Here is a 144,179-nt window from a genome sequence, read left to right on the forward strand (position 1 = left end):
TGCCTTGCCAGACCCACTTTTTTGGCATTCTCCATCATCGTAATGTCATGTAAAATTGTTATTTTGAGTTCAATTTTTTTTTTTCGAATCCTAAACTTGCCTTTAGTACCTACATATATCGCAAGTAAAAGGTAGGTATATAAAATTTGTTTTTATAAAAACAAAAATTCAAGAACAAATTATAAATAAATAGGCCTTAAGTTTCTTTTATCAGTTGGGATCATTGGGACTTTGTTTTCAATATTTCTAATTTTGTTGCTAGCAGTTTTTCCCAATTTCTTACTTTCACACTGTTTAGAAAAAAAAAAAATCCAATTTACAGGTTCAGTAAGTTCTTTATCAGAAGTTTGATGAGCTCTTTTCTATTGAAAATAAGTTTTCTTATAACTTACAGCGTTCAAGTGAGAGATATACATTGGAAGTGAAGATCTTCATTAACTAAAAACAAAAGAGGCCAAAGAATGGAACCTTGAGGTAGACCAGTAGTATTTGACGAAAAATTAGATTCGTTGTCTGCAACTTCTATATTGTTGCCTTCGATATGTTGGCATTAAAATGGCTAATGTGGAAAATCATTTTTCACTTCACTTAAAGATATGAAAATGAGGATGCTATTATTTTCAAAAAATAGTATTTAAAATTTTTATTTTGCACAAAAACCCTGAAAACTTGTCAAATAAAATTCCAAAAAATAGAAAAATAAAATTCTAACAGCTGTTATCGTAAAAAAGATTTCTATCAGCCATCACTTAGATCTGCTGATTTGATTGATTTGCCTTATATTTCTCCCTTATACAGATTTGCCTATACACCTAACCATAAAACCTGCATCGTACCGACAAACAAAACATACCATCGAAATACAACAAAAATAAACAAAAACATTATTCAATTCAATTCCCACACCACCCCGAATTTTACATGCAGATTGCGCCGACTGAATAAAAATTTATATCCATCCAAATCCACACGCAGATTCAACAAGAGAGGGCGGACTTTTGTATGCGATTGCGATTAAATAGACGAGGAACCATGGAACACAAGCAAAATACTAGTTCGTCGTAAATTTTATAAACTAGCAACAAAGGGCGGTTTAATTAAAAGTCTTCAATGCAGCAGTCAACTCCTCACAAAGCATTTTACTATGCCTTCAATTTTAATTAATTCGTAATCTTCAGTTCTTCTATTTTATGCAGACAGAGGCGAGTCATTAAATGATTTTAATTTGACAGCTTTAGGTGATGGACTGGCTATTACTTGTATATCGAATATAAAATATACACCGACTGTTTTTTCTTACCAGTTTTCGTTGGTAATTCAATTTCTGTTGCAGGTCGATGATGATGATGATGATGGTCATTGATGGAGGATGCATCTTCATTTTTGACAGTAGTTGTTAAAGGTGTTTGCCGATGATGATCGATGACAGCAGGTTCATTTAGGAGACTAATTGGTGGGGGTGATGATATTCTGTTATTTTTGGTTAAAGATTTTTGGTGCCAATTTTCCGATAGATTTGTATCTGAAATGAAAAAAAAAAAAAATTAATAAAATTCATAAAAAACGATTTTGCATATGAAGAAGAATATGAAGACTCCATTTTGTTTTTCTCTCTTTGAAAATCGTCTGAAACCCTTTTTTTATTATTTAAATGGGAGAAAGTCAAATCAAAACCATCCAATCAGAGATATGACTGAAAAATCCTTGCATCGCTGAGAAAGGGTTGAATTTACATAATTTTCCTCATCCACATACAACAACCCAACCTTTTTTTATTGAGCTTGAATTTACGTGTGAAATAGTCTCAAATAGAAATTCTTTAGGATAAGGGTTGATTTAAATAATGTTTCCCCTGAGGGGTTAGTTCGTTTTTTAAGCGCCATCCAACTGATTTTTTTTTTGGATTTGTATATGTATTCAATTCATACAAGGATAAACCATTCACACGATTTTTTTTATGTTGTTGAATTTTTTAGGGAATAGGGTATCTCTCACAGTGGGAGCAGACGCAAATTGAAGGGTTCAATAGCAACGTCGAAGGAAGGTGGTTCTATTGGTTGAATTATATAAAAAAAAAACGCATAATGGTTCCTTCTTTTGTTGACATGTGGAGCATACGATTGGTTGAACAGGGATTTTTCTTTTTTGTTCTGTTGATGGAATAATCTTCGTTATGTATGACGAAACTGATTTGCACACTGGGGTATCAAATATGAAGTACTTATAGGAACTTGTGTGCGTTTTAGGTAGAGACACTCATAAATCCACGGTTTCGGTTACTTTAAAAATTTTCAAGATGTTAGGGTTAAAAATATTTGTGAGAAAAAGGCGCGAAAAAGTAACAATATCTGCTATAAATTGTGCTACTTTTTAAGATTTTTGGCGCAAAATATAGTTTTTTTTCAGGGGAAAATAAGAATTGAAGTTACTAAATGATTTTAGGGTAAAAGTAGGAAAAAAATAAAAAAAAAATAAGAAAAATCACAACCCCTTTGAAATGTATAAGAATAGGTACTGTTCGAATAATTTCTCATAACTTTTCAATTTTTGACAGATAACGGTTTTTATTTTTAAAGAATTGTGCAATTTTGTATAAAAAATACAAAAAAACTGCGTCATGGAATTTTGAGGTAAAATAAGTCACACTTAAAAAAAAATATTAAGAACAACAAGAATTCAACGGATTTTAAGGCTTCAATGGGAGATTTACTAAGGAATTGACTATAATACGATCTTTTATTGAAAAAAGAACAAGATAAAATATGTACAATGATACCCCTTTTTGCAAATATTTTTTTTTTAATCTTATAATTATTATTTTCACTGTTTGAATGAACGCAAAAATAAGGTTTTTGAACTTGTTTGATGAGATATTTCCATTTCTTGTGCACTGTTCCACAAATGAACAAGATTAAAGATTTCATCATCGACTTACGTAACAAAAAACTTAAATTTTCTAGTTTAAAGTAATCTGCAATGAACAAGCTTAAAATTCAGCAATTCGATAACAAGGAACAAAAAGGATGCATTAAAAGCTAATATAAAGATTCAATAGCGGTTTGTTATTACTGGTTTGTTGGTAAAATTTAATTCTGACATATTTTCGTTTATTATTTCTATTATGTATTGAACAAAAATGGATCTTTGAATGAATGAGACCGTGCAGTCAACCCGCAGCTCCATCTGGTCCCAGGGAACAGTGGAAAACATGTGCGAAGTCTAAGAACTGGACATCTGTGGTTTACGAATGAGAAAGATGACAAATTCTTCTGGTATTGCCATTATGGTCTTTTTTGAAAGTTAAGCGACGACGATTTGAGAAACAAGTTTATCAAAAAGCTGATTTCACAATTATACGGAGTGCTTAGCAAAATTAAAGGTCACCTCTATCTTCAATAAAAACTGATTTAAAGAGCACGAAAAGCCAGAAATATCTTGATTGAGTGTCCATCTTCAAAGCAATCCTTTAGTCTTTTTGTAACATTACACAGATTTGCTAAAGTAATTCTTTGATATTTTAGGAGAAAACTGTTCAATTAATTGGAGAAATTCGTCATAATACTGAAGCGATGCCTTGATTTTCTTGCAGAAACTCTTTGATTTTACTAGATTCATCTGTTTATTTAACTGGGAAAACCCGTTTATATGAAAAACAGCATTTGGGTCTGATCTGTTGAATTTCTTAAGCCACTTGGAGAAATCTACTTCAGACTACCCACTTATTCTACCTGATCAATCTATTAACTATTCCTACCTGATCAATCTATTAACTATTCCAATATGATCCACTAAATTTACATGGTCATCATGTTGATTTTATTAAGGCAACTCGTTTATGTTACCAGTTGTTGTTTTTTATCAGGGCATTACTTCAAGAGATCTAAAAATTTTACTAACGCAAACGGTAATTTTTTTATTTTTGGAACCATCCACTGATTTTAGCGGATAAACTCATCGATTTTACTGCGACACCTAGATAATTTAAATTTAAACAAGTGAATTTGTTGATTTAACTGAGAGAAGTTGTTGATTTTATCAGAATCCTTTTTGAATTAAACATAAAAATGTGTTATATTTCCAAGGCTATTTTATTGTTAAGGGTCTGAAAATAAATTCTATTTTCGGGTCTATTTTATATTCAATATATCCCCAGTAGACAATCTCACCAGTATACCCTTTATATGAATCAAAATATATAAAAATTATATTAAAAAATCGTGGCAACCCTATGACCTTAACTTTCTGTTGATTTGAAACAAACTTTCATGAGTACTTTGACCCAGTCTGAGACAGAAAAAAAAAACACACAGACAATCTCTTCCTGTCCTTGTTGTATTTGTTGTTGAATGTCAATGCCTCAAAGGCTTGTGATAGTTATGCCGGTTATTCATTCAAATGAGCAAACATCATGAGCAAATAAAATAAAAATTAAACTTATGTATGTAATTAGTTTTTATGAGCTCTCTGCGATGCAGTCCTCAGTCACAGAAATGAGAGGGTGTTCGCATTGCAATTGCAATTTTTGTCTGCGTTTGTCTGCGAGTATACGATGAACATGCGCGACCGCGTGGATTTTAATTTTTTGTTTTATAAGCCTAGTTTCATTTATATTTATTGTTTTTATTTAATTTTCATTTGAATTCTTTTCTTAATTTTATTTTATTGCCTCTCTCTGTATGGTGGATTATAAGTTTTTTGTTTCCATATCTATAAATGCATTTAAAAAAAATATATAAAGGAGGATGTATTGGAGAGAGAAATTTCGCGTGATACGCGGCAATAATTCAATGCGCGAAGAAGCGCGCAGAGTGTGAAATTATATACGTTTGTTGTAATGCACTTTGCGTTCCATTCAGTTTGTACTTTTTTTTTATTTCTTTTTCTTTTACTTTAATTTGTTTTTTTTTTTTTTTTTTTTTTTTTTTGTGTGGTTTTTTTTAGTTTTGTTTAATGTAATTTTCTTGGGAGACAAAAACGATGATAGGGTGAAGACTAACTACAACGACACTGACACTCTCGTCCTCGCCAAAGTCAAACAAATTGTGATGTGAAGTGTGAGGGACATTTTTGGCCACTTGCATTGCAAAGTCGCGACATCAAGTCTACCATATGTATGAGGAGTCTGTATGTCTGGGACATTATAATACCAGTGTGTGATGATGGGGGCAATGAAAAGGCATTTGACAGATGCTATCACTTTTTTGTTCTGACGGAAGAAACATATTTTTTGATTGAGCCTTTGCATGTTTGCATGTTATTCTAGATTCTGTCTTTTTTTTATAAAATAATTATGTATCTAGATAAATTGGGATTTTGTTTTGTTGTATTTTGAATGTCATGGCAGAAGATTTAGCATAATAATTTATGAATATTATTTTAAGTAGATCTTGTCAAAGGGGGCTGAAAATTCACGTTGAATTTAATTTAGATTTATCAATAAATGCCTACAAAATGTGTTTTTAGTACAATTAAACATATTTTTTTGAATAAGATTCAAATTTAAGAGTTTTTTTTTAAATTTCAAGTTCGAACGTCAACTCTTTTGTTTTTGCAAATGGTTGGGTAATACTACACGATTTTGTCGTACAGCGCCGTTTCATCGTCAAATTTAGTAAATATATGTATTTTGCTGGAAATTCGTCTCATATCTCTGCCTCAAACAGAATTGCCGTATATTAAAAATTAAACATACTTTTTCCACCCTCATTTTTAGGCGAAATAATTTGGCGCGCAACAAATGATTAACAACTTAAAACACCTCTTATACCCAGAGTTACCTAAACTACAGGTAGTTGCTAGAGATATCCTGCTGATATGTCTTCTCAAGCAGTGAATTATAATTCATGACGAGATCGATTATTGGGTATATTCTTTGTTATGAATAGACAACAGTCGGATGTCTACTGATGAAAACTGTGTTGCAATTGTTCTTCACTTTACGATTTATTCTTACCTCGACTTGTATTTTTTTTTTTTTTTATTAGAACACATCACTTGTGCAAGGATATTTTTAAAGGTCGACAAACAAAAAAGGACACAAACCTGCAGTTTTGCGCAAGATGCAGTTCCCACACTATCAATTTTTTTCTTTTTCTTCTTCTTGGGGATTCAAAGAGGGTAAAGTATTTTTATATCTTTCAGCTTATATGTTGTTGTTTCTTATTTTTGTGTTCGCATTTTTGCGGTATTAGATAAATATCCATCTGCACTATCACAAAGTGTATTAAGGAGGACACTTTCATTTTTGTCCTGAATGATTCTTATATAAAAACGAGATTTATGGGTTATTTTTATCCGTAGCAGATACATTTTTAGGAAAACACCATCTTTGTTAGCAGGTAATTGCGATGGTGTCGTTGTGATTATTATTGTGAAATGATACAATAGTTTTTTTTGCTGTTGGAATAAAAAAGTCCGAAAAAAAACAAGATTCAATTAAAATCGTATAGATGAGTATAAAGTCGGTGCGTGTAAATAGTTTTTTGTATTATTACTGATTTGAGGTCATGCCCGTTGGTGTTAGTAAGAATGCAACATGTGACATGTAATCGAACTTAGATATAGGACAAAATCTATTGAAGGGTGCGAAACAAAAACATTTTTTTGGCAGTTCTTAGAATAAAGTAGAACACAAGCAGATTAGCTGTTTGGCAATGACGGAAGGTGTCCATCAAAAAAAGACATTTCTCTATTATGCTTTATTTATAGACCTACCTGAAAGTATGAAAAAAACTTTGTTTATTTTCAAAAAAAAAACTCTATTGTAAAGTTGTCATCTTTAAAAAATAATATTTTTTATTAAAACTTTTTTTTTTAAATTGGTTGACAATTATCAACATTTTTAAAACATAATATAAAATTAAACTTAATTAACCGGTAGCGCTTTGGTGTGGTGAACTTGAATTAAGTCAAAATTCATTATCAGGTGAAATTTGTGGTTTATACAAAAATATGTTCAGATTTAATAATTTTTTTTTTTGATTTTTCAAAAATTTGAATTAGTGAGATGAAGTCAAAAAACAATATGAGTCAAAAAATAGATGTGTAACTTCCTAAGATATTATCTTAAAATCTGTTAACCTAATTACGTGAGTACAATTAATTTATTAATTGTATATACCATATACATAGGAATGTTCTATTTATCTACATAATATTCAATAAAATCTGGTTTATTAACAATATTTACATAAATGTCCCTAAGCTTAAAAACCCGTAGTTAAGCATCTGAGTTTCGGATCTTTGAATGGAGCTTGTCTAGTTTTTGCATACTTTTAGTTGATTTTCATAGAATATAAAAACTCTTCTTTTTTTTTTTAATTAAGAACTTCGTTTTCCCAAAAAGGTAATGAATTGGAATTTGATGCATTTTGAAAAAAAAAAAAAAAAAAATCTGAAAAAAAAATAAAAATCTCAGTCAATAAAACAAAAGTAAAAAATTTGTTTTTAACCAGTGATAATCTTGATGGTGGAACAGATTAGGAGTGACATTCTAGTAAATTTAGCTACTAATATATTATTTTGCATGATATATTAAAAATTCCATGGTAGAATGTCGATTTATTGCAAATATTGTTATTATAAGAACGTTTTCAGAAACAAAAGAGCTGACATTCGAACTTGAAATTAAAAAAGACCATTTAAAACTGCATCTAATCGAAAATTTTGGAACAGAAAACGATATCTTCATCTTATTAAAATTTATATGCATGCATGTAGAAGTAAAAGGCTTATAATGAAAATTTAAAACGATACTCAAAAGATAGTAATGTTATTGGTAAAGAAAAGTAGGTGTATGAGTAAGTAATCGATTTAAAACTTGTTCATAAGACAGATTTTGTTAAATTACCTATTTGATTAATATAATGCAAACACAACCTGAACATGACATGGACAACAATGACGTCACAACTCCAACATTTTGTCTTTAAATTCTGATATCAAGCATTAATGGAGCAAATTTTAGTACTTTTTCTTTAATGCTTTTAATAATATTCAAATAAGTGTGAAATTTGTTAGCTTCATAAATTGTGAGACAGAACATTTAAACAAACCTACTACTCGTACCTGTTTGTAATAGTAGCGGCATTTCATTCCTTAAAAGACTTCTTCAAAAACAACAAATTTTGCGAATTTAGCTTTAAGAATATTACTAATGGTTCTCGTTCTATGAGTGTTTCCTCAAAAACGCATATTTTATTTCCAACATTTAGCTTGTCGTCAAAGTACCTATGTAGTGAATACCGAAAGTCGGTAAAGAAAAATGCTCAGAAAAAGTCTGTTTTTAACGTTAAAAATCATAAAACGCATAGACACAAATTTTTTAAACATTTTCCCGTTCGTAAAGTGGAATAAAACTTAAAATTGAAATTTCTTCAATGGCAATACCAAAGGAGCAGATAAAAACAATTTAAAAATGAAAACTACTTTTACAGTGATTCTTGTTGTCTAATCCTGGCAACAAGTTTATTATGTCATGGGTTCATTTAAGACTCATTCGGCAATGTTTTCAAAAGCTTATTCAAGACCCCAAAAAATTTAGTTTTACTTTTAAAATTGGTTTAAAAATGACATATCGTCGGTCTCATGAGAAAACCTCGTAACTCCCAAAATCAAAATTTTACAGGAGAGACGAAAGAGTAAACAAACAACAGAGTAGTTGGGAAGAAACGCGCTGTGCAAAATTTGAATTTAAGTCTATTTAGAGTTTTCGGAATGACCCCAAAATTTCTGGGTTGCTCCGCTGACATATTTTCTAAAGAATGGCATTCAAAAGTCATTTTTGAAAAAAGTGGAGTTACGAGGTTTTCTTATGAGACCGACGATATGAAAAGCATAGGTTTCGAACTTCAATAATCTTATGCTTAAACTATCTACTAATCAGGAACACACAAATTTCTCGAAAATAGCTTACTTTTCTCATTTTGAACTTAAAAAAACTAATTCTAATGTTTTTTTTAATCAAATTTAGACAAACTTCTATTTCCAATATCTTTAGAAAAAAATTAATTTTGAAAAATTAATACCTACTTATATTTTAGACGATAAGATTATGGACTTTTCAGATTTCATGATAGTTTTACCAAAAAAAAAAATTAATGATGGTGTAATTTGACGGCAAACGTACCCAAAAATAGCATTTTTGACTTGTTAATTTTCAAGTAAGTAGTTCAAAAACGTGACGTTTTCACTCCGGATTTGGAAACAGCACACAAAAATCATTTAGAAAAGTATGGGTCGGCAAGTTTTTTTTTTCGTTGCAGACCAGTGTTATTTTTGCAAAACTTATCTAACTGTATTATATGTAAAAAAGTCAAACATAATTTACAATTTCATAAGGAAATTCTATTTAAAAAAAAAAAAAACTTTAAAAGTAGGTACCTACGACAAAAATATTAAAAAAAAAAAAAGAGTGTGTGTACACATGTACACGCGACTGAAGTTATACTTCTCATTCAGTATATGTAAATGAATTTCATTTGATATTTTTAATTTCTATTATTAAGTAATTAATCCACACTTAGTTTTTTTACATTTTTATCAAGTGAACAATAAATTAATTCTTTCATCCTCCTTGCGTCCATGTAGTTTTCAATTTATTCTGCGAAATTTACTCATGTTGTGCGGTTCAGAACGTACTTTATATGCTTAACGAAAGTAAATAAATTGCGCATAAAATGTGCGATATGGTAATTTTATGAGAATTGTGTGTGCTTCAGCACTAGTAGTAGCAATATGGAACTTGCAGGGTTGCTACAAAGCTCAAAAGTTAGCTGAGCTCAGCTCACAGCTCAGCTCAAATTTTGAGCTAGCTTACTTTTGAGCTATGTATCATAGCTCAGCTCATTTGAGATGAGCTGAAAGTGAGCTGAGCTAATGGGTGAGCTGAGCTGTCGGTGAGCTGAGCTGAGCTTTGGGTGAGCTAAGGTAAAGTAAGCTGGGCTGATCTGTGATGGGTGAGAGGATACATTGATTTTTATTTGGAAATTATAATGAAATATGTAGATATTTTAAACTTTTATAAAACACCATAGCTTAAGATGTTTGGTTCTAGTTATTAATGGAATTATTTTAACACATGGATATTTTTATAAATAAAACAGATAATTTTTCGTGATCTTTTATCTTGGTTTTTTTAATAGTAAATATATTTCTATTTTTTTAGTAAAATATTTCTTTTTTTATCATAAAAAAAAATCCGGTACAATCCGGTTTTTCGACTTTTTTCAAAATTCCGAGAAAATCGCATTTGAAAGTTGGGGTAATTTTTTTTTTCGAAAAATATCCGAATCTTTGAACGCTCCTAGAAGCTAAACCGCTTGAGAGCAATTTTTGGGAGTGATGCCAAATGATAGCTTGTGTCATGGGCCTACGCTTTGTACATTGTCAGATTTTTAAAAAATCATCTTCCATGTTAAACCGCCACATTATGCCTATTTTTTCAGAATCGTGCCTATTTTTTTTTTACTTTTAAGTTCTCCCGGTTTGAGAACGCGTGGACCTACAGGGATGAGATTTGTACCCAAATGTAGGTTAGAGTCCCCGCTACCTTTTGGCATCAAATTTTTTTTTTTCATTTTCTTCAAAATTCCGAGATATAGGCGTTGGAAGTTGGGGGCGCTCACTTTCAGCTCAGCTCACTTTCAGCTCAGCTCAAATGAGCTGAGCTATGGTACCTAGCTCAAAAGTGAGCAATCTCAAATTTGAGCTGAGCTGAAATGTGAGCTTTTTGCAACCCTGGCAACTTGCCACATGGAAATTACCACATGCAACTTGTCACATGCAACCTGCCACATGTAACTTCCCACATGCAACTTGCCACACGCAACTTGAGACATGCAACTTGCCACACGCAACTTGCCACATGCAGCTTGCCACATGCAACTTGCCACACGCAACTTGCCACATACAACTTGCCACATGCAACTTGCCACATGCAACTTGCCACATACAACTTGCCACATGCAACTTGCCACATGAAACATGTAACTTGCAACGTGTTGTATGTTTTATGTTTGCCGTACTGCGCCGTACTGCATTTTTAAATACTAAAGTACTGCCTACTCTAAAGGTGAAACGACAGCCCTGCTACCCAGGGTGATCGCGTCATAATCCCTTTGACATTCTTGTCAAAAAGTAAATTTTCATACCCACCCTCCCATAAGAAGTATAACTTCAAAAAAAAAAAATAACTGCTGAACGACAAATTCGTTTCATACTTTGTTCAAAATATGCAATTTTCTTCTATTTAAATTATCGCCATATAAATATTTCTAAACCATTTGGCATGTGTTTGTATTGGCACTCAATATAGCTACTATAAATCCATTAAAGAATCTACAACAACTGCCACCAATAGCAGGCCTCAAAAAATACTAAACATATAACAACTGTTAAAGTGTGCTCTGTGTTCTTCCCTATTTACCATCTTTTCAATTCAAATCCTTTTTATAGGTATATAAAAATTCTACTTTAAATAAAAAACCGATTTCAATCCTCATAACCATAGCTATTTCTTTATTAAACGTTGAAAAAAATGAATATGATCAAACAAAAAAAAACCATGATCATTATGATGATCAAACGAATGGCACCCTTTTATTCGCGTCACGTGTTTGACGCAGTGCCTGCGTTACATGTAATAAAAAAAAAACTATAAAAAAAGGGTAGGTTTGTACCGGTTATGTGCCATTGAACATACCAAAAGGATCTGCTGATCTCCCCGCATTCCTAAAGTGCACACCTTGATTTTTTCATTTTTTTTTTCCATCACTTTTTCCTGGTAGCGATTTTTATCGAAAGTGTAACTAACGGCATCCGAATGGTGTTGAAATAAAAAAAAAGAAGAAAAAAAAACTGAATGGGTGCGTGGAGATAGCACGCAGTTAGCACGCATTTTTAAGGGTTACCTTGCAGCACAAGAAACATGTTTTCTAAAACGGTTATATTTGTTCCTTTCACCTTCGAAAAAAGGGATTCCAAATGAAAGGGATACTCGCCTCGTTTACACATTAAGGAACGGAAAGTGAATCAGCCAGCTTGTTCAATATTGTTAATGGAAGCAATCTATCGACGCGTGCGCAACGACGCACAGTTTATAACGAAAAAGACTCGTGCTATTGATGAAATAAGGAATCCTTTACTTATTGGTTTGAAAAAACAAGCAGATGGAAATTTTGGGAAAACATCGGGAGCTAATGGGAAATTCGATATGCGCGCCAAAGAATCTTCAGAAAAATAAACATTCAATTAGCCTTTTTCTTCTTTGAGGACTGTCATTTGTGTGTCATATGTGTGTCAAAGTATGGGGTCAGTTTGACAATGTTTAACTAAATTTAGAACTAAACTCTGTCAATGTTTTATTTCCGGAGAAATCCATCAACCAGAAGTCAGAGTGCTATTTTTCAAAATTAATTGAAAGTTGTTGAATACCAGGCAAACTATTCAGAGATTGAGATTATGGAAATAAAGCAGTTGCCAAGTCATGGGTTAGGTTGCAACCATTTTCGGTGAGAATGCTTAGTTTTTTTTTTTTTCTTTTTTATTTTTGCATTCGAATGTGAATGCAAAAAAGTCCCATGAATGAATGAAAATTTGCAAGTCTCAATTCTCAATTGCCTTTTGCATACAACACAACGTCAAACCAGCAAAAACGTATAAGTCGTCGAGTTGGTCATCGCCGGTTGTAGAATGTTAAGTCGAGTCTCGTTCAAATCGCCCTGGGAGATTTGCCTGAAAAGTTGTAGATATGCGTTTGATTTGAGTTCACATTCAGATTCAGCAAGTCTTAAGGCCTGCCTCAATATGTGTGTGGTATGGAGATTGCGCTAACTTGGCCTGAAGCACACTGACTTACAGGGTTTTATAACATATGCGCTTGCCTTTTTGCCTATCAATGTGCGGGCTTTGGGTGCTTATGTCATTTGCATTATTTGATTGATTTGTTGAAGTGGTTGCAATGGACATTTCAGCTTTTGATTTATTTTTGCATTTCATTTGGTTCAACGTAGATACAAAAAAAAAACTTGATGTTGATTTTCCGTGAAAGGGAATAAGCCAGGTTTTCTCTATTTCGTATTGAAATAGGAGAGAGAATCACATCACTGGGGAATTGGTATATATGATAATATGGCAATCGTATTTATAAAGTGCGATTCGATCGAGAGCTATAAAATGACCTTTACTTTTAGGTAGATATAATGTTTGAATTTCAAAGAGGACGTTCGCCATGACTTTAACACCTGTGATGACTTGAAATGTTAGCAGCACGCACGATATTTAGTGCTATACTGTGTATACCCTTGTACCTACAATTTTTGAGGCAACTCACATAAAAAAAAAAAAACATTTTTGGCTACCTTTCGCTTTTCTCAAACAAACTTCGTGTTATTTTTTTTTTTTTTTCAAAACAAGTCTCGAGCTACCTCTTTCGGAAGATTACTGCATGAAAATATTGTGTTTTTGTTTTTGATTTTTCAAGCATCAGAAGCCTCTAAAAAAATAGGAACTTTTAGAAAAAAAAATGTTGAAAATCGTTTAAAAGTTTTTATATAAAAAATAATTTTTGTATTTCTTCACATTTTCAAACAAAAAAGAATACCATTTTCTGAATTTCTTAACACCTAAAACAAAAATTGAAATTTCAAAAACAATCCTCAAAATTTAAAAAAAAAATGAAAAAAAAAAAAATAATTATAATTTGATTTGAAAAATAAAAAAAAAAGAAATTTTGTTTCTCAAAAATTTTCAAACCAAAAAAAATTTGCCATGTCATTCTAAAGAAATAGTTAATAAGCATATCTATAATATCTAGGAAATTTTCTTTGTAATTTATTAATCCGTTTTGAATGAATTGATTTAAAATAAAAAAATATAAATATAAGTCGAATTTATCTCAAAATCGATTTTTGTGCCCGCATTTTTTAACTTGAACCGATTTTCGCATGAAAAGTCGAATTAGAGGGATACGTCTGTATTTTATTAAAAAGTCAAAAGTCAATTCACACGTGGTAGAAGTGAAACCTTAAAAAAAAAATTTTCTTGCAAAAAAAAGAAAAAATCTACCTATTTTTTATCTCCTTTAAATACATGTTTTTTATTATGACAACCTATATTAATTTTATATCATCTGAAAGCTTATTGTTTCAACTCAAAATATTTATACCGTCCATGTCTATACAACATCTACAAAAAGAGCTTATCTTTTTCAAATCAAATCACTTTTCATCAAAAAAGCAAAAAAAAATCAATCTTTTTTCTCGTTTAACACCATTAAAAATATTTTTTTTAATGACAACCTATGGTACATTCCAACTTTGTCGAAATTTCAAGCTGAGATTACGGTACTTCCTACACTGGTCATCGTCAACAGATCTCCACAGTTGTTTTGAGGTATTTTTCAAGTTTTTCAATTTAAGATTGTGTAACTTGTAGAGCATGTACAGTTAATTGTGATATATTAAATGAAAGGTTATGTTATTAGCATGCGTATTAAAGTTAAATCAAATTTGTATGTGAACTAGACCAAAAGATATAACGTGTGTAGAAAATTAACATATTTTTACCGTTATCTCAGAATTTTGAATATGAAATTAATTGAAATTTTGTACATTTATTGTTTATTTAATTACCTATCTACAGAACAAATTTTATTTATTTATCTATTAAAACAAAAAAGTTATAACAAGTTGAATGTTCGTGTCACATTTTCGTTTCATCTTGTTTCAAATCACTACGATCCTAAAGAAGTTTTCACTTCAAAAAACTCAAAATTCATATTTTTGAAAATTGTTCTTAATTTTAAATTAGTTAGGGTCATTAAACGGTAAAATGAGGTAAACCTCCTTATAGTAAATTTAAACTAAAGTTAAAAAATCGGTTAAAATTTATTTGCAAGAGGTGTATTAGAAACTAAGGAGATCCTTGCGAATCTGTCACTCTTAGTAACCAACAGTATCGTATATAGATAAAGATTATAATTGTTAAGATCACTCAAGATTATTAAGATTGCCAGGTATTATCAATGTAATGGCGCCCAACGCTAATCCAACCCTTTACATTAGATACCAAAATGACAACCAGTTATTATAAAGACTTTTACAAATGTCATCATAAAACTGTAAGACATCTTTTATAATTTCATACTTGGTATTCAAAACAAAATTGGATAACTATAATTTGCAATTAATATAATTTGAATATTTTATCGTTTTTAATTATATTTTTGACTTAAATAATTTTTATTATTTACGCCTTAAAAATCCTCCTTAATGTACTACTACCGTCTCTCATTAAACATTCAAGTAAACAAAGTTTCGTGTGAGTGTCCCATTTCTATTTATGTATATTAATTTTTTTTTATATTCCAATTTTTAATTCTTTCCCAGAACTCCCCTTAAATTATCACTTCATCTACGTTCTTCGGTTCAACTGACTTTCTATAGCGATTATGGTCAATAAACAATTGTTTATCACGAAGATTGTAAACTTAACTTACTAAAGGAAAAAAAATTAAAATTAAAAAAATTTCCATATGCAGTTTCCCTCGAGTAATTAGAGCTCACATAATAATTCAAAGCTACTTTGTTTATTATGAAAGTGTTTCCATTAGGACTTTTTTTTGTTTTGTTTTTGGTTGTTTTTTGTTTGTTTTTCTTCTAAATACAGGGTGTTTCAATTTTAAACCAATTTTGTTGAACTTGAAAAATCATTCAAAATGTAAATAAATGGGCTACAGCAATGGGAACACAATAAAATCCTTAAAGCATTTTTTTAATCAAAATAAATTAGAAAGTCCTTTCTTCAGACTTGAACCCTTTTTTTATAAATTCAATCAAGAACTGTAGAGGATTTGACAAGGATCTTAAGAAATTTCACTTTTATTTACAATTCAATTTAAGAACACCCTGTATTTGAATATCCTCGCTTGGTTGCGTCAGTTTTGCATGGCAATTGGCCCCTCTCGTTTAGCCGTTTAATATCAAAGACATCCCATTCACCTACTGTGTGCTATCTTATATTGTTCTTGTTGTTGTTTTCTACTGTTTTTTTTTTTTTTTTGTTCAGATTGCGGCCTCGATTAACTTATGCAAATCTACTTCTCGAATGCAAAAATGCTTGCACACCATAAACACAGTAAACAATGAAGTATATAGTGTCTGTGGAAGTGAATTGCTTTTGAACTACCTAACTTACTACTGAATCTACTGAATGGTTGGCTCTCTGTTGATGAAGCACGCATAAACTCTGAGATCTTCAGTTAGCCTGGAAAATTTATTGCGTGGAACATGTGCGCAGTGTGTGCGCGCCTGCGCAAATTGTCGGCCTTTTTTGTAACAATTGCAAAGAGTCTTCTCTGTAGGATAATTAATATAAAACTGATAATAATTATTGGAGCTGTAAAAGTAAGTAATGACCAGGCTATAATATACATAATGTGGTTAGTCGGTGGTGACGGTGTAAAGTAATTGGAAATCGTTTGTTCGGATAGAGCTTCCTTCAAATGAACGTTTATGATTTATTCAAAGAAATGAACACAATCACTTTTATGTTGCATTATTTAATGTAAATTACACTTTTTTGTAGCTTTAAAAAAAAAAGTTATGTAACGGGTATTTAGCCAAGTGTGTAAATTAAGCCTCCTTTTTTAAAATTGTCGTTTTTGAAAGTTTTTCTATGTTGTTCCCTATTTTTTTCCGGAATGTAACAATTTTTTTTTGACGTGATAAAGTCTTATAAATCGATGAACCATGGCAGCCACCACAAAAAAGTGACGCCATTTTCTAACGTTACACTCTCGCACTTTCGCAGTGCGGCAAAAAATTTCAATTCAAAATTAAAAATAAACTATTAGAAATACAAAAATCTTCTATAGCTTATTTGAAAGATAATAACCTAAAGCTTAATCGAAATGAAGGATTTTTAAAAATTCCGTCATTTAATAGGGTAAACAGGGGTAAAACAGAAAGATGAAATTTGGGCTAAAATCTAAACGCAAAGTCGTAGAGAATTGATTTTTTTTTGCTATAGATAGATGAGATTAATTAAAGAATAACTGCATTTAAAAAAAAATTCTAAAAAACTAAGCTATAACGTTTTGTTTGAACGTTGTACACGTGTTGGTGCTATGACAAAATGATGATTTTGGGTAAAGGAATTTTTTTTTGACAATTCTAAAGATGCCAGGTGAAAGATGAGAGAAAAAAAATTAGGGGTTTGATGCGGATTTTTTTCCAACACTCTGCGTTTCGAAATATGAATTTTTGAAAAACACCTTAATTTTTAGGGGTATTTTTGGGTAATTTTTGATTTTTAGCCTTTTTTTTTGGAGCGTTCCAAAAATCTCAAACTTATAGGACATGTAGATTTTGGCCTTATGCATAAATGTGGAAAAACTTGGAATCGTTTAGTGAATTTTGACTGAATAACGGAAGAAACAAGTTTTTAAAAAACACGTTTTTTGACCGTTTTTAACCGATTTTCATCGTTTTTTATTTTTATTTTTTTTTCTTTAATAGATACAGGAATAAAGTAAATGGAGTAATGATAGACCATGACCACGACTATATGTGTGTGAAGTTTCAATGATTTTCGTGAACACAATTTTGAGATAACTGTAAAATAAAATTTTCGAATTCACCAGGTTATAACTTTTGACCAAGAGCAGATAGAAATTTTATTAAACTTTTATGAGCATCCTGATACAATTACCTTTCATTTGGTATATCACACATAACGGTAGACTAACTACAAGCTGCACAATGTTAAATCAAGAAACTTGCGAAAAACCTCAAAACACCAGTGGAGATCTGTTGCCCCCCGAACAGCCACCAGTGGAAGTACCGTAATCTCAGTCTGGAAATTCGACATGGTTGACTTCTAACTTCTCTTGTAGGCATCTTTGAAATGAGATTGATACGTCATTTGAAAGGTGAAATAATAAGCTTTCACATAGTATATATTTTGTATAGGTTGTCAAACAAAAAAATTGATTGAATAGCGTGAGAACATAAAAATAAATGTTTTTTTTGCATTTTTTAATGAAATTTGATCGAGTTTAAAAAATTCTAGCTCTTTTTGTAGATGTGTCATAGACCTGATCGATATATATTTTTAGCTAAGACAATAAGCTTTCAAATGGTATAAAATTTTTAATAGTTTGTTAGGGAAAAAGACGTGAGAAGATAAAAATTCATGTTTTTTTTTGCTTTTTTTGATGAAAATGATTGTTTTCAATACCTAAATTATTTTTATAGTTTTTGCGCATTGTAAAAATTTAAAAATGGTTTTATTCCTAAGAAAAAATACTTGGCTTTTAAATTGCATAATTTTTTTTTGTAAGCCTTTAAAATAAAAAAATTAATATAATGAGAAAATAAAAAAGGTATTTTTTTAGCTTTTTCTTGTAAATTATGATTGTTTGAAATAAGTAAACGGTTCAATTGACTCATTTTAAACAAAAGCACACAACCTATTTTCTGACGACGTTATCACGTAAAATCATCGTCCGTGAACCGTTTTTGACCTCCCTTTTTACGAAAATTGAAGTATTTATTAGAAGTTATTGCGGGTCTTCTTACAAATATTCCAAATTTTTGGGCCACTAACTTCAATTCTTCAAAACTTCGATTTTTTAATTTTTATATTTTTTTTAAGTGTTCTTCTTATTATTCCAAAAAATTGAGGTCATAAAATTTGTATTTTTAAAATATAGCTTTAGAAACTTTTTTTTCAAAAAATTAAAAAAAAATCCCTTTTTTGTTTTCCAAAAATTTGTTTTGAATTCGAATATTTAAAAATATTCAAAGTGTGTTTGAGTACTTAAAAGTATTACTGTCACCTCGAAAATTCATTTTCTAAGTACCACCAATAACTTATAGACTTTCCAAGTATCTACATCGTGATGTTTTTACAATTTCAGAAATTTTTTTTTCGAAAAAACCTAACAAAAGTTGTGGAACATTTAAATCTCTAAAACAAAGCAAAAAATCGCTTAATACATAGAAAAAAGATGACCTAGGTTAAATTATAAGGCAAACCAAATATGCGGTCGAATAAAAACAAAGCTTAAGATATTTGCATTTGAAAGACCAAGGTAACCTGGAACGATGGAGCCTGCAGATTTTCAGCTTCCAAAAGTGGATATTTACGGATATATGTGTGTAGGATATTAAAATAATCAGTGAAAAGATTTTTATAAAAAAGTCCTACGAAATCATTCGACAGGACATCCTTGATTATTCTTCCTTCTTGATGACAAAAAAATCACAAATCAACCAAGAAATTACATAAATGTCCTTTCTTCCTTTCGCTTTCATTTTCAAAAAAAAAAAAAAAAAACAATGAACAAAAGATATCAAAAACCAAAAATCCTTCACACGCCTGTCAGTCAAATGATCAATTTTCCATGCAAATCTATGCACAAATCGTCCATAATATTCCCTTAGAATTCAATGACATCTATACAGAACGACACGATAACGATATATGCTGCTGGTGTCTATGGGAAAATCTATTGCAATCACCTGCAAAACATGCAAAATTATATCACAAAATATCCTTGCACAATATCATCCGCAGGTATTCTTGAAATAGGAATGCACCTATTTCACAGCAGGTAGTAGGTACCAGAATATCCTTGAAGACAATAATTATTATTATTATCCTTTGGCCTTTGCACCCGTCTTCAATCGGTGTTTGGCAGAGTAATCATGTAAATTCTTCAAGATATTTGGGTACTTTCACTTTGATATAACAAAAGAAAAGTGAATCTTTAAACTCCTACTTCTTTTACTACTACATTAACATTTTTTGTAGTAAGTGCATCGTCTATGAACCTAAAGAACCATATTCAATTGGTATTGATCCCTCATTATTGGGACGTGGGAACGTAAACAGAAAATTAATGTACAATGCAATCGAAGAAGGGTATATACAAATAGGTAAATCGGAAAATGCATCCCATCAAAATCAGGATCAACTTCCTTTTAAAATTTTTTTTTCTTTTTATTTCTATAAAGAGAAAAAAACTGAATATTCACTTAGATTTCAAAAAATCCATATTTTCCTCCCCCCTTCACTTTATAAAGAAATTGAAATAATTGAAATCGATTCTTTTAAAAGGATATCAAAAGAATATTATATAGATTTCTTTTCTATTTTCATTTTTTAAAAAAGAGGAAATTCACTTTACTGAATTTTGTACATGCAAAATGCAAGTGGCCATTTATCGGTGGATAATTTGATTGACTGGTCAAAGGAATAGGTACGAAGAGTAGGTATTATAAATAAAAGCGAGCAGTATGCCAGGATAATGGATATCCTTTTTTATTACGTTATCGTTTAAATTGAATATTCAATCAAATATAATTTTTAAAAGAAAAGGAAGTAAAGTATACCTATGAACTAAAAGCAAATTAAAGTGCTCTAGATTTTATTGTAGATTGTTTTTGTATTTTTGATTCATAGTGAATAGGAAAATATTTAACTGGGAAATGGTAAAAAAAAGTTATGTGTATGACTTTGATTGTCTCTTGTTTAAGGATGTAAAAATATTGTGCCAGTGGCCAATGCATGAGTACACAAGTAGCAAAAAATAGTAGATATAATAACAGTATGGGACTTCTAAATTAATTTTTTATTTTGTCTTAAATTGTTATGTCATTGATGCTACATCTTTGGCACTAATTGTCTTACAGAGATCATTTAAATATAAAAAAAATTATTTCAACAATGCAATATTTGTCTGCTATAAGACCACAACAGAACTTTAGAAAAAAAGTAAAAATTGTGTTCAAAATATGGTGGTAAAAATCATTTCTTTAATGCATTTGTTTTCCATTACAAATTTGAAAAAAAAAATATTTATTGCAAACAAAAATATTTTGCATTAAAAAAAAACTTTTATTGCCAATAAACCATTTTCTACATTGAAAAAAAAAAATCAATGCAAAATGTGTGCAATTTCTCACAATTTTGACTATAACCTTACATTAGCTATTTCAATTACATATACATATTTATAATATTGAACCTAATGTAATACAAAATAGTAAAAAATTGTAAGAAATTCGACGAATATTATTAAAAAACTATTTAATGCGCATATTTTTTTTTTTTTCAATGTAGAAAATTTTTTATTTGCAATAAAATTTTTTTTATGCAAAATATTTTTATACATTTTTTTTTATTACAAATATTTTTTATTTGTAATAGAAATTTTTCTTTTAATGCAAATTTTTTTCAGTTGGAATACAATTTTTTTTTTTTTCAGTTACATTAAATATTTTTTTTTTTAATTTCAAATGCATTTCTTTCAATTGATATTTTTAAAACCGTGGTTCAAAAAGGATAAAGAGATTTTTGAGAATTTTTTGTGTTCAAAATGACCTTAATAAAGAATGTTTTGAGTAGTACAAAACATCAATATTTGAAGAGTAATTATTTTGTTCCCGTTTATGCCCAAATTGCGTATCTGCAAAGCAATTTTTTTTCAGTTCTTAAAAGAAATACCTAATAGTTCTTCTTAAAAATGAATACGTGAATTGAAAGAAATGGAAATCAAGTTTACTTTACGCTACATTGACTACGTTTTTTCTAAGTCAAACATTTGGTAACTTCTCTTCCTCAAGGTTTTGAAGTGATGTTTAAAGGGAAGCACATCGATATGGGTACTGGTTTAAGCTAATAATAAGATAATGGATGGAAATAAGAAATAAGTGGGTTTGTTTTCTATTTTTAACATACGAAATATTTATTGAGAAATAATAGTAATGGATATAATACTATTTGTCAAAATCAAGTTCGGTGTTCAACTCTTTTGTTTAAAAAATTTGCTTAGTCTTTTCTCAGCTATGTTTGATTTTTTTTTTTAGTTTTTTATAGTCGTTGCCTCAAATTATTCCTTAAGAGGAAACTGAATTTTATTAAGATCAAATTTAATGGTATTTTTTTTTATGAAAACACATAAAATAAATATAAAAATTTAAAATTTTTGGAAATTAATTAAGATCTTTAAAAGATACGCTGTGGTACATTGCAAGAATCTTGGAATTCAAACAGTTCGAAAAGAAATACAAAATTTTCGAAAAAGCAAAATTGAACAGGAGGATCGTAGAAACTCCTCACAATAAACCTTTAGTAGGAATTTTCATCGAAAAAATGCCTAAAACACTTACTTAATATAAATTAATTTCGAAGAATAGAATTTGTTGGAAAAGTTTTATGAAAACCTAATTCCAATTGGGAAGAGAATGTGACTTTAGCACAGTAAGAGTTTTCGACTTCTATCAGCAATAATGTTTCGGTACTTTTAAAGTTTTTTAAAGATTTCAACACCTACTCAAGGAAAAAAAAACGAAAAATGTTATTTTTAATGCAAGCTTTGAGAATTAAGTGGACAAAATTCAAATGACATCGAAAACCATCTAAGTTTCTCATCATTTCTTTGAATTAATGTAAATCAAATCAATTCTTTTACTGTTCAATCCATCAAAAAAAAAGGTACGTTTCAAGGTCATGTCCCATACAAAAGCAACAACAACACATAACAAAAAAAGCTTTTCATATACAAAATTATACCAATTTACCAGCCCCCTATTGTGTGCAGCTAATTTAATATTAAACATCTCGCTGCACAATGACCAACCATTTCATTATCTTTTTTTTGTTATGCTTCCCCCTTTGTTTGGCTGAATTACAGTCCTTTTCATCTCTTTTTCTTTCTATACTCACCGCCCCGAATTGCAACAAAAGTAAACAACAATATTAACCGTATCAAAGTCGCACAGCCGAACTATTTGATCGTACCGCAACCGACCGCGACTAACCGACCGACCGACCGACCTCTGACTGCATTACCTACTTACAACTACATGCGGAGAGGTCTTGACTTGGCTGCGAGGTATTATGACGGCCGTCACATCAGACATAGCCAACTCATCGCGCGCAGTGAAATTGAAGCGCGCACAAAAGCCGATCACAGGCGCATACAAACAAAAAAACATCATTTTCAGTGGCAACATACAGAAGGACCCAGCGCGATTAAGTTTTTGTTCTCGCAACAACAAAAAGGACATCTATAACAAATAATAATACAAAAAAAAAAATTGAATCAAAAAGGCGAATGCCATTCGAGACTCCTTCTCACGTTCATCCACAACACCGACAACAACATTAAGTGCTCTTACCATTGTGCTTTGAAAATCAACAAGAGAACAAGAAGAAGAAAAAAAGTCAATCGAAGTTTGGACGATGAGAGACCTAAGCAGAGAGCTCGTCTGTCGTCGCTTCATCGTCGTCATTCACCTGATTCACAGTTCACTACTGGCCAATAAATTGATTCCATCCTCTGGTCGTTGTGAGCGGTGCAAAATATGATTCAATTTCATCGACTCTAGACCGCAATGGGGTTCCAATTGCAATTGCGCATTCTACCAAAGCCCGGCCACTCTCTCTCACTGATTTATCGAAAATTTGCATACGAGCTATATATTTTATGGCAAAAGGATGCACACAAATCTCAGGAATTTAAATTGAAACGTTCCATCAGAGACGGGACCAGAGAGTGGGCAGAGTGGGTTGTTGAATGGTGAATACTGTGCTGGTGCAGCTCCCCACTAAATCCAATTTGAAAGAACACAGCGGCCACATGGAGGCCTCGGTCATGGACATGGAACGATTAATAATTTTTAAAGCCTGAGAAAAGCAAATTAATTTCAAGTCTCGCCGCCATCACTTCCACCGAATGTAATTATCGCATGAAAACTGGGCGCAAGAGTGCGATGCTCGAAAATTAAAGCAATTAGCCATGGTTACCACTCAATAAGCCACCGAGCGCCCTCTAATGAGTGTGACGGCTAATCGACGGCTTTTACATCATCATCATCATCATCGTCGTCGTCATATCTCATGGAACAGGAACCAGTACAAGCAGAGCAGCACTTTAAGGCAAAAGTTAAATTTAAGCAGTAAAGTCTGCCAGAGCGGATTCATAAAAGGATCAACAATGCAGCAGCCAGTAACAACAAACAAAAACAACAACTACAATAACTGTGGATCTAAAGGAGCGGTGTGGAACTTCTGAAGTAGCGCGCTGTTTATTAAAACCAAACGGACCCAAGCCATCACATATCGCCATACTACAACAACAACAACACAAACGGCATCCAATCTCTGCGCAAACAAAAGAATGGATAATTTGATGGATGGGTGCAGATGACGTACCTCTATAAATGTCTGTGTTAGTGAGTGTATATGTGTGAGGAAAAAAAAGGCTTATCTCTACTTGTTCCAGTTAAAAATAAAAACAAAACTTAAATCTCAAGTTGAACTTGTATATTTCGTCCACCAAGTTGGACCGGTTCCCATGATGATGATGATGAAATGTTTAACTCGATGAATTCAAGTGCATTTCTTTTTTTGCAAGTAACAGCGTCATAATGCGATGATGTTGACTTTTTTTCTTTTTTGGATAGTTTTGTTTTTTTTTTTTTTTTTGAAAAATGTCATTTAGAAATATTTTACAAAACTGATCTGAATGAACGAATACAAAAACGAAGACATTTGCAAGATATTGAACAGACTAGCTACTCATATTTCAAATGCTTAGCTGCAAATCAATGGCTCTAGTCGTCCAAAAAAATCTTTTAAAAAGCGAACCGACTTTAATTATTTAATAATTTTTTTTTTTTGTAATCCATGTGACGTTTAGTGTTTTTTTTGACGTATCGATTCAACTTAGAGGAAAGGATAAAAAACGATACACGGTTAAAAATAATTTTATCGTAGTTTTTAATACAACTTTTGGAATAAGGCCTTTTTCAAAACAAAAATTATTATAAGTTTTTAATATTGCAATTTTATTATTTATTTATTAGAAATAAATTTTTTTGTGTCTGGATTAAGGGTTAACGCTACCTGAAAAAATACCTATGTAAAACAATTTGGGTTTAGAAAAATGCATTTGGTAAGCTTTTTTCTTATAAAAAAAATACAAAAATCTTAATTTGCACTATTTTCAAGGAGCTTTGTGTTTTTTTGCAGTAAAATGTATGAACTACTGAAAAAATTTAATGTTCAATAAGATTTTACTTCACATAGTTTGTGAAAAAAAAAATTAAAGAGATAATAATATCACCATTATTATTTTTATGATAATTAATCATCAAAATGTTTTGTTTAATTTTTAAGAAGTAAGATAGAAAATACTTAAAATAATAAAAAAGAAAAACAAAGAAATATCAATAAACTGAAACTTTAAATTGAGGAATACGACCTTGATTTTTGATACAAAAATATTTAAATTTCAGTAAATTTTGTATTAGACTTAAAAATGTATCCAATCAATGTATTAAATTTAAATAAAATTATTGTATTGATCAAATTTTCGTAGAATCTACACCAAAATTTTTAACCGTATAAAAAGCCAAAATAACTACCTACAGGTAGAATTCACCTAAAGATATCTGTATGTGAAAATATTTGTTGGAAAAATATATTTCTCAAAATAACAATGTTCCAAGTTATGTGGGAATAGAATTCTCCCACTATTCCCCTCCATTTAACCGGGAAGGTAATTTCTAAGAAGTTGGCTTAGACGGACCAATTTGGTTGATTTTTATTTCATTTTTTTTTGAAAAATGTTTGAAAATTTTTGGTTACAGGGTGTCCTGTAATATGATAAGAAAAATTCAAGGGGTGATCCCTGGTTATATTCTAAGAAAGAAATTGTTTTACAGTGAGTCTCTATCTTCAAAGTTGGTATCATTTTTTGATGATTTAAGAAAACGCTTACTTTGGTATACCTTGATCAACGTTTATGTTAATTTCTCGATTAATGCTAGTCCTATAAACTTTGTTAAGGTCTTAATTTTTTTTTTGAAGAAGTGTTATCTTTTGTAATTGTTATAAAACATTGATATCTTAAATTAGATTTAGGATTCATGATTCGAAAAAAAAATCATCCAATAACTCGTAAGGGATTACTTAATCCCTTTGCCTAAAACATTAAAGGCTTTTATAAATACCTTGATACCAAAATACAACGAGACCCAATTTTTCACGTTCTCTATTACTCTTTTGCAACACTTGATGTTTACCTTTTTTTTTAATATGACTGAATTTCATAGTAATACAAAATTACCAACATGTCTGCACTGCAAATCCAGAAGTTGAAGATACTTAAGTATGTATTTTTTTTTATATCCAAATATTTACTAATTATCTTCTTAAAGCACAAAAATAATAATGTGCTGGTTCAATTAAAAGAAAAACATTTATTAGAATTTTCAATATTACGCAGTATTAAAAAAATTTCATAACAATACTGTTCGGGATACCTACCTATAAAATTTTGCCTTATAAACATTATTTTTTAACACAACAAAATAATTTACATTTACATCAAATGAGATTCCAAAGAACTCATAGTAATTTACATGCAATCGCATTTTAACTGCTCATGCAAATTAATATTGTATATATTTTTTTTCATTCCTTGTGCATATGCAAAACGAAAGAGCTGAGGTGCGAACCATTAAAATTAATTTCTGTACGATTTTATTGCTTGTTTTTTTTTTTTTTTTCTTTCAACATTCTTTTTAATTTTTCTAATGAATAAGATTATAAATAGAATGAATACCATGCAATAAGTTCATAAAAAAAAGAGCCTGCATATTAAATAAAGTATTGTGAAGTTTATTAATTAACTATCGTTTGTTTTTTTCTTGTTTTATTTTTTTTTTTTTTGTATAAAAATAAACCTGCGTTTTAATATAGTAAAATATTTTCTTTTTACGCAATGCCGACGGCTTACTTTTCTTCACCCAACCATAAACATTTCTTACTTCGAATACAAAAAAAAAAAAAAAACAAAAAAAAAATGTTTTTACAAAAATTTGCATGGAATTTCTTATGCAATTAATTATAATTTTTTTTTCAGTTTAGTTTTTATAGCGAAAACATAATGTCAGTTATTAATTGCTTATGAGATGGATGAACATTAGCCACTAGGGACAGAAATAAAGCTAACCTGTAATTAACTACCTCAACAAATTTGTATCTATTTCAACAATGAAGATATTAGACTTAAGAGTTAATTTATTATAAATTTAACACATTTACATTAAGTTATTATTATTTTTAATATTTTGTCTATAAAAATTCTAAAAACCCTCTATTAAGAATCGAGACAGACAGAGAATGCTCCCCCAATGTAAACAAATAATCTACCTCCAGTAACTGATTACCATATAATTATTCAAAAAAATCGAAAACAACCTACAAGTACGTCTGATATCTGCATAAAGACCTTCTGCAAAAGACTATCCATTCAACTTGAAACACTACTACAGATGGGAGTTTGCATGCAAAATTGCAAAAAAAAAAAAAAAAAATAAAACAAACATTCACATCGAGATAATGATAAATAAAAAAAGAAATAAAAAAAAAACTATTAAAGAAAAAAATTGAATGCAAAACGCAACTTAAGTCGCGGTAATTAGTTACACGGACGGTGAAGATTGTCTTGTAGTATGACTCTTCGTTTGCAAAAAAAAAAAATTTTTAAAATACTCCGCCCTCCTCATCGTATGCAAAAAAAGATGCAACAAACCATTCATCAAAATCATTCGGCAGTGAACGAATTCAAATTGCGTTTTTACATTAAACATTATATTTTTTTTTTATTATTGTGCATTCATAGAGTCTCATATAATACTACAAGTCTTTCAACAAATTGTAGTATCATTGTCGACCATCAACAAACTGGCTAATTAGCAAAGAAAAATTTATAAAGAAAAAAAAATAAAAAAGAAAAAAACAAACAAAACCAGACACAACAAAACAACAGTCAGGTGTCTCTTATGTTCTTCTGCCACAAACAACATCGAATCGACACACAGTCGTCATGTTGGTTTGTCTATCTAATTATACGCAAATTGGTGTCTTTTGACAGGATTGGAAAGTTGTTATTTTATTTTTTTGTAATTTGTACAACAAATTTTACATCTGGGTTGCATGTGTTTGCTTGTTTTCTTTTTTAAGAAATTTGACAATTATAAGGAATTTGGTGGAAATAGCCTTTTCCAAAAAGCTATTAGTAATACATTTTAGAAAAAAAGAGAAGACCGACTTTATCTACTCACCGAACACTCAGGTAAGAATGATCTAAGTCATCGAATTTTTTTTTTTTTTTGCAAAACCATAAGCTTACCTTAAGTATCTACGTTCATTTGAAGTTATTTTCATTGCAAGTAAAAATGGTTCAACAGAAGATTTTGTTTTACTTGAGTCGATTTGTATTTCTGATGATCGCCTGACAGTTGTAATTATATTTTATTTTTTCGAGGAGTTATCAATGTGAATGTGTGTTTGTTTGAGTATTTGTGTACCAGAGTGAAGACGTAAATAGAAACATTTAGTTTGTATTAATTGCTTACTAGAGGAATTTCTAATTGGGAAAATGTTTAGGTATTCGAATAAGATTGTAAATTAAATTAGAATTAAGGTTGAGATTGTAAATTTCAAATGTAGATGGCATTAAGGAGATTTTTGCTAGATGTTCTTACATTTAAACAAAAATAAACGAAATAAGCAACACTATAGTATTTAGTACACAGAATTTTATAATAATAGAAAATACTTAAAATTGTGCTCTCAGTTGCTATAAAATGATATTTTTATGAGTTTTTATTTTTTAAAAGCAGTTTTAATACCAATTTTTTTTCTAAGGAATATTTCAATATTAGTTGCTATCTATTGATAGATGTTCTCTTAAATTCAAAATAGAATAGAGATAGGACTTTTGTATGAATTTAAATAGGTATTTTTTTTTTATATAAAAGCTGCACTGCAACCCATACAGACTACCAACTACATAGTATATGAAAGGGGAAAAATAAATTGCATACAAACAAATTGGGGGAAAGATGTGGATGGGCGAAAAAGTGGGGTGGGTCTCCAAAAACGTTTTTTTTTTACAATTTCTGTCAAAAGTAGACCTCCTATCGAAAAAAAAGTTATGTACAAAAGTTGTAGATAATTAAAAGATCTACAGTTTTTACTCGAACCATTTTTTTTAAATATAATCTCAAAAATATGAGAAAAATGCGAAAATACGATCTTTTGGTTTTTTATTTTTAACTTTTATAAAAATTGTTGGATTTTAACAAAGCCTATAGTTAAAAATTACTTTGTTATATTTTTAGATTATTTTTAATATCAAAAAAAGTAACCGAACATTTTTTTAATATTTGGAAAGTTGGTAACGCCGTTATTTAGATAAAAACAGTGTACACTTTTATTTCGAAAAAATTATGAGAAAAATTGAAAAATAAACAAAAAAAAAAATGATTTCTAAGATCGATTTTTCCGTAAATGTCAGTTATACCTATAAGCAAGAAATATTTATCTTTAGAAACCACTTTCGCTAGTGTTAACACATTCATATCACTGGAAAAGTGTATTGTTGGTTTGAGAAAGTCTTCAACTACTTGATTTTGTGCTTTATACCGATGATAACATTTTTCTATATGAGCTCCTAGAAGACATAACTTCGACTTTAAAAGTTTTTTTTGACAAAATTCGTGTATCTACCGATTGATGCCCACCCCTTTTTATATAGATTTTTTTAAAAATCCTTGGTAAAAAATTGGATTTAAATTAAAAAAAAAATATTTTTGGGAACTTTAGAGACTTCTTATAACTTTTTTTAATATTTCCTAAACGGAAGTTGGATTTTTGATGTGTACGGGTGCACGCAAGTTTGTTATCAATATCCTAGAAGTCGTTTTTGATAAAAATTACAGATTGGAGACTTCAAAAAGTTAAACTAGTGAATGAGAACCCAAAAATATCAATGTACATCAAAAAATGGTTTGCTTTATTAGCGGATATCAAAAGGGAAATGACAAATTAATTTATTATCTTTTTTTTATATCTGTTTTTATTTATGGAACTTAAAATACTCATTAGATTTTGATATTGAAAAATTATATTTTTTTTAAAAACGGATTGATATCTCGAAGGTCATCCATTTGATAAAAATCATCAGCTACCTTATCAGAGTGAATCATGCTTGAAAAACGCCAGCAAAATCATTTGGCGTTTATTGAACCTTAATCAGATTTTTGAAATATACAGTGCCGCTCACTTGAATAGCACACTTTTTTTTTTAGTTATAAGTGCATATAATTCCTGTCTCTTAATACCAAAATGATCAATATTTTACTATTTGGTATGTTCAATTATGCACTCTCTCTGTGAGCGAAATCATTCATTTTCAATGACCCGTTAGTTAAATTTTGCAATTTTTGCGGAACAACTCTGAAAAAAGTGCTCCTATTCTGGCTCACTTGAATAGCACACCCGCGTTTTTTTAAGTTTTCGTGTGCAAATCAAAGAAAGTAGAAATGCAGAAATGTTCTCCGATGTCTTTTAGTTATTTAAAGCTGATTTCAGTTTAAGTGGGTCCCACGAAATAATTGGTAGAGGAAGAAAAAGCGAAAATTATGAGTGTCCCCCGTTTATTCGCCAAAAAGGTAAAAAAAATGCAACAAACCCGGAAATTTCTTTTCAATTTTTTTGCTCAATGAGTCCAATTGTGAATAAAATATGAAAAGGTGAACAGTTAGTGCTGTTACTGCAGCTGACAGAAGAGCGATTCTACGACTCGCGTAAAATTCACATGACTCTTCCGCCAAAATAGATTAAAAAGTGGTGTAAAAGCAAGTGCTTCAATATTGAAACGACTGATTTCGACGGCTAAACACTTGAAGCCATTAAAGCTAAAGACAAAACCATCGGTAAACACCTCCCGTAAAGTGCAATGCCTAAGTTTCTGTCGATCTTATGACATGAAATAAAGCATGTTTTCTCCGATAAGAAAAAAAAATTTGTTTAGAGGCCCTCGTTGGCTTTAACTATTATTGTCATGATATGCAAAAGAAGGGTCATGTATTGAATCATAAAAATAACAGTTTAAGCCAACGGGGGCCTCTAAACAAATTTTTTTTCTTATCGGAGAAAACATGCTTTATTTCATGTCATAAGATCGACAGAAACTTAGGCATTGCACTTTACGGGAGGTGTTTACCGATGGTTTTGTCTTTAGCTTTAATGGCTTCAAGTGTTTAGCCGTCGAAATCAGTCGTTTCAATATTGAAGCACTTGCTTTTACACCACTTTTTAATCTATTTTGGCGGAAGAGTCATGTGAATTTTACGCGAGTCGTAGAATCGCTCTTCTGTCAGCTGCAGTAACAGCACTAACTGTTCACCTTTTCATATTTTATTCACAATTGGACTCATTGAGCAAAAAAATTGAAAAGAAATTTCCGGGTTTGTTGCATTTTTTTTACCTTTTTGGCGAATAAACGGGGGACACTCATAATTTTCGCTTTTTCTTCCTCTACCAATTATTTCGTGGGACCCACTTAAACTGAAATCAGCTTTAAATAACTAAAAGACATCGGAGAACATTTCTGCATTTCTACTTTCTTTGATTTGCACACGAAAACTTAAAAAAACGCGGGTGTGCTATTCAAGTGAGCCAGAATAGGAGCACTTTTTTCAGAGTTGTTCCGCAAAAATTGCAAAATTTAACTAACGGGTCATTGAAAATGAATGATTTCGCTCACAGAGAGAGTGCATAATTGAACATACCAAATAGTAAAATATTGATCATTTTGGTATTAAGAGACAGGAATTATATGCACTTATAACTAAAAAAAAAAGTGTGCTATTCAAGTGAGCGGCACTGTATATTTTGCAAGTATAACAAGCTGAAAAGGCACTTTGGTCGTGTTAGCAGCATGACATAGTACAAATAATTGTTAAAATGTGTTAATCCAAAAATTAATATGTACGTAAAATTTTTAAAATTTTTAGCTTCAAGCTAATTTTTTAATTGTGCATGCAAAGCAGTCGTGACGAATATTTTTTAATTTTTTTTTTCAAGTAGGTATGAATTAAATATGATCCCTTTTCGAACACCTTTTCAAAGAATTAATTGAGCACGAAACCTCTTTATCTGTTGAACTTATTCTTATAAATGCTACCAATTACCAATCTTCTAAAGTGTTGCATATAGAATATGTTTTTTTTTTATGACAATCTCATGAAAACACATAAATCCTTTAATTGGTGACTCCTTACACACAATTAAACAAACCCTTATGTGAATATTTTTTTCGAAAACAAAAAATTCTCCAAAAATTATTATAGTTCCCATGGAAAAAAGTGTTGATAATCTCTACACTCCTAGTGGCACGTTGTGCTGTTTAAACAGCCACAGGGAGAAAAATCATTCTTTGTGTAGGCAGAAGACTCTATATAGTGACTGGACTCTCATGGAAATGCATATTAACTTCACTTTATTTCAATCTTTTCTTCATAAGCATATTCCAACGAAAATGTGAATAAAGAGAGAGAACACAGAAATTGCCCCAACTTCACATATAGATCAGTGTATAGCGGCCAAACAAAAAAAAAATTGCCTTGGGGCGGAGCTTCCGAATTGAGGATCACTTTTCAAGATAACTGAATGAACATGAGAAGATGCCGAAATGCCCTTCTCGTCGTCGGTCTTCATCGTCCGCGTCGACATCGTCTTCTTCTTCTTCTTCGTCGTCGACATGCTCAAGCCATGAAAAAAATTATGAAACTTCATCATTTTTGTTCCAGGGGCGGAATCAGGGTTGTACTATATAATTCGGGGGCCTCTGCGAAAAGACTTTTTCTTAAAGCCCGGTCCATATTTCAACGCTGCGGTACCGCAACTTATGTAACTGATTACTAGGGATGATAGCTTATCTGGCGAGAAGTCTAGGAGATTTTCGCAAAGGGCCCCTCGTAGGGCCCCTTCAATTCTATCGATTTGCAGATTCTACAAAACAGCTTTCTCCGAATTTTAGAAAAAACAAGTCTATTCTCTATCAATTGCTTTCTTCTCGTATTTCAGGGCCCCTTTTAACTTAGCCCTTAAGCCATCTAGAGATTAAAATCCGCCCCTGGCGCACGTAAGTTAAAGGTAGGCACTTAAACCTGAATCAAGATCCTATCGATGCGCACACAAAATCTGCATGCAAACGAAAATGCAAACGAGGCATCGGGGAAGCCAAAAAATAATATCAAAACTCCAAGACCGGCTTTATAGCTGCATTCACAAGGGGATGCAACCAATTTTGGATTCTGACAGACACACAGAGGCTATGTAGAGCCTCTGCCTCTGCCTTCACTGCATCGTAACGTGGGTAAACCAAAATTGGCTACAACTATGTACCTATATACGAAGAGCGGGAGTCATGCGCTATGGGAACTGCGCGGGAACTCACAAAAACAACGAAAACCAAGTCGATCTTCGACTGCTGATCATCATCGAATTCGTTGGTCCGCATTTTTTGAATTTCGATTTTGTTGGTGTTGGTGTGTATTTGTGTATGTGGTCTGTGTAGATGGAAAGCACGTACATGCAGTTGACGGAATTGATCGTACACCGTCTGTTTACCATAAACAAAATGGTAGAGACCTTGCTCAAGATGTGATGCATTTCCTGCAGCCAAAAGCTGAAAGCAATATTTGAACTCCGGCATCTACACGGATAACAGCCGCAACTGTATCATTATGGGATCTATATTGGAGCTTGGAAGAGGCTGATGATGATGATGATGCTGATGCAGTTGAGAGGGTCCAAGCATTCAAGGCAATTTATTAAGAGGCACGAATTGAATGAACGCCCTTTTCGCTTCACAAAATCAGTACAACTCTTTGGGCTCAAGCTCCAACGAACGACCTTTGTATATAGCCTGGCACGTCTTTTCCCTCGTTTCCCCTTTGTCCATAATATAGACAAGGATCAATTTGGTTAAATCAAAAAACCGAATCGAGAGCAAGGTGCATATAATTATCGTTGAGGATTTATGACACCCGACGCCAACCAGAGTGCATTCAGGGAGGCAGCCAGCCAGCCAGAGCGCTGTTCGCTCCATTGAACAAAACCGAGTGAAGCGGTAGGCACGATGCGATGGGAAAATTCATTTAATTTGCATGGTTAATTCGCGATTGGGGAGAGAGAGATGATGTTCGTTCGTTCATAGGGATCTTCCAAAAAAGCGAGTGTTGGCTTCATTTGCGGGAAACCGCAAGAAGTCGAAGAGTTTTAGATCGGCGGGATTGGTTTGGTTTGGTAGTTGGAATATCCCAACAGGTTGTGTGGAAGGCTATCATTACTTTGCAATGGGCTATGAGAAGGATCAATTTTGTTGGATTTCAGAATGAGTAGAGAGAATATTGGTGATGTTGTGATGAGAACATGGCAGTAGGTATGAAGGAAGGTAGGCACATAAAGGCTTATATCCACCGATGAGATGTTTATCTTAAATTAGTTTCGTTTTTTTGGGAAAGCGCATATTGTGCGAGATGGGATGTGAATTAGATTTTTGTAAAAGGTGGTGCTATGGCTTTTGGTGTATGTACAGTTGATTGGATTGGGTGTGTACTTACACATACTTTGGATTTTTTTCAATTTAAATGCGGGGAAGAGTACCTATTATTTGGTTTTAACAAATTCTTCCAATTTTGTTTTGAAATTCTGTCAAATATAACTTGTAGTTTTTTTATAGAAATTGATTGTAAGAAAGAGTTTTTAGGATCCTTGAAAGCATTACCCAGCCTAAAATGATTCGCATTGAATGTAAAAATAAAAACGTCAGGCTTTTTTATAGCTAAAATAAAACAGATTTTTGTTATAACAATGTTTAAGTAAGGAGGAAAAGTACTAGATTATCTTCCAATATGTTGAGTTTATATTCAAAATGTAGGTATTACGAAACCCTATCATTTGACACTTCAAAAGCTTGGATAGGTTAGTTCGTTAAGAATTTAGAAGCGTTTTACTAAAAAACAGTTTTTGATGTTGATACAGTACTCGAAGTATGAATTCATTTTTGATTTTATTTTTCAGCTGAAAACTAATTTTCAAATTATTTTTGCGCACATGATATTCCCAAGGCAATACTTGAATCCACTTATTAAGTTCTTTCTCCGGAAATAACAGGTTTTTTGTGTTTTGTTTGCCAAATGTTATATTGATAAGACATTTCAAGTGGGAAATTAATTTTGATTAAAGCTGTAATTTTCTAAAAATTTAAGCTAGTTTAATTTGTCTTTAAAGAGATATCGCAACAAGCAAACTTTTCAAATGTGTTTGGCGCTACGTAAGAGTTTCATGTGACTTTTGTCACGGAACTGAAGTATTGTTTCCCGGAAATTTGAATTGATAAGGTAGGTAGTTAGGTACTGAAGATGATAAGACGAGGAAATTCATATTTTTGTAGTTTTAACTTTTGATTTTAGATAGTATCACATGTAATTTAATATAACATATCGTATAGTCTGCGGACAAACAAGACGCTTCCAACGATACCATATTTGTCAAATTATGAGCAGTAGTTAAGAAGTTATGATGGCACAGATGAACCTTCATAAATGGATTAAATAATGGCTTTTTTAATACATTTTTTTTTTGTATCCATCATTTGAATCAAGTAATGTTATAAAGTGTTTCCAGAGCCATTTTGAATTTAGCCTCCAGAGGGCGCCATATACAATTAAATGGAATGAAGTACATCTTAAAACTAGCGGACAAGCCAGATGTTTCTAACGATATCACATTTTTGAAATTATGATAAATAGTTTTGGAGGTTTGTTGGAACAGATGAACATACATAGTTTGCTTGAACAAAATTTGGTCAAAATTTCCTTGTAAAAATATTTGCAGAACCTCTTTTTATTGATAAAAAATTTGTTTTAGTTTTGAAATTTTTCCACTAGAGGGCGCCATATAGAATTAAATGCAACGTCACATAACATATGACCAGCGGACAATCGGGACTCTTCCAACGATCAAGGGGCACAGTAGTGCCCAGCCAAGTTCTCTAGCAACTTTGGCACTACACCCTTATTTACAGGAAACAACTCAGGCCATTTTCGACCCCCCTCTAACTTCCACACCAAAGATGCTAGAAATTTCAAACTCGCTACATTTGTTGAGCTGGTCAAAACCAAACACCTCACAAAATTTCAGCCTCCTACGATGAGTAGTTTCTGAGATATAGGGCTTCAAAAATCGCAAAAACCGTAACTGACTCACTGACTCACTGACAGATCATCAAAATTATGGAGAACTTCCCGATATCGTAGAAACTTGAAATTTTACACGGTGATAGGACTTGTGGTGTATACAAAGGAAAAAATCGAAAATTTGAGATTTTCAATTCAGGGGGCGTGGCATCCGCCCATTTCCGCTGAATTTTCATCATATATTAAAGAGCACTTCTGATTATCGTAGAATCTTGAAATTTGGTAGAATAAAAGAGCTGGTAGTTTATACAAAGGAAACAATTTAAAACTTGAGAATTTCAGCCAGGGGGCGTGGCAACCGCCCATTTCCCTGAATTTTCATAAATTATTATAGAGCAGTTCTGATTGTCGTAGAATCTTGAAATTTGGTAAAATGGTGGAGCTGGTAGTTTACACAAAGGAAAAAATTTAAAATTTGAGAATTTCAGACAGGGGGCGTGGCAACCGCCCATTCCCGCTGAATTTTCATAAATTATTATAGAGCACTTCTGATTGTCGTAGAATCTTGAAATTTGGTAGAATGGTGGAGCTGGTAGTTTACACAAATTAAAAAATTTAAAATTTGAGAATTTCAGACAGGGGGCGTGGCAACCGCCCATTCCCGCTGAATTTTCATCAAATATTATAGAGCACTTCTGTATGTCGTAGAATCTTGAAATTTGGTAGAATGGTGGAGCTGGTAGTTTACACAAAGGAAAAAATTTAAAGTTTGAGAATTTCAGGCAACCACCCATTTTCACTGAATTTTCATCAAATAAAGAGATTTTATATTCTACAGCCATACCTTGCAAAAAGTAGTGAAATCACAACAAAAACATTACTGTTAAAAAAAGAGCTAAGTTCTCCTATGTTGAAATTATGCTGGCACAAAAAGTACTGAGATGTAAAAGTGTACCAAGTTCTAAAGTTTGGGTTCAAATTCGTATCAATAAAATTTTGATTGTTTACTTGGCAATTTTTGAAATAACTTTAAAAATCGATAATTAAGAAAAATTGTCAAGAGAACAATCAAAATTTTATTGATACGAATTTGAACCCAAACTTTAGAACTTGGTACACTTTTACATCTCAGTACTTTTTGTGCAAGCATAATTTCAACATAGGATAACTTGGCTCTTTTTTTAACAGTAATGTTTTTGTTGTGATACTACATTTCTTTAAGTATGATAAGAAGTTAAAAAAATATGATGGAACAGATTTTAAATTTTGATTTTATTGAGTGCATATTTATAAAGGGGTTTTGTACGTAGATATTTTTGACGAGTAAAGAGTACTGATCAATTTATAAAAACCGAAATGACTTTATTTTTCAGAATTAGCATATCATTGCTGATTAATTATCTTGTATGTATAAAATAATCCTTCATTATAATACTTTGCTAGAGATAATCTTTCAACTGCCGGCAAATCTTCTCACAAAAGTTGCAAATAATTACAACAAAACAAGTCTACCCCCTTTGGCGAAAAATCGCGCATTCATTCAACTTTTATGCAAATCATCTTTTAATAACTTTGAGATGAAAAAAAAAAAATACGTTTTTTTTTCTTATCTGAGCGATGGACTAATTTATTCGCATCATCAGGCAAAAAAGCAATAACGATGATGACGAAGTGACGTGGTGGCGGTCAAGGTGCAGCAAAAAAAAAAAAAAACATCTTTATCCCTACCTTAAATACCAATTTGATTTAGCAAGAACCAGAATCATCAGCTCATGCTTTGGCCTGATGCATAAATAATGGGATAATTGGACCTCAAGAAGTGTGATAGTCATTTGTCCGCTGCTCAAGACCTTGAAGAATTAACTTAATCTTCTATATGTATATGCTTCTGCAACAAGGTCGTTGTTGCATAGTCAGTTGTATAAGTAGTTGAATTCTTTGGATTTGTAGGTTAGTTTTTAAGACTTATTCAAGGTCATTGATTTTTTTTTTTTTTTGCTAAAAAAAAGTAACTTCTGTTCGAGATCGTTCCACTAAATGCTTACAATTTCTAAACTAATCCATCGAATTTTAAACTTTTTGATCTCTAAATATTTTCATTGAACTAAGAATTTATTTGGCATAACTTTCTTTGCATATTATATAGCAAATTTAGGAAAAAAATTGATGGAGCAATTCGTCGTTCAATTAGAAATAACCTAAAAATAAATGCATTCATTTTGTGATAATTAAACACTAAAATCTTTAAGATTTCGCCATGCATTTAAAGTAATACCTACTGAATTTATGGTATTTAAATGGAAAAGTTTGTAAAATTGAAATTTCGAAAAGCAGAAGTTTACTTTTAATAAAAATTTTCGTATTCGGAGGACTGAAAAGCTTTTGTTGAGTTTCCTTTAAATTTTCTGGTTTTCAAAGTGATTACCTTCATTTTTTTTTCAAAACCCTCAACTGCAATAATTTTGTCAGGTAATTAAATTATTTCCATACCACTAAAGCTGTTAAAGTGGCGCCAAAATCCACAGGCGTCCTCTCTCAACACACAAGAGTACCTAAAAGCTGTTGATGGTGAGAATATTTCCTCGTTAGTTGAGGTCGCCATAAAAATGCCTTTAGCCTCATCATGAGTTGTGTCTGAATGTTAAAAGTATGTGTTTGCTCCATTCACACATCCACATTTCAAAAAGATTCTTTGGCGTGGTGTTGATGGTAACCAAAAGGTAATGTGTGCGGCAGCAGCATAAACGAGGCACCACCGTAACCGTGAGGTCATAAATTTTCAACCGCAACCAAATGAATTTGTATCTTTTGTGGTAGAGCACTACTGGCTTTTTCTTTTGTTAATTTTTAACCTCAACAGAAAGAAGGCGCTTCTGCTGCATCTTTATATAATAAATGTTTAGAATGCTATGGCATGATTTTTGATTGCCCTTCATTTGCGGTGCTTCTGGTTGATCTATTTCGGCTCCGAATTGAATACCAGGAACTAATATTAATTTCATCTGGAGATGATGAGAGAGAGATACAAATCTAATTTCCCACTTTTTCGGTGCTCCCTTTTTTTAGGTTTTAGTTTTTTTTTTTTCTTTATGATGATGGTCAGCTATCTGCCAAAAACCAATTCCATATAGTTAACTGTATTCTGGCAAGATGGAAATTAAAAGCTGAAATCTCACAAAAGTGGGCGAACACTAATTTGACTATGCAAAATAAAAGAAACACAGCAAGGACCTTCGCACTTTGAGGATACCCTCTTTCATCCTCACCCATTGGATCCATAAAACAGCAAGCAAAAATGTGATTTAAATCACATGGAACCGCTTAAATATGATGCAAAAGCGGAAATGCTAATGATAGGTTAAAGCCATATACCCCCATAAGTTTTGAGAGGTTTCGTCGTTGGTCATGGTCGTCGCTTATACCAGAGTCGATCCAAAATAGCCTTTTTCTTTGCAACCTTGGTGCATGGTATATTATTTATGAATATAAACCGTCTGTCCATCGTTTTCTCCAACTTTTGCTACAGAAGGACTCCATGGATGACGATCGCCGTTGCGTCGCGTCAGTCACAGCCGTTATTGCCACACGAGAGAGAGAGGAATTGTGCAAAAGATCGGACTTGAAACGAACTTTTGTTTTGTTGATCTGAAGCTCTCTTTAGGTAAGTTATGATGAATGTCATGTTTGGTGATTGCATATGTTATTGAAGGTTTAGGTAAAAATATATATAAGCAAATGCGGGATATCTGGGGATATGAAACGAGTAGAGTAGCACAAAATATGAATGAAAACGCATGTAAAAAAATATCACGTAAGTCTACCAGATTGATGGTAATTATTCTTTGGTCCAGTGTGTGTCCGTGATGATGATGGTGGCTTTGGCTATTAAATATATTTTTTTTTTTTTTTTACAGGCGAACGTGGTTAGTTTTTTTTTTTTGTCTTGACGATGTATATGATGTGGAACATCAATTGGAGAAACATACATATAAAAATAACTAACAACAAAAATAAAGAACATAATAACGAAAGATTTTGAACATCTGTATTGATTTGTGATTCAATTTAGATAATTACAGCAATTTGGATGAATGCAAAACAAAAGAGCTGAAATGCAAACTCGATTTTGATTTTTTTTTGTTTTGTGTTTGGTGAGGATATAATTTCTATGGAAATATTTAATGACAATTTACTACCTTAATATTTTTCTGGTAATATATAATGCTATGCACATAGCACCGAAATATTCAACAACAACATATATTTCGGATGGCGGCAAAAGTTAAATTTGGCAAGAGTGAAAATAAGGGGATGAAATGTACAAACTACACTGAGCTACAAGCTACAAGATAGTGCGAAAAAAATTGTTTTTTTTTAATGCAGTTTTGGGTAAAAATCATGGAGGTGGAAAATTTGATGTCCAGGCATTTTTTTAAAATAGTAGGCACGCATTTACGAATATATTTGTTTCGGTTAGAGAAGTATAAATTTCTTTTTTATACACAATACTTTTTATAAATTGGTACATCTCTTACAAAAAAATTAAGTTTTATTATTTTTTATACATTAATAAAAGTTGTCCCAAGAAAAATGACACATAAAACCAACATTTCCTAATGTATAAATATTTTAATCATCTAACGTACAAATTGTGCTGCAAGCAGTTTTTAAAGTTGATTTTATATAAATGTATCATTCCACGCTTATTTTTATGGGTAAATATATAAAATGTATGTAAGAAGCTAGTTTTAGTTTCATTTTTAAGTAGCGTACATCAATTAAACGTCATTCCGGAAACGCTTGTTTTGGGGTATAGTTAGATTGAAATTTTAATTTTTTGGTGATATTATGATCAAAAATCGAGGCCACTGCAATATAATCTCAAAAATATTTCGTTTAACTTTGTGACATAAAAAATAAAAATAAATTAAGGTCAAAACGTCATTTCCGGGAACGTCATTTCCGGGAAAGCTCTTAGAATCTGAATAAATAATGCAATCTAACACTCATAATTTTGCATTTTTTTGGTATTTTTACTCAGAAGTCTATCTAAGTATGGGTGTAATACACACTTTTATCAAAAAAGTTACTAGAAAACAAAAGAAAGAATTACTTATGGCCTAAGTGTTTCGAATGTGCATAAAAGCATTTTTTTGTAGAAATTGGTCTCTGTCCCAAGAAATAAAGTTATATTTGATTAATTTAAGACCTACTACCATAATATAATAGTGTATCATTCACATTGATACTATTTCTAGACCCCTAAAGTCGTTTTGAAGAGAATGCCACCATTTCGAGGAACGTTTTTCTAGTACTAATTTTTGGGGTTTTGCGGTTAATTGAAAAATATACATTTTTGTGCTCTGTCCGTTCATGAACCGACAAATTATGGGTAAAGCGAACATTTGAGCATGAAATTTTTATCATAAAACAAAGTTGATTTTTTAAGAATTCGGTCATCGAAATTTCCCACCTCCATGATTTTGACCCTTTTGTATTTAAATAAAAAAAAGTAATTCATCTTAAAAAACTCAAAACAAAGAAATTATTTTGAAATAAAGCAGTAATTCGTCAGATTATGAAGTTTTCCCCAATAAAAGGTTCAATAAAACCACATATTCCTCCAGGCTGTTGCTGATGTAGTTAAAAATGACTGATCCCTTAATGATTCTTAGATCGGTTTTTACACCTCAAAGTTTTGGTTAAAATTACCAAATAACGGTATTTCAAGAGGCCAAAAGCATTTTTAGTGAAAATTATCTTGTCCTTTTATTGCTAATCTAAAGCTCTTTTTATCGGTATTAGGGTAGCACTATTTGGGAAATTAATATGTTGCTAGTCGTAAGCCTCCATGTTCTATGACTTTTACCTAAAATTAACAGACTACTTGTGTGTTAGTAAAAACAATATGTGAATTACTTGCTCGTATACATGAACTTTGAAATGATTTCTGAAATAATAAGATACCTCAAATAATAATTACGAAACTTGTTATGTATGAACATTTTCGACACTTAACTTGGAATAAATTTTGATGCTCACATGGGATTTTTGGGGACTTTTGACATTTTACTTTGATCGATGTTTCAATGTTCTGCACCAATTTTCAGCTCATTTTTTCAGCGATTTTTGTCTGGGTTAAATGTCTACTTTGACCGGACTATAGTACGAGATTATAACACTTTTAAATCATTACATTTTATAGGAATTATATATTTGACAAGTTTGTTAATAGTTGTGTTCTCATTTCAACATATCCATCTCGTTCCAATTGATTTTTTTTCTTATACACACTTTTCATGGAGTATTACATTTTTGGCTCCCACGAAATAATGTCTTTTTTAAAGAATATGGATTTAACTAAGTATAGCTTGTTTATGATTTGGTTGTCTTATGTATATTGCTTTTCAATATCCCAATTTGCACCCTAAATATTTGGTATAAGATCGTATACGTATACCTTCCCTCAAAAAAACAAAACGTGCAAGGGATGGCGCCCCATATCCCAGCAGGAGCAAAGGGTACCATCTACTCCAGACACTCATATGCCCAAGTCCAAGCAATTTTATATCATAAACATTGACGCGAGGTTTTCTCAGTAAAATTTAACACTTAATAGGGTGGCCACAATTTTAAAACATTTATTTCTTCATATTGATCAACTTATATGCTAGACTAGAGCATAGAAGTGGCTCATTTAGGTGTCCTCGTGACAAGAAAAAAAAAAGAGCTGAAGAGGAACGGCACTACCAAAAATAATATTTGAAATGTGATACCACATTTGGGCTACCTATTTTTACTTGCTCAATAGGACAAGAGTATTGGTTTCGTGTCGAAAAAAAAATTGAGGTTTTAATCAAAACCAACCTTACGATGATGGAGAATTCCAAAAAAAATGGGTCTGGCAATTCCGTCCGTGCGTCTGTGCGTCTGTACGTCCATCTATACACATTTCCACAGCCTAAACGCGTGGATGGATTTTCTTCAAATTTGGTAGAGGTGATTTTTATAGAATTCTGAAAGTTGGTTTTTTTTTGTTTTATTTTTTTATATCTCGATTAGAAAGTGTACCTCCCATACAATTTTTTAATTTAAACCAAATATCTCGAAAACAGCACTAACGATTTTGATTAAACTTTTCAGACGTAATATTCAAAGCAATTTCATAAAAACTATATTTTTCGTTTTCCTCAAAAAAGTCAAAAAAGTGTACTTCCCATACAAATTTTTCAAATTATACAAAATAACTCAAAAACGGATCTAACGATTTTGATCGCTCTTCCCCAACCTCAACAAAATTTCTTTAAATAGAGGCAGCTCTTTAAATCTACAAGAACGCTAACATAAAAGTACTTTGAACTGCAAGAGCAAGTACGTGCGACCCCAGTCGTGCATTTTATTTAAATTGATATTGAGGGAAATTTCAAATTTAGTTTTGCTACTCAACTTCAAAATCCTCTCGAAAAAAAAAAACTATAATTGTACCTACTACCTTGCAGTTCAATCTTTTGTTTTTAGATTGTATAAAGTTGGTGCCATTATGATTATTATCAATGAAAATTCAGCTTTTATCAGATTTGGTCAGCAGCTTCAAAAAAAAAAAAAACATAAGCACCCCTATTGACTAGCAATTTTCAAGTGTTTTGTTTTTCAACTTCCAATTTGTCAACGATTGTTTCCAAAGAAAATAGAAATGAAAGACACTATCACTAGTCGGAATTGGAAGCTAATAACACTGGTCTGCAAGGAATTCCTCCTTTAAATAAAACTATACTTTTCTAAAGGATTTTTGTATGCTGATTCCGAACCTGAAGTCAGAATTGACCTAGCACTTCACGTTTTTTAGATATTCCCGTTAGAAAATCTCAAAAACCCATTTTTTTTGCTGTTTTCGAAGAAATATTTTGGCATTATGTAATTTTTTTTAATTAAAATTGATACGGTTTATGAAAGAACTTATTTTTTTCTTTCAAATTCAATTTTAATCTTCTCAATATCTCTTTTCTTCTCCGAGATATCTTAATTTAAGTAAGTTTAGTAGTTTTGGCATATCTTACCATTAAGAAACAGATCTCTAAAAATTAATATATCTTTCTCCCTAGAACAAAAGTATACTTTTCTAATGGACTTTAGTGTGCTGATTTTGAATCCGAACTCAAAAAATTTCGGTCAGTTCTGGTTTTTGAGATATAGCAGTTTTTTTTGAGATTTTCTAAGAAAAAACTTGATTTTGTGATACTTTTATGCGAATATCTTAAAATCCTGACGTGATAGAATTTTTTTGACTCCGAATTCTAACTCAGCATATCAAAAACTATGAGAAAAATGTACTTTTGTTTCTAGGAGAAACAAATCTGAAGCTTTACAAGGCAATAAATAAATAGAAAAATAGTATATAAAATTACAAAACACGTTCAAATTTTGTTTAATGTATTTTATTTTGGTTTTCTTTACATTTTTGACTTTTTAAATATAATGGGCATCGATATTTTACATTTTCCTTAATTAAGGTGCTTTTGTTCATGTAGGATTTACTAAAAAGTGAAGGATTTCGAAATGTCTGCTTTTTTTGTCAATCAGTATTTTAAAAAATGAGTAAACATGAATGTAAAAGAACATATTTGGTGTCAATCGATAGGTCATATTATGAAGAATAAGTCCTTAAAATTTGAGCTAAATGCGACAAATAGTTTTAATTTTATACAAGTTCAAATGAATCTAAAAGGGTGATTTTTTAAAAAACTACTCACATTTTTCAAAAATCATTTTTACAAAAATGGTACCTGATAGAATTTTTCTGAAACCTGATTTAGATTCAGGAAAATCTAATCTTTCATAATATCAAAAAATTATTTGAAGGAGAAAAAAAAAGTTAAATTTTGCAGACCAGTGTTATTATTTCAGTAACTTTTGTCGAATAGTTTGAAGCAACTATTGAATAATAATAAAGCAGTTGATAAAATTAAAAAAAAAAAAAACATTCCATTTACTAAGCTTTCAATATTTCTATGGATTACTAACAAACTTCAAGATTTAGATATTTCGGTGAAAAAAAAAAACATCTTAATTTTGTGTAAATATGGGAAAGTTTCATCAAACCTGGACGCTAAAATAACAATTCTAGAATTGATTCTTAAAAAAATACATACTTTCATTTAATACCTACTTGAAATCGTCTAAAAGCTCTTATCCATATAAATGCCCTAAAAACCACAACTTCCTCCTTCACATTAAAAGAAAAAAAATCTAAACTTCCGATCGCCCGTTGGACATCAAATGTGCCGAATCTTCGTTTTACCACCTAAGAAACCAAAAAAAAAAAACCCATCACCTCCATGCGGTAGGTGAGCGGTCCGAAGACCTAAAGAATCCATAAAAATAAAAAAAAAAAAAAACAAGACTCATTCATAAAAATAATGTTATTTCTCCTACAAATGGACCGAAAAACGTAAAAAAAAGCCTCCTCTCAATTGACCCCCAATCCCATTGAGAACACAACCAACCCTAATTATAGAACCCGAAAATAAGATTCTAATTACATACGTTATGTAGATTTAAGCTTGTTGCGTGGTGAAAATAATTTAAAAGATTTGAAAGATGAAAAAAAAACACACAAAATTCAAATTTATAAAATGATCCGCTAATGGCTGGCTCCGCATCTGATGCAGAGTTGTGCTTGTTGGTCTCAAACTCAAGCCACATTACTACTGACGACCATCTCTAATGCCTATCGTGACTGCAACATTCCATTTTGTCTTTCCGGTTTGATTTGAATCGGTTTTGGGGTCTCGCGCACGGGTCAAAATGTGCGTCACGCGTTTAAAAGTCAAATCCGGTGCCGGTGCCCGCGGGGAGGAACTTGCTCTCCAACTCTACCAGAGAGCATCATCATCATTACCAAGAGGTTTGGAGGAATACAGACCTTGAGGGCAAGAAAAGGAAGAAAACAATCATAGAAACGACTTACCTTCGGACGGTGCAGGTGGCGGAGGCGGCGGCGGTGCCGCTTGCGGTTGCGGTTGATGGTGGTGGTGAAGATGGTGATCGGCATTGACTGGAGGCGTCGTCGTGGACCGCAGCGGGGCCGAACCACCCGCACTAGCAGCTACCACAGCCGAGAGTGGAACTGGTATTGGAGCTGATACAGGAACTTGAACCATGGCTTGCGATGGGGATTGAGGTGGAGGCAGTTGTTGGACCATTGGTGGAAGCGAACCAGAAGTCGGATCGCTGCAGTTGTTATTGCTACTGCTGCTGTTGCAGAACTCCGTGTACAACTGCTGCAGCTGTTGCTGATGTTGCGGACTGAATGTTACCAAATGATGGAAGCCGGGATGGAATTGTGGAAGCGCTGCTGATGACGATGACGACGACGACGTAGAAGAAGACGATGATATTGTGGTAGTGGGTGGCATTGGAAGTGGTGCAACTTCATGCTGTGGAAGTTGTATCCCGCTGCCAGCAATGCCAAATAAATGGCTAAGCTGATGCATTGGCGATGTGTTCTGTCTATTCGAATGCGGATGCGATTGCGATTGCGATAGCGACTGCGAGTGCGGCTGAAATAGATGATGATCATGATGATGCGGATAATGATTGTGCGATAGATGGTGATGCAGATGGCTGCTGATGGCGATGTCATCGTTGATTGCCGTTTGGCTGATGCTGCTGTTGGTATTGATGAGGCTGGGGCTATTGCTCGAATCGGCTGTTTTGTATTTCGACATTGTAAAGTCGATGGGTTGCTGATGTTCCAGGGCGATGAAACTACTTCTGCTTCGGCTGAATCTATTGTGATCAAGTAACATTCCGTAGGATGATGAAACAATATTTTGATGATTGGCTAAGAGTAATGGCATAATCGAGTGTTGCTAGCTTTTTGTTCGAGGAACTTTTATTTTTTTCTTTCTTGTTTTTATTTGTTCTTAAAATGGTTAATTTAGTTTTATTTTTTGGTTGCAGCCAAAGATTTTATATAAATTTTGTTTAGTTTTTTTCCTTAAATCGACTTTTGGTGAAAATTTTCATGTCGTTTTTCTGAAAAGAAAAAATACATTTAATTAAATAAATGAATGCAACGACATAGGGAATTTGGAAAAAAAATCAAAATGTAATTTTTTTTTAACTATTTTATCAAGCATTTAAATTAATTATGAGGATCATTTTTTGGTTTTTGCTACAAAATTTAGATTTTGTTAAGATTTTTTACATTATTCTATTTTATAAATTTTAAAAATTATAGATCTTTGACACAATTTTTAATGAAAAATATTATTTAAAACTACATTGCTTTATGTAAGTATAACCGCACCGCACCATGAAATATTCAATCTAAAGGAAAAAAAAAACTCATGTGTGCTATTCACACGTCGTAGAAGTGAAACCTTTAAAAATCATTTTTCTTGAAAAAAAAAATTACACCATTAAAAACCTTACAAATTTTCCTAAAGAATAAAGCCATACTTAAATTTTAACAACGCGGAAAAAGGTGTTAAAATAATTTATTCAAAAAAAGCAAAAAAAATCTTTTTATTTTTATAACAATTTATATACCTAATAAATTTTATACCATCTTAAAAAAATAAGAATTTTTTAAAGCCAACCATGTCGAAATTTCAAACTGAGATTACGGTACTTCCTACACTGGTGGCTGGTCCTCGACAACATTAAATCTGCACCATAGCCGTATTTAGGGGAGGGGTTACAGGGTTTAACCCCCCCCCCCCCCCCGAAATTTTTTTTAGAAAATCATATGATGAGAATTTGAACAAATACAACCTTAATACATACTTATGCATATATATGCCGAACTTGATGGATTGCTTTTATATTTTAGTGATAAATCTCCAATTTTGTCGCCTTTAAGTTTCAAAAAGCTTTGAATAAAATTAAATATATGAAAAAAGTATTTCGTTTTTTTTTTTTTAAGAAGTACCTACTGATTTGTATGAAATATTCAACCCTCTTATAAGTGGGAACCATAAGTCGTACACAAAAATGGATAATTATAAATTGATTGTCTCTTCTTTCTAAGAAAGTATACAATATTGTTTTTGCCCTTATAAATAATACGATTTAAGCACATAAACTATGCATTTTTTGTTTTTTTCCTGGGAATGCCATTCTTATAGTTGTATGCTAAATAGTTTGTTTGGTCAAATTCAGATTACTGACTTGTTAAAGCTTGTGGTAACACAGCAAATTAGGCTGAATATGAACAAGAAATGAGAATGCAAGAAAATTGTTCCTTCAGCCTAAATATTGGAAACTTTCATTTTTAAACGATATAATATATTGACGTTTGGGTTGCATTTTTTCTGTAGATACTTATCACGAAAACTGATTATTTTTGTACTTTCTATACCTATGTATCTATTTGCTTAACCAGCGTTAAAGTAAAAAGCATTTTTGAAATATTTTGCTGAACTTCGGAACTAGGGGTTAAAAACTCGATTTTCCAAATTCAGACGTGATATACAATTTATTTTACATTGATATTTAATAAAAAATAATTATTTGAGGTGAATTGAGTTAAATATTTAGCCAAGGATATGGACACTATAGAGGTGAAAAGACAAAATTTCAGCTGCTAAAGATTTATCCTGTTCTGGGTGCAGGTTAAATTTGTATCTTTAGAGAATACATTTTTCATAATACATTATACAATTTTCATAAAGCCTGGAAAAATGTTCAAGTCTCCAAAGTCGACAACGAAAATGCTAATGAAAAAATATAATCGAGTATTCTGTCAAAGTCAAATAAAAAAAAATCCAAATTAATTAAAATAGAAATAAATAAATTAAAAGTGAAAAAAACACTGCTCTTGGAATCAGGAAAAATGCACAGGACAATGAAAAGTAAGTGACAAATGAGTGAAAACTTTCCCTACACTGAGGGAAAAGCCCCCATAAAACAACGTGAAATCAATGAAAACCACATTGATTTAACTATTATTCGGAATGATTTTGCTTTGAAGATGAACATTTTAAAATCATCCTGGAAAAATGGTTGATTTATGATGGTTTCATTTCTAAAAAATCACATTAATCAAAGTATGTAGTTCATCTTTGAAACAACGACTTTTCAAGTTCAATTTATTTTTTCCCTCAGTGTAGAATTGCGTAGGTACTAAAAAACAAGCTTATCTTTCCTACTTCTCAAAGATCTTATGTGCTTATCCAAGCAACTTATTCTTGCTTGACCTCAGAACGTCAATTTTACGTTCAAGCCTCACGTTTTACTATATTTGGCCAATAATCATACGTAGCTTATTCTTAATAAAATTAAAATTTTTCAATAAAATTAAAATACATTTCATGTATGCTTAATATATATTATTAACTTTTCAAAATTTAAACTTTCTAGATTATATACCACACCATAATGTTGCATTATTTTATAAGATATATGTGCCCTTAATTATGAAAGTGGACTAAGTCACTCCTAAAAATGGCATCAAATCTAGCCTAAAAATAATTATTATTTAAGGGGTAAAGTTTATTTGAAAGCGAAATTGCAGTAAATAAACAATTTTATTGCTCCTCTAGTGATTTCATAAAAGAAATATAATTAAATCGTTATAAGAAAATTATTATGTAAGTTTTTCTTCAAACAATGCAAAAAGTGACTTAGTCCACTTTCATAATCATGGGCACATATTATCTTAAAATGTAAAAAGAACTGCTAGTAAGCTAAACTAAAACTAAACTAAACGAAAAGTAAAACGAAATTTTTCGTTCAAGATTTCGTTATGCTATTTTTGTATGGATAATTTCGTATGGCTGCGTACTAGGCTTTAATCTTCAAAACTTTTAATAAACAAAGTAATTTGAAAAAAAAAAAAATAATACATAAATCTCATCAGAGAGAGAAAAGTTACTTTTTGATTTATCTGCTGGCTGTTAAAAACATTGATAATATCTAGTGTATTTTTTATATGATATTTTACGATATAGTTTTTTGTGTAAGGCTTAGGAAGGCTTCTTCAAAATTTTTTTGCTGGCTTACGCTCGCATGTAAAAATATATAAAAAAAAAATTGCTCGGTCTTAGCTAACCCCTCCCGAAATGAAATCCTAGCTACGGCTATGATCTCCACAGGGGTTTTGATATATTTTTCAAGTTTTTCAATTTAAGATTCTGTAACTTGTAAAGCACGTATTATTATAGATGTTTTATCAAATGAAAGGTAATATTATCAGCATGCGTATTAAAGTTAAATCAAATTTGTATGTGCTCTAAATCAAAAGTTATAACATGTTTAGAAAAAAATCATCTTTTCACCGTTATCAAGGGTTACCGCATTATGGTTATTTCCAACAAGCTTTTTCACATTAAAAAAAAAAAATTTCTTGATTGTTAAATGCTAATTCGTATTTTTTTCCAATCCAATGGAGAGAAAAAAATAGAAAAAAATTATCGTTTTTTAAATTATTTGTTGTCAGTGGAACGCTTTTTAAAATATTCAAAGTTTTGTATAAAAGTGCCTCAGAGTTACAATCAGGTGAAAAAAAATGCTTAATAAAGTCATTTTTAAACCTTTCTTTATTGGTAAAACGAACCAGAAAAGCATCACTTATTGAAATTCAAATCGAAATCAAAACTAAATGATAGAAGCTACAAAATGTTGAATAAGGTTAACAAAAGTAAAAAAACAAAGCATTCGCATTTTCTTAAAAAGAAAAATAAGGAGCAAAGGGGTTCGTTCAAATTCAGTCTTTCCCCGGGCCCAAGAAGCTGAACATATTTTTACAAACTTTTGGTTTTCAGTTATGAATAGAGTTTAAAACGTCCTTTCTTTTAATATCTCATTCGATGGTTTTCGAGAAAATTTTTGAAAATTCCATTTTTTTTAGACAAGGGGATAATTTGGATAATTTTCGAAAATCTTAAAAAAAAAATTTTTTTTATCTGAATGCATCTGTGATTTCATGTCTGTAAACCCAATCCAAAAATATCTGCTTCCGAATGAAGGGAAAAAAATACTCCTACAAACTTTTGGTTTTCAGTTATGAATAAAGTCTAAAGAGTCCTTTCTTTTTATATCTCATTTGATGGATTTATAGAAATTTTCTATAAATTCCTTTTTTTTTAAACAAGGGGTAACCCTTTTGTAATTTTCGAAAAAAATAAAAAAAAGTAGATTTGTAATTTTCTTAGCTGGAATGCATAGGCCTGTTAAAAAAAAAAAAAATATTTCAAATAATTCAGTGACAAAGTTGTTTGTAGTAACAATTTAATTAGAAGGTATCTTAAGTTCTCGAAAATCTAGTTTCGAACGCAAAATTACGCAAAAAGCGTTTTACTTGGATATAAAAGTGAAACGTTTTTTCCTCGATTTTGTATTATTTTTTATTAAAGTATCAATCAATTTTGAAAAAGACTGTTTAACGCTGATTTAAATAACTAAAAAAATGATCCTACTTAAATAAAAAGGGCTCTGACGATTTTGATTCAAACTTTTAAATAAAAAAAATATTTTTTTTACCGTTATTAACGGTACCTGTCATAGAACGGTTTTTTTTTTTATATTTATGAATATCTCGTACAAGAATAGCCCGATTTCAATGAAAATTTTTATACAAAAGCGTTTAAGTAAAGGTAATATTAAAATTTTAGAAAATTTTCAAAAAAAAAAAACATTTTTGGATTTTTAAAAAATATTTCAAATGTTTTTGTTTTTTTTTTTTGAAAAATCAATTTTTTTGAAAACGGGTTTTGTGAACAATTTTGAAATTTCATTTTGATGTGCAAATTAATTATTTCTTCAAAATGGCATACCTACCATACCTTTTTAAAAAATGTTAGCAAATTTTCATACATACCTACATATATAAAAAATTATTTTTTTAAAAAACGGCTCTAACGATTTTCAAAAAAAAAATTTCTAAAAATTCCTTTTTAAAACTGATGAGAATTTTTTATCAAAGAACCTCTTAAAAATTACTCTGTAATGTTTGATACAAAAAACAAATTTTTTTTGTAAAGTTTAGTATAAAAATGTTGTTGTTACCTTACTGTTAAGTATGTAAAATAAAATATTTGAAGAAAAAAATCGGAATTTGCAAAAAAAATAATGGAGAACTTTAACTGCAACTTTTTGGTTATTCATATTTGAGATAAGAAATTATGTTATGTTACATCTTCTCTTCTTTTTTCACTTTAAATCACAAAATATTTTAAAAGTAAACAAAACATTTCTTCATAACATAATGCAACCTCAATTTTCCACATTTAAATTGAACATATAAAAATCTACAAATTATAATTTCTCTATTTCTCATACTCAAAGCTTATAGCAAATTAACTATTCACAACTCAATTATAACTTTGCAATTATCATTCGCTTTCCATAACCTATAATTTAATATTTAAATTAACCTTACGTGATCAAATTTGCTTGTCAACACCTCCAAAACACTTGCCAGCCACACTTTTTTATAAGTTTCCATTATTATTCAAAAAAAAAAAAAACAGCAAATTTAACACCATTTTGAATGAATGGTTTTTGTGATTATAGCTCACATCAAAATCCAAGAATTATAATCAACGCCCATCTGTCACTAATCTCTTGAAGCAACATTGTAAATCAAATGAATATACTTAACCAACACACTGTAGCGCCTTAGACTATGGACTTTTATTTGAATGATACATAATTAGCGGCTTTTCTTATATAGTCTTCCATGAACATAGGTATGATAAGTGCTTATTAAAATTTGAATTACTTTTTTTTTCAACTTTGATTTGGATATGAGAGTCCATTCAACAATATTTATATGCAGATCATAACATCAGCTAACAGCATGAGCATGCTTTTAGAAAATTAACTTTGAACTCAATTACCTACATTGGTTACTCAAGCAATTAAATTTGAACATTTGAACATTAGAAATATAATCACTTTAATGATAAACCATGAAAGAAGATGGAAACGAGTATTAAAAAGAGATCAAGTATACAAATTGTTTAGAAGATTAAAGAAAATAGAATGGACAATTTGTCAAAAACACACCAAAACTTAAAAATCGTTAAATTTAATTTGTGTCGAAAATGAGAAATTGAAAATAAAAACTATGAAAAAAACTATTATGGAACAAACAAAATAAACTTTTAAATAAAAATTTTCTGTTAAATATTCAATAAGAAAAATTTTCCACATTCACACATTAATTGGAGATGATGAAACAATTTTTGTTCTGAGAATTTCAGAAGGCTTTAAAATTTAGCATAATCAAATTAGCAAAATCAAATAAATAATTGAAAAGAAATTCTAAGTCTTGTTCAGAAGATAGAAGCTTTGAAGTTTGCGTATTTTAACGATTTGACACATCTAATCACCAGACTAGTTTACTAGAAGAAGTAGTCCACAACTGTGGAATTTGAAGAAGATAACACAGATCATCAAAGTCCCACTTTGGCGGACACTTTTGTGGCGGAATAAAAAAAAAATTGATCTTTTTAACCCTTTCGGTACCAGTGTTACTCTCATGTAACATATCTTTCAAAATTCGTAAAAAATATTTCATTAAATAATTTTTTAGGTTTCTATGGCTTAGTTGAAAGATAATAATGCCTAGTTACTGGATTAGTACAAAAAGTTTGTCAAATATCATATTTTTAATTTTTTTGGCAAAAAATTTTTTTTTATATGTTCATAATTTTGAAAAAAAGATATAAATAAAATGCACGACTGGGTCACACGAACTTGTTCTTAGAGTTAAAGTTGCTTAAATTTTTAAGACTTTTTATATAGAAATATGGAAAAAAAAAATAAAATTCGTTTTTTAAAAAATTAAAATAAAATCTGAAATTAAATTGCCCTCCAAAACAAGTATGCAGTTTTGATTGAGACATTAACATGCATTTTTAGAAAAAAAAATTTCAAAATCGTTAGAGCCGTTTTTTTACCGACTTCCAAAAAGGAGGAGGTATTCAATTCGTCTGTATTTTTTTTTTTTTTTTTTTTTTTTTTTTTTTATGTTTGTTACCGCATAACTTTGGACTGAGCGAACAAATTTTGATAAATCTTTTTGTATTGGAAAGCTGGTGGCTGCAGTGTGGTCCCATTTCAATTTCATCTTCATTTAGCCATAGGAACTATTTTAAAAATCATAAAACCCAGTTTTGAGCCATGGAAGTCGGTTCTGTTTTTTTGCTAAAAATGATTATTAAAAAAAACTAATTTTTTATAAATAATTTTTTGGAAAAAAAGTTTTAAAATAAAATTGGTATGCCTTTTTGTAGAAATCACTAATCAACATCTTAAAACAAAATTTCAAAAAAATTCCATGACCCGTTTTCGAAAATTTGATTTTTCAAAAATCCAAAAATTATTTTTTTGGAAATTTTATTTTTGGTTTATATTTACATTGTATAAATGCTTTTTCACAAAAAGTTTCGTTGAAATCGAATAAGCAGTTTAAGAGATAATCGGATTTGAAAAAACGGTTCTATGGCGGGTACCGTTAATAATGATTTTAAAAAAAAAATTTTCATTGAAAGATAGACATTAGCTTAAAACTAACCTTTGAATTTTTTAAACAAAATCTTTGGAGCCGTTTTCGAGATACATATTTCAATTTTTAAAAAATCGGTATATGACAAGTACCGTTATTTTTGGTCCAAAAAAATTAATTCCAAAAACCCCTCTGGAGAGTCGCCAAATAACACTACATACCAAGTTTGACATTAATCGGTCCATCCGTTTAGGATGGACCGGACTTAAATAGGAAAATTATATTTTTTGTAGTATGCATGTCTAAAATTGTGATTTCGGAAAAATTAATTTTGGCTTCACCCAGTCATTTTTTATTTCAACTTAGAATTTCAGAAGTGCACTTTAGGTTTGATCAGGCCAGTGGAGACTAACTTTTTTTTTAATTTTTTTCTTTTGCCAGTAATTGTTGCTTTTAAAAACAAAATTTTTTATGCAAATTCCAATTTTGTAGATCAAATACTTTTTAAAATATTGAAGGTTTTGTTCAAAAAAGTTATATTTTTAAATTTAAATGTGCATAAAGTTTTCTTGAAATTTTCTGTTATGTAACACATAATCATTTCTTAAGGATGGTATAGGGTAGAGTTGCTAGTAGCCGGCCCCTTAAGGATTTTGACTCAAAAAATAAAGCACAGAAACGTCAAATATCAACATTTTCGAATAATTCTTGAAATAAAATGTACCTACTTTATTTATTAATTAAAAAGTATGGTTAAATAAAAAGTTAATAATATTTCCCAAAAATATTTTATTTAAGTTTTTGTCTAAAAAAGTCCGATTCTCCTAAATTCGGCCTTTGTTTCCTTTTTTCGGCCATCTAGTGTCCTATTTCCGGCCACTGACTTTATTAGGTCAAGCTTAAATAAATTGAATGTTTTTTAGTTAAATCTTTGTGTTTTAAGAATTTAGAAACAATTTTGATTGTTAATAAGTTATAACATTAAATGATTAAAAAATGTATCTATTTTTCCCCATTTTTTAAACTTTTATCAATAAAAGGGGGCCGAATACAGGAAACTCTTGAATTTCAAAGCTTTTTTTTTTGTTCTATCTCCAGCCCCCCTTAAAATTACCAAAATTCGCATCTTTTTCCTGTTTAAAACCAATTTTATTTGAAGGATAATATATTTTTCAATATTATTTTTTCTAAGAAAACTGAATAACAAGAATAATAAAAATATTGTTATTTTAGGAGGGACATTTAAAAGAACAGCATAAGAGTAAAAATTTTGAATAAATCCTACAAAATCACTAGTTATAACGATTTTTCTAAAAGGTGGCCGGCTACTGGAGACGGCCGGAATTAGGCAACTCTACCCTACCAATTTTTGTTTTGAAAAATTATATTTTTTATTAAAAAAATACTATCTTCGAAATTCTTTTGCAGGTTAAAACCGTTCAAAGATATTTGTGTATTTTTTTTATTTCTAATGACTTGGATCAGCAAAATGGTAAAAATACATTTTCGTTCAATTTAAAAATTTTCTTTCATTTTTCCTCGATTAGTGTGGCATTAGTGCTAAATCACATGAAACACCGTAAATTTGGCAAGAAGACAATAACTAAGGCGGTGAAAAATTGTAACGGAATTTTGTAGAACAGTCAAATACAAGCACTTTTTAGTATGTAAGGGGGGTCTTACAGACCATTTTACAAAAATGAATCCCAAAAGAAATGATACAGATTTGTACGAAATAATTTCAAGATTCCAAATTTGTAAATTTCAAAATCGTACCTGATCCCTTTTTTGAGTTACAAGCATTATCACACAAAATCATCGATTTTTGAAAAAATGACAGACATTTTTTTTGAAAAGATATGATTTTGAATGGTTTTTATCTGAAAGTTCAGAATTTTAAATTTCTTTGTTCGTCATTGCGGGGAATACCCCATTATTTTGATAAATAAATTAAAATAAGTTACTAATTACAACAATATAACTATGATATCATTTGGATCGATAAAATTGTAAAATATTTGTCTTACATATCTATTTATTACTATGTATATGTTTGCAATATTTTCGTACCACTTAAGTAAAATTGACAATCGTTTATTTCACTTGAGTTAAATGTGTGTTCCCCCTATTACAAAGTTAACTAATCATATAATTCGAATAATAAATTATCAAATAAACAATTTTTACCACTTAACAGTTCCGGAAATACCTCTTATATATTTTTTTTTTACTATTTTTGTTTGAAAACACAAAGTTCAGGTGTTCTTTTGATATCAACCTGATACTTAATATTTTTATTTTCCATTGAATCCCCTTCTGTAACGTATATTTAACTGGAATTCAATAAAAATGAATTATCAATATTTACAATGTATAATCAATAAGCAAATATTTAACATATTTTTGTTTAAACTAAAAATGATCACCTGAATATTTCCAAGTAAAAGAAAAATTTCAATTTACAAAAACTGATAAGCTTCGAGGCGACGACATTTTTATTAAACATGTCATGGACATTCAATATAAAAATGTGTTAATTACACCTTGTAGTCATAATTTGTAATATTCAACAACAACAACAACAATAAAACTGTTGATTTATTATTAAAATTGATTTGTATTTCCATAAATATAATTATCTCAAGATTTCTTATCGATCATTTTATTATATCTTTTGTTGAATGAAACGAACAGAAATACCCACAATTTTATAGGAGTTTGTTCCAATTTCGTGTAGCGGATATCTAAGTACACCATAATAACACGAGTTAACTTTCTGACTTATTGTTTTTTTGTTTAGTCAGAGAGTCACAGCTTAATAGACTTTGCTTATTTGTCACTAAAAATAATAATGGTATTTTTTTATAACGGAAATTAAATACAATAACAAATACAATTGTTATAATTTCATAATAACATAAGGTAACAGCGAGACTTATGATTTTTTAACTTTCAACGAGTTAGCTGGTTCGAAAGAAAAAAAACCATAAATTGATTTTCTTATATACATTACGTGTAGATTTGTGTGTCACGTATAAGATACTGATTGATCAGTTTGAGTGATTTGTTAATTAATTTTTATTGCTGACATAATAAACAAAAATAAGATATAATTTGAGTTGAGAAAGTTATTTGATGAACAATTTTTTTTCTTTTAATGCAATTAATTAAGACTTATTTAATAAAATTAACCTTTAGATATAGAAAGAGTTGAAAATTAAGTAGGCACATTGAAGTAAATTACATGGATAAAAGGTTTTTTTTTTCTATTTAGAGTGGATTTAAAACATGGTATCATTGACTTTTATACAAAAAGGATTTTAAATTGACCTATTTTGGAATTTATTACACTTTTCCATCTGAAAATTTAAAAACTGATTTCTGTTGCTCTCACTTTAAAAAAAAATGTCGAATTATTTCGAAATTTTTTAAAAATATTTTTTGCTATTGGTTAGTATACCTAATTAAAAAAGTTATTTAAGAAACTTATTGATAAAATCTAATATTTAATAGTGGCATGTGAAAAAATATATTTACGGCACTTCAAATTCCAATATCATTTAAATTATCGAGCGCGTAGAAATATTATTATTATAATTTTTTTAAGATAATATTGGTACGAAATTAAAAAAAAAAAACACTTAAATTTAGTTATACTAAGCATATCATTTTGTTTGTTGTTTTTATTCATTCAAAAAATGTTATTAATGATAACACATGGGTCACCAAAATAAATATGTTTTTTTTGCTGCTGAAACCAAACTATTGATTTGCAAAAAATTTCAGTGCTGAACTTATTGAATCTGAACATACCTACTAGGTAATATTTTTTCAGCGAAGTTTCCTTCGTTTTATAGTTACGTTTTATGGAGTCAAAGTGTTCTACAAAATTCAAACTTCCTTATGAATCAAAATCACAGTTTGCAATTTTGAATTTTATTTGAAAATTTGAGATGCTCTTATTTCTTAACAGTGAGCTAAGAACATTTTTTTTTCTCTCTAAAAGCTACAATTTTTTTATAATTTCAATTTTTGCGACATTGAACTTCATAAGGTGGGACCAACGTACGAAGGGGAAGGAATTGTAAAGCAAATAAATATCAACCTGTGTTCCAAAATTTAGCCTGTTACTAATTTTTTTTTTCTTAACAAAGTCTATTTGTTACTGGGCTAATTAATTGGATGATAGGATAGACCATCAGTGAAAATAATTTTTTAGCAGAAAATGAGGAATTTTACTAAGTGATAAGTTGAAAATCGATTGGATTGCAACGAATGGCCGGAAATCGAAAGGTGTGGCGAGTGAAAAAATGAGATTTTTAACGATTTCTGGCAAAATATGTTCAACTTGTATCTGGGCCAAATACTATTTAATGCCTAAAAAAAAACATCATCGTAGAAAAACTATATAGAGTTAAAAAATAAAAATTAAATGTAAATTACAAGTTTGAAACCCAAATTTGGATCGAATTGTTTACAAATCACGGTAACATTGTGGTTTATCTTTATTAAGAATATTTAAATGAAATTAATTATTCTGTGATTTAACTGCATAAGAGACTTACGTTGTTCCTAAAGTTTCAAATAGGAATATCAGAGATCTTTTGATCACTTTGTGTTCAAACTGTCATAAATACAGGAATATCATTCAAAACATCGGTGTAAATGTTATTTTAAATTAAATATATTGTTAAAAATTTCCTTATTTTTTTTTTCAAAATTCACTGTCCAAATGGACAACTTTTTAGGCACTATATATTATTTTAGTCCATCTACTTTTTTTATTTTTTAACAAAAATTACTGATACCCAGCTGTGATATAAGTGTTAGTTGTCATATTTGAGTTTGTTAGTTTTATTTATTTATTTTTTGCTTAATTGTTCTTGCATTTATATTTACATTTGTTTTTTTTTTTTATGTTCAATTTTGTGTCAGTGCCGTCTCCGGGATATATGCAATAGGAGCGGAAGGGAAACAAATTATGTATTATGTTTTGAATTGTTAAGTAAGAATGGAAAAAATAATTAATTGTATTAAATTTAACTAAATCAATATTATATTAATAGATTGAATAAATTACCCCTGATGAAGAAAGAAATACTTACGAAACTTTGGGAAAATAATGGGATTGAACTTGTTTTTATTCGCATTTGCTTTATGTTGACCAAAACAGCCTAACAACAGTGGAATAAAAATTACTGTATTTTGTTAACATTTTGTGAAAATATACGTTTATATTTTGCTTTATATTTTGTTTGAAACAAAATACATATATTACATTTTTGTTTTTTTTTAAATTATTTTTTTTTTTTTTTGAAAAGATGACCTAATAGCCCAGGCAAATTAGTCAAAATAATGGTCGTGAAATCGCATAAGTTGCTTCGACAGTAAAATGGCTACAATAACGATTAAGGGTTTTAGAGATCAATTATAAGTTCTATAATTCATTCTCGAAGAATTACCCAAATAATAAAAAGTTCGTCAGATATTTGAAAAAATGTCATTTTTCCTTCACTTTACGAGACAAACCAGGACTTTGGCCAGCAATAAAATTGAACTTAATCAATTCACATATGCATCACCATTAGATAATTTTATTGTAAATATGACTGTCATTGGTCATTTTTGCTTAAAATGAGTAAAAATGGATCTATTAAATAAAAACGGTACCAAACCAACCTCTTTTTTTCAAGATGGCAGCTGCTCCCGACATCCTAACATCCCAACAAATTGATTTTATGATAAGGACATTCACACAAACACATTCCATAAAAAAGGTTGTCCCGCTTAAAATGCGATTTGATTTACATACATATTTGCCTGGGCTATATTGTCTGCAGTTTGGTCTTACAATTTTTAATCATTGCGAAAAATCTTGCCTCGTCAATTTGCCAACAAATTTTAACAAGAAGGTAAAAATAAATAGAATAGAAATTCTTTATTGAAATCGTTAAAAACTTTTTTTGGCTGTTATGGTAAAAGCATGTCAATATATTAAAGCTTTTTTTTGGAAAAACTCATAACAGAATATTTTTGATTTTATTTTATAAAAAATTCAATAAAAAATAAAAAAAAAAGAAAATACAATATGATATTAAAAGCTCAAAAACAAATCAGTCCCTTCAGATTCTATAGGATTCACTTTGATGAAAAAACTAATACGAATATTTTATTAGTCAATTTTCAAGGTTTTTTTAGGCTGATAGATAACAAAATCATTATTCATCAGATTTAAATTTACCAAAAACAAAACTACGATTCATTGTTTTATATCACTCTAATTTCCGACATTACTTTTAGGTAATCATGACACCGAACAAGAACACCCAAAATAGATTTCATTCAAAATTACTCGTAATTATTATATTATAATATACAAAGGTTGAGTGCTTACCTACGCGCGATTATACCTTTACTCGTTCGTACTTTATAACTCTCTCAAGAACTTAATAATTTTTTTTTTAAATATCATTTATCAGTCAATATCTTGGTAACTACGTGATAAGGCAAAAAAGACAGTTTTTTTTACAACTCATTTACCTATTGACAAAAAAAAAAATTGAAACTAATACCTACCTAGTATTTCAAATGAAATTCAAATGAATCATGTATAAATTCCCCAAGATTTTGATTTTGGAAGTACTTTTTTTAATTCTTATCAAGAAAATTAAAAAGAATAAACAACCTGTTGATTAAATAAATAATAAAAAAAAAAGTCAATAATCATAAAAGTTGAATTCAATTGATTTGTCGTTGGCGGTTATAATTTTGTCAAGGCCGTAGTCAATAATATCACACAAGGGGAATGTGATTTTTTTTTTTTTTTTTTGAAAGATTTTGAAAATGTTTGAACCAGAATAGGAGTTTAAAAGTTTTCAATTTTTCAATTTTTTTTTCTGAAAACAACTTTAGAGGCAGGAGTGTGATCACTGCATCATAAGTACATTAAAGTTGATTTAGCTCTAAGATTACAACTGCCCACATTTTTTGGGTGCAGGGGACTAAGTCCACTGAGGGAGTTATTTCCCACTAAATGAGAATGAGAAATCCACTTAGTAAAGTGGAGTTAGTTCCCATGGTAGGTAGGAATCTAATTAAAAAAAAAAAATGTGTGGTTTTCTCTCTGAATGTTAACTCAAATTCCACTTTTACCAGTTTTCAAAAATCTGAAAAGTGTAACACCCATGGAACTAACTCCCGTGGATGTTAGTTAATTTTGATTTGGAATTAAAACACACAGGACAAGGCATTGTCTAAGCGGAACAACGAAGTAACGTGAGCGGGACAGAAGACCTGGAAAGGGATTGAAAAAACTGAGAACCCGAAAAGCGGGCCAGGCTAGGTTCTAGTTTGTTATAAGGACTGCCGGCATTGGCAACTTTAAATATTCTTATTGAACCGCTCAAACAAGTTCGATGCTCTGCCTAGGGTATGTTACTTCGCCAAGTAGATACCATTGTTTGTATGTTTTTTGTTATAATTTCGCAAACGCGAAGTTGAAAAACATTTGCTCATATGAGAATCTATTTAATCTGCACAACCCAAACGCGAAGCGGAAAAAAATGTGCCCAAGGGAGAATCCACCCCTGTCTTAATGTATCTATCCATAAAAATAGGTAGGTACGCAATGACAAATCCATTAAACATAAAAAGGGTTGGGTACGATTGACCGCATTTTAAAATCTTGTTCTTAAAACCCGGCATCTTAAAATCTCGCATTATGAAGTCTTTTTTTATCGAAATCTCGCAATTTCAAAATCTCGTTTACCGAAATCTCGCAAACTTAAATCTCGAAATTTATAATCTCGCATTGAAATAAAATATATATTAATTCGCGAGCTTAGGAAAGCCCAGAACCTCCCTCTTCTGTTTTTTTTCATTTTATTTTGAAGAGATAAATAGAAAAGGAAAAGGTTTGTTAACTGTCAGGCGCATATGCCAGTTTTTTATAGTGTTCAGGGTCAACTGTTGAATGTTGGAGTCAAAAGGACTTAATGCATGTGAATTTGTTGTATTCGACCTTCTCTTTTCATTTAATCTGTTGCTTATACATTTTGCTGCCAAAAAATCAATTTAAATTTAAGATACTTTACGCTCTAAACTAATTCTTCTAATGCGAGATTTTGATATAGCAAGAATTTAATGAACTTGCGAGATTTTTCTAAAATGCGAGATTTTAATATGCAGGATTTTGAAAATGCGAAATTTTGTTATGTGAGATGTTAAAATGATGATTTTTGCAAAAAATGCGAGATTTATAAGAGATTTTAGTTTGCGATCAATCGTACCGCTCCCACATAAAAAGAACCATTTGCAGCGTTAGTTGCAATTCGTATGATTAAAAACACTTGACAAATTTGACAATGAGTCGTATATTTTCGGCAAACATTCTTTGATACATGAATAATAATAATAATAATTCATTAGATTTTTAATGCGTTAACATTAGAGTTTTGGAAAAAATGTGAATCACTTTTTTCGGTACATAAAATAAAATGGAAATGAACACTTTTTAGCAAAAACAATTGGCAAATGAGGAGAGGATAATGAAAAATTGATTTTGTGTTCTTAATTTAAAAATATGCTGAAATTCACAATTCCCACCTCCTTGATTTTGGCCTTAACGACTCAAATGCAAATAGACTTTCAATTATATTTTCTTTTACTAAATGATGATGCTGAGAAGAATAATAATATGGCGATTAAAAATAATGTTTTTTTTATTCAATATTTATTTTAGTTAATATTAATATAAGTTCATTGCAATGTATTTATTTCTTTAATAAATAAGATTTTTAATACTAATTTATCTATCTATTTATTTAAAAGAAAAATAAACGTTTTTGCAAAACTCAACAAAAACCTGTATTTGTTGCGTTTTGAAAAAACTCGGTGTTTTCGTGTTCAAAATACGGACGAATCTTCCCAAATATTGAAATAGCAATTAAGCCTGTCGATTAGCTGTTCAAGAAAGAACAACTCCTCATTTCTAATTTTTGAAAATTCGACTTTGTATTCAAATGGGAAAGAAAAAACCTTCTCCTGAAAAATTTGAAAAATGCACTTGTTGAGTTTTGAAAAAACGCTCCTCAATTATAGTAGATACATAGGTAAAATAACATTCTAATTTTTATAAGACAAATATGGCTAAAAACGGGGTCCAAAAGTGACGTTGAAATATGATTGACTAATTTTTTTTGGTGTTTTGCGATGATTTGGAGCCCTAAAAATGGAACCGTTAAACAATTTATTTTAATGTTTTAAAATAATAAGTACTAGTCAGAAATGATTAAATGTAAATATTCAAATACTTTTGTACAACGGCGGATCCGGGGGGGGGGGGGGGGGGCACGGGGGCACGTGCCCCCCCCAGAACTGGTTCATACTTAAAGCAAATCAAATTAATAGAGTTGTTAAATTATATGAATAATTACAGAAAGTACTTGAGTGAAACTCTTGTCTATTTCTGGCTGGAAATGCGAATTTTATTGTTTGTTGCATCCCTTTACCACCTCACAAATAAATAAACGAATAACTAAACACGAAATTTTTTTTCAATTTTCTAAGTGTTTTTTTTTACTTCAAAGTGATTTTGGTGAAAAATTTTGATACCTATGGACATCAACAACCAAGGTATGAATGGTATTCTAAAAAAAAAAAAAAAAATTGTATATTAGACTGGGCCAAAAAAAAAAAATATTTTTTTTTTTGAAAGTTACTTCGAAAATCTTGTTCAGGATGATGAAAAAAAAAATTGGTGAAAATTTGAGCCGTTAAAAAAATTTTAAGAGGTCTATCATCGTTTTTTTTTATTTTTATACATGATATGATGTTTTACAACAGAACTGCTAGGCGATCAAAGTAAAAAAAAATTCTGTTCATTTTTTCTTATAAAAAATTAAATTTCCTACAAAAAAGATCTGATTGAAAATTTTCGTCAGACGTGCCGTATTCGAGTAATTAAGCTTTTTAAATCGAAGTGTTTTTTTCAATTTGACTGTTTCACTTTGGAATTTTGTGATGAGCAAATAAGTGAATAGAAAAATAAAACCACGACAGATTCTTATAGGAAATTTAATTCTCTACAAAAAAGGTCTCATAGTAATTTTCCCTAAATTGAGTTCTAAAAAAGTTATTCACGATTTAAATCGAGAAAAAAATTAAAAAATCAATTTTCAATTTCAAAATTTTCTAATTCACTGAAAATTCAATATTTTCAAATTAGCAAGATGTTTTCTTGTAGGGACTTAAACGTTCTATAAAAAGTTCCCTGGCAGCAAATTAATTGCTTTAACCGTTAAAAAGATATTCGTATCAATAGTTTTCTTATGACAAGTATGCATTGCGATTTGAATACGACATGGCGACAAGGCGACACACAGTGGTAAAAATGATCCATCTAGGTGGACATTTGGTTGAAATTTGAATGCAATTAAGAGACAAACTGGACTTTTCACAGTTATAAGGAATGATTGACAACTGTGAAACCACCCAATTTATTTCATTTGAGAAAATTTCTCCAGCTTAACAGAGCAGTCTTTTCAAAGCAAAAGATGATTCCAGGACTTTGCACATAATGCAATTTTTTTTAAGATTACGTGTTTTAGCTCTGTTTGTTTTCAACCGAGTTTATTTTTTTTGAGAATTGTCAACAGTTGTCAGCACTATATGTGTATATGCAACACTTAAAGAATTTTTTGTTAACAATACCCAATAAACACTGGAGAACCATTTGATAGAATTAAGAGTCTATACAATTTTTGAAGTTCTGTAACTTTTTTTGCCCACCTTTGCCCACCTTCCGGTTTTCGTTGTCCGGACGAGTAATTCATATAGATTACACAACGGTAATATTTGAAGCCATACACAACCATAAGCGTGCTATATTGGAAATTTTCTTTGAAAATTTAATTTTTACGGAATGATTTAATTAAAATCTGGAGAGAACAAACCGCTCAAGAAAAGGATTTTGATGTTCGCAACTATGTGAATGAACAGATTATTTTTAAAAGTTTTGATAATGAGAACTTTTCAGTTTTTTGAGAAATGGGTTATATGACTTTTAAGCCCTAAGAAGAAAAAAAAAAATTCAGACCAGTTTTATGCTGTGGTTCCCCATGAGTGTGATTTAAATTTTAGTGACACAAGTAACGGCGCATGAGCTCAAATGGATTTAGGTTATTCAAAAATATGTAGTTTTGATCATAATTATTAAGACGAATTAGAATACATAACTTTTGGTATATAACCTAATTTTTCTCAAATCAATATTGCTTTCAAGCATTCAAAATGATTTCAAAAAGCACGATTTTGACTTTACTTCGACATTGAAAATAAAACTACAGATTCGTCAATTTTTAACCAATTTAATATTTTTTTTATCTATTAAGAAATATAGGTACCTATATATATTTTATGGTTAATGATAAAAATCGAAAGCCAGTTGAAGTTGGATTGTGTGCACAATAGGTGTCAGAAATCAATTAAAATTAAATGAAAAAAGAAAATCCGATTAAAATAGATTTTTCGAACAATTTTGTTAATTTTTTATCGAAAACTATTCAAAACTATTTCAGCTGATATCGAAGCAGAAGTAAAGTAAAGAGTTTACTGGCAGCAATAGTTTTTTTTTTATTAGTTATAACTTAGAAAATAAATAAAATCAATAAGATAATTTTCAAACACATGTTTCAATTCTATTTCGAGTAAATGTGAAATGTAGAAACTAGCTAATAATTATTAAAATCTGCAGAAAATAATCCTCTACAGTTAATAAACATATACTCAGTATTTGTAGTAGATAATTTACAATTTTAATGCAGTTTATGAGTAATGTCCACCTAAAAAGTCCCTTTTTACCAGTGTGCGACATGGCGTAAACAATACTCGACTCGTTTGGTTCTCTGATGGCGACATGGCGACAAGGTGACATGGCGACAAGGCGACATTGCGACATTGCGACAAGGCGACAAGGCGACATGGCGAGAAGGCGACATGGCGACAAGGCGACAAGGCGATTGGCTGATTTTGCCAATCCGTCCCTTGTGCCCCCCCCAGAAAAAAATCCTGGATCCGCCACTGCTTTTGTATCTACATTATGTACCAGGCTCATTGTTCCTAACTGCACTGAGAAAAAATAACGCAGGGACAATTATAGCTCTGGTATATTTAACTTATTCTGAATAAATATACTAGAAGAAAAGTTATCACTGGTGTTATGTTTTCTTCGTGCAGTGCAGGTACTACACACTTCCTTTACTAAATTATTTAAAAATCTACTAAAAACTTTAAGAGCGGTAAGTTGTTTAAACACTCTCTATTAATTTCTATTCAATAATACGAGGATCTTGATTTCAAAACCACAATGATGGGAGTCAAACAAAAAATGTTATCCATGTTATTCGAAAATGTTAATTTCTGAAAGTGATTATAGCCCTTCAACGTGTCTGCTTCACACCATTTTGAATAGCTCCGTAAGGTTATTCGCGTGTGTCTAAGAAAGTGTTGAATTTCTTCCGATTTTTGGTTTGCTACATTTTTGAATTTTGATAGGCACTTAACTGCTGTTGTTCCATTTGCTTGTACACCCCCAAGGAATAAAAGCTAATATTCTTTGCGATTACATCAAAACAATTTTTTTTTTTTTTGGTTTGGCCAGTAAAACTTATCTTAGTAAGGACTACATAGATACTAGGGTGGGTCAAAAAAATAGAAATTCTCTTTTTTGATTTGGTACTCCGAAAAATCGACTGCTAGACACCTCTAGAATATACACACCAAATATGAGCTCTTTCTTTTAATGGGAAGGTCCACCGCTTTGCAATTTTCCATTTTTACATCAAGCTTCTACTAAAAAAAAAAATAATTTTTTTATTAATTGACTTTTTACCAAATTTCTTTTCATATTCTTGTAGGAAATTGAACGCTCTACAAAAAAGGTCCTGTACACTTTTTTCGTTTATCTAACCGTTGAATAGATATTTGAAGTCCAAAAATCGAGAAAATCTTTAAAAATTCGTTTTTTGTTCTTAATTTTGTAACAAATTGAAACATTATAATAATCAAACGCGCAAGACATATTCTTGTTGAAAATTGATTGTTCCACAAAAAAGGTCTTATTAACTTTTTTCATTAATCTAACCATTCTAAAGATATTCGAGGTCAAAGTTAAAAAAAAATATAAAAACATTTTATATGTATACATACATTATAACAATTCGTATTTTTTTAAACGTTTAAGACGTTTTCAAAGTTTCATGAGAGTTAAAATTTTATTTTATATAAAAAAAAATAGACAAACATGATAAGATATCCCAATTTATGCTTGCTCTATAAGTTTCACGTCTTTAAAGAAAATTCTAGGTTTTTATCAAAAAACTTAAAAAGTTCAAGCATTCATTTTCAAAATCCGTCGGTTTGTGTTCATCAAATTTTCTCAAAATCACCTAACTTTAAATATGTAGGTGCACTGTGTAGTGATGGTAATGAATTGTAAACGGAAAATGAATTAGAAAAATTTTAAAACCGAAATTGAATGAGTTAACTCCTCATAAAATGAACAGATTTGTATAGATTAAGTTTATAAAGTTTTGTTAGGCTTTTATAAATTAAATCTTTATTAATACCTAAAAACTGCTTCTTGAGTTCGCAGGACTAAGAAATTATTAGTTAACTCTGCACTGAAAAACTGGATTTTAAAAACAAGTCTTTTAAGGTTGAACTAAATTTATTAGAGAAAAAAATAATAATTAAAAAAATTCCCTAACGGATAGCAAAAACCTGGTTTTATTAAAAGTAATTAAAAAATAAAACTTTAGAAAGCAAACGTTTTTAAAAGTCAACAGATAATGCAGTACATAAATTAGAAAAAAAAATGTCTTAAACGAATTCGTTAATCTTCATAAATTAGAAGCTTCTATGAAACGGCTTTTAAGAAAAAAAAAAAAAAAAAAAAACAAATTTAGCTATTAAGAATGGATCGATGAACAAAAAAATTGGTTTTAATTTTCATTTCGACCAGTGCTCCTTATAACTACGGCCTTGTTTCAATGTTGTTATTGTTGTTGTTTATATACAGGTACAAATAATAACCCTTATCAAAATGACAAACAAATATTTTACAGCCATCGGATGTCATCAATTGCGTTCGCGCTCTTTTTCATATTTTTTTTTTTTTATTAAAAATTTTTATTTTCCATCATGCACAACACAATTTATCTATGTGGAGTAAAAAAACACACCAACAATCGATAAGGTAAATATTTGTAAAAAAAAAAAAAAGAAAAAAACCCACTGCACCTTAAGAAAACCACGTATATACTCGCACATTTACTACCTTAAAAATATACACATTTAAACTCGTAATTTTATCAAATGAAAACTAATCAGAAAATTATATTGGTTGGAAGTGGTGGAAGACGAATGCAGAAGAAAAGAAGACAAAAAAAAAAAACATCCCTGAGTAAACAAAAAAAAAAAAAATTCTTCTGATAAGAACGATCGTGCATTATACAGGTTAAAAATGTTTACCTGATTTTCCAATTAACAGGTGATAGATACACGAAGATACGTTGTATCTCAATTGCGTCGCAAATAGGTTCCGATATTTAAAATTATAATGTTGAGGGGGTTGATGGGAGGGTAGGTAATTTATATCCTGTTAAAAGTCACAACACTAGTTTCTTTTTTTGTTACTTTTTTTCTCTTTGTTTTCAATTTTCAAAAACACCCTTGATTTGGATCAAATCCTTAAGATACAATTTTATCTACGATTTTTGTTTATTTTTTTTTTTTTTCTTCAAGATATTTTTTTCCCGACGGCGAAAAATAGCACGATTGCACAAACGATTTAAAAATTGCACACAACAGGTTCTTAGATAAAATATCACAAAAAATGTAATAGAAACTATAAAATTTGTATCTTTTTCACTTTGAACGACATCGATCGTTTTGATTTCTTTTCATTTACGTAAAAAACCTTTTCTTTTGAAACCGTTAAACTCTACGAGTGCGCAGTTACCGCAAGACTACGACAAGTTGCCGCACACAAAATCCAAAAAAGGGTTGCGCCACATCGATCGCCACAACGATTCACAACACAGTGTTGTCTCGCTCACAGTTCGAAAGCCGATAAGAGCGAAAATATCTAAAAACAGACAGAAAAAAAGAGTACCAAGCCTATAGAAAAAACTACGGCGAAAATATCTGTGGGATCACCTTAATGTTTTGCCCCAAAAAAAACTTGCGAAGGAGAATAAAAAGCGCAATGAAATAAAAAAAAAACCCACACTGTAAAAATGTATCTGTCTGTAATAAGAACAAAAAAAAAAACACAGCGAAATATACAAAAAAAAGTATCTACAGCGAACCGCACAGCGAACCACAGACAACTGTGATCATGATTCATGATCGCGAGCGAAAACACTTGTTCCGTCTCCGATCATGCTCTATCCCCACTTTTTTTTTTAAGTGATTCAAATGAAAAAAGTGCAGTTCTACTACTGGTCGGTGGCTCTTTGGGATACCACAATTGGAAATGTGGAGTAAGAGAAATAATAAAAACTGTGGGTCTCATCCAATAGGGTTTGGGATACAAAAAAAAGTGGGGCTCATTGTGTTAGGTATAGAAGAGGGGGTGCAAATACCAGTTTTTTTTTTTGTTTCTTCTAACGATCGCATATAACTATAATAAGAGGGGAAATTTATGGTTTTTATGGTAATTTTAATTGGGAAGGTGTGGTAACGGGCGAAATCAATCTCCAATGGAGATGTTGTGGATTTGCTAGTTTTGTTGGGGTATTTCTTGGATATTGTGTGTATGTGTATGAATGGTTTGATTATGTTAGGAAGCTGGGGTTTTTTTTTCGCCCGATTTCAATGGGATAAGTGAATTCGCCTTTTTGTATGTTTTTCGTGATCTTTAATATGATTTTCGGTAGTTAAAGGAATAAAATAAGTTGAATGGTAGGTAGGTACCTACAATTTTTTATTTGTCATAAAATAGGGAGATACAAATTGATTATAAGGATTCTAGCCATTTTTCCTTTACATAGATTGATTTAAAAAAAATGTATTCTTTTTTCATGAAAGAGGGTTTTTAAAGTGGGAGGCTTTCATCAGTTCCAAGTTTACGAATATATAACATTTTTATATAAGTTTTGCACGCTCAGTGGCGTAGCCTGTGGTGGAGTAGAACGAGACAGATCAATTTTTACCGCCATTTTAATTTTTTTCAGAGGTACTGTAAAAAAAATTAAATTATTTCTTATCAACGTTATCGTCTATATCTGTTGAAATCTTTACTGCATTTCAGAGTTGACCTTATCTAACGAATGAAATAATTCTTATCGGTGTTCGCCAGAATAAAGCGGCATTTATATTTCCTTCACCAAAAATGTGTTTTTTGTATTTCCTTGGGACGTTTCATTAAATCTTTAAGATTTTGATTTAATTTTTTAGCAAAGTTAAAATATAGATTTTGCAAGGTACCTACCATCATAGTAATTTCAGTGATTCTCGACTGCTTAGCTCTTGTTGTAACATTCATTCAAGATGCGATTTAGTTTCAATTTAGCCTAGCCAACTTTTGGCCCTTTCCAGGTTTTCCATGAACTTTAAATGAATACACAAAATTTGTTTTAATATATGTATAAAAAATAGTACGTATACACCACGGTGAACATTTTTTGGTTAGTGTATTTTCTGAAATCATATTCATTTTATTTATTTATAGCTTTAAAAATATTTGTTTAGGTATTTCAAAACCAAATAAATTAAATATAGGTATTAGGGTGGGTCAAAAAAATAGAAATTTTTTTTTTGATTTGGTACTACGAAAAATCGATTGCTAGACCCCTCTAGAATATACACACCAAATATGAGCTCTTTATATTAATGGGAAGGTCCTCCGCTTTGCAATTTTCCATTTTTACATCAAGCTTCTACTAAAAAAAAAATTTTTTTTATTAATTGACTTTTTAGTAAATTTCTTTTCATATTCTTGTAGGAAATTGAACGCTCTACAAAAAAGGCCTTAAACACTTTTTTCGTTTATCTAACCGTTGAATAGATATTTGAAGTCCAAAAATCGAGAAAATCTTTAAAAATTCGTTTTTTGTTCTTAATTTTGTAACAAATTGAAAAATTATAATATTCAAACACGCAAGACATAAGTATTCTTGTTGCAAATTGATTGATCCACAAAAAAGGTCTTAATAACTTTTTCATTAATCTAACCATTCTTAAGATATTCGAGGTCAAAGTTAAAAAAAATTATAAAAGCATTTTATATTTTTAAAAATTTTCCAGATCACTGAAAATTCATTATTTTCAATTTAGCAAGATATATTCTTGTAGGGGCTTAAACGTTCTACAAAAAATTACTTGGCATCAAATTGATTGCTTTAACCGTTTAGAAGATATTCGTATCCAAATCGCAATGCATACGGGTCATAAGAAAACTATTGAAATCAGTGAGCATTGGTTTGGATACGAATATCTTCTAAACGGTTAAAGCAATCAATTTGATGCCAAGGAATTTTTTGTAGAACGTTTAAGCCCCTACAAGAATATATCTTGTTAATTTGAAAATATGTAATGAAGTTTCAGTGAATTGGAAATTTTATAAAAATATAAATGTTTTTATAATTTTTTTTAACTTTGACCTCGAATATCTTTAGAATGGTTAGATTAATGAAAAAAGTTAATAAGACCTTCTTTGCGCGTTTGATTATTATAATTTTTCAATTTGTTACAAAATTAAGAACAAAAAACGAATTTTTAAAGATTTTCTCGATTTTTGGACTTCAAATATCTATTCAACGGTTAGATAAACGAAAAAAGTGTTTAAGGCCTTTTTTGTAGAGCGTTCAATTTCCTACAAGAATATGAAAAGAAATTTACTAAAAAGTCAATTAATAAAAAAATTTTTTTTTTTAGTAGAAGCTTGATGTAAAAATGGAAAATTGCAAAGCGGAGGACCTTCCCATTAATATAAAGAGCTCATATTTGGTGTGTATATTCTAGAGGGGTCTAGCAATCGATTTTTCGTAGTACCAAATCAAAAAAAAGAATTTCGATTTTTTTGACCCACCCTAATAGGTATGTAACCCAGGATAGTGCCAACTGTTGGGTACAATGTAAAAAATTTTGGCAAAGCAAACAAATTATTTAAATTTCAAACTTTAAATGTATTTCTTGGTCCAATACAAGATTTATTGAAATTTAATAAATTTTTTTTAATGAAATATAACAAGGATGTTCTGTTAAATATTAAGTTTGATTTTACTATAGTGATATTTTTTTTTTTTTATTATTTAAGGTATTTTCTTTCTAACTTCCTTAAAATGAAACAAAAAAATGCTGAAAGTGATTACTCATCATAATTATAATAATGGTAGAATAATTCTACATTATTGTCTGTATTATTTGCTTCGCAAACTTTATTGTCTATCAAATTTTGTCAGTAATTCATACATTTTACTTCGAAAAAAACAGAAAGCGCCTTCAAGTTAATTTAAATTTACAATTTTTGTTTCTTATTTTATTTTTTATCAGAAAGAGGGTTACCAAATGCATTTTTACAAAATATTTCTATTATATGAACTTTTTCAGGTTACGGTAACTTTGAAGTCCTATTTCTTTTCTAAAATGCCTAATGCTGTTGTTTAGGTTTTTTATACAAATTGATTTAAAATTTATATTCTTGTACCTATTAAGCTCTCTTATGGTAACAGTTGCTTATAATGTTATATGTTTTGTATGTATAATGTTTTGAAGCCTTCCCGAGTAAAAATGGAATTTCGCCGCACCACCGCTACACCACGTCCGCACCATTATCAGAAATTTCTATTGCCCCGCAATTGAGCAAAAATTTCTAAACCACCGCACAAACGCTGCACCACGTCCCCACCATTTCATTTTTGAAAAATGAAAAAGATATGAAAAAATTCGCTTTGCCACCGCCGCACCACTTTCGCACCGTTTCGTTTTGAATGAAAAATTCGGTGCACCACCGCCACACCACGTCTGCACCATGATCAATAATTCTATTCTCGTACTTATACAAATGTTTAGGTCGCCTGCAAGTTATTTTGACTTAAGCAACAAATTGTCAGTTCGTACAAACTTGACCTGGTAGTCGAGTGGTTAAGGCGTTGAATTGAAAGTGCTCTGAATAGTAGGGTTCGAATTTTTGCGTCGTTGATAGTTTTTTTTTTTTATTTTTCAATAATCCAAAATTATGTATCATGGTGAAGCGAATTTTTCATGCAAAATGAAATGGTGCGGACGTCGAGCAGTCGTGGTGAGGCCGTGGTGCGCCTTAATTCTCCGTCAAACGGCGGCGGTGGTGCAGCTGTGGTGCGGCGGTCAAGATTTTTTTTATTTTTTTCTCTAAAAATTGAATTTCTATTTTAACTTGTTTTCAGAGAACGCACAAAATTTAGTTGGGTACATTTTATAAACAATTAAACGAAATGGTTTTAATCTCCAAAATAAGTATGGCATTTAATTTCTTGTACCTATGTTTTTAAAACAATTTTTTGATTTTTTTTTTTTTTTTTGAATAGTTTTTTTTCTAAAACAAATTTGGTATATTTTCCTTCTTTAAAATATTATCTACTAAACATATAAGAACAAAATTACAAAATAAAAATCATTCATTTTCAAAAAACCGAAAAAAAAATGTTTTGAAAATTTTTCTTAATTTTAACATTAAGGTTTTTGAAAAAAAAATTTGCCGTTTACGAGAAAGTCTGAAATTAAGAAAACGGTTCTATGGCAGGCACCGTTAACAACAGTATAAAAAATATATCTTTTATTTCAAAACTAGAACCTTATTTGCCACAGTGAGTGTATGTATTTATAATTCGAAATTGTTAGAGCCCCTTTTGATAAAAACATGTTTTTCCATTTTGATCACATGGCAAGTAGGAAATTGTTTTGGTTTTGTCTTCATTCATTTGTCAAAAACGGTACCTTCCATAAAACAATTTTATTACTTTCTCAATTTCTCCCAAGCGACTATTTCAAATAAATTATTATTTTATGTTTTTAGCAATAACTTTTATAATAACTTTAATATAAATCAAAAATTAGACTTGCAAAAAATATAGGTACCTAATTTTTTAATTTAATTAATTTTTTTTACAAATTTCATTTAAATAAAAAATATTTTTCTTAAAATCGACTCCAACGATTTTGGATCATTTTTTTCATACATAGGTATGCAATTATTAACATATAAAATGTTTTTAAAAAAATAAGAAATTTTTTTTCCATAAATCTATAAATACTTACATTATTATTTACTCCAAATATTGGGCTCTCTTGATCTTATTAAGGTTTAAACTTCATTAGGATTTATATTTTGTAGAATAACTAACTAAGATTTTTAAAACTGTACCCAAGCAAATTTTCGACATTTATTTCTAAATACTCATTTATTTGTGTAGTTTATAGTAATTTAGTGCAGTCAAATAAGGGTTCATCCTCGGAATGCATGCTAATAAAAAATTTTGGCACAAAATCTTTGTGTTGACATTCTATAACCTGCTTGAAAAGTCCAAACAAATCTTATGTCCACAAATCGCCATTTGTAGGGTCAAATCGATTTTTTACAAAATTAACAAAAATAGACTACAGTAAACTTTTAAAATGTATGTGCGGCTTTCATATTCGAGTAAGTTTAAAACAAAATCCGTCCACCTGTTTAGATGGTGAAAATATATACAGATGGACGCACAGACCGGCACGATAACAAAACTTGCGGTCTGGAGCTTGTGAAAACTGTGACTTTCATCATAACTATGGTAAAACCTTCGAGGAAAATGTTTGTTTAGTCTGTATTGAAGGCGATTAAAAAAAAAATCATAGGGTTCCTTTCCTACATCTCTAAGGAGCAACATGACATGATACAATATCAGTAATTACACCGTTATATTTTCTTTGGGTATTAAACCTACTTAGCCTTTCACATAAATCAAAACGGTATAAAATTTTAATGCAAACAAATTGCTATCGATTACCCAAATCATCTTTAAACCCCAATAAACATTTTCAAAGTCATCATCATCATCATCATCATCATCAAGATCATTATGTCTTAATATGGAGACACTTTGAAAGGAATTAAACCAAAACATTTCTATTGTTCCCCAATCCCCACAGAACTCCATACAAATATTGTTTAAATTGGAGAATAACTCAAATGTGAGGAATTAGCATGAACCACGATTTGGCTATATCCAAGTCCATATCTTGGACAATTGTACAATTAGTATATCCCCCTTTTATTACCCCGAAGCTATACCACACGACAATAAGATGCCAAGTCGAAGGGTATTGTTCGCATCTTTAGACCCAAATTGTCCAATTAAACAAAATACCCCCAGCTTTGATCTTCATCCGACTGTCTCCAATGACAGTGTGTGCCCATGGAAGCGACGACGACGACAGTCAAAGACAGTATTCACAATTCCTGGGGAATACCATTACGTCAGCTCTTTTTGCCTTAAGGCGGATGGATTGGACATACACAACACACAGAGACAGAACCCACCTTGGAGCAGAATGAAATTATTCAACTCTGGTGGCATCACTTCGTCGAAGTAATTGCAAAACTGCAACTCGTATTATTATACATTTTAACCATGAAGAGACGGACTCCTTTAATGACCCAAATGGGAGATGTGCTTGAGCTCTGGATTTGTATGCAAAGATCGCGCAATGACGAACTGGAATCTGGTCCTGGTTTGTGCCCATATGGAAGCGTCCAGTTCGGGTTCTTTTCCATAAAACGATTGTAGCCTGTCAAAGGCATATCAACAAGCCCATTCGGATCGTATGGAAATTTAAATAAATTCCTTTCGAAAATGGAAGTATTTTGCCTGGTGGCTGTCGGCCGCTCTGCACTGCTCCCGCGCTACGAGATCACTGAACTTAGGATTTCCATTTGAGGATTCGTTCATGGAATTATTCGAAGAATGCGTTGATCGATTCTATGGAAGGAGATTAAAAAGAAGAATTAATTGTTTGCATAAGAAAAGGAATCGATGAGGTTGTTGTGAGCAATTTCAGGGAGGAGAAAGATTGTAATAATGTGATTTTAAAGATGATTTAAGAAAAGCTGATGGTAAACTTGGTATTAGGCCATCATTTGTGAGTTTACTTTGAGATATTAGTAAGCAAACAATATAGTGTAGATTATAAAGTTTTGTTTTCTGAGGCGGTTCTTTGGAATAGTAGGTAAATTCGAAAAGCAATTGAATTGAATAGCAATAGGGTAAATAATCCTCTGTGTACTTTGTTTTTGAAGGAATTTTTTTTAAATCTAGGTTAATATATGTAAGGGCAAAAGAGAAGATGCGCACATCAATGTTCAATAACAGGGGTATAAAATTGGTGTCAATTAAAACCCAAATAAAACGTTTCTTATAGTTTAACATCAATAAATATTCTTAACCCAAGCAAGATAGGTTATTGTAACCTTAAGATAACGTATAAGAATAAAGTAGGCTAAGACCCTCGCTATTGCGTTAGGCTTATTTAACCCGGAATTCTTAGGACCAAAACTAACGGTACCTGCCACATAAACAAAGAGAAAACTTAATTTTTTGAAAAAAAAAAAATCTGTAACGATTTTGATTTAAATGTGTTTAATGCAACAGATACCTGTCATAGTTGCGTTTTTATTAGTTTGAAATTTATTTTGAATTTTTTTGTTTAAAAAAGAATAGCATTAGGACTTCAGCTCTCCATCTCCAGGTTTCAAAAATTTGTTGTCAAGTGATGTTGTATTTCATTTTTAAGGGCTACATTAAACTATAGGTAGGTACAGCATTCTTAAAATTTTTAAATAAAATATTTAAATAATAATAATATAAAAAAACACAGAAGTCAAAAACAATATGTTAAATCCTTAATTTGGCAGATATGTATGTATGCACGTGTCAAATTATTTTACTTTTGCTCTCTAATAACATAAAAATTATATTTCAAATACCTTTCATGCTGATTTTTGGTTAATTCTTTCTTAAACATTGAATTTCGTTTTTATTTTTAAACGTCAATATGTATCTCGAGTTACAAATTTTTGAAATTTTTTGTTTGGTGGGATCTTCTACCATAATATTATCGTGGAAATTTCAAAAAACCTAAAAAAAAAATAACTTTTGAAAATAAAGGAAAAAGTCCAGAATTTTTTTTTTTTGTTTCAAAATTTAACTTTTGTAGATGGGATTTAAAATGAGCACAGTTTTATTAAAAGTCTTATTTTTCTTCACTAATGTGTTTTTTTTTTTTTTTATTGTATGAAAAATTACTCTGGTCAACAAGGTTTTTGCCACAAGAACCAAAACATACTTTTCTTAGGTTTTTAATGTGCTGATAGAATCTGAAGTCAGAAAATTTGTATTTGCTTCCGTTTTTGAAATAGTGTAACGGGTACAATGGTTGGCATTTCAATGGTAAGCATTTTTTCACTTTGAATTGCGAATTACTCTCGCATTTAAAGAGTTAGGAATATGTTTTATATGTCAAATTAAAGTTTGAAGAATTTCTGACTTGAATGTTATTAGAAAAAAATGTTTAAAAAACAAAGACTATTTTTAAAATATTAAAAAAGGAAAAGCTACCCAAAAGGTACAATCATTGGCACCCAGGTACAATTGTTGGCACCCGAGGGTACAATTATTGGCACCCTCAAAATTGAAAGAAATACAAATGTTTTTCATGATAGTTTTTAACAAAGTTTGGTTAAAAACAGTTTAATATAACAAAAAGTCTTCATTTAACGCAATTTAAAAAAAAAGTAAATAAAATGTACGACTGGTCGTACGTACTGGCTCTTGTCTTAGATAAATTTTGGAAGTTGAATATAACTAAAAATTATGTCATTTTAGCAAAAAAGAGAAAAGTCATATTTCTGCTGTACAATTTTTTTGACTAAACACGCTTTTTTCTTAAAATTTTTTTTTTAAATTTCATCCAAAAACTCAAAAAAAAAAACGGAAAATTCAGTGTCCTTAGCGGGAACACTGTATTTTTTGCACTTTTTTCATGAACTTAGAACGGTTTTATACTTTTTTACTAATTAAAATTAACTGAGAATGAAATAAACCTTACAAAACTGCAGAATTGTAGAGAATTAATACAGTTTATGAATAATAATCATTTTTATCAAAAAAACAAAACCGACTTCCATGATTCAAAACGGGGTTTTATGGTTTTTTAATAGTTCCTATGGCTTTAACTGAACGAAATTGAAATGGGACCTCACTGCAGCCACTAGCTTTCCAATACAAAAAGAATTATCAAAATTGATTGACTCTGTCCAAAGTTATGCGGTAACAAACATAAAAAAAAAAAAAAAAAAAATACAGACGAATTGAATACCTCCTCCATTTTGGAAGTCGGTAAAAAAACATGATTTTTGTTCCTGGGCATAGTAGTTTTTTGTGAATTGCTTTATTGCATGAAGGGTGCCAATAATTGGTACAAAAATCGAGGATGCCAACCATTGTACCCCTTACGCTATTACCGTTAGAAACCCCCAAAAAACGTAATTTTGGCGGTTTTCGAGGATATGTTCATATGTGGGGTAATTCATTATGAATAAATTTGTAACGGTGCCTATAAGAATTGGTTTTATTCTTCCAAAAAATCTTTAAATCTTTCCAAGTAGCGGTCTTTGACTCAGAAACAGCTCTGGCCAAAAAAATTTAACTTTTTTGCCACAAGAACCAAGATATATTTTTCTAGAGGTTTTTGGGTTGCTGAACTCGAATCCACAATCAAAAAAATTCCATAAGTCTTCGTTCTTAAAATATTACCGTTTTAAAATGCAAAAAAAAAAGTTCTTTTTATAACTGTTATATTTCAATAACGGAGGCTAATAGAATTGTGGATTCGAGTTAAGCAACCCAAAAAACTCTAGAAAATTATATTTTTGTTCTTGTGGCATACCTATAATATTCTTTCTTTGTAATTTGGATTTACTCCTGAAATTTAATTAAATTTTTGAAGAAACAAGAAGTTTTAAGCGAATGCATGTTATCTTACTTAACTTCAACCCAATATCCAGCTTTTGACGTAAAATTTTTCCTATGAACTCAAAACTTGTCCTCTAATATCACAAGTAAAAGTTACTTAACAGCAACAAGTTGAAATTTACAAGAAAACTAAAATAGACGTTCAAGTCAAGGACCCCATACTTACCAGAGTGAGGAAGTAATATCTAATTAATGATGCAATTATTCCCGTTTACCAAATACAAAAGAAAAAACAAAAAGACATCCAACAAGAACTTCCCTACATCATATTTCTCGCTAAACAGTTCCACAACCAAGTTGTTTCATGAAGCAATAGAAACATCACATCCACCAACCTCCACACCGATCAATACTGAACAAGTTCGCAGAATACATCATGGGGATCTGCACAGCTTGATCGATTATACCAACCATAACCCAGTTCAGCTCTCCACCAGCCGCCATCAGCTACCGCAAAAAGTCTAACAGATGAATGGTGGATATAAATGTAGTAGGTAGATGGATTGACGATGGGAAATTATTTTGACTTCTGTGCCGATGATTGTGGGAAGATTACCTCAACAACTTGTATTTAACTCGCATATAAACATCTTGCAATGCTGTCCCACAGCAGCCGAGCCGTGGCGGGTTAGTTATTTGCTGGCTGCTTCCTTGTGACTAATTAATAAGATCTGCCTTAATGGATGGACTTCAGTGTGGTGAATTGTCGGAATAACTATTATAACTCCCTCCTTTTCGTATATCTATATTATGACCAATGTCCATTGCATGCGGACATGATGCGGTGGGTCATTTTATCAGGCTGCGGGAATTAGGGGTACGTAGAAGGCATTTATTCGCACAACAATAATTACCGTTTAACAAATCGTTAACTTAGACTGGCTATACTTCTTATGAAAGACAGACGACAATCCATTGACGATGGACAATCTTGTATTAAGCGATGCGATGTGAATTTCACGATTTTATTAGACTGAAGCTGGGCTTACTTGTTCTCGAAAAGCTTAAAAACATTGGTACCTAATCAGTTTTTGGTCAATTATAAAAAAAAAAAATTATGTTAGTTTTGTTTTTGTATAAAAATTGAAGAATTTCCTCAACCATTTCATGGAACAACCAGGACTATAACTGAGCTTTCATTAAATCAGAAGCTTTCCATCGTAACGTAGATGAATCTTTTGCATGTTTTTTGGTATGTGGAATAGATTTTTAGGGCCGTTACACAGGGCCGGATATAAAGCTGTGGGGCCCGGGGATGCCCCCCCCTCTCAGCTAACTTATTTCCAAAATAAAATTAAGATTATTTTTGATAGTTTTAAATTTATAGGGAATAGAAGATATATACCATAAAATGGTATGATTTTGTGGCTAAAGCAAATTATTAGGGAACCCGGCCGAACAGCTCTGATTTTGACGATTTTTTTTTTCAAACGTAGGTAATCAAAAATGCTTTAAAGTCTATAGATTAAAAATTGCCGGTGTTGCCGTATTGTTTTTTAAAATTAAAATTAAATTTTTTTTTAACAAAACCATTTTTTTTTGCTTAAATTTCATAAAACAAATGATAGCAAAAGATTCTCTAGGTAATTTAAGGAAAATATATAAAAGGCAGTAAGGGACAATCTTCCATCGTTTAGGCGATAAATGCAATTTTCTAACATTCTGACCTCAAACACAAAAAAAATATTTTGAAAACAACGGCAACACCTACAATATTTTAAAATACATTTTTAAAAAGCCAAAAGCTCTTTCTTATCTCTTAAATTTAAATCCACTAAATTTAAACAAGACTTTTTGAAAAAATGGTCCTCAAACTCAGAATTTAAAAAAAAATGTTATTAGAAAAATTTAAAATGACTTTTTTCCAAACTTTTTCTAATAAAATATGAATTTATTTAAAAAAAATGTTTGGCCATAAATATAATCAGTTGAATTTCGAATCAAAAAAGGTAAAATATACCACACTTTTGAAAAAAAAAATGAAAAATTACTTCAATTTCAATGGTTTTTTTTTATTAAAACTGAATTTTTGCATTGAAATAATTAATTTTCTCAAAGACTTTATAGGAACTTTAAATTTTTGCTATTTAACTTTCAACAGTAAGGGTTATTAAATGAATAAAAAATAATTTTATGTTTAGATGTTGAACTTTAAAAAAAAAATAAGTTACATTTTTTTCAAAACTTTTATTAAAAAAAGTTCTTCGAAAATGAAATACTTTTTTATTTTTTTCATAAACCGTAATACATATTGACATTTCCTTTTATGATTTGAAATCATAATAAATGCGGCCAAAAAAATTTGAAAATAAGTGCATTTTATATTACGACCAAGTTTAAAAACGACATGTTAAAATTTTTTCAATAATTTTTTTTTTTCAAAAATCTGAGTTCAATTACCATTCTTTCAAAAGCCGTTCATTCAATTAACTTAATTTTAATTTTACATATATGACTAAGCTTCTAGCTTTTAAAAAATGTATATTTGAATATTGTAGGTGTTGCCGTTGTGTTCAAATATTTTTTTTTGTGTTTGAAGTCAATTAATAAGAAAATTGCATCTATAGCTTGAACTATGGAAGACTGTCCCTCACTCCCATATATTTTTTTTCCTTGAATTTCCTAGACAATCTTTTGGAATCAATTAATTTATGAAATTTAAGAAAAATTTTTGAAAAAAATTTGTTTTTGTTCACAAAAAACTTCAATTAAATTTAAAAAATCAAAACGGCAACACCGGCAATTTTTAATCTATAGACTTTAAAGTATTTTTAATTACCGACGTTTGAAAAAAAAAGATCATCAAAATCTAAGCTGTTCGGCCGGGTTCCCTAATATTGCCAATTTTTGAGCTTTAGTTACTCCACTAAAAAGGTGGTTTTTATACCAGGCCTACCTTCAATTCCATTTTACCAATAATTTTATTTAAACATGGAATTTCTTTAAATGTGGAATTGTGCTGCGATGCTTTTTCAATCATTTCTTTGGGACAGAAAAAATATAAAATGAATTTATTCAAAATAGTTTATATTAAGCATTTAAGTAACACGCAGAAAAATAATGGACCTACCGAGAAGTGGGTTAAAACAAATGTCTTTATAATAACGTAGTCTTGGTTAAAAACTACTTAGTTCTTGTTGCTAAAATCAACGTAGTCGTCTCGGTTAAGTTAAATTGTTTAAAATTACCATATTAAAAGGTTATTTTAAGCGATCAAATTGTTTATATTGATCAAGAAACTCGGTTAAAATTTGAGATTTTAGTAAAATTTAACCGAGAAAGTGGGTAAGATTAAACAATTTTGAATAACCAAGTCGACTTGTGTAATTTTAACCGGAGTTAGTTTGCAGGTGCTATATTAACAATCTTCTCTGTTAATTTTAAACGAGTTTTACGTTGTTTTTAACCGATAATTTTTCTGCGTGCAGGGATCTTTTTTATTTACTTTTTGTTAGCTTATTCTTAGAAAGCCGCAAATTCATGAACTTTGGGCAAATTCAATTGCTAATTCAAATCAAATCAAAATATTATTTATATCCATTTAATATTGAAGGAGACCAGGTTTTTCGTAATATTCAATTCTTCAAAAAACTCTCATACTTTAAGTACGTTGAGGTAAGCTTTCTAAGAAGATTTGAAATTTTGGGATTGGAAATACATATAACTTTCGTGATCTGAAATTTATAATATTTGCTTTTTTTTTTGAAATCTTGGTTTTCGGTATTGATTGAAAATTACAATATTGTAAAGAAAATTTGTTTTTATTCGTGGGCTGTTCTGTTAACTAAAATTTTGCGTATTATAAAAGTGTATGTACCACATCATCTGACTGATAAGCCCAACTGAGCGAAACGCATTATTTTGAAGTACAAACCAATAAAATTGAATTTATTTCAAATTGTCCACAAAACAAAAAATTTATTTTTTGCATCATTCACTAAAGATATTGTTTCTTGCCTTTGAAGAACGAATTTTACATTTTTTCTCATAGCTTTATATTAAACAAATTTTTATGAAAAAAAAAAAAATTAAAACTTTGAGCAACCCAGTCATACATTTTATTTTTTATGACGACAATAGACACGTTCCTTTGGGAATATTTATCTACTGCTTGATACTTAAAGCTGCTTTGAACTATTTTTTAAATATAGCAAAAGTAGTTCAGAGTAATTTTAAGTAATAAGCAGTAGATAAATACTCCCAAAAGAATGATTTTGTGGGGCCCGGGGCTGTAGCCCCGGTTGCCCCGCTCTAAATCCGGCCCTGCCGTTACAGTTTTCAGATAGATTTAGACTCTTAGAAATAATATGAAATCGTCCCTTATATCTGATGGAGCATCCATAAGTCTCAGTTATATTTACTATAAATTAGATACATATGTTGCGTAACTTAAACGACATTAAATCAACCAAGTTTAAGCGATTATTTTTAGTTAAAACTTGATGAAAAGTTTGGTTCCCAAACACTTGTTAAGTCTTGACAATAAGAATTATATGCCTCTAAAAGAGTTTTACATTGAAATAAATCCCCACCTATTGCAATAAATAATTTGAATACAAAATTACCATTTTTCATGGAATGCATCTTCAGAACATTTCAGCTACTGTTCAGGATTTGACATCTTTGAACTTGTAAACTAATGGAAGCGTCAGTGTTAACCCGAGTTAAAATAGAAATTGAATTTTTAAAGAAAAAACTAAATAAAAATCTTGACCGCCGCACCACAGCTGCACCACCGCCGCACCACGTCCGCACCATTCCATTTTGTATGAAAAAATTCGCTGCACGACTGCCGCACCACATCCGCACCCTTTCATTTTACATGGATTGTTCTGCTGCACCATGATAATTTCGGATTGAAAAATAATAAAAAACCACCGACGAGAAGTAGATTCGAACCCGAGTGTGCAGATTACTTTCAATTAGCAACCAATGCATTAACCAGATAGATAACTAAGGCCCAATTTATTCACTTTCCATTAAATTTAAAATCGCCACTAAAAACGAGAAATCTATCAAACTGCATACAAATTTTAAAATTTCCCGTTTTAAAAACGCCATTTAATTTAATGGAAAGGGAATAAATTGGTCCAAATTTGATTTTAGAAAATCTAATTATCAAACGGGTTGGGGTCGAAATTCTGTATGTTGCAAAATTCTGTATTCAAAATACTGTATGCCAAAATACTGTATGTCAAAATTCTGTATGTGCAAAATGCTGTACGAACAAAATTCTGAAAGTCAAAATTCTGTGTAGCAAAATTCTGGTTGGTCAAAATCCTGTATTTCAAAATTCTGTACATCAAAATTCTGTATTCACAGAATTTTGAAATACAGATATATTTAAAAGAGGGTTTACTATGAATTTCCAAGATATCAACTTAATAAAGAGGCAAGCTTCTAATGCTAATTAATCTATGTACTTTATTAGGAGCTACGGAAAAAAGAGAGAGAAAACAAAACTACCTTATTTAAAAAAAAAAACAATCTGAATTAAACCACGTTACATACCTAAAACGGATTAAAAAAAAATTAAATTTATATTGATTTTGACATTTTTTTTGTAAAATGTATTTTGTATTTTTAAGAAAAGTTTGATTTGTGTTCCTAGAATTGATTTACTTTTTTACTTTAATTATTATGTTTGTATAAAATTACAACTTTACTGTCAATAATTATATTTAAAGTTACTATTTAGTGTTTTTTATCAAAGGAAATTTCTTTAAAAATACTGTTTTGAAAATACAGTATTTTGCCGTACAGAATTTTACAAAACAGAATTTTGCAAGTCAGTATTTTGTTCATACAGTATTTTGACGTACAGAATTTTGTATTTACAGTATAATGACGTACAGAATTATGGTCTCACAGTATTTTGACCCTACAGAATTTTGTCGTACAGAATTTTGACAAGCAGAATGCTCCGCTCCCTTATTAAACTTGTCAATTAAAAAAGGATTTTAAAAAATAAATTTATTCAAATTAAATGAACTTTTTAACAAATACTTACACTTGCGCAACCTAGCTTAATTCATTTCTAAAGAATATCTATTTAATACATACTTCTTTTAAATATCCAAGTTACTGACCAATCATAGAGTCAAAAATAATTACTCTTTTAAGGGCCAATTTTTCAAAAGTCAGATAAACCTCAGATAGAGCTTATTCCTAGGAATAAAAGTTTTTTTAATATTGACATTTATTCTTTTGATAGTTTAACTGACGATTGAAAAGTGTACAAATTATTTACAAGTAAGCTACTAGTTAGTTTAGTTAGTAAATATCAAACTTCCGGTTAATAAAGAATCTAAGTCTGGCTCTCCTATTTGTACGCCTTACATGTAAAATTTTATACAACCCGATATAAATAATAAAACATTATTTAAAGGTTCCTGCATATAATGTAAAAATTATATAAAAACTGATGTTGCGATAGAAATTTTAAAATATTAATTCTACACAAAAAAAATGTTACGTATACACCACAGTGAGCAATCAATCGTTTGATTTGGCACTTAAATGACCATTAGATTAAATTTTTTTTTTTTTTCAAAATATAGCTTGATTTATTATTATGTAAACTCCACAATAGATGATTAAAATATTATTTATTATTCCAACAGTAGGTACCTATACTCCAGTCAAAGCGTCGGAAAAAAGGGCCTCACCTTGCGATGAGAGGCACTGTCTGTTTTTATTTCATGGATCGATGGGGGTATATTTAAAAGACTTAAACCCAATTTCTCACCACCTGATCATTCTTTTTAGCGGAGTTATTCACAAAAATGCATTTTTTGGGATATTTTACTTCTAAGCTAATATCTTTGCTCCAGATTATCGCAGACCAAAAAATAAACATACATTCTCTTCCTTATAATATTTTCTATCGTTGTATGTAATTTCATTGTATTTGAGTGAGTAAATATAAAATGGCAGCCATTTAAAGTCAAATTCTTGTTGTTAAAAAACACATTTTTGTCATTATTTCGAAAAAAGCTTATATCATGATTGACATTTTTCTAACCTATTTTGTAGCCCTGTTCATGTCCTGCATTTTACAGAAAAAATGAGCTCTTTATCACCAAAGATGGCCGAGCTATTGATAAATGAACGCATGCAAAACCGGTGCGAAAACACCCAAAAATATCGTTTTTTGGGAATAACTCGACTTCAGAATGTCCTACGGCAAAAAATAAAGCAATGAATTGTTCGTTACAACATTTTCTATCAATTTAGTGCACAATCTTTTTGTTGAAACAAATAAAAAATAAGTAATATTAAGTCAAAGTCGTTTTTTTGTTTAGCAAACTCTTGCCTTATTATTTTGCAAACGGTGCGAATATTGGCTAAGAAAATAAAATATTATTGTAGTCCTTTAAATTATCTACATTTAAAAAAAAAATTTAGCTTTCTACGACCCACGGGAGCCGAGTTATTATAATTTTAAGAAAGCATTAATCCGTACGAAAATTCAAAAAAATTTCCCTTGTTTATGATTCGAATACTAGTTCTCAGTGAGAGGGTTGTTTTCATTGTTTCTTGTTATAAGAGAATTTGTCTTATGTTTTTTCGTTGGTCATTTGGACCTTTTTTAAAAAATTAATTTCTCGGCTCGTGTGGGTCGTAGAGAGCTAATTTTTTTTTTAAATTGTAGATAATTTAAAGGACTACAATAATATTTTATTTTCTTAGCCAATACTCGCACCGTTTGCAAAATAATAAGGCAAGAGTTTGCTAAACAAAAAAACGACTTTGACTTAATATTACTTATTTTTTATTTGTTTCAACAAAAAGATTGTGCACTAAATTGATAGAAAATGTTGTAACGAACAATTCATTGCTTTATTTTTTGCCGTAGGACATTCTGAAGTCGAGTTATTCCCAAAAAACGATATTTTTGGGTGTTTTCGCACCGGTTTTGCATGCGTTCATTTATCAATAGCTCGGCCATCTTTGGTGATAAAGAGCTCATTTTTTCTGTAAAATGCAGGACATGAACAGGGCTACAAAATAGGTTAGAAAAATGTCAATCATGATATAAGCTTTTTTCGAAATAATGACAAAAATGTGTTTTTTAACAACAAGAATTTGACTTTAAATGGCTGCCATTTTATATTTACTCACTCAAATACAATGAAATTACATACAACGATAGAAAATATTATAAGGAAGAGAATGTATGTTTATTTTTTGGTCTGCGATAATCTGGAGCAAAGATATTAGCTTAGAAGTAAAATATCCCAAAAAATGCATTTTTGTGAATAACTCCGCTAAAAAGAATGATCAGGTGGTGAGAAATTGGGTTTAAGCCTTTTAAATATACCCCCATCGATCCATGAAATAAAAACAGACAGTGCCTCTCATCGCAAGGTCAAATGACGCTTTGACTGGAGTACTAATGTTTTGTGAATTTTGGAATTATAAACTTTGTATTACAAACTTACGACTAGTCCAATCTGCTGAAAATTAAAAGTCATAACCAACTTTGCTTGTGAAATTCATTTTATTTTTAAGAGCTTATCCACTGAGCTTGGTCAAAGATACTACGAATATTTTTTTCTATGTATAAGTATATAAAGAAAAGGCTTCTTCTAAGCTTGAGGTCCTGAATCGTTATAGATGTATGAGAGATTTTTTTCATTTTAAATGCATCCAAATGGCAAAAGATTAATTAGTTTTAACTATTTGCACTCGGTGCGGTACAGGAAGCAACATAAAAAGAGAGACACCATAAAGACCGACACGTTAACATATATTTATAGCATATGAAGGTGGTGGCGGAACACCCATCAGAAGATCCTCTAAATGTAAATGGTGGCAAGTGAATTATTTTCTAATTGCAACAATGTGCGGTGAGCCCCTCTGGGTGAGGCATCCGCACAGATCTCGCAGACAATCCTCAACACCGCGCATATTGAAAAGCTACTGTTCTGTCTTTATATAAGAAGGCGTTCACTCTAGAAATTCTCTTGTTGAAATATGATTACGACGTAATAGTTCAAATTATTGACAGATCTTCATTAGTCATTAAAAATGGAATTAAAATGAAATTTTAATGAAACTTAACACGCAAAATATCTTTAAGTTGACTTGCAGATTATTTTATTAGTATTTTAATCTTTGTTGGTTTTTCTTTTTGGCGTTAAAAAAGACATGATTGCGTGTGCCGCTGCACCTGTGGGCGGTCTTTATGAGCGGTTTGCATTCCGGAAGTCTTAATGTGAATTTTTTTTTCTATTTTTTTTATAATTTCTATCTAACTACCAAAGTCATTGTGCACATGCCCAGTGAATAAAATAGAATATCGTGTTTGTGCTGTGATATATGAAGAATATGATTTTAATGTACCTTGACGCCTGCTGCTGGCTAAGAATTGTTTTGAAAAGATCTGACATTATAATATGTATACGAGACGAGTATGTTCGTTTATGGAACCTATTTTGAATGTTTTGCAAACAATTGTATTGCAGAATTAGTCTGCAATAAAATAAACATACATTTTGCAAAAGGCGACTAACGGTTTAAGATGGCGTAAAAGTTTATTAATTATAGTCAACGACAACATGTTGATAATTTTAAACTAAATAAAAATTGTAAAGTTGGTTTTTTAGAGGACCAAACGAGAGTGACTATTGTATCTCAGAAGCTCGTTAAAGTTGAAGCCTCTAAATTTTCCAGCTGACAAATTGTTTTGATCTCCAGTTCTTCTAAAGCACAATAGTTCCTACTTGAATGAGTTGGTTCGGATAAACTATTTACTGTAGAATTCATATAGGATTTTTCAAGATGAGGTTGTACTCTCCTGCGAGCTATCGTGGGCGAGATAGACTTGCAATTTATGAGTGAATCGTTGCACAGTGTGCAATTTTACATATCTAGTGGAACTTTATTAAAATTCGAAGTTTTTCGAATAAAAATATTTTGATGTATAATGAAAGGTTAAATTCCATACTATGAAATGTTAACAAAGAAGCAGTGTCATGAACATAGGATTAAAATAAGCAAAAATATTTTTAAAGTTAGATGATTTTTTTGAGTGAAACTAATAGTTGTGTATTTTATTATTTATCAAAGCTAAGCTGGACAAACATTTATTTTTTATTATTTTTTGGTATTCTATTATGATGTTACCACAAAGATAAATGTGTTGTTTAGTCTTAAAATGGAAGAAAATTTAATTTTGTTTGAAGACCTTAGGAACTTTATTTCAATTATTTGTTTAGATTTCGTCAAGCGTTTTAAAAATGTATCCGCATTTATCCTTCGTAAGATGGTGCTTAGGACCTCGCTCAATATTCTATTTATCAGAATCCGTTAAGGGTTTTTGTGAATAGCTGCGGCCCCCATACAATATTTTTTTTTTTGTTCAAATTTATAGGCCAAAAACGTATTTTCGATATTTTCAAAAATCGTAAATCAGATTTTTACGTTTCTAGACTCCTCATGATAATATAAGACAAAAAGATTAAATAAAATTTTTTGATATCTCGCTTCGTTTTCGAGGTATAGATAGTTTTAATAAACAACTCCCAAAATCGATTGCTCGATGTCGGCTCTTCCCCAGTTATTTTGTACATATGTATTCCGATGACTCATATCGGACTTAAAATTAGATATATATATCTGAAAATCAATAAGGCACTTGTAGAAATACATATTCAATATAATTAAACTGATTTTCATAGCAAAAATTAAGTGTACTTGTAAACACGAATTTAGTTCCGCTAGATTGGCAAAATTGCACACTGTGCGTTGGTTTAAACAAGGTTCTCGCAGTCACTTGCAGGCGGTTGGTCTGACGTCAGGACGCTTTAGAAGAAGGGGCCATGTTTTGATCCGGGGGCAGCTTCAGTTCGAATGCACCTCATTCTAGATTTGTAGCCCTAAACTTTTACGAATTACACTGGTCAACAAGGTTTTTGTCACAAGAACCAAAATATGCTTTTCTATGTGTTTTTTAAATATTACCGTTAGAAAATGGCGAAAAACGTCATTTTGGCTTTTTTCAAGGTTATGTTTTTATGTGGGGTAGTTACTTATGAAAAAAATTTGTAACGGTACCACAATAAACAAAATATACTTTTCTAAAGGTTTTTGGGTTGCTGAACTCGTTCCTTGAAATTTTACCGTTATAAAATGCAAAAAAAAAGATTTTTTTTTATAAAGGTTATATTTCAAGAACGGTAGCTAATATAATTTTTCTGATTGTGGATTCGAGTTTTGCTACCCAAAAACCTCTAGAAACGTATATTTTGGTTTTTGTGGCAAAAATTGTATGACCAGGGACTTAAACTTTAGATTAAATTTACTAACTGCAACTTAAGATATCTCGAGCAATTAAAGAGACATCGGGAAAATTTAAACAGTTTTTGAAAGAAGAATATCTGTTCTTTTAATCACCAGTACAAATTTGTGTATAATGAATTACCCCACAAAACAGAAGCTCGAAAACAGCCAAAATGACGTTTTTTAGCATTTTATAACGGTAATATCTCAAAAAGGGAGGCCAATCAATTTTTTCTGACTTTAGATTCGAGTTGAGCACATCAAAAACCTCTAGAAAAGTATATCTTGGCTCTTGTGGCAAAAAAAAGTTCAATTTGGTTGACCAGTGTTATTTCCTGGATGAATTAAAAGAAAAAATAATTCTGATTACTGTTAAAGGAAAGCTTAGTGCTTAGTCAATGAAATTTATGGAAAATGATTTCTTGCCAAACACTGTTAAATAATTTCACAGAATGATTACAGAATTGATAGTATAAGCTAAATGTACTGGTTTTTTAATTTAGAAAAAAAAAAACTAACAAAATAAAATTAATTTTGGTGACGACCATTTTCTAAGAACTTCGTAAAACGATAGTGAATTTAGTATCTGAAAACTAAAATATTTGAGCTTTCAGATTCAGTTTTTCTCATTATATCAATTTTTTATATGAAGAGCTTAATAATTCTAAAAAAAATATTAAAAACAATAATTTTTTATGCAAAAAATGAAAAAATCAAACTTTTTCTTACTTCCATCACCAGATTTTTTTTTGAATCCAATCAATTTTAATCTTCCATTACCTTAAAGTCGATTTTTTTATATGACAACCTATATTGTATCGTTAACTTAAAATTGTGAAAACTTGTTTTTTCCCGTTTTTCAGTCCAAAATCATTTTAAAATTCCAAGTTTTTGCACATGCCAGCTCATGGCCAACATTTATAGGTCCTTCAAGTTTGAGGTATTTTGAGACCACCAAAAAATTGCTTAATATAAAAAACCACCCAAAAATATCTCCTAAAAAGTGTTTTTCAAAAATTCATACTTCGAAACGCAAAGATTAAAAAAAAAAATCTGAAATAAACCCCTAATCTTTTTTTTATTATCTTTTGAATGGCGTTTTTCAATTATCAAAACAAATTTCCCCTTTAATCACCACTTTGTCTAAGATCTACCACATGTATTCGTTTTAAATAACCCTTCATAACATGAATTTTAGAATATTTTTTTATCTATTAAAAAAAATCAACAAAAACACTTTTTGTGATTTCGTTTTACTTCTTAAAAAATCTTTTATTAGTATTCACTTTAAGGTAATTACCTTTGAAATAAGCTTTAAAAGATTTTTGTAACTCTAATAGTTTATTGAAGTGAAAACTTCTTTAGTATCGTAGTGATTTGAAACAAGATGAAACGAAAACGCGACACGATTTCAACTTGTTATAACTTTTTTGTTTTAATAGATAGATGAATGAAATTTGTACTGTAGATAGGTAATTAAATAAGTTATAATTGTACAAAATTTCAATTAATTTCATATTAAAAATTCGGAGATAACGGTAAAAAGATGTTCTTTTCCAACACACGTTATATCTTTTGATCTAGTGCACATACAAATTTGATTTAACTTTAATACGCATGCTGATAACATAACCTTTTATTTGATATATCACACATAACGGTACGTGCTCTACAAGTTACAGAATCATAAATTTAAAAAATTGAAACATACCACAAAACACCTGTGTAGATCTTTTGGCGATGACCAGCTTCCAGTGTAGGAAGTACCGTAATCTCAGTCTGGAAATTCGACATGGTTGACTTTAAAAAATTCTAACTTCTCTTGTAGACATCTTTGAAATAAGATTTATGCACCATTAAACAAGGTGAAACAATAAGCTTTCACATGGAATAAAATTTTGTATAGGTTGTCAAACAAAAAAATTGAATTAATAGCACGAGAACAAAAAAATAAATGTTTTTTTGCTTTTTTTGATGAAATTTCATCGAGTTTAAAAAATTCTAGCCCTTTTTTAGATGTCTCATAGACCTGATCGATATATATATTTTGAGCTTGGACAATAAGCTTTCAGATGATATAAAATTTATATAGGTTGTCATATAAAAAACATGGATTTGAAGGTGATAGAATAAAAATAGGTAGATTTTTTCTATTTTTTTTTTTTGCAAGAAAAATGATTTTTTAAGGTTTCACTTCTACCACGTGTGAATTGCACACATGATTTTTTTTTTTAATTTTTTATTGCTACACTGCAAAAAATTTCAGGCAGAATTATAGTTGTAATGGGTTATGTATGCATACAAATTTCGACCCTGAAATAAGTAAGTAAGTTAACTAACTTTAATTCACCGACTATAAACTTTCAGGATTGTTTGATTAAAACTTTTGCGATTTTAATTATTTTTTAAACAATGATACTTTGTAGGTGCTCGTATCTCATAAAATAGAACGCGTTTTAATGGTAGAAAATCACACGTTACAAGGCCTTTGTGGCACATTGATTTTTCAAGTGTGCATTTATCTTCAGGGTGGGCACATAAAATAATTAAATCCTTAAGAATATTTTTTATTGCAATGATAAGTGCGTTTCTATATCAACTCCCTGTGGTGTTCTTGAAATAGATCGTACAAAGAAACAATAGGTCCGTTTACATCATATTAATATTAATGTGAATTTTAAATTACTTGCACAAAATTGTAATTTAAATGTTAATCAAATAAAAAAGTTTGTAAAACATTCACACAATTGGACGTGAATGCATAATTTCTTTTTTAAGAACAGTAATCTGCAACAAGTGGCTGGTATACAATTTACAATTTCGTCTCTAAACATGAAGAATATTCACCTAATATTTTTAAATAATTTAAATTAATTAATTAATATGTTTTTTAAACTTTATTTCATAAAAATTCAAATTACATATATTTACAATGGCCAATAAATTTAATAAAATTACGCCTGCTTCCGTAAACACTTTCCTTATATTTTTGAATATATTTATGTTCCTCAATACACTTGATTATGTTCGACTATCAAGATGAATTCTAGAGACGATCTGATAAATCTTTCAACAGTAGCCAGCCATTATCGTTCAGAAGCACATAATTGAAAAATACCCAAGATGTGAGTGCATTAATGCAAGTCATCGCATTTTACTGAAAAAGAAAAGAAAAACAAGTAAAAATTTGTTGTTTGTATTTTAAATGAATTGTATAGTAATTGAACTGTTTACACTTTGGATTCCAAAGCACAAATTAACCATCCAAATTCGGAAGCCGTAATGGTTATGTATTTTCTATACGAGGGCCGTTTATTTCGGTATAAAGATACTTATCATCTTCCATTTTAGAACTTCCCTATCGCCAATCCAATTACGTAAGACGCGTAGTGGTCTTATACGTAATTGGATAGGCGATAAGATCTGTTAAGGCAAATACAAAATTTAAATCGTATAGGCTTTTTAACACTTCTTGCATTTATTTAAATTATGATAATTTTTGAATTGTAATTGGTTCATGTGTTTTCCTACTTGTGTTTATTTAAATTAGAAGTTAATTGTAAAACGGATGCAGTCTTTCTGTAATAAAATAAAATAAAAATAGATTAATTTATTTTTGCATTTTACCTGAGATAAGAATTTGTTGAATAAAATTAGAATGCAAATGTCAAATAATACTTATGGAAAATGTCAATTTTTACTTGCGATATAGGTACTATGTGTATATCAAGTTAAGTATTCGAAAAAAAAAGTTGAGATAACAATCAGACATTAAAAAAATAGAAAATGCAAAGAAAGTGGGTCCCGGAAGTCCGTCTGTCTGTCTGCCTGTACAATAGGGTTTGTCAAAATCGAATTCTGCGTCTACAATTTTCATTTTTAATAATATCTTTGGCTCGCTCAAAATATAGAAAGAAATCGAAGAAATTTGGATTTTTAGAAATTTTTGAAATACATATATGTTTTTGAAGTGAAAACTTCTTTAGTATCGTAGTGATTTGAAACAAGATTAAACGAAAAAGCGACACGAAAAATCAATTGCTTTTTTGTTTAAATAGATAAATGTATGAAATTTATACTGTAGATAGGTAATTGAATAAACTTTAATTTTTCAAAATTTAAATTAACTTCATGATCAAAATCTTGAGATAACGGTAAAAATATGTTCTTTTTCTAAATACGTTATATCTTTTGATCTAGAGCACATACAAATTGTATTTAACTTTATTGAGCGTTCTGATAATATTACCTTTCATTTGATATATCACACATAACGGTACGTGCTCTACAAGTTACACAATCTTAAATTGAAAAACTTGAGAAATACATCAAAACACCTGTGGAGATCTGTTGCCGATGACCAGCCACAAGTGTAGGCTTTAAAAGATTCTTCCTTTTTTTGTAGGCATCGTAGAAATATGATTAAAGGTAAAATAATAAGCTTTCAGATGATATAAAATCAATTATAGGTTGTCATTTAAGAAAATGGATTTAAAGGTGTTAGAAGAGAAAAAAGATTGATGTTTTTAGTTTTTTTTTTTTTGATGAAAACTGATTAGGTTCAAAAAATTCTAGCTCTTTTTGTAGATGTGGGACGGGCATGATTGAAAAAAATATTTAAAGCTTAAATATATATGTAACCTTTCATATGATAAAGTGAATCTTCTTCGTTGGCTATAGGTCTAAAGTTGATGGAAGAAAAAAAGATAGATTTTTTCGATTTTTTGTTCAAGAAAAATGAGTTTTTAAAGATTCACTTCTACCACGTGTGAATTGCACACATGATTTTTTTTAACTGCACCGTTTGGATACAAAAATATATTAAATATTTTTAAGGCTTTCTCGTGAAAGATTATTCCTAGAAAAAAACTTTTAAACTTATCATTCAATATAAGTTCAAGTGACCTCAACTCCAAAAATTAATAAAGCGTTTCGCCCAGGTACGACAGTGGGCTCATCAGTTAGATCTGTCGTACCCTTACTAAGACGCCTTATTTTGGTCGATGTTTACCGACACTATAAAAAACTCACAGCATGAATATACTGTGAATTATAATATTCTAAGGGAATTTGTTTAAATTCAGACACTTAGAATATTATAATTCACAGTATATTCATGCTGTGAGTTTTATATAGTGTCGGTAAACATCGACCAAAATAAGGCGTCTTAGTAAGGGTACGACAGATCTAACTGATGAGCCCACTGTCGTACCTGGGCGAAACGCTTTATTAATTTTTGGAGTTGAGGTCACTTGAACTTATATTGAATTATATTCAATCACTCCACTTAAAATAAAAATAATTTTAATAATTTTTTATTATTTTTGTTATTTTTTTCTTCGTTATTTTAAACTTATCTTTGTTGAAATTGAACAATTAGTACAGAAGCTGCGAAATAATAACAGAAGAAAAAAAATCATTTTTCCATATACAATCGTTTTTTTTTCTCAACAACTTCAACCGATTTGAGCCAGCCAAAAGACGAGAGCATTATAATTTTTTTAACATTTTATTAAACTTTAGACCCTAATACAACTTTTGACCACTATTACATTGCAAAATTACAGTATTTATTTTCCGCATTACAAAAGTGACCCTACTGTACAAGGAGCTCATATGCCGAATTTAGAAAAGTTTAATCTCCTTGAAAACGGCTCCAACGATTTTGTTAAAAAAAAAAATCATAAATTTTGGTTCTGAATACATTTTTTTTTTTTGAAAATCATTTAACGAATTTTCTTATGGAAAAGCATTTATATATATTTTCATATAGGTAAATTCAAAATAATTAAGGAAAAAAAAATTTGGATTTTTAAGAAATCTTAAAATTGTTTTTTTTTTTTTTTGGTCCCCACGCGAGTGCTTTACCATCAGCCTACCTCACTGTTGGAAATAAGTATGATAAACTGCAACTAAAGCTTACGATAATTTTTAAGATTTTCATTTTTTTCGGTTATTTAAGATGAAAATTCATACTAAAATTAAATGAAGTTCACCTTAAAACTAACAGAATTTGAGCGGAATCCACATATTTCGAGCGAAAATCGTTTTGTTCAAAGAGGGTCGTATTTAAGGTGCTAGCATCATCTTATTTTAAGGTGAGCTTTTTTTCTCCGTGTAGAAAAAAATCAAATTGCATATCGTCGCACAGTGGGACGACCCATAGCAATAAATAAAAAAATCGAATATTATTGCGGTACTTTTGAGTGATTGGTATGTCATCCCAAATATATTTAGGTTCTAACTGCATCAAAATTATTTGCGTTGTCCAATTACTGCAAAAGTTATAGAGTGCTAAACATTGTCTAGTTTAATTTTTTTTGGTGGTGAAAAATCAGGTTGTAATTTGTTTTACTCCCAAAATTTTTTGTCCGGTAAAAAATTAATTTAATAATGGATAATAACACTCATCAAGGTATATTAATTAATATTAAACTATAAAAAAATTTTTGTTTTGTTGAGTTTTGTTTTTATTAGTGATTTTCCAAGTGTTGGTAGAAAAAAAAAATTTTTTGACTTTGAGTAAGATTTTCTTTTTTACACCTAAAAGGCTCTCTGGGTTTTTTATGGTTTTTATACTCAGGAAAGTGTCCTCTAAATGAATCAAGAAAAAAATCTTGCCCCAATTTGCCTCAAGTACTTATAATCGCGTTTTTTAGGTTCGACCCCCTATATCAAAAATGGCCAAAATTTAAAAACTTGGCTGGATAGTGCGAAAACAGACGATTTGATGGGTTCTGTTTGAAAATTCAACAAGGAGTCAACAGGAGACGTAGAAGATCAAATACAGGAAGTAACTAAATTTTATTGCCTCAAAGAAGATGGAGCAGTCTTCTAGAAGACTCAATCGGTTCATGAGCGCTAACGAATAATGGCTGAATTCTAATCTGAATATAACTAAAGCTATACATGATTGCGTAAGTGATAACATCAATTTAAAACAAAAAATGCTCTTTAAACCAATATTATTTATAACATTTTACCATTTTAATCAAAAATGATGGGATCAAATTCTATAAAAATGCAAAAATTCTTAGCAGTTGTCAAATTTCCGGTCAAAAAATTCACATATATCAAATTATGATCGAGATATATACCAATATTCATCAAAAAATTATATAGATCTTAGTTTTCCCCTAGAATTTAACCCGGGCGACTTAAGTTATACCTCCGAAATCGACAATGAATAAAAAGTTTTGTTTCTTTATTTTGTTATTTTCTTATTTGTTTGAATATTCAAATTATAGTGTTTTATTATCTATACTATTATTAGTTCTATTTTACATAAATTAAAATTATTTAAAAGAAAAGAAAAAATAATAATAAAAAGAAAATCCTAAAAAAAAAGTTTGCTGCTCAACTCCTTTAATTAAATAAAAATTAATTTCCTGGCTAAAACGTTTCCATTTATCTGGTTTTCATGTTCAATTCATAGATTTAGGTGTAAATAACCGTCTTAATGCAACTTTACGTAGTTTCAGTCACTAAAACACAAGATATTAGAAATGCCGATTTTTCCATACATTCGTCCCACTGTGCGTCGGTGACGCGCAAAGTTTGTAACTCCATTTTTTTCGAAAATAACATTTTGATGCAGCTTGTTTACTTCAAGAGGAAGTTCGTATAACTAATCGCTAATACTACTTAAAATTGTTTAGAAATCCAACTTTTTTCACTTAATATTGAACGCATTTTAATATCGGAGATTTTTAAGAACTTAAGGGTAATAACAACCGGACGTTAACTTCTGACTTAAGATTCATAAATGTTACGTGGAAGTAACAAAAAATTAATTAATTCATTTTCTTAAGCTTTCAAAAGGCTTCAAAGCTTTGTTTCAAAAAATTTATGTACCGATCATCGGATCCTTACAATTTTTTTTTTTTTTGTTTATTTTTCTTTATTTGTCTTGACTTTGCGCAAAATAAATATTTAAAATATCAAATGGGTGCTTCAGCGTTTTCTTGCAGAAAAAAAAATCCTAGCACATCACACATTTTAATACCATATTTTCTGCTCGCTCGAACCATTTCGGTATGAACATTGAGTACAAAAAAATTGCTGAACAACTTAAGACAAACATTGTTCAACGCACATTGCAACAAAAAAAATTGCTACAGCTTGGTGAAATGAATTGAAATTGGAATAACCAATTACTTGCCCATCAAATGAAAATCAACTAATCGTGGAAAATTGTGGATTATCCAGAGAGCTGGACATGTTTCTGAAATGGTGTGGTGGTGGCGGCATAGAAACAACCGAACGACTGACGACGACGCACGCAGTCATTCTTAGAGATCCCTAAGCTTGGAGCACATCATGCTTCTTGCTTGCAGCATTTTATTTGCCGAGATTCTTCGTGATTATTTTTATTATAATTGTGCGATTATTGTCGTGATGCAATTCTGGGCCAAAGAGCCCAACAAAACCAGTAACAGTATGAATGTAGTTGATCATGTGACAACCGAAGACGACGACGACAACAACGACGACATCGCAGGAGGAGAGAATCCTCCTCTGTGGATGGACCACGATCATAGAACTCGTATACTATCCATATCGCTTTTGTTGTCAGTCCCAAAAGCCGAACAGCTTTGGGCACACATTTATGCGTGCCGTGCATGTGTATGCGAGGTGACTGGTTCACATGATGAGGATCATGCTCGTCATCCTTGTGGCCACCCGTTCCTCCCGTCCGGTCCGCCCTATTTCGTGTGCGTCCTGTCCCGCAATGGCGTACGTTTGGCGTACGGCTGCCCGTAACCATAAAATATTCAAGCAATTCCTTATTTGCTAAGGCATCAAGAATAACGATGTCACTTTGATATCGGCGTTTCCTTTGCTTTTGGTGTTTTGCAATTGGATCGGTCTTTTGATCGCTACCGACAATTGAAATGAATAATTTTACAATGTTCGGCTGCCATCTTTGAGAGGCAAAAGAATAAGATACGTTTTGTTGTGGGTTTTTGGCGAGTATCTAGATATTATAAGTGTATGATGGGGAATGGAGTTGGAAAACCTTTGGAGATCCAAATTGCATCCAATGCAAGTATGAGGAGGATGTGTGTATTGTGCATGTTTGGTTGCTTGTTAAACTTGTGAAGTGGGTGTGGCATGTTTTAGGTGCGAAAATTCATGTAGGAGTCTTTTGTCGACTTATCCCATTCGCAGGCATGGTAGAAGTCAGACACTTTGACACATAAGTAGGTACTGAAATTGTATGTAACTGACAAGAAGGCATGTGTAGAAAAATGTGATTTTGATTGCAAACTCATAGAAAACTATCATCAGTTAGAAAAATACAAGAATAGAATTGAATAGAGATATGATAATGAATAGCCTCGAAACAGTTAGTTTCTCAAAAAGACCTATGAAAAAAAAAATTATTGCAATAAATGCTTTGCAATTAACGCCACAGCGGAAGAAGAAAATATCGATACCTTTATTGAAAAAAAAAAACTCATTTATTCTAAAATAATTTTAATCGACATAAGAATAAAAGTTCTTGTTTCAATTTTTGACGTGATAACGTATTATAAATCGATGAACCATGGCAGCCACCACAAAAAAGTGAAGCCATTTTCTAACGTTACACTCTCGCACTTTCGCAGTGCGGCAAAAAATTTCAAAAAATTTTTTTTGACAATTCTAAAGATGCCAGGTGAAAGATGAGGGAAAAAAAATTAGGCGTCTGATACGGTTTTTTTTTCCAACACTCTGCGTTTAGAAATATGAATTTTTGAAAAACACCTTGTTTTTTAGGGGTATATTTGGGTAATTTTTTATTTTTACCTTTTTTTGGAGCGTTCAAAAAATCTCTTATACGACATGTAGGTTTTGGCCTTACGCTGAATAACGGAAGAAACAAGTTTTTAAAAAACAAGTTTTTTGACCGTTTTTAACCGACTTTCATCGTTTTTTATTTTTATCTTTTTTTCTTTAATAGATAGAGGAATAAAATATATGGAGTAATGATGGACCATGACCAAAACTAAATGTGTGCGAAGTTTCAATCATTTTCATTAACACAATTTTGAGATAACGATAAAATAAATTTTTGAATTCAACAGGTTATAACTTTTGACCAAGAGCAGATAGAAATTTTATTAAACTTTTATGAACATCCTGATACAATTACCTTTCATTTGGTATATCACACATAACGGTAGACTAACTACAAGCTACACAATGTTAAATCAAGAAACTTGCGAAAAACCTCAAAACATCAGTGGAGATCTGTTGCCCCCCAACAGCCACCAGTGTGGGAAGTACCGTAATCTCAGTCTGGAAATTCGACATGGTTGACTTTAAAAAATTCTAACTTCTCTTGTAGGCATCTTTGAAATAAGATTGATACGTCATTTGAAAGGTGAAATAATAAACTTTCACAAAGTATATTAGACTGGGCCAAAAAAAAAAAATATTTTTTTTTTTGAAATTAATATCGAAAATCTTGTTCAGGACGATGAAAAAAAAATTTGGTGAAAATTTGAGCCGTTAAAAAAAATTTTAAGAGGTCTATCATCGGTGTTTTTTATTTTTATACATGATATGACGTTTTACAACAGAACTGCTAGACGATCAAAGTAAAAAAAATTTCTGTTCATTTTTTCTTATATAAAATTAAATTTCCTACAAAAAAGATCTTATTGAAAATTTTCGTCAGACGAGCCGTATTCGAGTAATTAAGCTTTTTAAATCGAAGTGTTTTTTCAATTTGACTGTTTCACTTTGGAATTTTGTGATGAGCAAATAAGTGAATAAAAAAATAAAATCACGACAGATTCTTATAGGAAATTTAATTCTCTACAAAAAAGGTCTTGTAGTAATTTTCCCTAAATTGAAATCTAAAAAAGTTATTCACGATTTAAATCGAGAAAAAAATTAAAAAATCAATTTTCAATTTAAAAATTTTCTAATTCACTGAAAATTCAATATTTTCATATTAGCAAGATGTTTTCTTGTAGGGAATTAAACGTTCTATAAAAAGTTCCTTGGCAGCAAATTAATTGCTTTAACCGTTAAGAAGATATTCGTATCAAAACCAATGCCCACTGATTTCAATAGTTTTCTTATGACAAGTATGCATTTGCGATTTGAATACGATTATCTTCTAAACGGTTATAGCAATTAATTTGCTGCCAAGGAACTTTTTATAGAACGTTTAATTCCCTACAAGAAAACATCTTGCTAATATGAAAATATTGAATTTTCAGTGAATTAGAAAATTTTTAAATTGAAAATTGATTTTTTAATTTTTTTCTCGATTTAAATCGTGAATAACTTTTTTAGATTTCAATTTAGGGAAAATTACTACAAGACCTTTTTTGTAGAGAATTAAATTTCCTATAAGAATCTGTCGTGATTTTATTTTTTTATTCACTTATTTGCTCATCACAAAATTCCAAAGTGAAACAGTCAAATTGAAAAAACACTTCGATTTAAAAAGCTTAATTACTCGAATACGGCTCGTCTGACGAAAATTTTCAATAAGATCTTTTTTGTAGGAAATTTAATTTTATATAAGAAAAAATGAACAGAAATTTTTTTTACTTTGATCGTCTAGCAGTTCTGTTGTAAAACGTCATATCATGTATAAAAATAAAAAACACCGATGATAGACCTCTTAAAATTTTTTTTAACGGCTCAAATTTTCACCAAATTTTTTTTTCATCGTCCTGAACAAGATTTTCGATATTAATTTCAAAAAAAAAAATATTTTTTTTTTTTGGCCCAGTCTAAAGTATATATTTTGTATAGGTTGTCAAACAAAAAAATTGATTGAATAGCGTGAGAACATAAAAATAAATGTTTTTTTTTTTGCATTTTTTAATGAAATTTGATCGAGTTTAAAAAATTCTAGCTCTTTTTGTAGACAATAAGGTTTTAGATGGAATAAAATTGTGTATAGGTTGTTAGGGGAAAAAATGGAATTAATGACGTGAGAAGATAAAATTTCATGTTTTCTTTGCTTTGTTTTGATGAAAATGATTGTTTTCAATAAATTATTTTTATACTTTTTGCGCATTGTAAAAATTTAAAAATGGTTTTATTCTTAAGAAGAAATACTTGGCTTTTAAATTGTATAATTTTTTTTGTAAGCCTTTAAAATAAAAAAAAATAATATAATGAGAAAATAAAAAAGGTATTTTTTTATCGCTTTTTCTTGTAAATTGTGATTCGTTGAAATAAGTAAACGCTTCAATTGACTCATTTTAAACAAAAGCACACAACCTGTTTTCTGACGACGTTATCACGTAAAATCATCGTCCGTAAACCGGCTTTACAGACAACCTCTTTTTTTTGTTTAAAGAACCATCCATGTGCATTAATTTGGATTCTAGGTCATGAGACCTCCGGACTAAAAAACGAGAAATTGGGAAAATGTCTGCACAGTTTGTGAGGTCCATACAACATTTAATGCAAAAAACTAATTTGTTTATGAAAGATTGACATTTAAGCTAGAACGTTATCTAGCCACATTTTTAATTTTTTTTTCGTACCTTTTTTTTTAATATTACTATAAGTACCAGTCAAAGCGTCGGAAAAAAGGGCCTCACCTTGCGATGAGAGGCACTGTCTGTTTTTATTTCATGGATCGATAGGGGTATATTTAAAAGGCTTAAACCCAATTTCTCACCACCTGATCATTCTTTTTAGCGGAGTTATTCACAAAAATGCATTTTTTGGGATATTTTACTTCTAAGCTAATATCTTTGCTCCAGATTATTGTAGACCAAAAAATAAACATACATTCTCTTTCTTATAATATTTTCTATTGTTGTATGTAATTTCATTGTATTTGAGTGAGTAAATATAAAATGGCAACCATTTAAAGTCAAATTCTTGTTGTTAAAAAACACATTTTCGTCATTATTTCGAAAAAAGCTTATATCATGATTGACATTTTTCCAACCTATTTTGTAGCCCTGTTCATGTCCTGCATTTTACAGAAAAAATCAGCTCTTTATCACCAAAGATGGCCGAGCTATTGATAAATGAACGCATGCAAAACCGGTGCGAAAATACCCAAAACTATCGTTTTTTGGGAATAACTCGACTTCAGAATGTCCTACGGCAAAAAATAAAGCAATGAATTGTTCGTTACAACATTTTCTATCAATTTAGTGCACAATCTTTTTGTTGAAACAAATAAAAAATAAGTAATATTAAGGCAAAGTCGTTTTTTTGTTTAGCAAACTCTTGCCTTATTATTTTGCAAACGGTGCAAGTATTGGCTAAGAAAATAAAATATTATTGTAGTCCTTTAAATTATCTACAATTTAAAAAAAAAATTAGCTCTCTATGACCCACACGAGCCGAGTAATTAATTTTTTAAAAAAGGTCCAAATGACCAACGAAAAAACATAAGACAAATTCTCTTATAACAAGAAACAATGAAAACAACCCCTCTCACTGAGAACTAGTATTCGAATCATAAACAAGGGAAATTTTTTTGAATTTTCGTACGGATTAATGCTTTCTTAAAATTATAATAGCTCGGCTCCCGTGGGTCGTAGAAAGCTAAATTTTTTTTTGAATTGTAGATAATTTAACCCTAGTTTACATCCTGGGGTGTGATACACCCCAGACGGCTTTTAAATGCTTGTAACTTTTTAGAAAATCAGTTTTTCGACTTGGGATACAAAATCAGTGAACAAAATTCTTTTTTCTAAATAGTTTTCTTCTTTATTTTATCAAAGAGCTTCCATTTGATTTTTTGGAAATTTCGTGTGAAAAAAGCTCGTCCACACTTGCCTGGGGTGTGTTACACCCCAATGATCAAAATGTGAAATAAATCAATTTTTTTTAAGTGTTTATTTTATTTTTCATGAATTATAAGTAAATCATAATTAACATTTCGATGTGTAAGCTTATTCTGGTATAGGTAGATCGAAGTTCTGGAAAAAAATTAGTACAAACTGTATTGATGTGGTGTTGACAAGTGTTTTTTTCACAAACATCGCAAGTTGATCTCGATTTCCTGTCGCCTGCTCTCGGACAAAGGTGGCAATTTTACGAACGTTTTTTTTATGATTAGCAATAACTGTTTGCGTGGAAGCTTCTCGTGAACTGAATGAAAAACTGCGATTGTCTTCCCATACTGCATCATAGAGAGCATCAAGACTAGCTTTGGATAACCTTTTTTTCTATAGAAGGATGCGAACGATCATCCAACTCTATTTCCATTTGTTCTTCTACAAGTTGGATAAGCTTTTCGTTTCGAAATAACTTTATATTTCTTGAAGGAGGGTTAAAATGGCGAAAAATGGGAACCCGCCAAAAGTGTGAAAACAAAAAGTATTCACGACTTTTAGTATTAGGTAGGAAAGTCTGAACAGATAAAAGTATTCAAGGAAAAAAGTATGCGCGACAAAAGTTCGAAAAATGGAAAACTATTATTTTGACTGGGTTTTGATCTGGCAATAGTTACAAAGAGAAATGAGAATTTGCGAAAACAAATGTGGCGATGGACAATTCTGATTGGTCAAGAAAGAATAAATAGACGAATTAATTATTAGATAGGGCTGGGGTCTCAGAAAAAAGAGAGTATACAGAAATATTTATTCATAAGGAAAAGGATAGGAGGTCTAAATTTAATTTTCAGTCTCGCAGCTGCGATGAGCGAGGCAAGGTTAAGAGTGAGAGTAAATAGACGAATTTATTGTTAGATAGGGCTGGGGTCTCAGAAAAAAAAAAGAGTATACAGAAATATTTATGCATAAGGATAGGAGGTCTAAATTTAATTTTCAGTCTCGCAGCTGCGATGAGCGAGGCAAGGTTAAGATTGCGCTCGATTATTTTTTGTATCCGTAACAAAAGTGTGAAAACAAAAAGTATTCTCGACTTTTAGTATTAGGTAGGAAAGTATGAACAGATAAAAGTATTCAAGGAAAAAAGTATGCGCGACAAAAGTTCGAAAAATGGAAAATTATTATTTTGACTGGGTTTTGTAAGAGTGATAAATAGACGAATTTATTGTTAGATAGGGCTGGGGTCTCAGAAAAAAAGAGAGTATACAGAAATATTTATTCATAAGAATAGGAGGTCTCGCAGCTGCGATGAGCGAGTGCGGAGTGTTGGAGTGCGCGAGATTATTAGTCCTTTGAAATGTTGCAAAATTTTGACCGAACCTTGCATTTTAGGTAGGACAAGATTTTTTTTGTTTTGATGTGTAGAGTAGGTTAATGGGAGTATACAATCTAGTTTTCGGGGTTGAAAACCCCGTTTAAACTGTTTTTTAATAATATCTTGCTAACCGTTAGTCCCACAAAAAATGTTTAAGATGGTTTTTGTAGATAATTTAGTTCTCTACAATTTTGATTAAGGTACTTTTTTCTGTAAAATTGGAAATAAGAAAGTTATACTTGAAAATAGATGTACATTTTCAAGAAAAAATACTTTGAAGGGCAACAACTTTTTTTCTTCAACTTTTATTGAAAAAATTCCTATGACAATTTTTAAAGATCATTTAATTTCCAACAATTTGATGTGCTCATTTTGCAGATTTCGTTTACATAAAGGTGCTGCAATGGTTCTACAAAAAAAGGTAACAATTTATTTTGGTAGGTACTTTTATAACATATATTTTATTTTTTTTACTTCAATACGAATGATTTCGAAGGAATATGTAAGCTGGGTCAAAGCAGGAAGAAAATCGTATATTTTAGGGGATTTCAGGCCCTGGGAAACCAGGGCAATTTTCTAAAAAATATTTTACTTTTGAAAAAAAAAAATTGTTTAAAACCAACGATTATTTTATTTTTAACGATTATTCTAATTTTAATTAAACCTGTTTTATAAAATAGTGAATGAAAAAATAATTTTCAAAATCAAGACTTTTAAGAAAAATTACGAAAAAAATATTTCGAACTAATTTTGTTCAAAATGTTATGTAATTAAGTGATAATTTAGTTTTCAAAGTTCAATGCTGTTATATGTTTTCAAACAAAAACAAAAAACCGAATGCAAAAGAGTTTTGTCATTTTCGAGAAATTAAAAGAAAATATCTATTAAGAAACTACTAAGAAACCCCATTATTTTTTGTTTTTTTGTGACTGGATATTCAAATGGAAGAAATAATTTTCTTGAAACTTAAGGATCAGAAAACATGGTTTAAAATTCTTTTTATTATTATCAACTGCTTGCTTACATATTTTGTGTTGTTTTCATTTAAAAAACTGAGATTTAATTGCTCCAAAGTATTTATCTCAACTCATTTTTAGTGGGGGAAAAATGGTTAAAGTTGATGGATTTAAATACTGTGTTTCATTCGTACAGAATATCCTTTATAAGATATTTTCGTGAAATTTAAACTCAGATAAAGATTGAATTTAATGTGTGCACAAGACATTTTTTATTTATGATGGTTTTGATTAATTCAAGGTTAATCGTTTAAACAAAATTAGTTCGAAATATTTTTTTCGTTATTTTTCTTCAAAGACTTGATTTTGAAAATTATTTTTTCATTCACTATTTTATAAAACAGGTTTAATTAAAATTAGAATAATCGTTAAAAATAAAATAATCGTTGGTTTTAAACAATTTTTTTTTTCAAAAGTAAAATATTTCTTAGAAAATTGCCCTGGTTTCCCAGGACCTGAAATCCCCTAAAATATACGATTTTCTTCCTGCTTTGACCCAGCTTACATATTCCTTCGAAATCATTCGTATTGAAGTAAAAAAAATAAAATATATGTTATAAAAGTACCTACCAAAATAAATTGTTACCTTTTTTTGTAGAACCATTGCAGCACCTTTATGTAAACGAAATCTGCAAAATGAGCACATCAAATTGTTGGAAATTAAATGATCTTTAAAAATTGTCATAGGAATTTTTTCAATAAAAGTTGTAGAAAAAAAGTTGTGGCCCTTCAAAGTATTTTTTCTTGAAAATGTACATCTATTTTCAAGTATAACTTTCTTATTTCCAATTTTACAGAAAAAAGTACCTTAATCAAAATTGTAGAGAACTAAATTATCTACAAAAACCATCTTAAACATTTTTTGTGGGACTAACGGTTAGCAAGATATTATTAAAAAACAGTTTAAACGGGGTTTTCAACCCCGAAAACTAGATTGTATACTCCCATTAACCTACTCTACACATCAAAACAAAAAAAATCTTGTCCTACCTAAAATGCAAGGTTCGGTCAAAATTTTGCAACATTTCAAAGGACTAATAATCTCGCGCACTCCAAAACTCCGCACTCGCTCATCGCAGCTGCGAGACCTCCTATTCTTATGAATAAATATTTCTGTATACTCTCTTTTTTTCTGAGACCCCAGCCCTATCTAACAATAAATTCGTCTATTTATTCTCACTCTTACAAAACCCAGTCAAAATAATAATTTTCCATTTTTCGAACTTTTGTCGCGCATACTTTTTTCCTTGAATACTTTTATCTGTTCATACTTTCCTACCTAATACTAAAAGTCGAGAATACTTTTTGTTTTCACACTTTTGTTACGGATACAAAAAATAATCGAGCGCAATCTTAACCTTGCCTCGCTCATCGCAGCTGCGAGACTGAAAATTAAATTTAGACCTCCTATCCTTATGCATAAATATTTCTGTATACTCTTTTTTTTTTCTGAGACCCCAGCCCTATCTAACAATAAATTCGTCTATTTACTCTCACTCTTAACCTTGCCTCGCTCATCGCAGCTGCGAGACTGAAAATTAAATTTAGACCTCCTATCCTTTTCCTTATGAATAAATATTTCTGTATACTCTCTTTTTTCTGAGACCCCAGCCCTATCTAATAATTAATTCGTCTATTTATTCTTTCTTGACCAATCAGAATTGTCCATCGCCACATTTGTTTTCGCAAATTCTCATTTCTCTTTGTAACTATTGCCAGATCAAAACCCAGTCAAAATAATAGTTTTCCATTTTTCGAACTTTTGTCGCGCATACTTTTTTCCTTGAATACTTTTATCTGTTCAGACTTTCCTACCTAATACTAAAAGTCGTGAATACTTTTTGTTTTCACACTTTTGGCGGGTTCCCATTTTTCGCCATTTTAACCCTCCTTCAAGAAATATAAAGTTATTTCGAAACGAAAAGCTTATCCAACTTGTAGAAGAACAAATGGAAATAGAGTTGGATGATCGTTCGCATCCTTCTATAGAAAAAAAGGTTATCCAAAGCTAGTCTTGATGCTCTCTATGATGCAGTATGGGAAGACAATCGCAGTTTTTCATTCAGTTCACGAGAAGCTTCCACGCAAACAGTTATTGCTAATCATAAAAAAAACGTTCGTAAAATTGCCACCTTTGTCCGAGAGCAGGCGACAGGAAATCGAGATCAACTTGCGATGTTTGTGAAAAAAACACTTGTCAACACCACATCAATACAGTTTGTACTAATTTTTTTCCAGAACTTCGATCTACCTATACCAGAATAAGCTTACACATCGAAATGTTAATTATGATTTACTTATAATTCATGAAAAATAAAATAAACACTTAAAAAAAATTGATTTATTTCACATTTTGATCATTGGGGTGTAACACACCCCAGGCAAGTGTGGACGAGCTTTTTTCACACGAAATTTCCAAAAAATCAAATGGAAGCTCTTTGATAAAATAAAGAAGAAAACTATTTAGAAAAAAGAATTTTGTTCACTGATTTTGTATCCCAAGTCGAAAAACTGATTTTCTAAAAAGTTACAAGCATTTAAAAGCCGTCTGGGGTGTATCACACCCCAGGATGTAAACTAGGGTTAAATTATCTACAATTCAAAAAAAAATTTAGCTTTCTACGACCCACGGGAGCCGAGCTATTATAATTTTAAGAAAGCATTAATCCGTACGAAAATTCAAAAAAATTTCCCTTGTTTATGATTCGAATACTAGTTCTCAGTGAGAGGGGTTGTTTTCATTGTTTCTTGTTATAAGAGAATTTGTCTTATGTTTTTTCGTTGGTCATTTGGACCTTTTTTAAAAAATTAATTACTCGGCTCGTGTGGGTCATAGAGAGCTAATTTTTTTTTTAAATTGTAGATAATTTAAAGGACTACAATAATATTTTATTTTCTTAGCCAATACTTGCACCGTTTGCAAAATAATAAGGCAAGAGTTTGCTAAACAAAAAAACGACTTTGCCTTAATATTACTTATTTTTTATTTGTTTCAACAAAAAGATTGTGCACTAAATTGATAGAAAATGTTGTAACGAACAATTCATTGCTTTATTTTTTGCCGTAGGACATTCTGAAGTCGAGTTATTCCCAAAAAACGATATTTTTGGGTATTTTCGCACCGGTTTTGCATGCGTTCATTTATCAATAGCTCGGCCATCTTTGGTGATAAAGAGCTGATTTTTTCTGTAAAATGCAGGACATGAACAGGGCTACAAAATAGGTTGGAAAAATGTCAATCATGATATAAGCTTTTTTCGAAATAATGACGAAAATGTGTTTTTTAACAACAAGAATTTGACTTTAAATGGTTGCCATTTTATATTTACTCACTCAAATACAATGAAATTACATACAACAATAGAAAATATTATAAGAAAGAGAATGTATGTTTATTTTTTGGTCTACAATAATCTGGAGCAAAGATATTAGCTTAGAAGTAAAATATCCCAAAAAATGCATTTTTGTGAATAACTCCGCTAAAAAGAATGATCAGGTGGTGAGAAATTGGGTTTAAGCCTTTTAAATATACCCCTATCGATCCATGAAATAAAAACAGACAGTGCCTCTCATCGCAAGGTCAAATGACGCTTTGACTGGAGTAAAGGTGCCGCAAACAAGTGGAATGTGGAGGAGGACCTCAACCAACTTGCAATGCAAAACTGGAAGCAGTTAGCTAAAGATAGCGCTGGCTGAGGCTTTAAGGTGGTGGTGGTAAGAATTTTGTAAAAAAAAAACCTATTGGGTTTCAATTGCAATGGAAGAAATTCAATCGTAATAAACATACCAAAAAAATCTGTATACTAAGTTCTAGAAGAAAATCAATTTGCCCTTTTTTAAAAATAAATTTCATGAAACGAGAAAGCTTAAAAAAAAACTAATAAAAAAATACATGTTTCCTCTATAGAGCGGGCGGCCACTGCAGAAACGCTCAACTCATCGAGCTAAAGAAAATTTCAAATGGGAAGTGAAAGAGGGCTATTAGTAGTTACGAAAACCACAGGTCTTCCCGTTAGCATCCTGGCACGATTGGCGTGGTAAAGTGCATCGTGCATCTCATAGAGTTAAAAGACAATATTGATGTCAAATTAAAGGTGCTATTGTCAGCTATCAAAATTCAGAGGTCTTCCGGTCGAAAGTCTGGCAGTTTTGTCATGCAGCCCGTTTTAAGGTTAGAAGCGATAAAAGTGAGTTTTTTCATAAAGTCTTGTTTTTTGGTATTTTGGTGGATGAGTTAAGGAGTTTTTTCACTATAAAATAAAAATAAGAGTTATTAGCATTTAAATATAAAACGATGTTTTGGAAAAAGCTTGATAGTTTATTAACAATGACCCAAAGTATATGCAAAACTACATACAATTCACGAAAAAGTCTCAAATAATACGCTGCGCCCCTTACAACTTACCGAATTAAAAGGCGAATTTAATTTCAAATTAAAGCTAATAATGTCTTTTTTTGAAAACCAGAGGTCTTCCAAGCCAAAAATTGGAAGTTAGGTCACGCAGCTTGTTTTAAGGTTAGGAGCGTTTTTCACTTAAAACGTTCAAGCAGGCTGGGGGGTGAAATGACAAGATGTGGCTTGGAAGACCTCTGGTTTTCAAAAAAAGACATTATTAGCTTTAATTTGAAATTAAATTCGCCTTTTAATTCGGTAAGTTGTAAGGGGCGCAGCGTATTATTTGAGACTTTTTCGTGAATTGTTCGTAGTTTTGCATATACTTTGGGTCATTGTTAATAAACTATCAAGCTTTTTCCAAAACTTCGTTTTATATTTAAATGCTAATAACTCTTATTTTTATTTTATAGTGAAAAAACTCCTTAACTCATCCACCAAAATACCAAAAAACAAGACTTTATGAAAAAACTCACTTTTATCGCTTCTAACCTTAAAACGGGCTGCATGACAAAACTGCCAGACTTTCAACCGGAAGACCTCTGAATTTTGATAGCTGACAATAGCACCTTTAATTTGACACCAATATTGTCTTTTAACTCTATGAGATGCACAATGCACTTTACCACGCCAATCGTGCCAGGATGCGAACGGGAAGACCTGTGGTTTTCGTAACTACTAATAGCTCTCTTTCACTTCCCATTTGAAATTTTCTTTAGCTCGATGAGTTGAGCGTTTCTGCAGTGGCCGCCCGGACTACTACCTCTAAAGGTGAAAAGAAATAAATTGCTTTATTTTTTGTAGGAAATTTATCAAGCTTTAATTTTGTAGATGTTACAATAAAAAAAAAAAGAAGAAAAACCACAAAATTTTGTCCTTCACTGCCGATAGACTTATTTTATAAGATATTACAAGTACCTACGAAAACGGTAATACCGTGTTTTTTAGGAAGTTTAATAAACTTTAGTTTTGTAGAAAATAATTTTTTTATAGGTACTCAAAAAAGTTTTCTAGATGTTTGTGAAAAACTGAATGAAAACCCATGTTTCTCTTTTTTATCTGGTAGAGTTATTTTATAAACGGTTAGATTTACAAAAAAAATGTCAATAGCTATTTTTTATATAATTTAATAAGCTCAGTTTTTGTGGCACAAAATTTTTCAATCCGAGAAACATTTTTCAAGATAAACGTGAAAAACTGAAAAAAAAATCTGCATGTTTCTCTTAACTGACGCTAGAGCTAACGTCGGATTCCTGGGGACTTTTTTTCGGGTACTCTCCAATTAGTGATTGAGTGACTAGCTAAGCAATTACAAAATTTCATAGCTTTTGCACATTTTTCTTGAAAAAAAAATTGAAATTTGTTTTTCAATGCAAAATGTGAATAAAATATTTTATCAACAATTTTAAACACCTGTGGTATAAAAAACTTATAGAAACCAACATGGCCAACTTTTTTATCGACTTCCAAAAAGGAGGAGGTATTCAATTCGATTTTGGTAAAAACAGATAATTATTGATGAGGCCTTCAGGAACAAAGCCTCATTATTTTGTCGTCATTTTAGGTCAACCATAAACTTGTTCAGGCTCACTGTGTGGGACGACAGGCACAACCAATGCAACTTCAAATATTTCAGGAGACGGAAGTTCTAATTTATAAATTTGCAGACGACATTTATTTTTTCTCTCAACGATAAATCGCACTGGGTTGACCGAAACATACAAAAATTGAAAATAAAGGTTTCTATCTGATCTTGACCCAAAATTTTATTTTACCATTACTTAACATTCAAAGAGTAATATTATTCAAACAAAACAAAAGAGCTGATATGCGAACTCGATTATATTATGCTCTTCACATAATCAAAAGTTTTTTAAGTCTAGAAGTAAACAAATTGTCCCTTTAATTATACGAGTATACGAGATGGAAAACGAATTTTTAAACTTAATTTTCCTTATCAAACTAGATTCCTTGTTTTATGCTTAAGGACAATCAACTAAAACAAAAAAATACATTTGTTATTTTAAAAGCCTCGCTATAAATCTCATTGTGTTCACCATATTTGCTGTTCAAACATATCAAATGTCTGCTTCGAGATCGTTAATTAGAATAACATTGTCTCCAGGGAATTGTATATCTACTCGTTTAAAGGTGTTTCTCTTATTTGTTTCTAACAATTGCTTGCAGTTATGGTTGACAACAAATCAAATATAATATTTTTATGACAGACTGCCCCGAAGTGTGCAACTGTGCACTGCTGCCAAATAATATACCAACCAACACTACATTCATTTCCCGTATATATGAAAGATATACCTATTTACAACGGCTGCGGCGGCGGCGGTGGATAAGCATGGCCCCCTCGGGGCAGTTTAAAAACAGTTTTTTTGATTTATGGGCAATTTAATAAAGTTTTCTTCATAGTTTTACCCACTCTAGGTGAAGAGTTGAAGTACCTATATACACCATACACTTTTTATATTTCAGAACACGCTAGAGGCTCATTTGTAATGCCCAATGCGTGTTGTAAGTACACTAACTTGTGCCTCTCAGTCTAAGTCAACTAGAGCAGCTATAAGCACTGCAGTTTTTAAAAAGGTATCATCGCTTATGAATTCATGTAGTCATTTTATTAAACTGCACTCTTTTAAGTTGATTATTTTACATTATGCGTGATAGTAATTAAGAAAAGGCAATGAATCTAGGATAATATTAAAAGTTTTTGTTTTTGGACGCATGGTCTGAATAAGAAAAAAAATAAAAATTAATAAAAAATTCGTGAGGCGGTACCCAGAAACAAGTGCAGATATAAATTTATTTAATGTGCCACTATTGTCTATTCAATTATGATTAGAAGTGCGAGTGCGAATAAACTGTTCGCTTTATCTTGCGTGGTGTCTTAAATTTTTTTTTTTGTTTTTGTTTATTACTCTGAACTCACGAGATGGGGTGTAACGTGTGGAAAATGGAAGATTTAATTAGATATTATCTTCCTACACACGTCTTTTCAAAGTGATGTTTTAAAACTATCTCCACGAATTGGCACCTCATAAAATAATTTTTTCTTACAATAAAGGGAACAAAAAATGCAAATTTAATTTTTTTTTTACATCATTCATTTAAAAAGTACTTAGAAACAAAAGAACTACCAGCAAGCTTTGAAGAGTAAAACTGAGTTTTTCATTTTTCTGCCAGTTTTAAAGAACGAGATGACTTTTAATCACAAGAGTCTTTACGCACCAAAACGTTTAATTTCATCATTTAAACCTTTTCTGGTCAACTTAAATGTTTCAGTATTTTCCTATGCAACACAATCAATTCGCCACTGTGGTGTATACGTAACATTATTTTCAAAAAACCTTTAAGCTTCTCTTATGGTAAAGAAATAATGAAACCAGTTGTCTTTTGTGGACTATTTTTTTGACTATTTAGGTACATTATGCTAGAATCATTCGAATATTACACATAAGGTGACAGTCTTTGCAGATTTTTTAGGATTAAGCCTACTTCATTCATAGTTTGACAGAAGATTTTTTAAATTTTCATAGTTTACCAAAACTATAAAATTTTAAGATTCAGGTTAAAAAATTGAATATGATCGATATTTCAAAAATGTCTGTAAAGACATCAAATAGTGTGTTGCCCTCTTTTGTAATTTTAAATCCATTTTTGAGCTCCGTGGGTTGAATAAAATTATAATACACAAGAACTTAATCAGCAAAATTGGACGGTACTTCGATTTAGAATTTATTTTAACTTTATGAGGACTTAGAATGTCTGCAAATTGTGATACAAATACGTCATCGAATTCAAGAAACAACTTGAACAAAAAAGATAAAGTTAAAAAAATACATTAGCTCTACGAGTTTTTTTTTAATTAGTAGTCAGGACATTTGAATTGTTTATATTGTTTAAGGGCAAAAAATATCAGTACTGCAAAATTAAAAAAAAATGATATTCAAAAAAATGGTTCTTGCGATATTTTTTTAGAAAGAAACATGCATTGTAGCAACTAAAGTCCATCTATTGAAATAAAAAAAAAAAAGAGGTTGTCTGTAAAGCCGGTTTACGGACGATGATTTTACGTGATAACGTCGTCAGAAAACAGGTTGTGTGCTTTTGTTTAAAATGAGTCAATTGAAGCGTTTACTTTTTTCAAACAATCATAATTTACAAGAAAAAGCTAAAAAAAATACTTTTTTTATTTTCTCATTATATTAATTTTTTTATTTTAAAAGCTTACAAAAAAAATTATGCAATTTAAAAGCCAAGTATTTCTTCTTAAGAATAAAACCATTTTTTTAATTTTTACAATGCACAAAAAGTATAAAAATAATTTATTGAAAACAATCATTTTCATCAAAAAAAGCAAAAGAAACATGAATTTTTATCTTCTCACGTCATTAATTCCATTTTTTTCCCCTAACAACCTATACAAAATTTTATACCATCTGAAAGCTTATTGTCTTAGCTCAAAACATATATATAGATCAGGTCAAGAGAAGTTAGAATATTTTAAAGTCAACCATGTCGAATTTCCAGACTGAGATTACGGTACTTCACACTGGTGGCGGTACTTAATAAAATTTCTATCTGCTCTTGGTCAAAAGTTATAACCTGTTGAATTATAAAATTTTATTTTAACGTTATCTCAAAATTGTGTTTACGAAAATGATTGAAACTTCGCACGCATATAGTCGTAGTCATGATCTATCATTACTTCATATACTTTATTCCTGTATCTATTACAGAAAAAAGATAAAAATAAAAAAAAGATGAAAATCGGTTAAAACGGTCAAAAAACGTGTTTTTTAAAAAATTGTTTCTTCCGTTATTCAGTCAAAACTCACTAAACTCCAAGTTTTTGCACAAATATGCATAAGGCCAAAACCTACATTTCCTATAAGTGTGAGATTTTTTGAACGCTCCAAAAAAAGCTAAAAATCAAAAATTACCCAAAAATACCCCTAAAAAACAAGGTGTTTTCAAAAATTCATATTTCGAAACGCAGAGTGTTGGAAAAAAATCCGTATCAGACTCCTAATTTTTTTTCTCTCATCTTTCACCTGGCATCTTTAGAATTGTCAAAAAAAATTTCCTTTACCCAAAATCATCATTTTGTCATAGCCCCAACACGTGTACAACGTTCAAACAAAACGTTATAGCTTAGTTTTAAAATTTTTTAGAATTTTTTCTTAAATGCAGTTATTCTTAAATTAATCTCATATATCTATATAGCAAAAAAAATCAATTCTCTACGACTTTGCGTTTAGATTTTAGCCTAAATTTCATCTTTCCGTTTTACCCCTGTTTACCCTATTAAATGACGGAATTTTTAAAAATCCTTCATTTGAATTAAGTTTTAGGGTATTATCTTTCAAATAAGCTATAGAAGATTTTTGTATCTCTAATAGTTTATTTTTAATTTTTAATTGAAATTTTTTGTCGCACAGCGAAAGTGCGAGAGTGTAACGTTAGAAAATGGCGTCACTTTTTTGTGGTGGCTGCCATGGTTCATCGATTTATAAGACGTTATCACGTCAAAAAATTGGACTGTTATAAACGGCACCTACCCCAAAACCGTTTTCAACGTAATTTTTTGTTTTAGAACATTTTAGTAGCCTTAATGTCAAAGAAAGAAAAATTTTCAAAACACAAAATTTATGGAAAATTTTTGTTTGAAAAATCAATTATTTGAAAAAGAATTAATATTTTTTTTGTATCGTTTAATATTGTCTTTTTATTCTCGTATCAACTTTTTCTTTAAAGAGCTATATTTCTTGTTTAATGGCATATTTCATTTGGAGGTCAAAACCACTTTGAGAGATGTTTTTTTATAAATTTAAAAAATAATAAATTTAAAAAATAAAATAAATTTAAAAATTCTATATTTGATACAAATTTCTTTTTAGCAATTTTTTTTAAGATTTAGGCCCAATTTATTGACTCTCCATTAAACTTAAATCGCCATTAAAAAAGGAAATTTTAAAATTAAAAACCAAATTCGTTTAATTCAGTCTCTTTTAAGGATTTTTTTGAAGTTTGGCATCATTAACTAATTGAGCATTAAATTTAAAAGTCGTTTTAGTTAAAACACCAAATTTGACCTTTTAAGAGGGATTTTTAGAGCAAATGGAGGTTTGAAACAGGATTTCTATTTATTCAATCTCCATTTGTGTCAAATGTCATTTCTTTATTGTTTAATTATTATTTTATTTGAAAAATGTCAAATGAGCTATAGAATTATTAAAACAACAACACAATTATGAATAAAAGTCCAGGCGAGAATTTTTTTGTAGGTACGTACACATATACATTTATTCCATAAATAAGTTATGCATTATGCATATATATAAAATGACTTAAGCTCACCAGAAATTTTATCATTGTTATTTAGAGAGGAGAGACAACACTTCATTTTAGATTTTTAAAAGACACAAAATCCAATGAAATTAATGCATTCTTATTTACTACCCCGAGCTCAGAACAACACATATAGTACTAGATTTCCTAGATTTATCTTCTCCACTTAAAAAAACCACTGCTAGTAAAAACAATCAGGATTGAGATGCTGCATTTTATAATCATCTCAGAACATTTTAGACCACTTCTGTATATCGTGACTCTCGTCTTGGGATTTCGTCTTGCGTTTTCGGCTACAAAATAATTACGCCCCGTAGTTTTTATGTTTTTTCATATTGTTTATAATTAAAATCTTCAAATTCAATTTGTCAAAATCGTAGTTTTTGACAATTTTAATAAAAAATAAATAATAATTCCCAAGGATATTTTTAACAGAGTTTTAAATTTAAAGTTTCCATTAGAGGTAAAGGCTTTAACTAAGGAAGAGTGAATTAAATGAATTTTTAATGATGTATACTTAAAGGCGTCAAAAGTTTAAAAACGCCGTTAACTAAAACGATAAATTTCAATATTTAATGGAAGCTCAATAAATTGGCCCTTAGTATTTTAAGCAACTTTTAGCATAAAAGTTAGTTCGTACCCAGTAGCCAGTATTGCATTTTATTACTTGTTGTATAGTTATGTACTAATTATACATACATAATACCTTACCTATGCAATATAAATTAAAAAAATCTGTATCTATCTTGAACTACAATCAAAACTGCTCAAGTGATTTTCCAAAATTTACTGTACCAAAATTGAAAAAAAAAACTTTTTTTCTAAATAACTGCTAACGATAGTGATAAAAACAATTATGTAACATCTTAAGTAAAAAAATGTCATTTTGTAACGGTAATTAATGGTCATAGAACCGTTTTCACTATTTTTTGGAATTCACTATAATTCAATATAAATAAAGATCACAAATTGACGTTTTTGAAAAAATAAATTACATGTGAAAGACCTTGTGTAATTTTTTTATACAAATCATAAAATTTCTATTATCTCTAAAAAACTTTCCTTTCTTCTTCGGAAAACATAGAAAACAGAAAAAAAAATGTATTTATATCAAATAGAAAGTTAAGTTAAAACCAAAATCAATATTTTTTTTTTTTAAGATTTCTATTAATTCAGATATAAAAAGTTGATATATTCAACAAAATAATTGAAAAACAAAAAATTGAATAAATAAAATCTATTAATTGAATAACCATATGATTTTTATCTATAAATCGTATATCTATTCCAAAACGACCCAAATACATTCCATTACAAAACAACACCAACTCCAACCAATCCGCATCAGCCATCGCCAGTCGGAGACTCTCTAAGTCAAGTCCTCCATTGCAAATCAATGTCTGTTTAGCATTTTGTATATTTTTTTTTTTTTGTATTTGTTTGTATTTTATACAAATCCACATGAACACGAAGTAGCTACAAACTACATGAATTTTCCATGTTCACTTTTTGCGCTTGGATCAATACGAGTGTTGTTCCCCCATATACAAAAAAAAATGCCCCCAAAAACCGCACCACACTAAATCTCTAACCAATCCGCAGATAGCAGCAGCTCATAATAATTTCTACGTTTGTTTCGCGTTTATCTTGGCGGATCAGTGAATTTGTATTCAACAGTAGTGTTTTTTTGGTTGTTGTTTTTTCTTCTTCCACTCTTGCACCTCTTCTGTCCGAGTGAATCGGATTGAATATGCAAAAATGTTGTCCATACCTGGTTATAGAGTGTTGTAGGAGATCCAGATTTGTTGTGTACAACCGATCTCACAGCAATGTTGTATCTGTATCTTCAAGTCTGTGAGTCAACAACATGCAATTGCTAGTATTGTATCTGATGAATGTGTAATGACTCGTGACAAGGCGGGGTTTCAACTGCATCTATATACAACTTGGAATCGAACCTAGAACTCTGAGTGGGGATATGTTAATTAGAAAACTCGGATCTTGGGATGCTGCCACAATGGGACCAAACGACCAAAACCATCAAAAAATTGGTTTTAACAAATGTGATCATTTCAAAAATGTAATGATTGTTTAACATAATAGTAATGTGCGCAATTATGATAGCATACATTTTTTTTAATATATTTTGGATAAAAGTACTTAAAATGAGTCTCCAACCTTACATTTCAATTTTTATTGTTTTTCGTCCTATTTTATAAAACAGTTTAAACTTAGTTTTCTCAGAAGTTTGTGAAGAAACCTTATAAGTGTTGTATATCAATAAAAAGGTTAGAATCTCTACTTCATAAATCCGTCATTTGTTTTTGAATGTACGTTAAATTGATTGTTTTAAAAAAATAACAATTAATGGGAAGTAATTCGGCCAACTTTACTTTTCAATTGTAGATTTCTTCTTTGCCGACGACTGCCGATGTCGAGTTATGAATGAATTTAGAATCTCATATTACTCAAAATTAAGGAATAAAAATAAAATTTTGCGCATATTTGCGCCATTTTTATTTACGGTCAAAAATGTATAAAATAAAAATTTTCCAAAAATGTTTGCTACTTTAATAAAGTATTTTGCTTCCCCTGTTCATAATTTATTTTTGTTTTTTTTTACAAATCTGTCCCTTAAACAATATTTAACAATTAGGAACAATTGACAAATAAAAAAAAAATTATTTCGCTACAAATTAGTTTAAACCTATGTTTTTTATTGTTTTTTTTTTTTACTCTGAAAAACCTTGTTTTGTTGAATTCAAATTATAGTATCTTTCATCCTAACTTAAATTTCCGAATTTTTTATAATTTTTTTTTTAAACTGTGATAACTAAGCAAGTTATAAAAATGATAAAGCAGTTTCAAAATGTACAATTTATTTTTTAGGGTGTTGCTCTAAAGTAAAAGTAAGAAATTGAGTTTCATTAAAACTGCTAACTAATTTGTAGCGATACGGCGAACAAAATAAATAATGTTTTGATTAAATAATTGATTCTTATTTACCAATGTTTTAGTGAACGTTTGTAAAAACAAAAATCAATTATGAACAGGGGAAGTAAAATACTGTTTCAAAGTAGGAATTTTTCGAAATTTCACAAGAAGTGCATTAAATCGAAAATGGTAAGAATTTGATATATGTATTTTAAATTATTACTTTTGACATTCTGAACGGATTTCAAGTTCCATTTTCTGCCGCAAATCAAAATCTCCAGATTTGATTTTATTTATTTCATCCCATTTTTTAAAACTTTTATTTTTTACGCTATTTTAATTCTTATTATCTCAAGCTTTTGTTTTATTTAAAAAGTCTTCTCTATAAAATATAAATTATTTTCATATTCTATTTCGTTTTAATGCTCTTTTTTCCTCTTCAACCCTTTTTTGAGAAACAAAAAAGTTATGGAATTTTGAGATGATTTACATTGTTTGGTCCCATAGTGTGCTGGGGCGTTGTATGACAAGACTTGAGATCAATTTAATTCAGATCGGATGATAACTTGGAATTTAAATGAGAAGGAGGGAACCTAGAAATTGTGGGGCTAACTGGATTGATTTGCATACTGACAACAAATCAACCAATCAATTAGGTGACACTTTATGAATCTTAGAAATGCAATTCCCACAATAAAATGAGGGGTACAACTATAAATAAAAATATTCGACACATCAAATTCTCAGAAAACCATCAATCATATTCAATGACCATAATCGTAACATTCGAAGAAATATTATTTTTTAGCAGCCGATTATATTAGATCGTAGAAATATTATTCATCTATGGAGGCGATACATTTATTTGTCACTTAAGTGTGCGATATACAATCCGAGATCAGCAAACTATGCGTCGCGTCTGTCCGTCCGTAGGTATAGATATACAACATTGATTCATCGATATATCGGTTACAGTATTGGAATTTCCAATATGTCCAGTGGCTTCCGTTCGTTTTGTTGGCTGTCAGAGTGGTGAAGCCTGAAGCCTTGCTGTTGGCTTAATAGCCCAGTAGCATTTAAACTATAGTTGTATTATAATGTTTATATACAATTTACAAAGATTTATTGCATATCCATTTTGAATTGACAATATCGTATGCAGCTGGCTTTTGTATGGCTTTGGGATATCACCCATCGCTAAAGCAGCCATTATAATGGCCTTTTCGGTTTGCATATTTGGTAAGATATTTTTACATTCGGATTTTAATTTGTTTGGTTCGAATATTATAAAGTTTAATGTGTATAGTGTGTAATTTAATGAGGATTGAATTTTTTAGTTACATTATGCCATCTTGTGTGTGTAGGTTGTCAATTAAAATTTTTTAAATATTCCATTGTACATTTTGATGTTAATTAAAATATCTTTAATTGTAGCGAAAGGTTGTATTTCAAATCATCAGAGTGATAAATATGTTATAAACCATTTGATTTGTTAATATTTAAAAATGTTATTATTTTGTTTATGAAATATTGATATTATTTGTAAATAAATTTCTGCGGATAAAAATCTTGAAATTTCAATTAATCCAGTTAAATAAGGGTTTAACCTCGGAATGAATGTTAGTAGAAATTTTTTTTGCTCAATATCTTCCTTTTGCCATTCTATAACATATCTCAAAAGTCTAGAAAAATCTCATGTCCGCTTGTCGCGATTTCAAGGTCATATCGCGAAATGGAGATTTTCAAAATTAGCAAAAATAGGCTATGGTAGTATATACACATAGATACATGATTTCAAGGTATTTTTTAATGCTGATTCCAAAAAATCTAAAATCAAGACAATCTGACGTCTCTGGAAAAAGTTATACCTGTTTTTCATCTGTCAACTCATATTATTATAACAGTTGCAAACTTACTGCCGAAAAACCCTTAAAAATTATGGTAGATGAACCAAATTTTGCATGAAGATTTTAGAATCCATCATTATTAAAAATCAAAACAATTCATTACAAAAAATATATATACCTACGAAATAATGGTATTTTTTGATATAGGGGCAAATTTTAGGATATGCACTAAAAAAGATTCTTGTTCATCTTAGGAATAAGTGCAAATAGGCTAATTTTTTTCATTTTAATCTTTGTTTGGATATTCTCTAACTACCCTCAAAAATCTAAAAAAATCTCATGTCCACAAGTCCTAATTTTCTTGGTTTGAAAATAACGTGCAGATTTTAAAAAATTAATAAGAAAAGTTTAAATTTTTATATGTATACCAACATAAGCGACATGATTTAAAGGTATTTTTTAACACTAATGCCAACAAAACTCACAAACAAGTCAACCTGACCATCCCTGAAAACTAATGCACCTTATTCATGTTGATCTGACACAAATATCTGAATTGTAGTTTTCCAATTTTTTAAAATCTGCACCTTATTTTCAAACCAAGAAAATTAGGACTTGCGGACATGAGATTTTTTTAGATTTTTGAGGGTAGTTAGAGAATATCCAAACAAAGATTAAAATGAAAAAAATTAGCCTATTTGCACTTATTCCTAAGATGAACAAGAATCTTTTTTAGTGCATATCCTAAAATTTGCCCCTATATCAAAAAATACCATTATTTCGTAGGTATATATATTTTTTGTAATGAATTGTTTTGATTTTTAATAATGATGGATTCTAAAATCTTCATGCAAAATTTGGTTCATCTACCATAATTTTTAAGGGTTTTTCGGCAGTAAGTTTGCAACTGTTATAATAATATGAGTTGACAGATGAAAAACAGGTATAACTTTTTCCAGAGACGTCAGATTGTCTTGATTTTAGATTTTTTGGAATCAGCATTAAAAAATACCTTGAAATCATGTATCTATGTGTATATACTACCATAGCCTATTTTTGCTAATTTTGAAAATCTCCATTTCGCGATATGACCTTGAAATCGCGACAAGCGGACATGAGATTTTTCTAGACTTTTGAGATATGTTATAGAATGGCAAAAGGAAGATATTGAGCAAAAAAAATTTCTACTAACATTCATTCCGAGATTTACCCCTTTTTTCTCCTTATTTTACTGTATTAAATCAAATATTCTCAATTTTTAGTCTAGTTGCTACTCAAAAACTTTTTTCGCCTAAAAGTGTCATGACTGCTTTATCTTGGGGCCTGTTTCAATAATCATACATCACATACAACAATGGATTGAAACAATAATTTTGATGTTTTTTTTTTGGTCGCATATTAATTAATAAGTTTGACTGAAATATAAATCACTCTTATCAAGCATCACGTATGCAACAGTAAATTTGAATTTTGAATGAATAATTGATTTATTTTAGATTAAAAAAAAAAACAGTTATTTCAATCATAAAGTTTGTTTTTGTAAATCCATATAATTTTTTTGGTTAATACAATTGGCAGTCGCCCAGGGGCGCAAGAATTTAGGGGCGCCAAGTTGGAATTCGATCTGTGTATTTACGATACTCTATTATTCTATATGAAGAACGAAGGCATTATAATTGTTGGTCTATTTATTTTGGCTTTCACAAAGGCGTCATTATTTAAAAGAGGCGCCCAATTTTTACTTTTTTACTTGCGATATAGGTACTATATATCAAGTTATCCATTCGTACAAAAAAAAAAGTTGAGATAGCATTTTTCCATGACATTACGATGATAGAGAATGCCAAAAAAAAAAGTGGGTCCCGGAAGTCCATCTGTCTGTCAGTCTGTCTGTCTGTAAACGAAGCTACAGCCTAAACGGATGGACCGATTGATGTCAAACTTGGTATGTAGCATTATTTGGCGACTCTCTAGAGGGGTTTTTGGAATTAATTTTGTTGGACCAAAAATAAAGGTACTTGTCATATACCGATTTTAGTAAAATTGAAATTGCTCAAAAACGGCTCCAATGATTTTGTTTAAAAAATTCAAATGATTAACGGTACCTGGTAATTTTCTAAAACGGGACATTGAATTTTTTTGAAATTTTGTTTTTAGATGTTAATTAGTGATTTCTACAAAATGGCATACCAATTTTATTTAAAAACTTTTTTTCCAAAAAACTATTTATAAAAAATTATTTTTTTTTTTCTAAAAATGCACCTTAATATATCAATCAAAACTGCTTTGGAGGGCAATTTGATTTCAGATTTTATTTTATTTTTTTAAAAAACGAATTTTATTTTTTTTTTAAATTTTTTTTTTTTTTTGTACCTTTACCTACATTTTCCAAATTTCTATATAAAAAGTCTTAAAAGCAACTTCAACCGCTTAGAGGCACTGTTAGAATTAAGTAAGAGACTTGAAACTTGGGAAATTTTTTAAAAATTTATTTCGAACAACAAAAGCCCTTGGGAGCAAAGAAAGTCCAATTTTTTTAAAATAACGACCACCCTAATATACATATATGAATTGATATTTTTTGTTTTTATGTGAAACAAAAGCCAAAAACGTTAGTAAAAATTAATTAATTCAGGTAATTTCAATAGACAATACATAAAAAAAGAAGTCCTTCATTGAACCGAATTTTTGAAACCTCTATCTAAAATTACTCATATTAGTTTTTTTTTAATCAATTTAAAAATCCAATTAATGGTGAATAGTATAAAAGAATTTATTTTTAAGCTCATAGTTTAAACAAAAAATTTCAATTCTATAAAAATTGAGTATCATTAGTTTCTTATTTGGCTATTAATATTGAATGATATTCTTAATTGCACTGGTCTACAAAAATTAATTTCTGTTTGTCATTCGCATGATTTTTGAAAATTCTTTACCCCTCTTCTGTCACCTTATCAAAAGCGATTTTCTTTAAACGATTAGTATTTTTGAATGACAAAAAAACAAAAACAATTTTATTCCATTAAAATACCTAAAAGTAATTCGATAAGGGCCAATTCAACAGTCAGATAAACCTCAGATAGAGCTTGTTTCTAGGAACATCTTTTTTTTTATATTGACTTTATTCGTTTGATAGTCTAAGTGATAATTGAAAAATCAGGGGTAAAAATCATAATCGCAAAATTTTAAACGATTTAGTAAACTGCTAAACTCATTTAGTAAGTTACTAAGTTAAAAATCCGTATGCTTTTTGGCTAAGTAACTTACTAAAATGGTCTTAGCAATTTACTTAATCGTTTAAAATTTTGCGCCATAATTTTTTAATTAATAAATTCTGAGTTTTATCAAAATAGTTGCAAAACAGGGGTAAAGATTTAGTTTTGAAAATATACAATCTTTCATATTTTCCAAAAAAAACAAAAAAAAATACGAATGCAGACAAAAATCAACTTTTGGCTATTAATATTGAATGTTGAAGTCAATTTAAAAAATAAAAATAATTTTTAGCAAAAATCATCAAAATCAAAGCTGTTTTGGAGTACTTCGAAAGAAAAACTTTTTGACTGAATTCCTACAAAAATTATTTAAGAAGTAATAAAAAAAAAACGATAGAAAATAACACTGGTCTGCAAGGAAATCCTCCTTTAAATAAAACTATACTTTTCTAAAGGATTTTTGTATGCTGATTCTGAATCCGAAGTCAGAATTTTTTTGCTGTTTTGGAAGAAATATTTTGGCATAATGTAATATTTTTCAATTAAAATTGTTACGGTTTATAAAAGAACTTATTTTTTTCTTTCAAATTCAGTTTCAATCTTCTCAATATCTCTTTTCTTCTCCGAGATATCTTAATTTAAGTAAGTTTAGTAGGTTTGGCATATCTTATCATAAAAAAAAACTGATCTCTAAAAATTAATATATCTTTCTCCCTAGAACAAAAATATACTTTTCTAATGGACCTTAGTGTGTTGATTTTGAATCCGAACTCAAAAAATTTCGGTCAGCTCTGGTTTGTGAGATATAGTAGTTTTTATTGAGATTTTCTAAATTTTTTTTAAGAATTTTTTTGACTTCAAAAACTATAAGAAAAGTATACTTTTGTTTCTAGGAGAAATGGTTTATTATAAATAAGATATTTCTAAATAGATGAATAGTATATAAAATTACAAAACACGTACAAATTTTGTTTAATGTATTTTATTATGGTTTTCTTTACATATTTGACTTTTTAAATATAACACTGGTTAACAAGGGTTCTGTTGCCGGAACAAAAATATACTTTTCTGAAGGTTTTTGGTGTGCTGAACTCGAATCCGAAGTCAAAAAAATTCTAGCAGCTCCCGTTTTTGAGATATTACCGTTAGAAAATGCAAAAAAACGTTTTTTTGAGTTTTTCGCACCTTATTCTATTGTATAAGGAAAATTGTTTGAGCATATTTAGTAATGGTTTCTATAAGAACTATTTCCCATCTTTCGATACCTGTTTAAATCTTTTCAATATCTTATGTATTGCCCGAGATATCTTAAACTGAAGTCAGTGGGTTTGGCTTCATATATCATAAAGAAGATAATGCCATTATAAAATTTTTTAAAATATCAAACAACTGAGGATATCTCGGGAAGTAAAAAAGATATCGGAGAGATTTAAAAAGGTGGTAAATAGTTCTTATAAAAACCGTTACTAAATATGCTCAAACAATTTTCCTTATATAAAAGAATAAGGTCCGAAGTGCTGCACTTTCTAACGGTAATATCTCAAAAACGGGAGCTGCTAGAATTTTTTTGACTTCGGATTCAAGTTCAGCACACCGAAAACCTTCAGAAAAGTATATTTTTGTAATTAGTGTAATTAGCGTTGATATTTTACATTTTCCTTAATTAAGGTGTTAAAGGATTTCGATATTTCTGCTTTTTTTATAAATCAGTATTTTAATGTAAAAGAACATATTTGGTGTCAATCGGTAGGAAATATTACGAGAAATAAGTCCTCCAAATTTTAGCTCAATGCTACAAATAGTTTTAATTTTGCACGAGTTCAAATAAATCTAAAAGGTTGATTTTTTAGAAACTACCCACATTTTTCAAAAATCATTTAAAAAAAAAATGGTACCTGATAGAATTTTTCTGAAAATAGATTTAGATTCAGGAAAGTCTAATCTTTCATAATATCAAAAAATTATTTGAAGGAGAAACAAAAAGTTAAATTTTGCAGACCAGTGTAATTAAAAAACTCATATTTTTTGAATCTCAATAAAGAATTCGTATATAAAAAATCAATCACTTGGTTTTTTTGATTCTTCATTTTCTTTTGTCTTTTATGGATAAAAGATAAGACCATTTTTACATTCACAATGATTGTCGTGTTATTTTTTTCATTTCAATCTTATTTGATTTTTAAGGGAAAAACATTCCTTTTAGTAGGTACTTAATGGAAGTTTTTTGTTTTTTTTGTTCAAGAACGGATTTCATAGAAATGGATCATACCTATACAAGTAATGAATTGGTATTACCCTCACTTAAAGCTCAAATCTATTCGAGAATCCTATTAATTAATTATAACCAGAAGATTTAATAGTAACTTATAAAAATCACAAAAACGATTAACAGAATCATTAGAACCATCCCTGGGGAGTACCAATGATTGCACTCACCCAAAATTGGAAATAACAATTTAAAAGTGTTCAAATACATAGTTCTTGTTTTTTTGCAAATCTTTATTCATCCAGGTGCTTTAGTTTCACAACACATTTTTGTATGCTTAAATTTGCGAGCACAAAAAAACCAATTGACTTGATAAAACAAATCAAATCTCTAGAATGGCAATGCGCATTAAAATATGCGTGAAATAAAAAAAAAAATATTCAACATTTATCTATCCTTGGACACAATCCATAAAACCTTAAAGGAAGTTAACTAATTAAATCTCCAATTGCTTATACAAATCCCTCGCTATAAAATATTCGTTCAATACAAAATTGCAAAAATGAAAAAAAAAAAACTATCTTAAAGATAGAAATCTTGAAAAAAATGTTCCCACGATATGTCTCCTGCATGTTCGCATATAAATGTCAGTACTATGTAAATTCTAAATAAGGTGATTAGCAATTATATTGCACTAACATTCATGCGTATCTTAAAGATGTTTGTTGTTGTTGTTGTTGTTGCTTGTTTGAATCTATCTAGTTATACAATCCCAACCCATGTTAAACACAATATTTCGCTACACACTGCCATCAGGTGATTTCTCATGATTAAAAGTTAAAAAAAAAAACCCTAGATCTTAATCTCCATTACCAATTGTATCCAATAGATAGAAAACTCTTAAAACTCGATTTATAATTAAACGCAACAAGTAGGGTAGAAGGGGGAGCATTTGCCAGTGGGGTGCCTTTGCCAGTCCAGGTTTTTTTCCAAACCAACAGAATATTAAATACCGAAAAATCATTTTCTGTTGCACATTTATGATTGAAAACTTTCCACAAAGTTTGACAGCTTTTGGCTGGACACGAAATAAATTAGACGCTTGTGTTTTTTTTTTTAGTTTTTTAATGTTGAAAACCAAAATATGAAGGCACATAATCGTCGTAAATTTTTAATATTTGTCTTGTTAAATTACTTTTTTATACAAATATCTTTTGAAAATTATGTGTACCATGCTGTGTAGAAGTGATTTTTTTATTGTTTAACTTATAAAAAAGTTATAAGTGAATTTTTGAAAGATTAGCTTGTGGGGTGCATTTGCCATTTGTTTTTGGGTAGGTTTTGCTCTGGCAAATGTACCCCATGGGGTACATTTGCCAGAAGCAAGCTTCCTCAAAAGAGGATGACAGAATCCTTAAAAATCAATCCCTTCTTCGTACTTTCAGCTAAAAAGAAGTTTTGTTTATGATTATTGGTTTTATTTGTATTAACTTTTATATTTAGGTAACTGGCAACCCCTCCCCACCCCCGTGGCAAAACCTCCCACCTGGGGAGGCTTTGCCACATCACTTTTCGTTTTTTTGAATAAATTATTAAAAATATAAATAATTAATATATCAAGATGAAAAAAATATTTAAGTGAAGATGATAAAGTCAATAATAATATCAGATATAAAAAAATTAAAAGAAACGTAAAAACTTTGCGTTATATCAATTTTCCTAAATCCTGGCAAATCCTCCCCCTTCTACCCTACAAATGGGGTCGCCTATCGAATCGCCACTGCATGTTGTCTCTCAGCATAAAATGTTGCAATTAGCATAAATGAATCCAAATTACATTTAGAGAGAAGAAAAAAAAAAGGATCTGTGTATCTTGTAGATACAAATACAATATTTTCTATAGACAAGTGCCAAAAACGGGGACAAAATGCACATGCACACTGGGCAGGGGCACTGTACACATGCTGTCCCCGTCATCGTCATAATGTCATTCCGGTATGCTGAAGTAAGCCTTAAAAATGGGCAGACTGTGCAGCTTAATGACGTGTAAACAACACTTGAGATGCCCGAATTTGGACGGTTTCACAGTTTAATCCCCAGTTCGATGGTAATTATCAAACAGACAGACTTTGTGTGCTTGTAGTGGATGCGTCTCATGGAGTCCCAGCTCAGACTCTGTGACTGTGTGTGATGAAAGGTGACAACGATTCAATCCAATGAATCATTTTTCATCAACAGACAGATGAAGCTATGGAAACGGAGTTCTTAGATCTTGGATACTTTCTGGTTGTTAAGACTTTAGGTATAAGGAAATTGTTGGTTTGTTATGTTTGGTGACTTTTCAAAATGTGTTTTATTTGACGTGCATGTAATCCGTGGCCGTGATAGCGTTCATAGGCTCATCAAAGACGTCAACCATGACTTGTCGAATACAGATTCAAATTCTATTTTGACATTTTACATAAATACCTACAAATGATAAATGAATATTCTAATTACCGTTTATTTATTGGAACCGCTACCGGTTTTTTCTTCATTGTGAAGGTTTTGTTTGTGGAGCTTAGGGTTTGTTCCCATCCGGATATATTCTTTGAAGATGACGCAGAAGGTATGAGCTATAAAGGGAAAGAGTTATTGTGATTATTATTATTGGTAGAAAAATAGTTAATGATACAAATCATTCAATCAACTCATTTGTATTTTTGAAATTTAAATCCTTAGGAGTGATCAGTAACTTTAAATGGTAGCTGATTTGCTTAATAAATCCATTTTCTGCATGAGAACATCAAATGCAACGAATTTTATTAATTTATTTCATCATTCACCATTCAAATTTAAGGCGGTTTGGTGTTTAGTCTAAAAAAAACACAAATAATTTAATTTCTGTCCGGGTTATTTTAAAAATATAAAATAATTTGTAATAATCAGACTAGTTTGCAAAAAAAATTAAAAAAAAAAAAAAAAAAACAAATAGTAAATATATCAGAAATGTGATTTTTTTTTCATTTCTGTTGAAAACTAAACTATTTTCAATATTTCCATATCGACAGAAAATTAAATTTTTTATAAAGTTTTTAAATTCTAGAATTTGAGAGATTTTCAATTTTTTTTTATTTCTCTTAAAAACAAATATTTTGTGAAATGTTTTGACTCATTAAGCTTCGGCTGTGATCCAGAAAAATCTACAGTTACACAAAAAATTATTTTACCTCTTCAAAACTATTTGTTTAAATTTTGTTAAAAACGATTTCAAGATTCTAGCGAGGTGCTAAGAGTGAGTTTCACAAAAAGGGAACTAAACAAAGAATTCATTTTTTTTTTCAGGAGAGCAATTCTTTGAATTTTTGGAATTGAGATTTAGAGATTAACAAAACTCTTGGATCCAACTTTTCACGTGCGTACTTTAATATGAGTAACTTTTTTTAACAAAATAAAATAATTAAATAAAAATTTAAATGTTTTAATATACTTTGTATTAAAACATTTTAAAACCTAATTTTAAATGAGGAACATTTATACATAATTTGTAGATTATTTGTTATACTTCAATTTTAAAGTTCAAGTGACCTCAACGGGAACGGGTCGTTATTCTGGTATTCCTAAATTCTGTATTTTTGTATTCTGTATTTCAATAAAAAATTCTGTATGAACATAATTTTGTATTCCATTATTCTGCTTTTCTATTATTCTGTATTTCAAAATTCTGTAAATCCAAAATTCTGTTTTCAAAATTCTGGAAATGCATTATTCTGCTTTTTGGAACTCTGTATACTCCACACCTATACCTTTTTGTCTTTCCTGCTAAACAATTTGTATTCAACTAACAAATTAAGTATAACACTGTATAAGAGCCTTTTGGTAAAAGCAAGTTAAGTATTTATGTTCGCAGAGAAAAAATTAGGGAATAAGAGATTATGTTCTATATACATAAATATTTAAGTTTCGTTTCAGGCCTTTCAAAAAAATACAAAAACAAATAAAAAATAACAGAAAACAAAATGGTGAAATATGTATGAAGGTTCTTGGCTAAATATTAGGTACTAGTATTTTTGTATTCAAGGTTTGTCATTCAAATTCAATCCAATAGCTGTAAGTCATATGCAAATTAATTGGGGAGGTACTTTACTTCAACATTTTCTTCAAAGAAAATTTTTGTCATTATCAAAACAATTTTTCTTTTATCATTTACAGAATTTAGGAATTCAGAATTTTGTATTTACAGAATTTTAAAATACATAATTTTGAATTTACAGCATTTTAAAATACAGAATTTTGGAATACAGAATTTTGGAATCCGAATTTTAGCACATACAGAATTTCGACCCCAACCGTTATTATTTATTTTATAAATGGAGTGCCTAAATCTAAAAAAAATGGCAATACTTATTATCGCACCGGACGGAGCAGCTCCGATTTTCATTATCCTTTTTTTTTCAAGTGTCGGTAATTAGAAATACTTTAACCTCTAGGTTCAAAATTGCCACTGTAGCCGTATTGTTGGTAACAAAAATTTGTCTGAGTTGTTTATTGAAAAAAAATATGGGAGTGAGGGGCAATTTTTCATCGTTTAAGCGGTTATAATTTTACTTCAAACATAAAGAAAACTTTTTTGAACAGAATCTGGGGAGCGGGTCATAATTCTGCTTGTCAAAATTCTGTACGACAAAATTCTGTAGGGTCAAAATACTGTAAGACCATAATTCTGTACGTCATTATACTGTAAATACAAAATTCTGTACGTCAAAATACTGTATGAACAAAATTCTGACTTGCACAATTCTGTACGGCAAAATACTGTATTTTCAATACAGTATTTTTAAAGAAATTTCTATTGATAAAAAACACTAAATAGGAGCTTTAAATATAATTATTGACAGTAAAGTTGTAATTTTATACAAACATAATTATTAAAGTAAAAAAGTTAATCAATTCTAGGAACACAAATCAAACTTTTCTTAAACATACAAAATACGTTTTACAAAAAAAAAATGTCAAAATTAATATAAATTTAATTTTTTTTTTAATCCGTTTTAGGTAGGTATGCAGTGTGGTTTAATTCAGATTGTTTTTTTTAAATAAGTGTAGTTTTGTTTTCTCTCTCTTTTTTCCGTAGCTCCTAATAAAGCACCTAGATTAATCAGCATTAGAAGCTTGCCTCTTTTTTAAGTTGATCTCTTAGAAATTCATAGTAAACCCTCTTTTAAATATATCTGTATTTCAAAATTCTGTAAAAATTTTTACAGAATTTTGATGTACAGAATTTTGACATACAGTATTTTGGCATACAGTATTTTGAATACAGAATTTTGCAACATACAGAATTTCGACCCCAACCCCAGAATCTGCAATATTAAGATATTCATTTTGATAATCTTAGAAGCCTATTCCTATCTTTTAAATTAGAATCAAGTAAATTGTATAAATATTAGTTGTTTTGAAAAACTCAGAATTTTGAGAAAATGATCCAAAACATTTTACCTGACAATGAATTTTATTTTCCAAATTTTGTATCCCTATTCTATTGTTAGTTGAATTCCGAAGAAGAAAAGGTATTATGCATTATAACAGTTTATAAAAAAAATGTATCAAAAAACTTTTTTTTTTTGTTTTTATTTTAAATATTTTTTTTTTAAGTTTAAAATTTTAATATTAAGTTAGTTTTTTCTTCATTCAATAGCCTTTATTGTTGAATGTTAAATAGAAAAAAAAAGAATTATTTATAAAAAATACAGGTCAAATTTTGTTTACTAATTTTTTTTTTTCAAATTCTTAGTTTGCGAAATTTTTTTCAAAAACACTTCACTCTTTTTTACTTAATTTTAATTGAATCAACTTTCTCAATTTTCAAAAATGTATATCTTAATATTTTAGGAGTTGCCGTTGTGTTCAAATGTTTTTTTTTTTATGTTTGAAGTCGATTTGGAAGAAAATTGCCCATTGTTCGGAGTGTTGTCAGTCACATATAATTCCTTTCCTTAAAAACAATCTAGATAGTCGTTTGATATCATTTAATTTATGAAATTTAAACAAACTTTTTTAAACAAAATGATTTTAGTTTAAAAATATGTTTAATAAATTGACGTTTGAAAAAAATCATCAAATCCTGAACTATGCCGGGTGCCCATATAATTTTAGATACTCCACTAGATATAAAAACAAAATTTCAAGAAATTCATTCATTCGTTTGAAAAAATTGATTTTTCAAAAAAAAAAAATTAATATTTTTTAAAAAATCCAAAATTCATATTTTTGAAAATGTTTCTTATTTTAAAAGTAATTAACGTTTACCTACTTAATAAAGTATTCTTTAAAATCGGTTAAGTCGTACGGCAAAGTCGAAAATCAAGGAAAGATAATTATGTAACTACCTATAGTATATGTGGTTCTATGACTGTGGTAAGAACTTATTTGCCACAGAAAATGTCAACATCGTTAGAGCTATTTTGATGATATAGCAAGTACCTTTAGTTTTGATACCTATGATTGAAAAATGCGCGAATTAACAATTCGATAATAAAGTCTGAAAATTTTTTTTATTTGTTGTTATTTTATTAAAAAAAAAAACAAATCTTAATAAAATATAACTTTACTCGCAATGGAAAAATTAAAAACAATTTATTATTTTTTGTTTTTTGGTGCACCGCAGGACTAGGCCAGGATTTGTTTGTTCACTAAAAAAATCGATTTATTTTTTTGACCCTTAGGTATGTATATTTTTTTCCTTTAGTGTAATTTTTATTGAATATGAACGTTTTTTAATTTTTTTTACCGACTTCCTAAAAGGAGTTATTCAATTCGTCTGTATTTTTTTTTTTTTTTTTTAATTTTAAATAACCATTAGAATATTAACCTGCGACTTGTAGGTGGGTAGTTATTTATTAATCTTACTTTCTGTGTTCTCATAATATTTTTCACAATGTTTCGCATGCAAATAAACAGATTTTTGTTTAGCTTTTAATCAATAGTTATCAAATCCTGCATCAGCACTTTCCCGATATTTAAAATTAAAAAAAAAAATGTTGCTGATTCGTAATGATTTATTGTAACTATTATTAATTCAAATTTAAAACCTAATAAGAAACACATACAAACTAGGTTCCCACTGAACAAAAAGTCGTATCAGAATTTTTCGCACTGAATTCTGAATCTAAGGGTGACATCTCCAATCTTATCATCTCGTGCAGGTATAAATAAGATAAATCGGATAAGAAATTAATCTTGAATTAAAATAACTTTTTCCACAATTATTGTAAAATAAGATATGTATAATTTTTAAATAATTAAAGCATTAATAAAAAAAAAGTTTTAACTTGAAGTACACCCTCCTTGTTTGAGGAAAGATATTTAAAAACTAAAAAACACTCTTCCATAAAAACTCTTTCAACCCTTTTTTAAGAAATTGTTTGCTTTCCAGTTTCGTTAAAAAAAACTTACCCCTTACAAATTCTAGAGAACAACCCTTTCCAACCCCTTTCTTTTATATTTGCATATTGTGAATGGAATTGATAAGGGGTCCCTGTTTTGTTGTAAAATGATTGTTGCTAGACTACATTTATTATACCAAGTGAGTAAGAAATTTTTTGTACTGCTGATGTTGACATACAGATGTCTCTGGTAATTTTTATGTTATGAAAAAGAAACATTTCAAAAAGTTGAGTTTCTAGAAACATTAATTTCTTTCATTTGATTTTTTTGAAAAACAAAATGTGTGTTTTTATTGTTTTTTGCCTAAAGATAATAAAAATATGCAACTTAAAATTATTTCAAAATAATAAAAAAAAATTGGTTTCTAATAGTTTAACTCTTGATCTCGGTTTATCTTCCACCTATTTATCTTTTTCTCTATTTTATCAAAAGCCTTAAAAAATCTGGTCAAAGAAATGAACATAAATTACTTAAAAAATGTGTATGATATGAATCTTTTAATAAAAATACAAAGTGAAAATTAATTGCCTAATTAACACCTTTGTAGGTATACTTTTTTGCAACTGCTAATTACATTAGTTACATGATAGCATAATGAAAGTTATTTCTATCGATGTGTTTCGCTGAAGCATAAAATGCTCATACACTGAAAAAAAAAACTTTGATATTAAAAAACAGCATCCATTAAAAAAAATATTCTAAACTCTAAACGAGAGTCTGTTATCAAAGTGGGACTCTGAACACAAAAGTGAAATTATGCAAAAAAATATACATTTGCATTAAAATTCAATTTTTTATGTAAAAATACAAGGTCTTAAACACACAAATTCTTTCCTTTGAGTGTACCCTTGTTGGACCAACAAAGTTAGTTGGTTAATTTTCGCAGATGGCAATAACCCGATATTAACGACCAGCAGCGATGGTGTGAAAAGATGCGTGCACGAACCCACGAAGGGAGATTCCGAAGAGCTATTCATTGCTTTAGGCACAATGCGCAAATGCATCGCAGTTGTTTAGAGAAAAAATCGCGATAATAGTCTGCTTCTGTAGTTGAGGTGTTGAGATGCGTATTTCATCAGAAAGTGAAAATAATTAGAGAAGCGCGTGCGTAACTAATGATGATGAACGCAACGTGTTATAATTGGTCAATGATACTGTTCTTCCATGGAAACAAAAAAATACAAAATATTGACAATAATTGGTAACTTGTTGCAATTAAAATAACAAAAAAAAAAACGCGTGAAAGAAAGCAAACGATAGCATTATACTCCTTATTATACAGGGTGTCTCACAGTCACCACCCTAAATGGAAGCCACGGATTTCTGAGGTCATTTTAAGTCGAAAAACTTAAGAGGTAATTTTTTCGTTGTCTTCCCGTTTTCGAGTTATGATGTTTTTTTTCACTTAGCTGACTTTATCTTTGTCAAATTACGTCCGATTCGGAAGACTTTTTTATAACCAATCAAGAATTTATTATAGTTTTATAATGAATATTAATTTTGTTCGTTTATTAGTTTTTGTTCGTGTATCATGAAATGAAATGAAGAGCGTATCTGCTTGCTGTTAGTTAACCACTTCATTCTACCCACTCCGCCATCCTAGGATCTTTATTGATAAAATCAAAAACTTTATCACTTCAAATAGCAGAAATGAGCTGATGAAGTTTGTTTATCGAAAAAGCTCAAATCAAATGGTTTTTTATTTTACAAACGATCCAAAAGAACTAAGAAAATATATCTTGATCTAAGACTTTTAAACTTCTTTCAATGAATTACTCATATTTTGTATATTTTTCATATTTTGTATATTTTCCATGAACAAAGGTGTCAGATAATTAAAAAAAAAAGAGGTTGTCTGTAAAGCCGGTTTACGGACGATGATTTTACGTGATAACGTCGTCAGAAAACAGGTTGTGTGCTTTTGTTTAAAATGAGTCAATTGAAGCGTTTACTTATTTCAAACAATCATAACACACTGGTTAACAAAATTAAACTTTTTTTTTGTTGCCGAAACAAAAATATACTTTTCTAAAGGTTTTCGGTGTGCTGAACTCGAATCTGTAATATGAAACGGTAATATCTCAAAAACGGGAGCTTATTAGTTGTTTCTGACTTCGGATTCGAGTTCAGCACACCAAAAACATTCAGAAAAGTATATTTTTGTTTCGGCAACAAAACCCTTGTAAACCAGTGTAATTTACAAGGAAAAAGCTAAAAAAAAAAATACCTTTTTTATTTTCTCATTTTATTAACTTTTTTCATTTTAAAGGCTTACAAAACAAATTATGCAATTTAAAAGCCAAGTATTTCTTCTTAAGAACTAACATATTTTTAAATTTTTACAATGCGAAAAAAGTATAAAAATAATTTATTGAAAACAATCATTTTCGTCAAAAAAAGCCAAAAAAAATATGAATTTTTATCTTCTCACGTCATTAATTCCATTTTTTTCCCTAACAACCTATACAAAATTTTATACCATCTGAAAGCTTGTTTTAGCTCAAAATATATATATCGATCATGTCTATAAGACATCTACAAAAAGAGCTAAAATTTTTTGAACTCGATCAAATTTCATTAAAAAAAGCAAAAAAAAAACATTTATTTTTATGTTCTCACGCTATTCAATCAATTTTTTTTGTTTGACAACCTATACAAAATATATACCATGTGAAAGCTTATTATTTCACTTTTTCAAATGACGTATCAATCTCATTTCAAAGATGCCTACAAGAGAAGTTAGAATTTTTTAAAGTCAACCATGTCGAATTTCCAGACTGAGATTACGGTACTTCCCACACTGGTGGCTGTTCGGGGGGCAACAGATCTCCACTGGTGTTTTGAGGTTTTTCGCAAGTTTCTTGATTTAACATTGTGTAGCTTATAGTTTGCCTACCGTTATGTATGATATACCAAATGAAAGTTAATTGTATCAGGATGCTCATAAAAGTTTTACAAAATTTCTATCTGCTCTTGGTCAAAAGTTATAACTTGTTGAATTCTAAAATTTTATTTTACCGTTATCTCAAAATTGTGTTTTCGAAAATGATTGAAACTTAGCACACATATAGTCATAGTCATGGTCTATCATTACTCTGTGTACTTTATTCCTGTATCTATTAAAGAAAAAAAGATAAGAATATAAAACTATGAAAATCGGTTAAAAACGGTCAAAAAACGTGTTTTTAAAAAACTTGTTTCTTCCGTTATTCAGTCAAAACGATTCCAAGTTTTTGCACATGTATGCAAAAGACCAAAACCTACATGTCCTATAAGTTTGAGATTTTTTGAACGCTCCAAAAAAAAGCTAAAAATCAAAAAATACCCCTAAAAACAAGGTGTTTTTCAAAAATTCATATTTCGAAACGCATAGTGTTGGAAAAAAAACCGTATCAGACTCATAATTTTTTTCCCTCATCTTTCACCTGGCAACTTTAGAATTGTCAAAAAAAATTTCCTTTACCCAAAATCATCATTTTGTCATAGCCCCAACACGTGTACAACGTTCAAACAAAACGTTATAGCTTAGTTTCAAAATTTTTTAGAATTTTATCTTAAATGCAGTTATTCTTAAATGAGTCTCATCTATCTATAGCAAAAAAAAAATCAATTCTCTAGTACTTCGCGGTTAGATTTTAGCCCAAATTTCATCTTTCCGTTTTACCCCTGTTTACCCTATTAAATGACGGAATTTTTAAAAATCCTTCATTTGAATTAAGCTTAAGGTTATTATCTTTCAAATAAGCTATAGAAGATTTTTGTTTCTCTAATAAATTATTTGTAATTTTGAATTAAAATTTTTTGCCGCACTGCGAAAGTGCCAGAGTGTAACGTTAGAAAATGGCGTCACTTTTTTGTGGTGGCTGCCATGGTTCATCGATTTATAAGACGTTATCACGTCAAAAAAAAAATTGGTCATAGAAACCAAGAGATTTTAAAGTCTTATCGAAAAACTCGAAAACTTTAGAGCTTTTGTTTTTATAAGAACTTCGGGAGTTGTACTGATTGAGAAACGTTCGAATTTCTTTGAGTTGGAAGATTTCATACGCTCTTTTCTTCCTTCGCAGGATTTTTTTTCTTCTGCTCTAATACTCATCTTTTTCACTTTTTTTTTTTATAAATAAATGCTTATGCATCTGTATTTCTTGAACTATCTCAATTCTCAACCCATAATATCATCAACTCAAAAAACCTTTAAAATACAAATTTTATACCAGAGGTAATAATTATATAATATATTAACCTACGAGTACATATTATTACCTTTAATTTAAGTTTAAAATATACTCGAAAAAATCAGAAATCACATCTTATTGAAAAAGAATCAAAAGAAATACACAAACTTTGGAAATTACAGTATTTAAGGACTATAAAAAAAAGTTCAATTTTAATGGAGTGGTTGGGTATTTAAGTTTAGCGCCAAAGAACCTACATATTTATGTTGAAAAAGGCACTCTTCATGGATGTGAATGTGTATGCATTTGTACACATAATTAAACTGCATTATACGACTGCATAATTACTCATTGGTTGCGCGGCTTTGGTTAAATGGAAATATCATCCCAATGCGGTATCCTTTTACCGTTCCAAAGAAATCGAATTTAATTTTAATAATAATTATAGATACGCATCATCAAGATATCGCGAAGCACATTTGGCCCAAATTGGCCATTTGCCATACCACATTTATATGAAGACTGACGATGGGGTGGACGAAAAAGACCGGCAGCAAAGACGCTATACCGATGAGGACGGTGCGGCGGCAGACGTTTGTGACGACTTTCTGCCGCAAACAACAGTAGCGATTTTTAATACTAAGGCATAACCAGGGGTGTATTTGTATCTAATAGAACTCGAGGCCCAGATAAATCTAAACTTCGTCGGATATTTAGTGTTACCTCTTCAATGTTTGGAAATTGGACTAGGAGTAGACAAAAAATATTGAATGAGGTTGTTTAATCGAAAGTCGAGTTGAAAAAGCAAAAAAAAAATTATCGATAATTTAGACCCATAATACATAATTTCAAAATATCGAAAGTTTAGTTAGTTTTGTGCATTTAAATCTTAAATTCAACTTTAGGCAATCTGATTGTTTTATCATTAAGTGAATATCAAAAAAAAAATTATCGATAATTTCGATGCATAATATTTCAAAATATCGAAATTTTAGATAATTCTATGCATTCAAATCAATTTTTATCAATCCAATTTTTTACCCTTAAGAAATACCTACCTATCAAAAAATGATCGATAATTAATTTCGATAGATATGTAATTCTTCAAAATATCGATTTTTATCGATAGTTCAATGCATTTAAATATTAAATTCAACCTTAGGCAATCCGATATTTTTCACTTTAAGAAAATATCGATTAGTTATCGATAGTTTCGATACATAATTTTTCAATTTTTACCATATTGAAATGTTCGGTATTCAATACATTTAAATATTAAAATCAACCTTAGTCAATGCGATAATTTCACTTAAAGTAAATATCGAAAAAAAAATGAACGATACCTTAAAAAAATATTGATAATTTCGATACATAATTCTTCAAAATATCGATTTTTATCGATAGTTCAATGCATTTAAATATTAAATTCAACCTTAGGCAATCCGATATTTTTCACTTTAAGAAAATATCGATTAGTTATCGATAGTTTCGATACATAATTTTTCAATTTTTACCATATTGAAATTTTCGGTGTTCAATACATTTAAATATTAAAATCAATCCTAGTCAATATTTTCACTTAAAGTAAATATCGAAAAAAAAAATTAACGATACCTTAAAAAATATTGATAATTTCGATACATAATTCTTCAAAATATCGCTTTTTTCGAAAGTTTAATGCATTTAAATATTAAACTCAATCTCAGTAAATCCAATATTTTTCACTTTAAGTTAATATCGAAAACAATATCGATGATTTCGATATATTCATTTTCAAAATATCGCTTCTTTCAAAAGTTCAATGCATTTAAATATTAAAACCAACCATAGTCAATCCGATATTTTTTCACTATAAGAACTTTATGAGCTACCGAGTCGTAAATTTTATTTAAATAAATGCTGAGAACCTTAAGGCCTCGGGATATATGAATCCGTGTATGACTACCGCCTCAACTTAGAACAATACGAATCAGTTGTATGTATAGGAACTTAAAATCCAGATCCAATCCTGCCGGAGCCTGTGTCTGACTGATGTACTCGCACAATTCCACCACCTCGCCTCGTCATCTTTATCATCATTTCAATAACAAAACAGACACAATCGTCTTCGTCGCCTTCGTTGCCGTCTTAAGTCTGAGATGTGAGTCGGTGGCAGGCAACACAATGATGATGTTTGAGTTTGGTTGGGGCTCCTTAGATCTTGTCAGTCATAAGGAGGATGCTTGGAATTTTCTCACATTTTCTCATGGCCGCGCCGTTATGGAGAATAATTAAATTCACCTAATTGTCACTTGCAATTATCCATTTACTATCACGAGTATAAAATGCATATATAAAATAACAAATACACATTCAAACGAACTGAGAGTATTCGTATGTGCCTATGCGGCAATCGGTCGGTCGGGTAAATCCTATATAGATAGGTACAGTTGCAACAAGGAATGAATATTTATATAAAAGATGTGGATTGTAAAAATAATGGCATTTTGTTTAATTGCAATTTTTAATGGCGAACTAAGTAGTTCGATAAAAATGGCGAATGAAGTCATGGAGACGGGCAATAAAAAATCATAGCTTTTTTGTATTTTGATATATGTACATTTATGGCGACATATGAGCATTTGTATGTTTATATGTAAGTTAAATATGTTTATATGAATTCCGGGATGGAGGAAAATATGTGTGCACTTTGGTCGTATATGCATGCTGTGTTTTCATTGACAGATGGAATGCAATTGACTGATTTATGTTCTCAATTTTTTTTTTAGTTTTTTGTTTCAGGGTGTATCGAATTTTTTATATCTTTATTAGTAATTATGACAGTTAATTTATTAAATATTAACTATTTTTTTAAATTCTTTTTTATACATCATAATCATAAGAAGGTTTGTTAATAATTTTATTTGAATATTTTTACACGATCGGCATGGTAAAACTTGTTTGAATTAAGATCCTTAATTTAATTTCAAGTTGTAAAATTTTGTACAGTGTTGACATTAGGGTACCCGTTATTTCCGAAAGTAATGTTTTCCGGGGAGACACTTATCCCTTTATCAAAGTTAAAGTCCTGAATGAGGGGAATTTGAAAACAAATTGTTTGAGGTCACTAACCCGTGCCTTTAGGGTCATACTTTAACCATAAAAATTGTAGGTATGCAAAATTTGTAACTTTTACCTTTTTTTTTCTGTCGATATATTTCATATAGTTCTTTGAAAAGTATTTGCTGATTGTGGCCTAAAAATGATTCATTTAAAAGGTTACATTCCAAATTTTCCGTTATAGGTAAAATGTTTTATTATGATATTTCGATTTTTAAAGCTATGGGGCATTACATTGTATCGTATCTAAAATTAAATTCGTACATTGTTTTTGGTGTTTGGAATAGATTTTTAGAGATCCATTTGGGAGTTAAGTTCGTAAAGTTACGACTTGAGAAATAATTACTTGCGCCAAAAGAAGTTTTACATTGCAACAAATAACATCTAAAACACTTTTTCCTCAAAATAAATAAAATGCACGACTGGGGTCGCACGTACTTGCTCTTGTAGTTCAAAGTATCGTTATCTTAAATAGTTATTGGAAATTTAAGATTTTGTTTAGTGTCGAGAAAAAAAAAATAAAAAAAATTGCAAGTTAAAAAAATTAAAATTAAATTTTTTTTTCAAAAACTTTTAAAAAAAAATTTTTTCAAAAACTTTTTTAATTTTTTTTTTTATTTTTGAGACTTCAAAATTATGTTTGTAAATTTTGAATATTTAATAATAATTTTGTTATTCTAGCAAAACACAAGCTCTTTCACAAGCCCACCCTTTTTGTTCACGCAACCTTAAATTAAAAAATTAAAAAACGAATTTGGCATCACCAAATATCGTTAAGTTTTATTTGTGTCAGTTGGCTGCCCTTCCTTCTATTTTTCTCTCAATCATTACTGGCATTCATTTTCTCTGTCATTCGCTTTATATCATTACTCGGCACAAGTTCGCCTCAACTTTTTCTTCTTTGTAAAAAATAAAATTATAACCAAAAAAAAAAGTTAAAATAAAATTCTTTTAAAGTAACAAAAAATAAAGCAAAGTTCTTCTTATTATAAAAAGAAAAAAAAGAAGAGAACAAACAACAGAGAAAAATAAATCAACATACAAATTACAACAAAAGACAAACTCCCAAGTTGGATACAAGCGGCATCAAGGTGAGACATCACATTTGTCCCCGAGACGAACATTTGGTCCTAGCGAGCCACGGATTCAATTGGATTTGCGAAACTACGAATCTTCAACCACGTTTGAAGATATTTTGTCTCAATTTTTGTTGCCGCCGCCCCGCCATCACCACCACACAGTCACCACCAAAATTTCTTCGACCGACTACGTGTGTGCTTGTGCATTAATTTATTTGCAAAGAAAGCAGCAACCACCTCTACGTACATCAAACAACATTATTTGTGAACTTCAGCAGTCGCTGGTTTTTCAATTGTGCCACGCTGCAACATCCACACTTGCGTGCACATCAGTTTTTATTGGGTGCATATCTTCGTCCAGACGTCAGTCGGTCGCCGTAGCAACACGTGCATCAGCCAAGCCGCAGCAGCCACCATACGTACGTTTCAATT

At 30.1% G+C, this 144,179-nt stretch overlaps 1 protein-coding gene across 1 annotated transcript; it reads right to left on the reverse strand.

Annotated features, from left to right (window-relative positions):
- Positions 1 to 1,253: 1,253 nt before the first annotated feature.
- LOC129916570 (actin-binding protein WASF1-like) lies at positions 1,254 to 69,805 on the reverse strand. The gene is made up of 3 exons (XM_055996625.1): positions 69,061 to 69,805; positions 46,042 to 47,111; positions 1,254 to 1,522 (listed from the first exon to the last, which is right to left on the reverse strand). Exons 2-3 carry the CDS (start codon positions 46,931 to 46,933, stop codon positions 1,254 to 1,256), a joined length of 1,161 nt encoding a protein of 386 aa, XP_055852600.1. The 5' UTR covers positions 46,934 to 47,111; positions 69,061 to 69,805.
- Positions 69,806 to 144,179: the final 74,374 nt, after the last annotated feature.

Source organism: Episyrphus balteatus, chromosome 1 (genome assembly GCF_945859705.1).
Source record: "Episyrphus balteatus chromosome 1, idEpiBalt1.1, whole genome shotgun sequence".
Classification (NCBI taxonomy): Eukaryota; Metazoa; Arthropoda; class Insecta; order Diptera; family Syrphidae; genus Episyrphus; species Episyrphus balteatus.

Excerpts from the sequence above, each read along its gene's own strand:
- LOC129916570 (XM_055996625.1), bottom strand. The coding sequence starts at position 46,933 with ATGCCATTACTCTTAGCCAATCATCAAAATATTGTTTCATCATCCTAC. Across the intron at positions 1,523-46,041 it reads GCCACCTGCACCGTCCGAAG|ATACAAATCTATCGGAAAAT; the intron begins GTAAGTCGTTTC and ends TTTTCATTTCAG.